The 141,908-nt window shown below is 48.5% G+C and overlaps 1 protein-coding gene across 1 annotated transcript; it reads left to right on the forward strand.

Moving 5' to 3' along the window:
- The first annotated feature begins 34,659 nt into the window (after positions 1-34,659).
- FBLN2 (fibulin 2) lies at positions 34,660-97,568 on the forward strand. The gene is made up of 16 exons (XM_066326986.1): positions 34,660-35,945; positions 65,961-66,072; positions 67,453-67,582; positions 72,288-72,474; positions 73,796-74,002; positions 76,204-76,320; positions 77,183-77,284; positions 82,974-83,108; positions 84,175-84,312; positions 85,141-85,284; positions 88,762-88,890; positions 89,568-89,693; positions 90,311-90,427; positions 91,166-91,294; positions 93,485-93,608; positions 95,781-97,568. The coding sequence occupies exons 1-16, from the start codon at positions 34,679-34,681 to the stop codon at positions 96,136-96,138; spliced, it is 3,522 nt and encodes a 1,173-aa protein (XP_066183083.1). The 5' UTR covers positions 34,660-34,678; the 3' UTR covers positions 96,139-97,568.
- Positions 97,569-141,908: the final 44,340 nt, after the last annotated feature.

Genomic DNA, 141,908 nt, shown 5'->3' on the forward strand with positions numbered 1-141,908 from the left:
GGCAGAGCTTTAAAGCTATGAAAGGATGATCACTGAACCCAAAATGGAGAAACTGAGTGTAGAAAGAGCTGTGCTGGTTAGCACCAGCCAGGGACTTGGCTCCCAGCTCCTCTGAACGATCTGATTACACAAGTTGTTGTTGTGGTTTGTGTTTGTTTTGTTTCTATCTCTGCTGTTCTGGGATTTGACCACATTGCAACATCTCCAGCTTGGTGCCTGCTGCAGAGGGCCCCTTGTGCTCCTCTGATCACTGAACATGCCCCTGCCCCTGGGACTGGGGAAGGTGCTCCAAGTGTGACCTCAGTGCTGCTGATCAGAGCCTCCCACAGCCGAGTGTGGCACGGTGCCGTGCTGCCAGGAGATTACAACCCACTCATGACAATTGCCTTCCTTCGTGTCGTGTCCTGAATGCTCCCACAGGTCACAACATCGCTCCTGTCTCTCGGAGCAGGTGAAAGGAAATCCCTCTTCTGCAGATGAAGTGAGTTAAGATGGGAGTGTCGTTCCTGCTTCACGAGCACTGCAGCAAAGGCTTTTTTTGTGCTTTGGGATAGAGGAGAATTTCTATCTGTTTCTTCTCAAAAAGGTTCAGTTTGGGAGCTCCTATTACCCAGCCTCATGAAGTGCACCATATGTTTTAGTCTTTTTTAATTACTGTAGCCTTTACAGCCTCAGCTAAATGTCATATTTAGTGCTTTGTTTTACAATTAAATCTCTCCTTTGGGGAGATCCTAAAATCTTTTCTCTCATCGTCTGGGAAGAGTAAAGGAGAGCTGCAAATTTACATTACTCTAGGCAAACAACAGCTCTGTTTGGAAAATAAACTTTAAACTATTACTATATCAAGATGCTTTTTTATTAAATGCTGCGTTGATGCCACGTTACAAGAATGTAGGTGATAAAGGATATTTTCACTCTCTCTTCATTGCCTTGCATGAGGCAAAGTGTTGGTTTATTATTTGAAGATAAAGGTCTACACAGAATAAAAGAAAGCCAGTATCAACTCAGGTCTCAGCATGTCCTAAAGATCTCCCTAAAGTTAAAAGGATGAATTTCCATCTCAAGCAGACTGTTGGTTATTGCTGAAGGACTTGAATCTATTCACAGCTCTCTCCCACTCCTCAAACCCACACACTCTTTCTGCAAAGAGCTTTCTTGCCCACAGATAAGTCTCATTAAAATAACAATAATAATAAAAAAATAATTCTTAACTAACAGCAAGGTTAAATGTAGCCCTGAGCCTCATGTGGAGACTGGTGAAGGTCTCCTGGAACACTTTTTACAGCAAACCAGTTCCTGGGTGCAGGGTGGGAATGTGACTGTCCTTGGCTCCAGAGGATCCCCGAGCTGCTCTGGTTAAACTCTCCCCAAGCTCTGGTTCAACATCAGAGCTCCCCTGTAGGGTAGAGAAGGGATTTCCCCACACCTTGAGGGCATCCCCTGGGGTGGGATGGAGGGTGCTGGGATGGCTTTATCTGGGACTGTGAGGAGCTGTGGCCACTCTCATCATCAGTGTCACCAGGTTTTCTGCTGGTGGCAGGAATTCCTGACTGCATTTTGTGTTACTGTGTGTAGAGAACACTGAAGAGGGAAATATCCATGATCTTTTCCAGTTTCTCTGTGAGTGGTGCTGATTTGCCACAGAATCATTAGCATTGCAGTTTGGGGGAAAATCAGTTTAATTTATTGCTAGATATGGTCAGAAACAAAAGCACAGAACACCTTCCTCTCCCTCCTCTCTCCTGGGGGTCTCCTGGCTGTTTCTGACACTTCTTTCCTCACAGCCCTGTGGCATTTTAACCTTTCCCTGATCCCTCAGCCTCGGGGCCAGGGAAAAGGGCTCCTTTCTGTGTGTGGAAGCCACACGAAATGGAAACTGCCATGCTGCTCTGAAGGTGTTTCCAAAAAAGAAAACAAGAAAGCAGTGTGGCCAGAGGGCTCTGTCCTGGTGAGCAGCTTTGGCAATCCCAGTGTTCAGATCTCACCCTAAAGACAGCAATGAGCAAATACAGTTCCCTCCCTGGCCCTTTATTTCTCCCAGAGGTGTTCAGGGCTTACACTGGAGTGGGGCCTGGGATCTGCCCAGTTCTGCCTGAAAACCCCTCCAGAGCAGCAGTGCCCCAGAAACTGGAATGTGCTGGGGGAAAAGGCTGGGCTGTTACAGCTCAACCCTCACTGCAGGTTTTTTTTGTCCCTATTTATTTATTTTTTTCTCTCTGATGGTTATAGCACTAATGGGCCACATTTTTCATTCTCTCTGGCACTTTTAAGAAGAAACAGGGATATAGGAATATCCCTAAACAGTTTACATGTGTGTTCTGAATCTCAGGGTAAACACCCAGCCAAATTTCGGGAGGGAGAGTGGAGGCAGCTGTGAGAGGGGCGTTGCTGCTGTCTGATTTATGGGCCCAGCTATTCCCTTCAGTAGTAACAGGAGCCACGTCTAAGGCAATCCTGGGCTGGCCTTTGAGCATGAACTACCCAGGGCTGCACAGTTTTCCAGCCCTGTTGTATTCCTGCACAGCAGCCTCCACAAATTCAGCAAGGAAGTGTGTGCTGTACATGAATGCCTCTTGCACAGACCCAGCCCCAACGCTGCAGCTTCAGCTGTGGGGGAAAAACGGCAAATGAAACATCACAGTTGGGTTTTCCAGAGCAGGTAATGTTAGGAGTTGTTTTTAACTTTGAGCTGATGATGATTTTGTGTGAACTGGGTATATTTGTGCAGGATGAGATGTCCAAATAGTCCCTGTGGGGCTGGTTTTGTTCAGCACTTGGCTGTCTGTGTGTCAGTGCTGCCCAACAACAGGGATGTTTGCCTCATGAGATGATAACTTTCACATGTTGTTAGAGATCCATCACGGCACAAGTCAGAACTAACCAGCTCACATGGCTTTCAGCTTTCCAAGATTTAATCATCAGGTTTCCAGGCTGGTTCAAGTTTTTATTAGCTCCACACCTTCTCCAATTTGCAAAGCCTCTAATGGGAGGCCTTCCTTCTGGCTGGAGGAGGGAGCTTCTCTGCCAGCACTTTGGTGACTGTCCCCCCTCTTCCCACTGCAGTCAAAACTTTTTGTTTTGGATTGTTTGCGTTTTCAAACAAGTGAGGCAATAGCAATGACAATAACTGCATAATCAGTAACAGGACTCCAGCTTCTCTCCCAGCTGGTTTATTTGAACAGAGGACTGGTTTTCTGTGGTAGAGTGCTGTGAGCCTGAGGCTGGGGTAGCAGCAGCATCAAAGAGCAGCTTGTGCACGGGGTAACATCGTGACATCTGGGGAAATCAGCCATTCTGGTAGTTTATTTGTGTAGTAGGTATTTATTACCATTGCAGGATGTTGCTTGGCCTCAGACCCTGCATTCTTGGCCTCAGTGCAAACATTTTTATTTGAGCCATTCACCAGAGGAAAACGCTGATCTGTGACAAGTAATTTTCAGGGTTTCTGTGCTCCTTTGTCAGATGGGACCTCGCTGTACCTTGCAGCTTGCCAAAGACCCACACTCACTGGCAGCAGGTCCCTGCCTGTGTGGGCTGAGCTGGAAACCTTCCCTGGGCAGTGCCAGCCCCTCCTTTGTCCTGGCTGTCACCTGGCTGGGCTCACTGCAGGCTCCTCTCAACAATGCAGCTGCTGCTTGGGACAGACCCATGTGTGTGAGTCATTTGTGAGGACAGAACAGTGTCTGGGATTGGAGAGGATGAGACAAAGCCACAGCCTCATTAGAAGGTGGTGGGAAGTGGGATTTGAGGTCCTGCTGCAGAGCAAGGAGCTGTGGCAGGCTCAGGCAGCATTCCCCTCCATGTGTGTGAGCACTGGAGATGGGACAGAGGCAGTCCTGGTTATGATTTGGGTGGTTTTGAAGGGCTGATGTTTCTGGCAATTTTCTGGTGGCTCAGTGAGTGGGCAAAGGCAAGAGGGAACTCCAGACAGCAAAGCAGAGCTTGGGAGATGAGACCTCCCGTGCAGTGAGATGCAGATATGTAGGCGAATCCGCAGACGGCTGGGACAAGGAATTCTGCCAACCTGTATATTCTAGAACATGTGGGTTTATTGGAAGGGTCGTGGGTAAAAGGGCCTTGCCTTCAACCACCAGTCTCGGCTGAAGGGAAGTCCCAAAGAGAGAGAGAGAAAGAACAGGAGGGTGTGGGCTAAGTGAGAAGGGAGCGAGAGAGCAAAGTGGCAGGGGGAAGACAGCAGGAGAGAGCAAGAGTAGGGGGAAGAGGAAGGGTAAGAGCGAGCTAAGAGCAGCAGGAAGGAGAGGAGGAAGAGGTAAGAGAGCGAGGTCCTTGTTACAATCAGTTATATCTCTTTTTGTGATGAATATTCTAATTTTCAGTGACCAACCAACACAAGACACAAAATCCTATAGAATCTACATACAGCCTATAAGAACCACTATATTATCATACTGTGTTATATTTTAAACACTAAAAACTACTCTTTAAACTTCTGTTTTGCTACATTGACCTTTGGATCCCTTAGCCAGCAGAAAGGGTTCTGCTGAATCAGAAGGGATTCTCCTTCAGCTAGCTAGACCATTGTTTTCAGGTTATATAGTAACTAAGACTCAGTATCCTACAACTCAAAGTCAGCTTTCATTCCTATCCCGATTATAGGTTTCATATTTTCAGAATCTTTTGCTAAGCAATCATATTTATAAGGTTTCCCTGATTCATCTTCCCCAACACAGATGGAAATCACAGCTCACCTCAGGGATGAAAACACAATGCACTCATTTTGGGTGGGTAATGGAGTGTGTTACTGGGGAGGTGAAGTTGCAGCTGGGATCTAGGTGGGAATATCCAGGCTCAGAAGGATGCTTTTACAAATTTCTAACTTTCTCCTCCTTGCTGTCTCCTTTCTCTCTCTCTGTTTCCCTTCTGGCTTTCCCACTGGAGTCTCTGCTGTGTCCTACCCCTGATAAATCTGGGTGCAATGCTGCCAGATCCCTGCACCCACAGAGCATCCTGCTGATGGAGCAGAGCTGGGCGTGGGGCAAAAAGCCCACATTAAACAGCCCACACAGAGAGAGCCCGTGGGCTCAGGGTCCTGCTTGGCAGGACCTTAAACATTTGTAAAGTTCTGCTGAAATGTGTTGTCAATACTTTATCCTTTCTAAATTAGGAGCCTGTTTCAGAGTCACAGTGGCAGTCATGACTCTGAGGGTGGCTCCATGGGATGCAGCCTGCTGGTGGCCACTCTTATCTTGGATATTTGGTTTGTTTACAACCTGCATGTGATGTGCTGCAGCAAATCTAAAGTGGATTTTGACAGCCTGCATTAGTCAGCTCATCCACCACGGAAAGAACCAGAGCTTCTCCTGTTCTTTGAAAACTTTCAAGGTCAACACTGAACAGTTTCAAAAGAGACAACAATAAGAAAAAATATGTTGTTTCAGTTACATCTTCAGCTTCCTCACTCTCAGAATGTTCAGGTGCAGAGCATCCAGTGAGAGGAACTGGGATGGGCAGGAGGAAATGAGAGATCCCAGCAGGGGTGACTGGGGACAAACACCACTCACGGCCTGGATGTCAGATTTGAGCCTCTATTTGGAAACCAGTCCAAGCTGAAGTGTGTCTGACAGGCTTGGTTTGGGTTTTTGGGAGCTTTATGAGTGACACAAGTGCAGGTGAGCAGCCTGTGGGACAGCAAGAGGGCTCACCTTGGCTGTCCTTGCAGCCTTTGCCATCTGAAGGCTCCTCACTGAGGTGACATTTGCTGGCTGATCACAGTGCTGATCTCCATCAATTACTAGTGGTGGAAAAGTTTGAGAACCAGGAGCAGTTTTCAATCAGGTTCCAAGATAAAGATAATTTCCCTGTTATTTCCCTTGAAGAGCCTTTTGATGTTAGATTTGGGTACATTTCTCAGGCACTGGCAGTAAAATATCAGAATCTGAACGAATACTTTATCAAATGCTGCTTGTAAGGGCCCTTGCCTTGCCAGTCCATTAAATTAATGGTGAGTCACTGTCAGGAACACTTGCTCCTGGCATGAAGGATTAGGCTTTACTCTGTTCCCCAGGGCACTGAATGGGTGTAGCAGAGAGTGGATGTGACCACACACCTGCAGAAAAACTGGCTGATGATAAGGAAAGGCAGGTGCTGTTTCCCCCTAGACTGCTGGAGTGGGTGATTTTCACACTGCAGGAATCTTCTCCTGTAAGCTGCCTCTTTACCTTTTCCCTGTCACAAGTTCAGCTCTGCAGGTCTCAGCAAACCTTTACAAGTCCTAGTGAGAGCCCCAGAATGGGATGAGCTCTTCTGCATGGGCTCAGAGTATGCAGAGACTGTAACTGCTTGGTTGGACTGAGCTGGTCGACTTCTCTGGTATGAAATGTGCTAGAACAGTGACTCTGAAACCTTCTGAAAGCTTTTCCTGTGTGAGCTGTGCATTTCTTGTGTTTCTCAACCATCCACTGCAATGCAAGGCACGCTGTGGAGTGGTCTGACTTTGGCCAAGGGGACATTGTTTTCTCTTGCTTTGTGACATCTTCCCAAAATCTGAAGAACTGTGGTTGGGTGAGGACACGCAAACAAATATTTCAGTCTGAGGCTGCTCTGCTCCATAGCCGTTCTAGCACAGTGGCACCACTTTAAAGTGGGAAAGCCAGAGCCATGTGGAAGGGAGGGCCATGGAAGAGATGTGGCAGAACAGTTCCTACAATTTCCAGGGGCAGAGGACACTGGTGGTGGTGTTATTCCACTGGTCTGCAATTAGGAAATTGTTGCTTAGGCGTCCCTAGAGACTTTTTGGGTTTTGTTTTTCTTTTTTAATCTTAGCTCTGGAATTTTAAAATGGCACATCTTCTCTCTTCTGGTTTGCTTCCTCTTCTGTGGCTTTTCTTTGGAAAATAAGTTGTTTCTAGGTGGGCCAAGGATTACCCACCCCATGCGCAGAGGTTTCTCTGTGCTCTGGTTCCCTGCCTGTCCCCTTTGGTGCACAGTGCAGGGCTCAGGGTTCAGAGGAGTGGGAGATGCAAAGAAAAGGGGCCTGGATTCAAGTCCAAACTTTTGTCCTGAAATTAGACTTGCAAAGAGTCGGTTTTGCTTTCCAAAGCTGGTCCCTGAATGGGTGGGTTCTTATCCCACCCATGAGGATGCTGCTGTGTCTGTGTGTGGATTCACACAACCTGCCTCATCCTCTCAGTCCCCAGACAATGCTGTCGGGTTTTCTTTCATTCAGAAATGATGGATATTTCCATTTAGCCTCACTTCATTAAATCCTGGATGGATTAGTTCTTCAGTGTCACTTGAAGTCAAAGCAAAATATTTTAAGTGATCTTATGTTGTTAAAAATACGGCTCAGAAACAGAATAACTTTTTAACTTGGATAAACTGAGTGAGAGCCCTGCCTGAGGACAGACCACCAGCACAGGGCTCCAGTTTTTGGGTTAGGTTTAGGACTTCCTGAGTTTATCCAGGTGTGAGGTGCAGCTTGCACCCCCTTTTCGATCTCAAGAAGGATTTGGGTGCCTGAAAGCTGCTGAAGTATCTCCCATTTGCATCAATTGGTCTGGTGAGAGAATTTAAACCTACCTACAGACCTTACCTTGCTTGGGGCACCATGGCTTTAACAGGAAAAGCTGCTGGAATGATTTTGGGAGTCTTCTGTAATTCCTGGTTTAGTTTTATCACAGTCTTGACTGCTCTGGTCTCTCCTGGTCCTCCTCAAGCGCAGCTCAGGGTGTTGAGCAGGGTGATGTGGGCTCGCTCTGAGCTCAGTCCCAGTGCAGAGCCCAGATAAAGCATTTCTCAGCTCTGCTGCTGCCCTCTGCTCCTGCTGCAGGGGGCCAGCAAGGGGCACTCAGGGGCTGTCATCACACCATTCCCAGGGACTGTAACCCTGCCCTCAGAGCAGCACTGCTCACGCTGCATCTCCACAGAGGGACAGCAAAATCAGAGTTTTTCTCTGGGCTTCCTTTTTTCCTCCAGATGAAATTCAAGACTGTGCAGGAACATTTTGGGGGGGCTGATTGTTTGCTTACGAAGTAAATGCCATTTTTCTCTCTGGCTGAAGTTACACAATGATTTTGTGAAGTTGGTCCATCCCTCAGGGTGTCCAGCAGCAAAGGACCCTTCCCACACAGACTGCAGCCTCCCACAGCAGCACAACCCCACTTTCCCAAGATCTGCCTGTGCTGGAGACAGGATTCCACATTTCAGAAATGGAAACTCTTACCCTGCTCCTTTTCCCTAATCGTATGCACATTTTGTCTGTGCAGACCTCAGCCTTGCCTGGGAATGGGAGCTGAGAGCCAGGCCCAGCTCCAATGTTTCCTCAAAATGTTGCATTTTTAGTGTCACAGATTGGGCCAGGCTGGCTGTGCCATGAGGAAGAGGAGGAAGGTGACCAAGCACTGTAGGGAGCTCCCACCTCTGATTGCAGCAGTGGATCCTGCTGCATCCCTTGGCTGCTGGGAGGTGCAAAGCTGGCAGGCAGCCGTGGATGCTCTGGTGCCTCCAGCAGCTGTTTGCAGCTGTGCACAGGGCCCAGGCTGGTGCTGCAGAGCTGCAGGGTGGCCTTGGGGAGACACTGCCTGTTCTTCCCTGCAGCCTTGGGCAGAGCTGTCCTGCCAGCAGCTCTGTTGGACACCAAAGAGGGTCTCTCCTTCCAACAACCGAATCCCTGAGGAGGCAGAGGAGCCCTGCAGTGTAAAACCATGCCAGCCGCGTGCGAGTGCTGCCTGCCCCGGGGACAGGGCTCAGGGCTGGTCCTGAAGGGACAGAAATGCCGGGGGGAGCCGAGCAGGGTGCCCAGCGAGAGGGGCCGGAGCTCTCGGTGCAGGACGAGCCGCTCCCTGAGCGCAGAGCGGAGCCCCAGCGGCTGGCAGGAGCAGCCCGGCGTTATTCCCGGGACCCTCGGAGGAGGGATGCTTTCCCGATGACATAGTGTGTGCCGCAGGGACTCTCTCCTTTAGCCCGGGATGGGTTGCCATAAACAGTCGCTGTTGTCCCACGACGAGGGGACGCTGTCCATGAGCAGATCGGGCTCCGAGCACCAAACGCCTCCCTGAGGGCTCTCGGCCAGGTGAGTTTGGGGCTATTTACATCTCAGTGAGCACCGGTGGGACAGGAGCAAATTGAAAAGCCCTTCTCCGAGTACAAGCGCTTTGGTCGGCAGAGCGGGGTTAACCTGTGCAGAGCCAGGTGAGGCCCCTGGGCAGGCGCGGCGTTCACCTCTCACCCCCGCCTTTCTCTTTGTCCTTTGTAGCCGCGCTCCCCAGGAGCCCGTCAGGGGGTTGCTCCCAATCCAATCCATCCATCCCATCGGCCCGGGTGTTCCCGTCCCTGCGGGCCGGTGTGAACCCGGACAATCCCCGGCGCCGCTCGCTCGGCCCCGCCACAGCTTTCCGGCTCCTCCCTCCGGCCCGGGGTCCCGGGCCCCTTCCCCGCCAAGCCGAGCCCGGCCGAGCCGGGCCGAACCCCGCCGAGCCGGGCCGAACCCCGCCGAGCCAAGCCGAGCCCGGCCGAGCCCAGCCGAACCCCGCCGAGCCGGGCCGAACCCCGCCGAGCCGGGCCGAGCGGAGCGCACGGAGCGCGGTAAGTGCGGGGCAGCCCCGGAGCCCTCAGCCCGCAGCCCTTCCCGGGACAGATACGCGGAGATTTCCTTGCACCGTTCCTCTTTTTTTTTTTTTTTTTTTTCCCTCTCTGCTAGTTCGAAAGTGGCAAATTGTCATAGGGAAAAAAAAAAAAAAAAAAGTTGCAGTGGATGTTTTCGGAGCTGTTTGCTTCATTGAAGACGACTCGCAGGGTGGAGGCGAGAGCGGCCCGCGGGGCGGGAGGAGTGTTGGCAAAGCAAAATGTCATTTTGGCGCTGAGGGGAGAGCGGGCGAGATCCCTGCTGAAACGCCGAGTCGTGCGGGCTCGTGAGCGACAGAAAACCAATGGGCAGCTCGGAAGGAAGAGGAGAAAGTCCATGGCAGAGCTGAGAAAGGCGCTCTGTGCCCGCGTGTGCTGGTATGCTGGGATTGCCGGAGCCAGCGGCGTTTCAATGGCTGTGGCGGGAGGGCCGGGGCCCAGGGGAGGGATGTGCCGGCGGCATTCGGGGACCACCTCGGAGCAGCAGCGCAGAAATCGCGCTGCCGAGCGCAGGATCACCGAGGGCCGAGCCCAAGGCAGCCTGTGCCCCTGTGCCTGTCCCCTCAGCTTGGCTCCTGCCCGAGCCGGGCTGAGGTCAGAGCAGCGCAGGGCTTCTGGGCACAGGTCTGGGACACCTGCGGGAAGGGCCTTGGAGCTGCACCCACCGGTATCCAATTTTCTCCCCTTTGGTTTTCTTTGGAAAGGAACGCTGCCGCGATCGCCAAGTTCTATCAGCGTCCGCTTTGGTTTCTCTGCAGCCACAGGCGATGAGTAGGGGGCAGGTTTGGGGTTTGTGCCTCGGGTTTTCTCAGAGCCCCTCGGCACCTGCGGGCTCTCCTTGCCTGCTCCTGCTCGTCTTGGCATCCCGCTCCTTTCCGATGCCAACGGAAGCTTTGGGCACATCCCATAAATGTGGCTTTACTCCCAGCTTACGTCATTTCACAACAAAAACTGCAGCTCGTGGTGTACAGTTAATGGGTGTGAAATCGTCTGAGGAGATTTTGGACACAAGTCGTCCCCGTCCCCCCCCTTATTAATGGAATGGATGAAATTAGTTTTATTATGGAAGATTTTCCCCTAATGACAGAATGGAGCCTACAGAGGCCAAACCCCAGTCTTTTAACTGGTTCTTCTCCCAAGTGGTGTTGGCTGGACCTTCAAAATCACTTTGAAGACATTTATACCACCATTAATAGGGCTGATGTTGGCCTAAAAATATCATCCAAAAATCACACTCTTAATTGGCATTGCTTTGTTGGCAGAGCTTTCCCAGAGCTGCCTTACTCCTCAAGAGCCATGTTATTTTAATTGCATCAGTGTATTCTGTCACGAAGGCAACGCTCCCAGCAGGGTTTATTGAGTTTGGTGTGGAGTTTGGAGCTTTAACTTGTGCACTAAAGACAAGAAACCGATGGCAAAGGCATGGAGCTGCTCAGCCCTGGGAGCTCCTCAGGGAGCCCACCTCTGTCTGAGCACACTGCATCAGGCTGCTCTGCAAGTGAGGCTGCAATAAGTCATAAGGAAACAGCAGTGTCTGTAAATACCAGGGAAAATGGTTTTCTTTTAGTTTAAATCAGTCTTTGTGACTGAAGAGATCTCTCTCTTCTTTCCATCCATCCAGTTTGATCCCCTTCCAGCTGCAGTAGATGATCATGTGATATTACACACTTGTAAATGTCTCTGATATGCTGGGAGCTGGAAGAAATGGTGTTCTGCAGTTCTGTGCACTGAGTGTAGGTGGCCTTTGGGAGGTGATGGGCAGGCAGTCTCCCACAGTGCTTGGTGGCATTAAAGATGACATTCCAAACAAAGCTCAGGCATGAGCTCCAGGATGGGCAGCGACAACCCCCATCTCTGGGGGCTGAGTATCAGCTGGGAGGGTCTTGTGAGCTCACAGGGGCCTCACCAGAGTGCTCCTGGGTGTATCTTCACTGGGGTGAGCACCACCAGAGTGCTCCTGGGTGTACCTTCACCGGGGTGAGCACCACCAGAGTGCTCCTGGGTGTACCTTCACCGGGGTGAGCACCACCAGAGTGCTCCTGGGTGTACCTTCACCGGGGTGAACACCACCAGAGTGCTCCTGGGTGTATCTTCACCAGGGTGAGCACCACCAGAGTGCTCCTGGGTGTAGCTTCCCTCCTGCACGTGTGAGATGCAGCCCACCAGGCACTCCAGGCAGGGTTTTGGGGCTCAGGTGGTGGGTGACAACAGGGCAGTGAGGAATTGGCATCTCCTGCAGCTGATCCTCTGTCTCTGGCTGGGATGGAGCCCTGGGTGTTGCTCTACCTGGGGAATGTTCTGCTGGACAGTTCCTCAGTTCCAGGAGGGGACACTGCTGGGACATCCCTGCTGCCAGGACCCCTCCAGTCCTGCTGGAGGACATCCCTTCCTCTGGGTGTGCAGGAGTAGAGTGGTCACAGCCCTGCTCCAGGCTGCTTTCATTCCGTGGTTTTGTGCCTCTTTTGTGTGCCCTGGAAGCCCTGAGGGCTCCTGTTGCTCTCCCTGCTGTCATGTCTGGTGGCTCAGGTCTCACAGGCTGCATGGGGACTGCTGGGGATGGAAGGGACCTTGGCTGTCCCTCCCCACCATCCCTGTGCCCCCAGGTTCTGCATCCCATGTGAACCAAACCAAGCCTCCTGCCAACCACTTCTCTCTGCTGCCTTCTTTCCCTCATCCAGGGAGATGAGAAATCTTCACAGGGCTGGTCTTCTCTTTCAAACTGTTCTTTGGGAACGTTTCCATGCTTGGGGGTTTCTGCCCATCGTTTGTGGCTGCAGGGTGGGATTCAGCTGCTCCTGCCAGAACCAGAAGTGTCTCTTACATTCTGGTGCTTGCTGACAGGCTTGCAGTGGGCAGTGCTTTCCCCCAGCTGCCTCCTGGCTGTTCAGCAGAAGAAACCAGAGTGCTGCTGCCTGGGGGCTGCCTGCCTCTTCCCCGAGCCTGTGACCTTGGGGCCACTGTGCTCTCGGGTGCCCTGGGAGCTCCCCTTCCGCCCCTGCCCCGGGCTCAGTGTGCTGGGCTGTTTTTCTCAGCTGCATGCAGATCCCTCGTGAGAGAAAGAACCGTGACTCTTAATTCCTGTGCCTCTTACCTCCTCCTGGATGTGCCACCAGCCCAGATGTTTAGAATGAGGCTCTGATCTCCTGATATGGGCTCATGCATTCACTTTTGTTTAGCTTTTCCCCCCATTCTCTGGCATTAGAGATTTGGATTTCCTTCCAGCTCGCTGGCATACCATTAACCTTTCTTTCTGCTGGAAGTGACATGTTGCCTTTAATAACAGGGGCCTGTATTTAATATCCCAAGAAACCACTTCCAATGCCACGTTCATCCAGATCAGGAGTTAAACAGAAGATACTTGGAAGGGCGCTTTCCCAAAATTGGATTGTTTTCTCCTGCTTATGTTACTGTGGTCTTTCTGTTGGGAATCAGAGTGGAAACAAACATAGGTACCAAGAAATGCAGCTCACATGTGCTCACTGAACGTGACCAGAGCAAGCCCAGACCCTTTGAGCTACGTTTTCATTCTTATGTGTTACAAACCTAACTCGTGAACACTGATGAACACTGAGGTGTGTTGATTCCATCCCTCGGTTTGCATTCAGGTCGACCCCTGGGTGTCCTGTTTGCTGATGAGCTCTGGGGGCTGGCTCCAGGGGCAGCCTGAGCCCTGTCCCCGGTCACTGAGTGCAGGTGCAGATGTGGCCCCGGGGGCAGAGGTGGCACTGCCATCCCCTGCTGGGTGTGCTGCGGCCTTTGTGGCTCTGCTCAGACTGTCTTTGGGAATGAAGGCAGGCCGGGAGTGCCCAGCCCATGGCAGCTGTCTGTCTGTCTGTCTGTCTGTCTGTCTGTCTGTCTGTGCCACGCCAGGGACACCGAGCTGGGCAGGGCCACCCCCACAGGGACTGCCACCAAAGAGTACCTCAGCCCTCCTTTCTGTGACACCGAGGCTGAGGAAGTGCCCCTCCACACCTTGATGACTTTCTGTTTTGGTATTTCTATTTATTCTATTTTGATAGGATTAATATTACTTTTATTCTATTCTAATTATTTTATTCTATTATTCTATTCTATACATGCTATTCTATATATACAATTCTAATTATTTTATTCTATTATTCTGTTCTATTTATACTATTCTAATTATTCTATTTTGGTAGGGATTTTTTTTTTTGTGATCCTTGGCAGGAACTTCTTTTTAGTTCAGCTCTAGTTTTTGCTCCTGACTATTCACTGAGAATACCTTGGAGACAAGGAGCTCATTTTTTCCTGTATCCAGAAAACCTTTTAGTGCCTGCTAACCCCTCACACCTGTACACATAAGTCAAGAAAGGATCTTAATGCAGTTTTGTCTAGACTGGTGATGGAAAGAGAGAGAAAAAGCAGTTCCTGGGGCAGGCACGCATGACATTTTGGAAATAGAAAATACAACCAGCAAAGATTATATCCCCACCAGAGCTGGCTGAAGGGGTCTTATGGGTGTTCTTAATCCACCTCAGTGCAAATCCAGCCAGGTTAGCTCAAACCACCTTTGTTTTTGACTCGAATTAGCTGAGTCTGCACTAGCACAGTGAATGTTCCCTCTGTCCCTCCTGCCAGACATGTGGTGGGGGACTCCCAGCCAGCTGCTGGTGCTCAGCCAGCTCCTGCTCCAGCCTGGGCCAGGAGACACTGTCTGTGTGTCCCCAGGCTTCCCCCAGTGACAGCTGGGCCCTTGGGCCAGCAGCAGCCTGAGATGTGCCCCTTACACTCTGTTTGTGCTGCCCTAAATCAGCTCAGGCTGGTTCCTGTCCCCCACCCAGCTTGCAGCTGGGAAATCCCACAGGTCCCTGCTGGGGCTCAGGGTGGGGCAGCTGAAATCCTCCTGAGCATCCCTGTGGTTCCCACTGAGCAGCTGTTTTACCCACGGAATGACAGACCTGTTCTTCTACCTGAGCACCTGGGAACCTTCTGGGGGACACTGGAGGTGACACATGGACAGAGGTTTAGGGGATGCATGTGGGATCTGAATTCTCATTGAAGTTACAAGGCAGTTTGTTGTCTGAGTTTCTGTGGCAATCACATTTGAAGTGTTTTATAGAAAAAGACTTCTAGGACTGCTGCTTTTCTGTGCTATGCTCTGGACTTTGGAGGTGAGGTTACTTGTAAAAAATTAAGGTGAAAATCAGGAAAACTCTTTTGCCGGTGTCATGAATCAGATCAGAACGAGAGAACGCATTTAAAACTCTGAAGTGAAACCTTTTCACAGGAGAGCATTACTTTAAATATGTGTCTGGAATGGGGAAAAACCCCCACTTCTGCAAATGATTTTTTAAAAAATAATTAAGCTGCACTGTTGAGAAATGATTAATTATTGTAACATGTGAGCGCTGCAGAGTTTCATCTATTCACAGTAGTATTTCAAATGATTTAAAGTTGTTTGTTCAAGGTTTGCTTTTAGTGTGTCATTAAATGTCATGGATTTATTCCAGCTGTCCTCCACAAATGTATCACTTGTGAAGGGTTTTGTATGGGAACAGGCTGCCAGATTTTAGTTTTGATAGCAATGCCCAATTTTGTTTTGTTTTTAATCTAGTTTTGCTGTGCTAAGTGCGTTACTGGCTCTAAGTGGAGTTGGCAGAGGAGATGGTAGCAGCTCTGCTGGGCAGAGTTATTGGGCTGGTGTGCACCCCCTGAAAGCCCCTGAGCCTGGAGTCAAGGGTGGGCAGCCTGTGTGGGTCCTTGAGCCCACTGACCACTGCCAGCCCTCCCCTGCTCAGTCCCCACCAGCACTTCCTAATTTGCTTTAGACAAAACCAACTGGATTATCTGGAGCCACTAATTAGACTGGTGAAGATGATGCTGCTTGCTTTGGGGTTTGTCTCTTTCTTTGCTGCCATGAATGAGCGAGGACTGAGAGGCTGCTCCTGCATCCCTCTGGAGGAGCTGAGCCTGCCCAGTGTGAGCTCTGCCAGCTCTCTGTAGCTTTTCATTGATTGAGTTTGCATTAGCAGGACGCTCAGATCTGGCAGCAGGCCACGTCCCGTTCTCATCTCACCTGCCTGTGCACGGAGCTGTGCCACACAATCAGTGCAGCGCCCAGCAGACACCGTTCTGATGGTCCTGAAGGTGGGATCTTGGCTGTGGTTAATGTGTCCAGCTGGGGTGGCCACTTGGAGAGGATCTAATGGGACAGAGAGCAGATTGGTGTGGGGATTTACCCCTCAGTCCCGAGCTGGTTAAAGGGGAGTGAATGGCTCTGCTCAGGGGAGCTGCAGAAAACCCTGAAACATTCATATGCCTTCAGAGCAAAACCAAAAATGCAGTCTGCTCTCTGACACGCTGTTTGGTTCCTGGCATGGCTGCCTGCATATCCAGGAGGATATGTCCTGTGGAAAGTGTGTGTAATAATTCCTGAGCTTTTGTAAAATGCAGATGTTAACAGCAAGAGTGCACGATAAGCAATCTCTCCCCGCTTTTATTGAGATGTTTGCATTCTTCTCAAGGTGTTGACATAGCACACTATGCCCCGGGGTGCTGCAAGTGTCTGAATATTTAGGATGTGTAAAAGAACAAGAACATTTAATAATGTCTCTCCAGTCTGGGCAAACAGGTTAACTTGAGTGCATCACTTCTATCTCTGCCTTAAAATAGACTGGAGCAGGGAAAGTCACTGGGGTTTACTTAAATTTGCTAAAACCTCTCTTTCTGTAACGATGTAAAAAATAAATCAGCACGTTCTGGTGTTTGCCATGAAGATGAAGTGTAAGCGTAGAGCAGGCAGATCATGTATTTAGTTCTTGGTTCTGTTTCTGTGGTGTGGGCTTGTCTCTGAGGTGAGAACAGCAGTGGCTGTGTGTCTGGGCAGTGCTGGGCACTCCAGCATGCAGCTCCATGGAGTTCCATGTTGTCCCACAGCTGGGGGATGTCTCTGCACTGGGAAAAACCCCATTAACTGGGAACTGGAGCTGGGTAATTGTGTTGGATCTGGATGATCTTTAGGTCCCTTCCAACCCAAACCATTCTGTGCGAACAGGCAGTGAAGTGTGTCAGGCAAGCATGTGTGTGCTTCAAATAAACTCTGCTGGGTTCAAAATGAAATGTTTCCATTTGGGTTTGAGCCTGCTTTTCTCAAACTCGTTTAAAGAGCCTAAATAACATCTGCCATCAGTAATGTTTGGGCCTTAACAAAGGGCAGGACTCGTGTTGGTGACTGAGGTGGCTGCAGAGCTGGGTGTTCCCAGGAGCAGAGCCCAGGACTTCTCCAATAACACCAGGAACAAATTCCAGTTTTCCCTCAATGCTGTGTTTTTTCCTGATGGGTGAATCGAGCAGGTCTTGTTTCCTCATTAAAAAGAAAAGCTAAGTTAAAGGAGAAAAGTGCTTTCTGCAAAACATCTTGTTTTCATCTTTATGTAATTAACAGGTTTTGAGTTGCAGAGTGACTGTCATCCATCTGACCTGCCTCCCGTCCCCTCCCCTCCTATTGACACTGATATTAGAAGTATGGGAAAACTTAGACTGTTGGCAAAATGGGTGGAAAATCAAATGTTTAATGTTTTGCTTGAACATTTTGTGGTTTCTCCTGAAATTCTTCGTCTGAAACAAAGGATGTTCTTTGTTCTTTATTGGGAGGCTTGCTTTTTGCTTGGAAAAAAAAAATGCAATGTCATTGTGGATTGCAGAATTTTCTACAGAAATGGCATAAGTTCTCTACAAAAACATTTTTTAGGACCTGGGGAAAAAAAAAAGGAGACAGTTACAAACTGCAAAAAAAAAAAATTGACTTGTTTGATGTTTTTCTGGCAGATTCTTACAAATACATTCAGAGTCAAAATGTTAGTGATTTGGAAAAATCTTGAAACAGAGTAATTTCACATGACCCCCTCTTGGAAGCTTCTAGGTTTTGCATTCTTTGCTCCAACACAGTTCCCACTGAAGAAATGCTTCAAAAAACAAAGATTATGGATTCTTTTAAAAATGTCACTCCTTGCTTTTCGGGTGACTGCGCCGAGTCGTGTTTATGTATCTTAATCTCACCCTGATTTACATGATCAAAACAAAGCGTTCATGGATTTGTTTGGAGTCTGGAAAGGTTATGAACTCAACCATGAGACAGGAGGAACTGGCAGGCCCTGTGTGCCCAGCTCCTTCAGCTGGATGTGGGGGTGCTGTGGGGATCCCTGGGCACCCCAAGCCCCTGTCCACCCCAGTCCCCTGGGCACCTCATCCCCTGGGTCACCCCAGTCCCCTGGGCACCTCATCCCCAATCCCCTGTCCACCCCAGTCCCCTGGGTCACCTCAATCCCCTGGGCACCCCAATCCCCTGGTCACCCCATCTACAATCCCCTGGGCACCCCAGTCCCCTGGGCACCTCATCCCCAGTCCCCTGGGCACCCCATCCCCTGTCCACCCTAGTCCTCTGGGGGCACCCAGTCCCCAGTCCCCTGGACACCCCAATCCCCTGGGCACCCTGTCCCCTGGCTCTGTGGCACCCCGGGGGCCCCTGTCCCTCCACACCAGTGGCGGTGAGCAGTGAGGGTGGGGTGGTGCTGGGGGTCTGAAGTGGGGTAAGAAGGTGGCTTTGTGCTGATGGCACACACCTCCCACCCTTGCAGCCAGGCTGCCTTTCCCTGCCGTGCCTGTGCTGTTAAAGAGCTGCTAGTCGTCACTCCGTGAGTATTCCTTTGTTATCTGCGAATTACTGAGACACTTAATTGACTGTTCATTAGCTGCCTTAGAGAAAAATAAGTTTTGATTAATCATCATTTCAGCGAATTCTAGCCCGTTTGTGCAGGCTGATGGAATCAGGCAGTGAAGGGCTGTGCCCTGCCCTGCCTGTGCAGCCCTGCCTGCCCTCACCTGGGGGTTTGGGGGGCACCAGCGCCACTCAGGGCTGGGGCTCCTGCACTGCCAGGGTGGTGAGGTGGGGGCCATGCAGTGCTGCTGGGGGCAGAGGGGCAGCCTGTGCATTCCCTGCCCTGGCACAGGGTGCCCAGAGCAGCTGTGGATCCCTGGCAGTGTCCCAGGCTGGACAGGGCTTGGAGCAGCCTGGGACAGTGGGAGGTGTCCCTGCTATGGCAGGGGTGGAATGAGATGAGCTTTAAGGTCTCTTCCGACTCAAACCAGCCCATGATTGTGTGGTGTAAACACAACCAGCAGCACAGACAACTGTTGGCCTCCAATCCTCACCTTTGAGGTCACTTCACTTCCTTTCTGTTGCCTTTTTTTTTTTTTTTTTTTTTAGCAGTTGTCATTATAACCGACTGAGATCAAATTTCTGAGCTGAGATGTTGAGCTCATCCTTGAAGAATATATCTTCTCTGAAATAGTCCATTATATGATTCCAAGTTTTACCTTACCGACATCTTAATTTCAAACTTAACTGGGTTTAGTAAATTATGCAGCAGGGAAGATAGAGCTCTCACCTTTGCTTTAGAATCAAGGCCAAGAGTTTGAAGACAGGAAAGCTCAAAGATGCAGAATGCAGTTGTTAGAAATCCCCCACAAGGTATTTGTAGTTGTTAAATAGCAGGGCCAGGATTTAAAGAGCAGGTTCCTCACATGAAATTGCTTTGCTGCCTCCTGGCCAAGAGTTAAAGTTCCCCCCAAAGTTTTCTGTTTTCTGCCGTCCTTTTGTCTTACATCAGCTCTACCTGCTCTCCCATCTGCCCAGGGCTGGCCCAGGGAGTAGCAGGGACCTCCGTGCCCCTGGCCAAGTGAGGCTCCCTCAGCCTCCCCAGGCTGGGTTAGCAGTGCTGGGCTCACTGGCACTGTGGATGCTGGCATTACACGGGATTTGCTTGCACAAAAGCTGGGCAATGGCACAATCTGTCTGCACCTCACCCTTTCCAAGAGCAAAGGCTCAGCAGATGCCTGTGCCAGGCTGGTGTTGGTTGGCACCACTGGGGTTGACCTGAGTGTGGGGCTGAGGCTGGAGCAACAGGAGTGACAGGATTTGAGGATTGTTCTCCCTCTCCTCTGCACCTTCTCTGGTGCATTCACGCTTGGCAGCTTCACAGTGGGTGTAACTCTGCCCTGTGCACAATTTGGGAGGAAGAGGCATTTCCTCCTCTCAGGGTAGTGTTCTGGTCAAGCACGATGATAACTGGAAATTCTAACCAGAAGCAGATCAGAAACCACAGAAGAATATTAACAGAAGGGTTAATTGGCAAAATTTAGAGACTTGGTGTTTGGGCACTGGTAATGACTTAGCTGATGGCAGCACTGGAGACGAGCAGATGGGATTCTCCCAGCCCAGCTTGTGTGGCATCTTCATTGCCAGAGATCCCAGAGCAGATGCCCAGGGCTCTGCTGGGTCTCCAGGGACCTCACCAGAGCTGCCTCAGTGGTGAACCCTGGCTTTGGCCATGGGGATGGTGGTGGCCCTCAGCAAGGAGGGCTGGCCCCTCTGAGCACCAGGCACCCAGGGGGAGGCAGACAGGGGCCTCAGCAGCCCCTGAACCCCCCAGGGGTCTGGGAGAGGGAAATGGGCCATGTCAGGGCCCCATCGGGGTGCAGGGGGCAGCCCCAGCCCTGCCCTGCCTGTACCTGGCTCAGGCAGCCCTAGGCTCAGCTTTGAAATGTGAAGCAGCTTCCTTAAGCATTGCAGGGGGTAAAAAGTGAATTAACCATATCATAGGCACATGGTACTTCCCTGCTCAGATTACACTACAAAATCTGGGCAGTTCCTAAGATAGAGCTGGAAAAGGGGATTTGGGAGTGTGAGCAGCACTTGGAGCAGAGCACAGCTGACATGGCTGGGAACAAAAGGTGACAGGAGAACTCGCCACATCTGCATTGCTGCTCATCCACAGGTCAGCAGAACCCTTTCCTAACTGGGCATTTCTTGCAGTTTCGCTGGGAGAAGTGTAAAATAACTTTGTTTGAGTGCTGGCTTTGCTTTGTGCCTTGTGTTCTGCTCCTTGCAGAGCTTGTATCTGGCTGGGTTTCACTTCGATTTTTGTACTTTGTTTTCCGGATTTACTGTTTAAACTGTTCCTTAGGCTCTAAAGCTGTTGTTAAATATCTCCAGTTTGATGTAGTTTAAGGACTTAAGTGGAGAGGGACGGGTTTGCTTTGTTAGTTAAGGCTGCTAAAGCTGGGTCTTTGCTGCTCGTGGACAAAGCTTTTTGCTTTTTTTGCAAAATGCTCCATAAGCAACACATGTGTTCGTGCTATTAGTCAGATCTTCACAGGCTTTTTTTTGCTTGTTTGTTTGTCTTCTCCTCAAAGTGAGCTCCTTACAAAAACAATCACTTTTAATGCCACTTCTGGCCTTTTGACTGAGAATTCAAAGTTTTACCTCACAGGCTGGAGCGAAAAGTTGGGTTTGTTTTTGTTAATGGAAGTCAAGGAGTAGCAATGATTCACTGTGACAGGCTGAATGTGAGCCATATGAACCGAGCTGCGCGGGCATAAAGGAGGATTGTGCTGCGAAATATTTCCAAGTAATTTAGATTTTGACACACTTACCACTTCTCGAGTTGCGGTTCCCCCTCTCCCCGCACTCCTGCCCTTCCCCCAGCACGCAGGGTCTGGTGTGATGGAAAAATATCGGCATTGTCTCTGGGATTAGGAATGGCTGGGCTAGAAGTGCTTTGCTTCTGAGGATTTTATTATAGCCGAGTGAGAGCTGCCCAGAGAGATGGCTGTGATTATAAACACTTACAGGGTCCTCAGCGAGGACTCTCTGGGCTGAAGTGACTGAGTTTGGGGATGGTCACCGCTGTCCCCGAGGTGTCCTGTGCTGGTTTGTGTCACTGGGACGCTCTGGGCTGGGCTCCTTCTCCAAGGAGTGGGACCTGCCTGGATTTGCTGGAGCCCAGCTCCCACAGCTGTGGGGGACAGGGGACACGGGGACACGGGCTGCCTGGCCCCAAAATCCCCAGGGAATGATCATTGTGTCCCACTCCGGGGTCAGCATTCTAAAGAGCCATTTTTTTTTTCTCCAGTTCAACACTATTGAGTTCTTTTGTGTGTGTTTTGGGGTTTTTTTTGGCTGCAATTCTCTTTTTCCCCCTCTCTGTTCTGTGGTTTTCTTGTATGAATGGCAGATGAAGGCTGTTTTAGTGTTGACTCAGATGATACACACTCACAGAAGGACTTTATGTCCCGCCCTTTTATTGGTTAAATGTCTTGGCATTGGGGTGTAGGAAGGAAAGGCAAATGGCAGCTCATTTCTGGCTGGGATTTCTTACCAGAAAGTGAAAGGGAGAGTGTGGAGCTGTGTGTGAGTGCAGGAAGTGTAATATCTATAAAATAAGTCATATTTTAATGGCTCTTAAACTTGAAGACTGGATTCTGTTCTCTTAGAGAATGTATCCTGCACATACAACAGACACACACCAGGGGAGAGGAGAACAGAATTTGGTGTTGCAGTGAATTTGTTACAACCCAGTGGCCCACTCTGGGTGTCTCTGAAGTTACTGCACAGGATCCTGCTGGAAGTGGGGATTAAGCCAGACATTAAAGTCCCATCGTGACCCATCTTTGCTGCTTAATGTCCAATGTAAAGTTTTAAAAGCAGACAGAAAATAATACATTGGATATCTATTTTTAAGGCAACCCCCCCAGCAAAATATCTGTCCTGGGGTTCCAAACGATGCTTTGCTTCACTTTAACAGTGAGCTATCCATTATATGGTCTTAATTTATGGAATGTTAAACAGTCTCTGGCATTACTGTGCCCCTGCAGGAAGAACAGATGGTACTTTTGAATGAGTTCTACTATGGGATAAAATGTTCCAGGTCTTCAACAGATCATATCCATCTGTAAGAAAGGAATAGCAATTGTGTAAAGTAAACAAGATAAAGTCAAATAACCCCAAATGTCCTACTGAAGGAAAAACAGTGCCTGTGGGCTGAGGTGGTAGTATAGATTGGAAGGCAATTCCAATTCCATAGATTGGAAGGTAATGTGGAAAGGGGCTGCTTAATACTATTTTAAAGGTGAGCACTGGTGTTGGTGAAACATCCCAAAAGGGAAATGTCATTTATCAGGCCTGGGAGGCAGTGGTCAGGGTGTGACATGGTCAGTGTGTACTGACAGGAGTCTGTGTGTAACAAGAGCACATTATTTTTATATCTGGTTTGATTTATGGAGCTCTGGCTCTCTGAGGAGAGTGTGGAAACCATGAAAATCCAGCTCCTGCAGTCCTTTCTGTGTACAGTGTGGCCACCTCAACATTACTGAACATCTCCATCGGGGTGCACACCCTGAACCCCTCACAGATGTTTGTCTCATAGGTGGAATAGAGGATTGGCAGAACTGTGAGATGTTGCTCCACTTCCCTTCTCCATTGCTCTGGATGAACTGCTGAAATGGTGGAATCCATCATTTTTTTCAGGGCTCTGCTGGGATTCTCCCAGCTGACCTCCAAGGGAGCGATTGCTTCCTCCTCCCTGGCCTCTGCACTGTTGGGTTCCACATTTGGTGAAGGAATATCCCCTTCAGTTCGTTTGTTTTCCTCAAAATTCTGTAAATTTTGTTCATGTTGCCCATAGAGTTCTCCTTCGCAAAGTAAAAAAAAATCACAGGCTCTGCAGCTTTATCTACGCAAAATTAAGGTAATTAATCACGTAAAGTCTCTCTGTGGTGCACAGTTGTGGACTTCCCATCCCTGGAAGTGTCCAAGGCCAGGCTGGACAGGGCTTGGAGCAACCTGGGGTGGTGGAAGGTGGAACTGGATTATCTTGAGGTCCTTTCCGGCCCAAACCAGCCTCGAATTCTATGGTAAATCTCACAGCAGAGGGACAATCCATCCATCCCAAGCAGTTTATCAGGGGTATCCCCCTCTGAAGTCGTACCCACCCCTCCACGGATTGCAGAGAACCTCATCAGCGAGGTGACTCCCAGAAAACGGATGCACCAGTGACCTTCTGCGGATTTAAAACCCGTGGACCTCTCGCTCTGTCCTTGTCCTTTATCCTTTGGATCTCCAGGATCGTGATGGGGCTTCCAGCAGGAGAATCCCTGAAATCCAGGGAAAAGCTGTCCCGTGGAGCCTCCAGCACGGGCAGGGGGCTGTGCACATGTGGCTGGGCTCCATCAGGCAGGGTGAGGCAGGGTCGTGCCTCAGGAAGGCTCCCTGCAGGTGCCCCTCAGCCCAGCCTCCAGAGCACTGACAGCCCGTCTGGAGAGCTGGAACACCTCCCACTGCACCTCCCCTGCTGCCCCTGGCGGGGCTTTTAGCCTTCTTCGACTGTTCTAAATACCGAATATTCCGTGCTCTTGGGAGACTTTATTTCATCTCTCACATTAGTAACTTTTCCATCTTCATTTTCCTTCTCAGTCATATGCTGGACTGTGCATAAACTAATGTGGAAAGAGGGACTACAGCCTCATTATCTTCTATCGTACTAATTATTCATTTCCCCTTGTACTAATTATTTACTTCCCCTTCTATTAATTATCTTTATGGTGATAGGACTTCCTCAGCTGGAAAATAAAATAGTTTCCTTCCCTTCCAGAAGATTCTTGACCAAAACATAAATATGTATTTTAATGTGCCAAGACCAAACAAACTTGTTAATACTACTAGTATTAACTAGTCAATACCACTTTAGGTGGAGCGTTGTTTTAGAATACTCCACTTTAGGTGGAATATTCTATTTTAAATCAGCTTGAATTTACTGTTTGGTCAGTGTGTTCAACAGAACCAAGATGATGTAAAAGGAAAAAAAGTTTTCTTGTTTAAATTATGTGCATGTCTATAAGGCAACATATACAATTATTCAGTCAGCATTTTTTGTTAATGCAGTATCATCTGGTTTGCTGGGATTTCTGTTTTGAGTGTTCCACCTGCAGTTGCAAGTGATCATGGGTTTACTTGTATTGTGTGATGATCAGTAACTGAAAATATTCCAGGGTCCGGGTTGCACACAGCAGATCATGCTAACTTCCTGTGGTATTAGGAAATGTAATGTGTAATTTACAAAATAAGCGAGAGTTGCTTTTCTAATCTTGTTCTGGTTTGTAGATTGAATATGGTACAGAACCACAGATTGTTCTGAGGCCAAGGAGCGCACTGGTGCATCTGAGGGCAGAAGCTGTCCCAGTGCATTGGGACACTGAGCAGCTGAGTGTGCCAGCCTGGGGCTGTGTGCACAAACAGGACAAACCCGTGCCCCTGCCTCCAGGAAACTGTTCTGCAAATTCAGGTCACCCCTGGACAACTGGGATCTGTTCCCTGTCAAAGGAAGGGAGTCAAGACAGGATTCCACCTCTGCTGCAGGCAGAGGTGAAGGAGAAACCCGAGCTGGGAGATGGAGGCAGTGCACGTGTGACTTCTGTTCTCTCCACCTGCAGTTCTTGTTGTCTCTGAAATGGCAGAGCAGGCTTCTTTCCTTTTCACTTTGGTACCCACCAAACCAAATTAATTCCATTATCTTTTATGGAAGGTTCGTGCAGGAACACTTTGGGTTGGATTACATCTGTGGCTGCTGACTGATTAGCAGTATGATAAATGCAGCTTCATTTTACAGGGATTTACTTTCATTCATGAGGAAAAAAATGAAAGTTTCTTTCCAGCACTTTTTTTTTTTTTGCATTAAAACTTTTCGAAGTGCTCAACAAATGGTAGGCTTTGATTTCCATTTGTTTAATGCCTGTGGTAATTAACATTTCTATAAGAATATTTTAACCAAGTGTTCTAGTTTTTCCTCCATTAAAATAATAATTTTTTTGCTTTAGCCAGAGGATTTAATTGCTACGTATAATTACCCTGATATGGGCTTTCTTTTGTCACTATATGAGAGGAAACTGTTCCCAGGGAATGATCACTGCTGCTTTTTCTGGATTTTATTAATTTATAATTGGCAATATGCCTCGGGGTACGTCCAGTCCATACTCCAGATATGCTCCTGCCTGCAGTCCATGGGAAGGCATGTGCACGAATGCTGAAACAAGGCTGAGTCCCTTTTCTTCACACCAAAGAATCCGTGGTTGATCCAACAATTTTGGGCATTTTTCCACGTGCCCAACAGCTAGACTTTCACCATTAATCAAGACAGCGACAAAGTCAGGACGCAATGACGGAAAAAGCGATTTGCTCCGAACTTGCTCTATTGACATTTTGTTTGGATACTGATTGGGAATGAATTGGCAGACTGGAGCCAGCCCCTCTGAGCTCCTCTGGAGAGTCTCCAATCTGATGGCTCCGTTCTGAGGCTGAGGTTGGGCTGGTGGAGGCAGCCCTGCTCTGGCTGTGCCCTCACTCCCCTCAGCCTTCCCTGGATGAAAACCTCTGGTAATTATTTCCAAATTGCCTCATGGCAGCGCACGGGGCAGGAAAGGCCACTTGCTAACCTGTCAGTTAAATAGCAGGCTTCCTTTGGCCTAATTTGGGTCTTAGATGGGGGTGGGGGAATTTTCAGTTTGAACTGTTTGGAAGGAGCTGCCTGCCGTAGGTAGGGAGCGCCCAGATGTTCCAGCCAACACATTTCCCCAACAAAAGGTCTGTGTTCCTGTCACTGCTTAGGGCAGTGGGGTTCAAAGGGTGTAACAAAAGACTGGAATATGAAAAAGAATCAAACCCAAAACTTAAATCTGCTGCTTACAGAGAGGTCTAAGTAGTTCTTTTGTGGAGGAACGGGGAGAGGAGATCACAGAGGGACGGGGAATGACATCTCAGGTTTTGATGCCACTGTCCCTGAGGCTGCAGCAGGCTCTTCCCTTGGTGAGAGGCACTGCAGCCCTGCAAATGGCAGCTCTCTAGAACTGTGGGAAGGGGCAAGGGGCTGGAGCATCCTGGAGGGAGATTAGAGAAAGGAAGTAGAGAGAGAGAACTCTAGTCCTGAATCTTGGAAGGATGTATTTGAGGGGCACGGTTATGACATTGTGCAGGGGCTGCCCTTGAGTTGTTTTTTGGTGGAAAATGGTAAATATCTAAATAATGGGGAACATCTTGGAAACTAGGCATTTGTTCCTTCCTGAGAGGGGAGAGAGGAGTGCAGCTCTTTAAATAAATGAGAATAAATTTTTTCTTTCACTCTACCAGAGCAGCCTCGAGTATTGACAGTGCTCACTGGAGCCCAGAGCTGGTGCTGGCTCCTGGGAGCTGTGCTGCCCCATCTCCAGGCTGTCTCCACATGTGTGAGGCTGCTCGAGGTGCTGTGGAGCTCAGGGACCTGCCTGCTGCCAAAAGAGCTCTCCCTGTGCAAATTAGTTCATAACTTATGAGCTTTGACAAGTTTTTGTTGGCTGTGCCTTGGGAAACATTTTTGAGTGGCTGTTGCTGAGTTTGCTTTAATCTTTTCCCAGATTTCTTTGGCTGGTGTGGAAATAGCTGGATTATTTAATTGTGTTTTTGAGGAGTATATATAGTCACCTGAAACTTGGTGATGTAAAAAGAAGAGAAAAAACGTGTATCAATAGCAAACACGCTTATTTTCACTCCAGTGTAAGAGTTTGGCTCCTTCTGCAGCAGAGCTGTGACCCTGGCCCAGCTGCCAGGATCTGCTGAGCCCCCTGGGCATTATCCAGAGAGGAACCTGATGGTCAGTTTGTCAGGGATGGATCCCGTGGTCGGTTTGTTGGGGATCCATCCCGTGGTCGGTTTGTTGGGGATCCATCCTGTGGTCAGTTTGTCAGGGATGGATCCTGTGGTTGGTTTGTTTAGGATCCATCCTGTGGTTGGTTTGTTTAGGATCCATCCTGTGGTTGGTTTGTCAGGGATGGATCCTGTGGTTGGTTTGTTTGGGATCCATTCCCTGGTCGGTTTGTCAGGGATGGATCCTGTGGTCAGTTTGTTGGGGATCCCTCCCATGGTCGGTTTGTCGGGGACGTTGTGGTTGGTTTTTCAGGGTCTCCGTGGCAGAGCCCTGAGCCTGTCCCCGTTGCTCTGGTCCCTGCACAGCCCTGCTGAGCTCCCTGTGTCCCATGCCAGCCCTCCCTCTCTGGTTTCTCAGCAGCTGCCGTGCTCCCACTGAGTCACTTTGGATCTGCTGCCCCGGCGACTCCCAATAACACAGAATTTCACTCCTCTGGAATCCAAGCACCTGCCCCGTTGTTTTGGGCTGGGCTGGGCTGAGCTGAAGGGGAGCACTGACAAATAGCCCCAGGACATGATTTTCCCCTTCCTGGCTCTGTCATTCCCTTGGAATAATTTGGCTGCCTTCACTCTCTAGGACTTCAAAAAGCTTTAAATGCTGCACATTCTGGAAGAATTAGCCCCAGAGCTGCCTGGTCACTTCTGTTAATGCTTGGCTACTCCAGCTGCAATACCTCTGGTGAGGCTTTTCCACTGCTGCAGTGTCAGGTTCCTGTTTGGGCCTGAGTGTGGGGAATGGCCTGGGAAGCTTCTGGAGCATCTATGCCCAAAGGAGCATCTTCCCTCCTGCTAAGAAGGGAGTTCTTATCAGGGTTCTTCTGAGAGGCTCTGTGACTTTTGATCCCATCCTGCTTTCTTCTTGTTTGCCTCCTCTTGAGTTCGCTGTTAAATTAAGTAAAAATCCTCCAGACTCCCAAATGTCCATTTTTAAAAGCTTTTCCATGAAAAGAGGGTTAATGATAACTGATTCCTTATTGAAAACAAAGCTGAGGAAAACTGCCTGCAAAAGCTGTGGCTCCTGAACACAGGCTCCTTTAGCCAAGAACCAGAGCGTTGACAACTCCAGAGTGCTTCACTTTCAGTAACAAAAAACAGCTCGTTGGTTTGGGATTTGCCCTGAGGTTTATCCTCTGCTCCTTCTGCCCAGCACAGGGGTTCAGCTCAGCTCAGATTCCTTTAATTTGCCGACAGAGACGATGGGCCCTGGGCCTGAGTGTTGCATAAGAGCTCTGATGGAAACACTCCTACCTTTTCATTCATCCTCCCGGTGAATAGCCCTGCAGTTGCCTCTGCGAGGAGAGCAGCAATCCCTTCCCTTCCCTTCAATCCCTTCCCTACCATCCCTTCAGTTCAATCCCTTCCCTTCAATCCCTTCCAGCAGCAATCCCTTCCCTTCCAGCAGCAATCCCTTCCCTTCCAGCAGCAATCCCTTCCCTTCCAGCAGCAATCCCTTCCCTTCCAGCAACAATCCCTTCCCTTCCAGCAGCAATCCCTTCCCTTCAATCCCTTCCCTTCAATCCCTTCCCTTCAATCCCTTCCCTTCAATCCCTTCCCTTCAATCCCTTCCAGCAGCAATCCCTTCCCTTCAGTCCTTTCCCTTCAGTCCCTTCCCTTCAATCCGTTCCCTTCCATCCCTTCCCTTCCAGCAGCAATCCCTTCCAGCGCCTGGTGAGATCACAAGTTTCCGGATGGAGAGGATGTGAAAGGAAGATCTAATCCGTGGGTTGGCACAGCCCAGTCAGGAGTTACTGGGTTTAGGGTTTTTCCTGCTTTTCATACAAGATTCAAATGCTCTCACCAGTTTCTATTTTCTCTTGCGTTTTAAAGGGATTGTTTTTAAATTGTTATTTCCTTCCGTCCCCTCCCTCCTTCCTCCCTCAGTGTGAGCCATGACCACAGGCGCTGAGGAGCTGCTGGCAGCTGCACCTCTGGCTGGGGAGAGGTGTGAAAATGCTCAGGCTGGGGAAATGCATTCCCCTTGCTCCTCGGGATGGGTGTGCACATGTGCTCTGCCTGCTGCCCTGCTTTCTGCACAGCTCTCACCGCCGAGAGAAGGGATTCAGCATCAGCAGAAGGTTCACCAGCACAGAGCAGGGCTATGTTTGGTCTCTGCTCATGTCCAGCTCGAGCCTGCAGAGGCAATTTCAGCTGGCTGGCCCTGAGAAAGGGGAGAATTGTTCATGGCAGCTCTGTGGGCTGATGGACTTGCTTTGTGCACAGGTGGTGAGTGCCAGCCCTGCAGTGGCTCTCCCAGAGGGTTTCTCTTGGTGTGTCTGAGCCTTAGGTGTGGGCTCATGGGCAGGCTCAGGGGCTTGTGCTCCAGTACCCAGCACAGGAGGGATTGCCTCCTTCTGCTCCTCCATCAGCCTGGCATCTGGCCCTGCTCACTTCCAGGAGCAGAAGATACAGATCAAACCAGCATTTCTGTTACTGTCATCCTTGACTGCCAATTCAGTGAGAGACTGAGAGGTGTGACAGAAAGAATTGTTGTGTCTGAACCTCTTCACAGGGAGCTGCAACTGATGATATCACAGGTACATGTGATGGAAGTCAGTGCGTTCTCCTACAATGCACTGGATTTATTCTCTTTACTGCTCTTTGTTAATGAATGGCTGCGTCCTTTTGTTCAGTGAGCATTGGGCAGAATCCTGTTGCTCCTGTGGTCTCTGTCCCACACGTGCCCACCTCCTGCCTGTCTCTGGGGCACCCTTCACACAGAGGGGTTGTCTTTGTGTGAAATCTTTGAAGGAGAGTGCCTCTTGTCACCCCTGCTTACCTAGAATAGGCCTTCTGGTTCAGCACTGAAATAGAACCATCTGGAAAAGGAATCTCCCAATAAAACGCTCCTCTTAATTTAAAGAAGTTGCACATTTAAAATGTCTAGGTCTTCTGTGGGAACACACTGGTTTCATCTACATTTTCGAGTAATAAGACTGAACAATTTTAATCAAGTCAACATTCTTCCTTTTGGTTTTATGTTATGGCTTTGATTGAAGTAAATCACTTGGAGTACATTGTTTTGCAGAAATGTCAAAATTTATAACTTTTTGGCCCCAAACTGAATTGAAATAAGCGTCTTGAAATCTTGTTTTATTCCCTTGCCAGGAGACAGGAATATGATGGTTTTCAGCCAGGGCTAGTTATAATTTTGATGGCTGCTGCTGTTAGTCTTGGATGTCCCGTCACAAAGATACTGGGTGCATCTGCTTTCCTTTTGCAGGAGAATGTGTGCCTGCAGTTCATGCTCATTTGGACTCTTTTTAAAAGCTGGTTTTCCATGAGGTGTCTTTGCTCTGCCTTTCCTTGGAATACTTTTGAAAGAAGGAATGGAGGCATAAGGAACTGCAGCAGCGTGCCCGTGCCTTGTTTCCTGCTGGTTTACCTCATGTGTTTGCCTGGGTAGAATTTGAGGGACCCACTCTCACTGCAGAGCATTGCCTCTCCCTGCATGGGCACTCCTGCTTGCTCAGGAGGTGTTAGCAGCACAGGAAGGGCAACAATTTCCTTAATAATGGCCCAGTAAAACCCAGTAAAGCCAGCAGGGCCAGCCCTTGAACCAAGGCAGAGCAGGATATGCAGGTTAGGAAGTTCCACCGTGGGCATGAATGGAATTCTCCTGGGACATGAAGCAGTGCATGAGGGCTGGCACAGCTGGCACATGGTTTCCTTGCTGTAGAGTTCTGTAAAGCTTTCAACAGAGCCTTTGAAAGACTTTTATTTTAGGTGTGCAGGGCTTAATTTGTCACTCAGTGGAACAAGAGAAGTCAGTGACGTTGGTAGGAGTGAGTGAAGGACATTGGTGAGAGTACAAAGAACCAATTGTCATTTTAGTGAAGCCCTTGCGTGGTGCCCCAGCTGTGTAAAAGGACATTAAGGAAAGCATTAAAATAGTTAATGGAAACAAATTATTGCAATAACATCTGCTGGCATTAAACTCCCCTTTCCTACAGAGATAACTTAGCTTGGGATTTTTTTTTTACCCTCTTGGTTCAGACACCTTTATTTACAGCTCCAGCTTTTGATGCTGTTCCCCAGTAATGAGCTGCAGTCTCCAGGGCATTGTGGCAGTGCTGGGGAAGGGCAGGGATCCAGAGTGGAGCACATCATCTGCAGGGCTGGCAGCAGCACAGCTCTGTGTGCAGGGATGGGGCTCAGTGGGGCTCAGCAGCTGTGCTTCCCTCAAAGAGGGTTTTCTCTGTGCCCAGAGTAGGGGCTGCTGCTTTGATTTGTCAGTTTATGGGCTGGGGGAGTGATGGGTGTGGGAAACAGATGGAGAAAGCACAGGGAAACACAGAGGTTTAAAGGAATAAAAGATACTTTTTGTTGGAGTCATTGCACAAGAAACAAGGAGCCTCTGAGGAAGGGAAGGGAGCCCGAGGGAAGGCTGTGGTGTTATTCATGGAGGAAGGGTTTATAAGGATTTCAGCCTTACCAGTTAAGCTTGAAACCCCAAGTGCTGAGGGATGTGGGAAGAGAAAGGCACAGGGAGACTGAAGAGGGCAGGGACAGGGCTTGCCAGGAGCTCTCTGGGCTCTCCCTGGGCGAGAGGCAGCAAGGATGGGAACAGAGGAGGGACTGGTGGTGACCCAGACAAGCAAACCAACCCTGGGACAGAACCTGGTGTGGGTGAGGGGGGCAGGAGGTGACAACACAGGACAGCAGCTCCTGTCACCAAAGGATGTCCTGGGATAAACCCTCAGCTGTCCTTGGGCAGTCTCCTGTGAGTGATGACTGCTTTCTGCCTCTTGGCCCAGCACAGGGATCCCTGGGGTTTCACTGGGGAGTTTGAGTGTGTGCCTGAGGAGTTTTGGGGAGCCCTTTCCCTGAGCTGTGCCCCAGCCCAGGCTGGCTGGTCTCAGGGCAGTTCAGCTCATCCCTTACCTGTCCCACAGGTGATGCCTGGCCCTGCTGGTGCTGGGGCTCTCTGGGAATCCTGGTGTGGAGAAGGGAATGTGGCCAGGGCAGAGCTGAGCTCAGCTGCCTCCCCATGGGGTTTGCCCAGGAGACCCACAGGCATCAAAGCCAGGAGGTTCTGTGGGAGGGGATGTGACAAAACCTGCAGTGAGCGCCTTTCACAGGGGTTATCTGTAGTTGTCCTCCCATTCATTATTTCCCAGCTAAAGCAATGTAACAATAACAAATATGGATTACCTGGAAAAGCTGCTGAAAGCAGGGTAAGTTATTTATTCCCAGGCTGCTTTCTGAAGAATTAATTTCAGCACCACATATTGAAAATTCTCCTTCGTGAGAAATAGCCTGGTTTTGAGTGCAGTGGGAGTCTGAAAAAGTGAGATTCTCCCAAGCCATTATTGTATATTCTGACAATTTTATTTTTCCTTCAATCACTCTGCTTTAGCACACTCAGCTAATCTCCTCAAATTAGTAGTAGGAAAGCTACATTTGTGAGAATTCTGTCTCTGTATCAGGTACTGAAGTAATTGGGATTCCAGGGCAGAACTGTGGAAATTCTTAGCACAGCTTGTCCGTATCTTATCAGAACAGGCACGCTTTTCCCACAGCCTGGCCTCCTGCCAGAGGGGCCGAGCAGACGTGTTGGAAGCCCCCTTTGAATGGGAGAAGCAATCTTTCTCAATGGATTTTCTGGCACAGCTCCTGTTGCGTGTGTGGTTCATTGTTCTGGGTGATGTGGCTGTGTTTTACCCCCTAGATAAATGTTTCAGGATTGTTGTTCTTTTCGATGATGGGAGGGGTCCCAGGAAAATAATCAGATTGCTGGTTCTGTAAAATTCTATAGGCAAACTGTTTTCCTGTTGTAAGCGGTTTTCCATGTTAATCGTGCAGCTTTGTGAGACTGATTTTAATATGAAGGACAACAGCTGATTAACCCTTGAAATTTTTGATGCTCCAAGGGCTTAGTAAAAACGCAAACCATTTTCTCTTCTTCAAGGCATTTTAACAAAATGTTATTATGCCAGTTCATGTATGTATAGATGTACATTGTGTGTTCACAGTATAATAATTCACAAAAACCACATTACTGCTGGTGTTGTCAGAACTAAGAGAAGTGGTTGTCGGTGGTGGCACACCCTCAGTTGTTGTAAATGTCCTCCAGTGAGGTTGTTGTGGATCCCTATGTGCACCAGAGTCCTGCAGTGGAGCTGTGCCAAGCCCTGTGAGCAGAGGATCCGGCCCTTAATATGTATTACAGGATAGTTAATGCGATGTGTAACCGCAGAGTAACCGCAACACACAAAGAAGTTCTATTTTAGCCCTGCTGGAGCAAAGAAATAACTGTTATTGCTGAAGGCTGAAGTGCAAGAGATTGCTCAGTGGGGGGAAGGAGGCAGGAAAAAATCCAGATTTTGTGTGTACAGACAAATTCTCACGTCCCAGGGCTAAGTTTTGTCTGTAAAAATTCCTTAAGATTTGAGTCTTTGTAATTAAAACATAAAGAATAATTATCTTAAGCTCATATCTGCAGAGGAAGAACTGTGTATTTACTTACTCTCTGCCAAAAAATCTCTTTAGCTGGAAAGATTAACAAAAAGGCATTGAAGTATAGAGAGGGGCCTTCTTTTTATTGAAATATGTATGTTTTGTCAACAGATTCAAAACAGAACAGCCACAACCATTTTTTTTCCTTCCTTCCTTTCTTTTTCAAAATAGGGGTGAGGGAAGCATCCAGCTCCAAACTTAGTGCCTCTCACTCTTGGAAGGCATTATGATTAATTTTTGTCCTTAGGTTTCCAGATGTTGGATTCAGTCCTGACTCTTAAAGACCTCTGACGTTTAACAGGGTATGTGCCGAGTGTAGCCTTTTAACAGAGTTTTCTTTCATAACTCCAGGATCGATGAGAAAAGGTAACTCAGGAAACTTCTGCGGATCAGGAGAGGAGCCCCCGGCCTTCCAGGAGAGCTGCCAGGGCTGACCGTGCGGGGCTGGAGCGGAGTCGAGTTCCTTGGGAGTGTCCCAGGAGAGGCAGCAGGGCTGACGGTGCGGGGCCGGAGCGGAGCCGCCTTCCTCGGGTGTGTCAGCCGGGCAGGAACGGGACAGGGCTGCCGGGGTAACTCTTCTCCATCTCTAGCAGAGCATCACTCTCATGACAGCATTTTTGCATAGCTAAAGGATGGCAGCAGGGAACGGGCTGCCCCCGCAGCAGCCACAAATTTCTTTGTTACAGAGCATCTTAAAAAAGTTTTTCAACCAATAACAAAACTTTCTCAGCCAATAACATGTTGTTAAAGCTTACAGACAATTGTTCTAACCAATCAATTATAGCACACATGCACCTGCTTTCAACAGTGTTCGTTTGTACGTTTTTCCATTAACCATATACAATGCCCTTATTAAACTTAAGACCCTCTGCTATCTTGTCAGGCATATATTACTTGTGGTGTTAAGGCTTATTCAAGCCAAACCTATAAACTCAGCCTTTGTTTCCCATGTCCTTGTTTGCTATACTACTGTATCTTTTCTTGTTTCAATCTTTTTCAGCTACAGCAGATTCTGAGTTCTCAGCTTTTCCTGTTTGAGGCCTGCTTTTTCAGCTCCTAAAAATCTTTTTTTTTTTTCACTTTCAGTGTTTCCCACGCTTGGGGAAGACGATGGCCAGGGCGTGGAGCTGGCGGCACGGCCCCTGGCACTCCCTGCTGCTGCTGCTGCTGTGCATGGGCAGCTGCCAGGCTCAGAGGGACTGCACGGGTGCCGAGTGCCAGCCCCTGGAGAACTGCATCGAGGACGTGCTGGAGGCGGGCGAGTGCTGCGCCACGTGCCTGCAGCACGGCTGCACCTGCGAGGGCTACCAGTACTACGACTGCGTCAACGTGGGCTTCGTCAACGGCAAGGTGCCCGAGGGCCAGTCCTACTTCGTGGACTTCGGCAGCACCGAGTGCTCGTGCCCCAAGGGAGGGGGCAAGATCAGCTGCCAGTTCATGCTGTGCCCGGAGCTGCCCCCCAACTGCATCGACGCCGTGGTGCCGGCCGACGGGTGTCCGCAGTGCGGCCGCATCGGCTGCCTGCACGACGGGCAGAAATACGTGGCCGGGCACACCTTCCACATGCCCCCCTGCAAGGTGTGCCACTGCCCCAACGCTGGAGGGGAGCTGATGTGCTACCAGCTGCCCGACTGCGACTCCTTCCCCCTGAACACGGCCAGCCCGGGGGACGCCGAGGACGGCGAGCCCGAGCGGCACTACGACGATCCCTACAGCTACGACCAGGAGGCCTCCGAGGGGGACAACACCCAGGTGGAGTCCCCAAAGAAGTACAGCAGTTACTCGGCCCAGCTGGAGCATGAGAGCCTGAGCCAGGAGCAGGGTGAGGACTATGATTACCTGGCGGCCAGCGTGGCTCCCTCGGCCCAGCCCCACAGCCAGGGCACTGCCCCGGGGGCCACGGAGCGCCGCAGGCTGCCCCGCACCACCGCGCCCTCCCTGCGGCAGGGGACACGCCAGCAGCCAGCAGCCACCACCGGGGCTCCTCCACAGCACACCACGGCCACCACAGAGACACCACAGCAGCCAGAGGAGACGGAGAGGAGACCGAGAGGGAACAAGGAGAGGCACGAGCAGGAAAGAGCCCCCCACTCTAAAATGAAGAAGCATGCCAGGAAGGAAGAGCCAGAGGACAGCGTGTACCAGGGCTCCAAAGAGGTGAACTTCACAGAGCCGAGCTCAGCGAGGTCATCCCAGGAAGGGCTGGAGGGGAATGAGTTCCCCAAGGTGAAGTTCAGTGCCACAACCTCTCCTCCCGTGGCTCTGGAGGAGGAGCGCAGCCAGTCCTCCCCGAAGCAGTCGCAGACGCTGTACCGCTACCACCCCGAGGAGGACGGGGACCCCAACTCCATCCACGCCAACCCCAGGCCGCCAGAAGGTAAGAACTGCTCCAGTGTGGGAGTCTGGAGAACCCTTACTCATGGTACCATTGGTGCTCTGCTGTGTTGTTCTTGCTGCTGCATGTGGCCTTGAAATCAATCAAACCGCCAGCAGCCCTCTCCCATCCCTGCAGGAGGTGGCTTGTGTTTGGCTTCACAGGACAGGTACCATCTCACTGCTGCCTCTTGCTGTAGGACATGAAAGAAAACTCCAAGTATTTCAGAAGGCAAAGAGCATAGAAAAAAGGCTTTATTGTGTAATTCTTACTACCTTTTATAAGGTGTTCTGGTACAGACTTAACATGGTTGGTGAATAGGAACGACACCTCTCTAATCCCATTGACTGGAGAAATATCAAAACACCACCTGGAGAAAGATTGTTTTGAGAAAGAAGAGTTGTTTGCCAAGATTGCTTTTAGAGGAAACTTTCTTGAAAAAATTTTTCCTTTGGAGAAAGTTAGCAGCTGCTAGCAGGTTTAAAATCTTTCAAACTCAGAAATATCCAGCCCAGAGTTGCCCACCTTGCTTTGATCTTCCCCATCTACTGATGGGGTTTTCTGGTATTTTAACTTTATTTCAGATGAGGATTTATTAAGCTCTGGAATTTTCCTTCAATCACTTGCTTTTAACTTCTGTTGTGATGTTAAAGAAACATCTTCCTGTACACAGAAGGGTTTAATTAGTTTTCTCCAGTTACCAACTCAGTGTAATCACACTTGTAGCTTTTGTCTTCTTCTGGGAAGGAAGTGAAACAGTTGTGCTTTTGCTTTCTAAATAAAAATATTTAGAGCACTTGTAATATTTATCTCATGGCTGAAAGCCTGTCTCAGCTCATTAGTTCAAGAACCTTGAGAGATATACTCAAATACCCCTGGGCACCAGCAGGGAGAGAAAGGGCTCTCTCTTGCTTTATGGGTTTTTTTGGAGCTGGAAATTTATGATGTTTATGATCAGCTATGGCAAGTATACATATTTCCTCCCTGCCTCTGGATTCCTCTTGACATCTGCAGGGAATGTTGATTATACTCTTTATGCAGTGCTCATTACTGTAATGAATGCAAACTTCATCGCTGGAAATTAGCACATACACAGCTCATATTTCCAATTCATTTTCCATCAAATCAAGAGCAGTACCTCCTCTTTCAAGATGTGGCACAAAATGTTCTCATGAGACTCAGCTGGAAGCTGGATCCTGATGAGTCCCTAGGCACTGGTATTTCTCCTGGGCTGTGCAGGGAGCCCTTAAATCCTGAGCTGTCCAGTCCATCTCCTGGAGAAGTTTCAGGCAGATGGGAGGAGGAGAGCAGATCTGGAGCTCAGAGTCCCAGCACAAGCAGGACCTGGTGGCTGTTCAGACAGAAAGTGTGCGAGGCCCATGGATGGAGGTAGCAGCTTTTTCCTTTTCCTTTTACTTCCCTTTTATTTGCTCCAGCCTACCTCAAAATCTGAGCTGTGCACCATAGCTGTGTATGATCCATGGGCCTGAGTTAGGACTGACACACAATAACCTGTTTCCTGGGGTAACTTCAGAGAAGATTTTTTTTTTTTATTAAATTGCCTTTTCTTTTGCTTTCAAAAAAAGAGAAATGGGTGGAGGACCCTGAAATGTTCCATGAGAGGGTTTAAGAAAGCCTGTTGGGGTGAAAGCGTTCAACAGCAGAGCTAAGTACTGGATTTTGGAGTGTGCTTGGCTGATTTGCAGTCTGTGATCACCAGGAACTGCTTGGCTGAGACAGGTCTGGCTGGGGGCTGGCTGAGGTTGAGGTGCCTGGAGCAAGAAGTGATGGATGGCATGTCAGGCACCAATTGTTCAGCTGACAGCAGCAGCCTTGGGCATCACTGGGTGCCACTTTCCCCTTAGCTGAGATACCTCTGATTTCCTTTAAATATTGCAGAGGTGGGAATGAAAAACAAACGTCCTGTGGGAGCACAGAACTCCCTGGCTGGCTGTAGGTGCTGCAGCAGCTCTGGGGCTGCTTCAGCTCTGAGGCTGCTGCTCCCCTGCCCCACGGAGATGCTGCACGTTTTTGGGAGCCAGCTCTGGTGCCACCACACCGTGCCCATCACCCACAGCCGCTGCCAGGTGGGACCTGGCCTGATCTGCCCCACCATTCCCAGCAGGAATAGTGGTGGAAGATCTCTCCAAGAATGAGGGAGGGGTCCCTCTTGCCATGGCCAGTGCCTGGGGACAGCAGTGATTCCACTCCTTCTGCTGTTTTAATTGATGTGCTTGTGATTCATGGGAGTAGCTCCATATGCTTCCAGTAATAAACCCCATACATCTTGTGTCTTCAGCGACTCCTCAGCCACTGGTGGAGGGGGAGGGAAGATATCAGTTAGACTCGAAAGAAAAATTAATCTCTCCTGCAGATACAGAATGAAAACATAAGTTCCGTGCGTGTATTTTCAACTATAACATGACAAAATCTACCAGAATTGCCAAATAACTTCGTTTCTCCCTTCAGGAATTGTCAGCATGATGTAGATAAACTACATCAATCCTGATTTTCAGAGCCTGTGGGGCAGTTGTGCTGTTCCCTAATGAGGCTGCAGCCACTCTGGCAGTGTGCAGGGTTTTGCTCACCCAGCTCTCAGCGGAGAGCTCTGGGGTACATTTCTGTGACTCCATGGCCATTCTAGATTTATTTTTATGTTTCATTTAGTGTTTCTTTTCCCCCAGAGTTTAGGAAGGTTTAGAGAACTACGGGAGCTTCCAGAGAGGTTTTTAGCCCAAGTTGGCTGTAGCATTTCTTCCTCCTCTTAGCAGTATGCTGGCTCCAGAACTCTGCTGTGGTTGGATCCTTGCTTAAAAAGTTGGCTTTAATACTTGTATTTTACATATGTCACTTTGGTTTTATATGTAGCTGAGTTTCCATCTCCCAAATCTTTGCTGGTTCATGCATTCAATCTAATGGTGGAAACAAGGTGGGACACTTTGGTGCTCAGGAAAGTTAATTTCGTGGCTTGTTTTTCTTTCTTCTTTCTTGCATTGTTGTTCATCTGTAGTGTGGCCCCATGTTCACATCAGGCAGCTGAGGTGATCCCTGGAGCATCATCTCCTCTCACAGACTCTGCTCATGGCCATTTGTGGGGGATTTTCCCCCCTCTGCTCTGTGAGCTGCCCTGAGCTTTGCTGGAGCAGCCCTTTGCAGGTTTTGGGGAGCTGTGTGTGTCTCCTTGGGGCAGCAGCAGCGCTCCCAGCCCCGGGGAGGTTCTCCCATGCCAGGAGGGCAGCCAGGCTCAGCTCTGTGGGAGCCCAGGGATGTTGTCCTGCTTCCCCCGGGGCTGCTGCCTCCTGCCCAGAGTGTCCAGCAGCCCGTGCCAGCCCCAGCATCCCTGCAGGGATCTGCTCCAGGCACTGCTGTGGCCAGAGGGGTGGGATGGGGACAGAGGAGAGCTCCCTGCAGCAGCACACAGACCACCACAGGCCCTGTGCAAATGCTGCTGACTCCCTTCCTGAAGAAGATGGGAGTGTGCAGCAGAGGTAATTACTCAGCTGAGAAAGTGTAAATTAAGTGCTTCCACCACGGGAAGGGATGAGATTAATGGAGACTGTTCTCTTTATACAGTCTCTCTCCAAACATTGATCTTACCCTGTCACTTACTGCAAGAGCAGCAAACAAGGGCATTCTAATTTCTGTATTGCCTATTTCCTCCTCCTAAAAATGCCCTGATCAGGGCAGGGCGGACTAAAACTTATTTCAAGAACTTAGTGTCAAATTCTGTTACGATTTCCCCACTTTCTTCCATTTCCCCAAGCTCTAGCAGTGGAGTGCTGCTCCTTGGAGAAGTGTAACTCAGGTAGCAAGCGGCCTCTCTGGGGATGTTTTATGATTTGCATTCTGGTTTTGGCAGGCTCAGCAGCAGTTTGGGTCTAGCTGGACCTGTCATGTTTCAGAGTGGAGGTGTTTTTTCCACTTAAACTCCTCCACAGCTGGTGATTTTTTTTTAATTGTGGTGGCTTGTAGAGATAAAGAGAATTGTTCTCGAGCTGAAGTGAATTGCACCAATTTGTGAGCTGAGATCAGTGGATGTGAGAGTGGCATTTATTGCCAGTGAGTCCTGACCAGGCAGGAGCTACTGGGAGGTTCCTGTGAAACTTCTGAGGGTGTAGCTGAGATTTCCACCAACCCATCAGCTGCATGTTTGCTGATTCTGAAGCTCCTGGAGAAACACGACCTTGGATTTCCAAAACGAGGACAGACAGATCCATGTGCAGATCCAGGAGTTGGACTTGATGATCCTTTTGGTCTCTTCCAACCTGGATACTGTAGGACTCAGGTCCTACAGTAAAAGCAGACCTGCAGTGAGAGTTTGGAGCACACATTCCCTTTGTCCCTCTTACTGCCACCATAAAAAGCACTGGAGGTGGGAGAGTGCTTGCATGGTCCTTCAGAAACAAACTCTGTTTGCAATTACTTTGTGTTTTTTGCTATCAGGCGAAGCATTCTCTCATTTTTACTTGAATTACCTCAGGCTTAATCCTGTGTTCTCCACTTTATCCCAGTCCTTTCTGTAACAGGAAGGAATCAGCTTTGAGCCCTCAAAATAGGATATCTGAGGAATAAAAAGAAACCTCGGGAGACTGGTGTGCAAGGAGAAAATGCCTCTGGGCCAGCAAGTGTGAATCAGCACGAATTACAGCCCCAGGTGACAGTGTTCAGTGCTTGCTTTGGTAGTTGGAGTTTGGAGCTAGCACGAATGGGAACAAGGCAGTCAGAAAGAGGAAGACTAAAACACTATAAAATTAAATAGTGTCTCTCTGTTCTGCCAAAAATGGCCTTTGTACTTTATTAGGCAGCCAGATGCTAGTTTAGGAAGAAAAAATGAAATAATTCAACCATTTCTATTAATGAAGACATCCCATGTATGATATGTGAGGGGCTGATTCCCTCATGGCTGCTAGTGCACAGCCTCCTCTTGCCCCTCAGGCATGGATTTGGGAGCAGGGGGTGCAAGGAAAAGCCAAACTTGCCCAAATGACACAGAAGAGTGCACTCAGAGTGACTGCTGACAGGCTCTGCCATGAACAGTAGCCAGAGGATCCAATCTGCAAGCACAGATGTGACCTGGCTCTCTGCATCCCCAGCTCCTGCTTCCAGTGGCTGCAGCATCAGGGATAGATCCAGTGCTTGGAGCAGTCCCCGTGAGGATTGGGAGCAGGGGTGGGGGCTGCTGGAGCCCCCCAGGCCAGGCAGGCAGGATTCCCAGTGTGCAGACCTGTCCTAGCCGTGCTTTTGGGGTCAGTGCTGCTGCTCTGGGGTTTGTGGCTGGGCTTTGTCTCTGGACGTGTTGCTGCAGGGCTGCAGCTTGCCTGGCTGTGTTTTGGGAGCTGCCCCGGGTCAGGTCCTGCTGTAGCTTTTCCAGCTGGCTGGGCTTCAGGGCGCCTCTCAGAGCTGCATGCTCTGCACTGGGAATGTTGTTCTCTGCAGGAATTCCCCCTAGAGCCCAAACCCTCCTCACCACCGTCCTTCTCCCATTCCTCATGTGCATCTTCCTTCTGAAACTGAGCTGTGCACCACAGGTCATGAGCTCCTGGCTACCAATGCTGTTGTGTCAGGCTTTTGTGGGGCTGTTTGGCTCCTTCTCTTAAAGGGTATTTCAAGCTGTATATTGAACTAGTGGTCTTCAGTTAGAGAATACAGTTTAGGTGATCCTTTTAAAGCTGCACAGATCTGTCAGTGGCACAGGCACAAGGCTGATGTGCCCAATGCCAGGACTGGGTGCCATGCTCTGCTGAAAGCTGTGCAGCCTGGCACACTCAGGTGTCTGCTGACTTCCAAGACCCTAAATAATTTATGGAATGCTCAGATCTTGAGTTCTGCTCTTTTCAAACCCCAGTACCTGGCAATCTGTTAAACAGAGATGTGTGAGAAGGTGGCTCTCCATCTTCCTGTGTCACTCATAAATTCCAGGTGACAGCTGCTGCCCTCAGTGGGAATCACTGGGGACCACGACAGGCAGGTGCCATCAGCCAGGTGGGACAGATGTGTGTATCCTACAGCTCCTGCCAGTCTTGCCTCCATGAAATACCCTCTGAAGAGCACAATTCTTCAAACTGTTGCCACAATACAGCTGGAGTTGGGCACCCAGCTTAGGATGGTGTTAAAATCCCTTGAAAACCCATCTCACGTACCTGTTCTGTAGAGGTAAAAATCATTATTTGTGCAAAGGCAGTTCCACCCATGGTTTGCAAGGAGAACACTGAATCTCAGTTCTGGAGTTCAAACATGCTGCTGACAAGTAGCAAAGTATGAAAATAAGATGGGAGTTTTCCTGTACAAATTAATTACCCACTTGAACAGCTGAGGCTGTTGGACTCACCAGGTTTCTCCAGGGAACTCTATTTGCTGCTTATTTATAGTAAGTATCCCAGAGTATATTTTCTTGCTCTGCATCACTGATACTCCTTCAGAAAACAGAATTTAAATGAGCCTTCTTTGCAGTAATGTGTCTGTTATTCTAATCGATCACCAAGGAATTAAAACCAACTCCGAATATAGCTCCTTGTTAGAGAAAGGAAAGTCTAAGTAGTAATTCCTGATCCAGATTTTGGGAGACAATAACCTTTTGAACAGTTTCAAATATGTAGGCCAAATAAACGTAGCTTTCTAGCACGTGCTTACTCATGAAAGGATTTGTAATTTCATTACCCCGGGCCTCACAGCGAGCAATTTCTCTTACCTCTCAGGGATTCTTAGGTAACACGCCAGCAAGTAATTGGAATTTTATAAAGATCCCCTTATGTGTGAGCAGGTTTTATGTTTTCTTGACTCTTCCCAATCTGTCTGTGCTGTGCCTGACATGACCAATTCCCTTCCAAAGCCACCAGAAAGTCCTAATTCACCACCCCAAAGCGCCGGGGGTGTTTGCACTCAGCCAAAGGCTGGGAGGGGGGTAGGAGAAAGAAGTATTTGTGCTGTATTTAGGGCCAGCAAGCCTCCTCTGCACATTGTCCCCTTCCCTGCCTTTCCCAGGGAGCTGCAGAGCCCCCCAGGAGCTTCCAGGCACACACACCTTGCCCTGGTGGGGAGGAGGATTCCCTGGAAAGCAAACACAGAGCAGCAGAGCTCACCCTGTGCCCCGGCTGGCTGAGCCTTGTCTGGAGGGGCCTCGTGCCCAAACTTGTCTGGTCTGTCATTCCAAAAGTGAACTTCATGAGTATGAAATGAAACTACGTGAAAATGTCTCTTTGTAATGAAAACAGGGCTGTTACGATGGAGCTGTATTAAAGCACCATTATATTCACGGTGGTTTCTCACGGCTCTTTCCCTGAGGTTAAAAGAGTTCTTCTGCAGAACAAGAAGCTCTCAGCGAGTTTAATGGTGTTTGAGGAGACTTTTTTCCCTTTCTTTTAATTTTCATAATGACTGTGAGAAGTGACTAGGAGGAGGAGTTTTGGCTAGGAGTGTGAAGCAGAGCAGCACTGTGTGCCTGGTGCACCCATCCCACAGCCCTGCCAAGAGCTCCCAGGGGTGGGCTCCCAGGCTCCCAGCTGATGGCTTTAAAGCTTCCTTACACCCCACTGTCATTCTGCAGCTATGTCTATAAAACTCCTTGTTTATGGCCTATGAGCAGCTGAAGATTAATACAGTTCTCCCTCTTATCCAAGAATCCTTCCTCTGCAATGTTCATTAATTTTCCTGGTGTTGGAATTGCCTTGCATGGAATTACTGGTAGTTTTCATTTCCAGATTCAAACCTACAGTGTTCTGGCCAAGTGATTGTGTAAGAGATTCACTCTAAGGAACTGTTTTCGTTGAAGATAGCATACCCTTAACTAATGTCTCATGTAATAATGATAAAATTTGTACTTTTCCTGGTTCTGGATCAAAGTTGATAAGTGTTGTCTGAACTCATGGGATTAAAATCAAAAGAAAAGCCTAATGAGCATCAGTGATGGCTGGCTTTACATTAGAAAGTTTCATAAATGCTGAATTTCACTCAGTTTGGATTGTCTATGGTGGTTTTGCTGGTGGAAAATAAATAGGGAGACTTTCCAGAATCTTGTGCTGCGATGTCAGAAGTTTTGGATGATGCTTTCAAGTGATGAATGTCCTTTGCATGCGTTCTTGAAGCGCAGGCTTTTGCCTTGCTCAGCCTGTGGCCCTGGGAAAGTTTTCCTGGTGGTGTCTGTGCTCTGTCTCCTTCATCCCTGGCCCCCAGGGACAAGAGGAGCAGTTTGTGCTGTGGCATGGCAAAGTCGTGGGACAGGCAGGGACTCTGGTACCGTGTGAAGGGAACCAAATGAGATGGAAAAAGAATCGTCCTGCTGGTTTTCTTATCCTCGAGGAATGCAGCCAGCCAGCTGGGATGGGCAGCAGCTCTAGGAGTCGGCCAGTTGCATTTGCTGTTCAGTGTGAATCATTTGGTGTGTGGAGAAATGATGGCATGTGGCCGAGGGGCAGCTCGGGCTGAGCCCTGGCACACTGCTGTGGGCACAGGAAGGAGTTTCACCCTGCAGGGGCTGAGCCTCCTGCAGCCCCCGAGTCCCCGGCATCGCTCGGGGCGTGCGGACAGCCCGAGCATCACTGCGCCGCTGTGCGCCTGACCTTCCTCGGGAGCGCCGGACTCTCCTCTGGCTGCGGGGAACAGCTTCACTCGCCTTTGAAATCGGAGCCTGCTATTCCAGAGAGACTGCCGGCTTGTTACTCAGCTCTTAAACAGAGTCAATAATGTTCCTTGAAAAAAGACTTTGAAGGTCAGACCCTCTCTTGTCAATGCCATGTTAACCCCATTATAGCTTCGATGAGGTATACACTCATTTTAGCTCTATTGCTCCTCTGATATTACTTTTAAATGGTGAAGGGCAATCGTTAAGCATTAGAAATTTTGAAAATGAAATGGTGTCTTTAAGAAAGAGCTCCTTACATCTCACACGGGCATACAGCAGTGGCTCTGCTCCACAAGGCTTCCTTTGCAGTAACAAAGCACTTACTTGTTTGTTAACATTTTTTGGTCAGATTGAAATTCCTCTCCCAGAATTTACAGTTAATCTATAGTAAACGAATACCTCATAAACCACAGATTGCTGTATAAATACATTATTACGGCCATTTGTCTCTTTTGTTTGTGAGTTCCCCAAACTGAATGTCTGTGTGATGGACGTTTATGGTCATGCTGCTGATAGCACAGAGCCCCTGGCACCACACGGAGCTGAGGGTCACAAATGAGCTCCTCTTCCCATGGCAGGCAGGAGAGGGCTCGATGCCTGCTCATGCAGCATCACCAAACACATTCCTTTGGGAAGGAAGAGCTGGTGTTGATTGATTGATGTGCCACTGCTCTGTTTCAAATGTGCCACAGACAGCTTCAGACTCCCACAGAAAGTTAATCCTGCACTCGAACACAAATATCTGGGCTCTGGTCAGTTCTGTGCCATGTGGTCAGCTTTAAATCCAGAGGAATTTCAGTTTCATGAGTATTTAGCATGAGAGTTGTCCTTGTATGTTGGATCCATAGCGGGTCAGGGTACTGCTCGTCTTGGAGCAAGTCTTGGCTTAGTTTGGTGTAGTCCTGGTGATAGTGAAGAAATCTTCACAGCAGTTTCCTATTTGCTATTTTAATGCCAAGAAACATGTGTCTATATAGTAGAATCAATAAGGTTGGGAAAGACCTCAGAGATCATCAAGTCCAAGCTTTTTCTCTCTCTCCCACTCCTGCCAGGCTGAGGAGGAGTCTGTGTCCTGGGGGACCAGGGCACCAGGCTGCTGACGTGGTCATCCATCCTGGTCCCCAGGATGAGCCAGGGAGCTTTCCCAAGCCCTCTCCTTTGTTTTGACTGGCTGTTTGCTGCCACCTTGCTGAGATTTTCCTTCTGCTGCTTGAATCTGCTCCAGATTCAGAACCTGAAAGCTGCCAAGGCTCGTGGCAAGTGAGAGGGAACAAGTGTTGGTGCAGTGCAAGGGGAAGGCAGCTGGCAGTGGGTTAAAGATGTTTTTGGTGTAGTAGCCCACGGCACTCTCAGTGTGGGGCGTGTGTTGCCTTATCCGTGCATTCTCCCGAGGATGAAAAGCAAATTATCTGTTCTCAAAACCTGTCCCCTCTCTGCTGTTCCATCAGTTGTAGTGCACAGTGCAGGTTGGCTTGGCCCTGCCCCTCGTGGGGCAGAGATGGTGAAGTTTAACCTTTATGAAGTCTTTATTAATAAGTTATTTAGAAGTATCTTGGTCTAATTAAGAGCAGGCGGCTCCATGTGGCTCCTTTAGCCCAGGCTGTGTGTGCAGCTGGGGACAGTCAGGAGAGAGCTGTGCCCTCCTGTAGGGATGTGCAGACTCTAGAACAGGAGTTGGTGTCCAGTGCAGACATCACCCACAGCTGCAGGATGGATGGGGAAATAGAGCCAGCACTGCTGGGCACGTGTGTGTGACTCTGTCGGGTATCAAATGCCTCAAAAAAGGTGCAAAGGAGCTTCCAGCCGTGTGCTGAGGCTGGAAAATGCCTTTATCTTGTTCACCCTCTTTTCTTATTCCTTGGCAGTAAGACTTGGTTGTTCACTTTCAAACTGCTGAGCAACTTTTAACTACTTGTGTGGACTAAAAATCCACCTTTGTCAGATGCTGAAATAGCTCCTAACATGTTCCCTGAATCAGTCTGTCAGGCAGGGGAGAGTTCAGTTCTGCAGTAGTGATGGCTGTTGTCACCACAACTGCTGTAAGTGACAATAAAACCTTTATCAGCAGGGATTTAGAAGTGCAGAACTGCTGCACAGGTGCTGTGGGAATGCTGGCTGCCTCAATGCAAACACCGGGCACAGGATGGGAATTCCTGGTGCTGCACAGTCCCAGGGGTTTGGTCACTGGAGGGCACCTGGGGAGGTGTCCCCAGTGAGACACGGAGCCTTTGCTTGGGGACAAAGCTGAGCTGAGCCCCAGGGCTCAGAAAATCCTCAAAGTGATGCAAAGTAGGGCCTGGTTTGCAAAGCAAACAGAGCACAGCAAATGCAATTGTGAGTGTAGCCCGATAACAGGGATGTGTAAACAGAGTGCACCTGGCTGCCTGTGTAGCTGCAACACTCCCTGCATTCTCCTTCCATAACTGCCAGTTATGCAGATGGATTGATTTGACAGATTTCTGCCTTTTGTAGCAAGTTGTGTTCAGAACAAGGAAGAGAGTTAATCTGCTGTGAGGATAAAGTTGCTTGTGAGGTGTTGTGCTTGTGAGGAAGGTGAATAAACTCTTCCCAGCAAGGAAATGTGTGCCTTGGACATCACCTACAAAATTAAAGGAGTGCCAAATTCTACAACATGTTTCAAATAATCCAATATTTGAGGTCATTTGTAAGGTTCCTTTCCCTGGAGTCCTGTGGCTGCCCAAAGCCATCACCTTCCATTTAAAACATGTTTTTTAGAAAAATAACTTACAGTTAGGTAGACTCACAGTTTTCCTCAGGGAGAAAAACTAAATCTCAGATGTTTGAAACCAAACAAAACCCACCCACTCTGTAAGGAGAGAGCAAATTAAAAGCTATTTATTAGACTTTCCCAGCAGGGACTTGGGTGGGCTGGATTGGGATTCTCTTGCTGTTATTTTGGGTTTTGGGGTGAGGTTTTTTTTTTTGTCTATTTAACATTCAACCTGGAGGTGGCTAAATAGGAATGGTTTAAAATAGCCCCCCAGTTGCCACAGATACTTGTCTAAATGGAAAAGAGAGGTCTGGCCCAAGCTTGGAGCTGTCCTTCACAGCCAGCCTTGGAGGGGGCTGCAGGAGCCCTGCTGGAGTCCTAAAAACTTAAAATTTGTGATTTTAGTGTATAGTAATACAGATAAATAAAGGTGGAGGATTTTAGGTGTTGTCTTTGTCATTCTTCACGTTCTTCTTCCTTTTCCTTCATGAGCTTAGGTGGCTTTCTGCAATGAGGTGCAAGAAGTCCACATTGCAGGCCTTGGGTGGTCATTATTGGGTCAAAACCGTAAATAATACAGGTGTCATCTTGTTATTGGGTACTCATCACTTAAATAACCTTGGAAAGGGTTAGAAGCTCTCCATTTTTCTTTCGTTTTCCTCACTTGCTGGTTCAGCTCACGGCTCGTGAGCCTGTAAATACCGTAAATAGATAAGGGATAAGGAACATCCCAAGTCCAAACTCAACATCTTCATTTCCCGTGTGATCCATCCGGACCTCAGCAAGGGAAAAAAGAAGCTTCAACAGCCACAGAGTCCCCCAGAAGTGCGGGGCTGCAGGGGTTCAGCCCAGGGTGGGGATATCTGGATGTGTTTGATGTCACCAGGCAGCTCCAGCAGGGCTTTGCTTGGCCCTGGAGACTGGCAGAGGGAAAAATCCTTCATGCTTAAAAGGCTTTTTGCCTCTTTTTGCCCCGGGAGGTCTGCAGAACTGGAAAAACCACCATGGAATGCTGCTTTGCTGGCACTGGGCTTGGTTTTTATTTGTGAAATGTTACTGTGCAACAAAGCAGCAGCAAATTTAAAGTAGTTCAGCTGGATGAAAGCATCCTATTAAGGTAAATTTGGTTTATTTGTCCCAGGAATGTGTAACAAATGCGTGTCTAATTACAGATAAGGCAACTAAGCCTTTCATCTCCTTTCAGTGAAAAAAACCTCTGGAATTAATGTGGAAAATGTTTTGGTGAAATGAATGAAGGTCTTTTCAAGGATTTGGTTAGCACAGGTGCGAGCCCCACTTGAGGGAATTGGGGATGTTTCTCCCTGTCCTCCCCTTGGATGGACGTTTTGGGACTATGGCAGCTGACTCTGGGAATGCCTCACTTTGAGATAATAGTCTGTCCCTCTGCCTTTGGGGTCATCTCTGGGTTTGGGATGGAGAGGGCAGCTCTGTGCCTCACCTTTGGGGTCATCTCTGGGTTTGGGGGGGAGGGCAGCTCTGCAGTGCTCAGTGAGGATGATGGAGATGCAGGAATCTGACTGAAAAGTGCACACTCAGCAATGTGCCATGTTTCCCCTCCCATTTCTCGCTCTGTAGGTGGTAGAGAATTAGTGCTTAATTACTTGCAGCCTGTGGACAACAACCAGTCCCTTAAGCTGTTTACAGTTCTGGGTAAGGCTGGAGCTGGATATTCTTTGAGGGTCGCTCCTTCTCAAAATCTGTGGGAGATTTGATAGTGCTTGTTTATCTTTCACACCGTGTACTGGGATAAATGTTTGTTCCCAAAGAGCTTTTGTCTTTTAAAACCCCCAAACGCTGTTCATCCTCGTCTATATGTTCAATCCCATTCATGCCATTCAGCTTCCCAGCCTGTGAAAAGGCTCAATCAAGAGGCTTGTGCGACTGGCGGAGTTCAGAACTGGGCAGAAAATCAGACCCAAGCTGGAGCTGGAGTTCTAGACTCGCTTGGATACAAGGAATTCTATCCAGCAAATATCGCTTGAATAAAACATTAATTTCCCATTATAAAACATAATGCTTCTCTGATAATGGTTCCTGTTTTGAGTAATCCTCATTTCCTGCGTCTCTCTGGTGACTCATCCCAGCAGAGCTCCCATCCCTCCTGCTCTGCAGATGCTCCCAAGCTGTGAATTCCCCATCTGACTCAGCTCCTGTGTACCAGCATCTCCTCCCTTTGCTCTGGAGCTGAAGGAATGTTTGCCTGCTGCAAACTCCAGCCTCCCTCCAGCCTAAAAATGACTGCTGCTCCCGGCTGAGGTTTTAAATTTATCTCCAGTTTTTAACAAGTTTTTTGGTCAAAAATTCAAATTTCAAATTTTCACGTTGTCTCAAGTCTTGAATGTGGAGCTGAGGAGCCCAGATTGCAGAAATTTCTGTGTCTGTCTTTGTGTGGATGTGTGAGAGGAACCAATCTTTCTTCCTTGCAGCTTTTCAGTGAGGGGTTGCCTGTGTGAGACATTCCCAGTGCCGTGTGTGCCTCCTACGGCTTTAATTAAACTTAATTAAACGGGTTAAAATGATGAAGTGCAAGGGTCTCAGTGGAGGCTGTGCTTCAGCTGTCACCTCTGTAACAAGGGCTGAGCTGCTGCTGCTGAGGTTTAGAGGTACATACAAAGTTCTAAGAAGTTTTAAGAAGTCTGATGAGGGGGTTGGTGGGCTGAGCATCACAACCACAGGATTCAGAGGAATGGTGGTTGGAGCTCGGGGGGCTGCAGTGCTCTGAGGTGCCAGAAGGTCCATGCAGAACGTTCCCCCTGGGAGTTCAGAGCCCCCAGAGCTGGGGCAGAGCTGTGGGCAGGGCTGGTGGGACACCTCTGGTGCCAGGGGAGATGTTTGTCACCTCTGGGGTACAACAGAGCCTCTCCTGACTCTCTTTGCCATTGGCCTAAAGGAGGGGAGGCTGCAGGTGTTGCCAGGTGTAACTCCCACCACAATTATCTGATAAATTGATCCTAAATTGATTTTTAAGACTTCCCTCTGCTTCTTGTCTTGCTGCTCTGGGAGAGGTTTGGGCTGGAGGTTCATTCTCCAGCTCCTGGGTGGGGTCCAGCCATCCAGGGGAGTTTTCTTTTCCTTTCTGAAGTCAACCTCACCCTCCTGTGAGCAAAACGGACCCTGGTGTTCAACAAAGGGAGCCCTGCAGTGAACATGGAATTGGTTGTGCCTGTCTGGGGCTAAGCCCATGGAATTGGCACTGCCATGGAGCTGCCCTGCTGTCACCTGTACAGGTTGTACCTGGGACTCATTGCAGCACAGCCTCTTCACTTTCCATTGACTTCTCCCCTGACTTCTGGCAGTTCTTTGAGCTTCTTAGCTCATGTTTGGGTAAAGTTTTCCTTTCCATACTGAAAGCAGTTCCTAGCATTAAAAGTTGCACAGGGATGAGAGTTTTCACTGAATGAATGATGACAGAGAGGGGAGTTTTGGGACAGTGCCACGCTTCATGCAGATCTTTAGATAGATTGTCATGAGGTGGTTACCTCAGCTGTCAGTCTGTTAGGATTACATAACATTTTTAAATTATCTCCTTTCCTATAGCCAAAAAATGATTCAGTCCTCTTGCATATTGTATTACCTCGAGCTCTTGGTATTTATTACATATGCAATCAAGAAAATAAGAGTCTGAGGCTCGCGGAGATTTATTTAGTAGCATTTAACAGCTCTCTGTTTGCTGGTAATTTGGTTCATCAGAATGAGGAATTTATTCCTGAATTGTCTTTTAATGAGCAGATAAGCAGGTTTCTCTATCACTCTAAAACTGTGGGTTGTCACTTCAGGGCTTTGTTTTTTCAAATGGAAGTTGTTATCTCTTGGGTAGGTATCAGCCTGCTGTGGTAGTTTCTGCTGGTTTTAATGGTGCTTGAGTTTAAATACCCCAGAAAAAAAGAAGGATAAGAACCTTTCTCTTTAGAGATATTTCTTTTACTGTGGATTTGGTGCTTGATGGAATTTATGCAGCCAGAATGAGGCCCTAAATGATTTTCAGCTCTAGGAATAGTGACTTTTTACTTGGGTAGATGGTGATAGGACAAAGGGAAATGGTTTTAAACTAACAGCAGGTTTAGATTAGATATGAGGAGGAAATTGTTCCCTGTCAGAAGATGCCTTATGACACTGTGATTTTGGGAGGGCCAAGGCAAACAGAGGATGAGCAACGTGGTGTTTCTGTGTGTGGGAAAGGAAAGTGGTTTATCAGCTGATGAACAAGCTGGGGTTTGACTCAGTGCTGCTGAAACACTGCCTGTGTACAGCTGAAGTGGTCTGAAAAGAGGGAAGGGAAGTGAGCAGAACTCCCTTTAGGGTTTTTTGAATGGGAGTTTTCCTTTTGTGTGGTTTAGTTTTTAATTTTTTTATTGTTTTATTTATTTGTTATTTATATAAAAATATTTTTATATTTAACTTAGTTATTATTTTATTTGAATTTTATTTATTTATATAGTTTTATTTATGTATTTTTATTTTATTTCTTTATTTTGTTTTTTTTTTAATTTTGTTATTTTTTTTAATTTTATTACTTGTTTGTGGGGTTTATTTTCTTATTTTTATTTTATTTTAGATTTCTTTATTGGTTTGTATTTTTAATTTTTAAAAATATGATTTCTATTTTTTATTTTATTGTTTTATTTTTGGTGGGTGTTTTTTGGGTTTGTTTGTTTTACTTTGTGGGGTTTTTCTGTTTGGTTCTTTTGCGGGGGAGAAGAGGGTTGGGGGTTTTTTTTTGCTTTTTCTAATTAAAAATTTAAAATTAAAAGTCCCTGCTGCAAAGCCTGTAGATGACACGTGGGCTGAGGGAGCAGGGAGGCCTGCACAGGGCTGTGTGAATTGCTTGCACTTTAGCATACTCAAATGAAAGGTCATTCAGCTAGGCTCTACAGCCAGGAAGGAAAAGGAAAAGTTAATTCTCTCTTCTTCCAGTCTGGGAAAGGCACCAGGATTTCATCACACGGGGCTGGAAGCTGCCATGAGGTGTCTGGAACAGAAATGGGGTGATGGGAGTGTACTCAGCACCCCTGGGTCACCCCTCACTCAGCTTTCAGACTGCTCTTCCTACAAACAATTAATGTAACAAAATGATTTCCCTCTGGGTTGTGATGAGCAGCATCAATCCCTACAGGTAAAAAACCCACTCCTGTCATTGACAGCTTGTGAGATCCTATGGGAAATAGGAAAAGAAAATGAGTATTGCCTTAAGGAGATAGAAATGGAATTTCTAGTAATTGCAGCTTCCTCTCTGTTTTACAAACACAGGCCTATTTGGCTGTGCAAATCCTCAGGTATTTTTAAAGAAACACAGAATAGTATGTAAAGTGTGGGGGATTTTTGGTCAATATCCATTTTTTAAGGAAGTCAGAAAGAAATGTAGCAGTACCTGTCATTCTTACTTTTTGTTTGCTTCTTGCCAGGGCATTGCTCTTTTTTTAAACCTTTTTTGTCCTTCAGTTATAATTGATTTACTAATGGATTCTTCAGGAATGCCATTCAAAAACCATGTGCTGTGACACAAGGCAGATTTTCATTGTTCACACCGTCAGGTTAGGCTGTAGAAAGTGGATCAAACAGGACACAGGGCTGGCCTCTTTCTTGGGTTTTATCCTCCTCTGCTGAAATAAACCCCTAGGTGTGTGCAGGTAAATCCTTACCAAAGAGTGCTCATACCTGTGTGCAGGTAAATCCACTCCAGGAGTGCTCATGGCTGTGTGCAGGTAAATCCTAAATAAGAGTGCTCATACCTGTGTGCAGGTAAATCCTCCCCAGGAGTGCTCATACCTGTGTGCAGGTAAATCCTCCCCAGGAGTGCTCATACCTGTGTGGGGGTAAATCCTAAATAAGAGTGCTCATACCTGTGTGCAGGTAAATCCTCCCCAGGAGTGCTCATACCTGTGTGCAGGTAAATCCTCCCCGGGAGTGCTCATGGCTGTGTGGGGGTAAATCCTAAATAAGAGTGCTCATACCTGTGTGCAGGTAAATCCTCCCCGGGAGTGCTCATGGCTGTGTGGGGGTAAATCCTAAATAAGAGTGCTCATGGCTGTGTGCAGGTAAATCCTCCCCAGGAGTGCTCATGGCTGTGGCAGGTAAATGCTCAGAGTGCTCGTAGCTGTGAGCTGGAGCTGGCTGAGGCAGGTCGGGGGCAGGTGAGGATGCTGATGGACTGGGATAAATCAGGCAGACGATGCACACAGCCTGCAGCAGCTGCTCCTCAGCAGGGATTGCTGGAGAGGGGCAGCTCCAGCGTGGTCGGGCTGAGCTGCAGGAGGAGTTTGGGCTGTCTGGAGGCCTGCGGTGTTCCCTGCCCTGGGAGCAGCCCTGGGGAACCAGTCCAGGCTGGAGGGTCATCCCAGGACCTGGGCGTGGCCATCCACAGAGCTCCAGGGAATCCTGGCACTGCTGTGCAGGGCCTGGGCTGCAGCCTCTCCTCCTTGTGGCTTGGCACGGGGCAGCCCTTTGGCACGGGGCAGCCCTTTGGCACGGGACAGCCCTTTGGCACGGGGCAGCCTTTGGCACAGGGCAGCCCTTTGGCATGGGTCAGGCTTTAGGCATGGGACAGCCCTTTGGCACAGCCCTTTGGCACGGGGCAGCCCTTTGGCACAGCCCTTTGGCACAGCCCTTTGGCACGGGGCAGCCCTTTGGGCAGCCCTTTGGCACGGGAGTGGCAGGCATCACTCCAGGAGTGCCGTGCAGCAGGAGCTCCCCTGGGAGGTTTGGCTGCAGAGCCTGCCCATCCCTCCTTGCTGCTGTCAGAGCCCAGGGGACACCAGCTCTGCTGCATTTTTGTCCTTTGCCATCATCCCTGCGCCCTGCATTCCTCAAATCCTGCCAGCTGCAAAGGGAAAATGAATGTGGTATTTGGGGTGCTGGTTGGACTTGAAGGTCTCTCTCAACCAAAGTGATTCTGTGATTTGATAAAATGTGAAAAATCACCTTTTTCTTACATGGAGGAAGAAGGATTGGAGGGGGGAATTTGTATTGCACCAGCTGTGGTAAGTGAAGATTACCACTACTAAGAGATAAACCAGTTAAAAATATATCAAAACTGCTTGTTGGCTTGGGTCTTACTTTGAAAAAGAAAACAGTATTCTGCAAAGGTGATGTGTGATAGACTCATTTGTTTATCTGAGGTGTAAAAGGAAGGAAAAAGTCCTCTGAGATCTGTCTGATGTGAAAATGACGTGAGCTGTGCTATACATATCTTTGGAGATGTGAGTGATACCTCTTGCTAGCAGCCAAAACACTTCTTAAGGCATTGAGGAGATTTTCAAGATACGCATAAAGAGAAATTATTGTGAGTTAGACTGCTGGGATTTCGATTATGGCCACGTTGAGGGGAAAGCATCCTCGGCTTGAAGCCATTCTAATTGGTGGCAGGTCAGTCTGTCCTCAGAATTTAAAGTCATGACATTATTAAAAAAGTGGATGCATTGCAGTGTGGAAGAATGGGGACAGGCATTTGTGGAGGTGTGACTGAAGGACCTGCAATCAGCAATTAAAACAATTGTCATTGATTACAGCTCAGTTGGGTGGTGCTGGGTGCACAGTTCCTCAATTCACTTTGGAACTTGTTTGTGGACACCAAACAGGATTGGGAAAATACTACATCAAGGGTTTAAAAGGTTGAGTCTTTCCTTTTAGCAAATATCACTGCAGGTCAAGCAAACGTATCAAATTTAATTGACTTTTTAAACATCTGGAGTGTTTTGGAGCTGTTCCGTGGAAATAGCATTTAGAAAGTTTTACCTGTCCATAGTGTTTGTGTTTGGGCTGGATCTACACGGTGCTGGCAGAGAAGTGGGACGTTTGGGCTTTTGGGGTGATTTTGTTTGAAGGCAGTTCTGACTTGGGAACTAACGTAACCTCCTGTGTTTGAATGCTAGTGTATTTTCCTCATTTGCAGTTGGTTTTTACGTACCAAGTGTATTGTACAGAGGTTTGCAAAAAAAAAAACCACAAAAAAAACCCCACCCTTTTTTATTACTAATTCTCAGTGACAGCTGATGTCATTAAACCTGTTTGTGTCATTGTAAATTGACATAAAGCCTTGGATGGCTGGAAGTGGCTGAGCAGTTTTCCCACTCACAGGTAATTAGGCAACTGTAACATGGGAACATTCCTAGAGATAAGGGGACGTGGAAAGCAGAATTGTATTTAGGAGGCTTCTTTTCATTCTATTCACTATTGAATATTACTTCCTAAGGAAATGACTTTCCTCCACGAATCAAGTGCATGGAGTTGAGCTAATCACGACTTTACAGATGATGGTGAGGAAGAGTAATTAGCCTTCAGTCAGAAATGGTTACACTGTGCTTTACCCTGCCTGCGCTGGACGTGTAAGTCATCCTGACACTGCTGGGAGCTCGTGAAGCTCCGAGCTCAGGTTCCCAGGTCCTCTCTGGTCCCTGACATGGTGTTCAGGGGGTTGTAGTGGCAGTCAGTGCTGCCGACAGGAATCAGAGGTCGTTGAGCAGCCACTGAGGCGCTGCACAGGGCTGAGCTCTGTTCCAGTGGCTCAGTGCCAGTGTCATGTCACTGATTCCATCCCCTGCCTGGGGAGCTGTGCCCTGGGCTGGGGCAGCACACACAGCACGGCTGGTGCTGCCAGGGGGACGGGGATCTGCTTCAGACAGGGTCATGGACCTGTATTCCAGCAGGGCGAGGGATCTGCTCTCAGCAGGGTGAGGGATCTGCTCTCCAGCAGGGCGAGGGATCTGCTCTCAGCAGGGTGAGGGATCTGCTCTCAGCAGGGTGAGGGATCTGCTCTCCAGCAGGGTGAGGGATCTGCCCTCCCCAGTACCTGTGGAACATGAGCTCAGGGTTCATGGCACGTGGGGGAGCACACTGAGCACTGACTGAAAGCAGAACCTCTGCTGAGATGATGTGCACAGATGTCTGGGGCTGAAGAAGGCAGGCTGGGTGAGAAATGTGGCATCAGGAGTGGTGGCTTTGCTGGATGGTTGTTCTGTGTCCTGACTTGGAGGGAAATGGATTGGTTTGAGGGTTTTGTGGGGTTTTTGTTGTTTTTCTGGAGAGATGCAGGAAAAGAGAGAGCATTTGAGGGGGAGATAAGGAGAAAGGGTCAAGAAAAATAGGGGTGATGTGTGCAGGTAGGAAAGGGAGAAGACTCAGGGGCTCTAGAGAGGAAAAGCAGCAGTGAAACTGGGAAACCCTGAAGGGTGAGAGCTGCAGGACTCCAGCTGGACACAGATGACACTGTTAGTGCTGCAGGGCTGCTGTGGTTACTCCTCTCAGTCCCAGCAGTTGTGTCACTGCTGCTTTTGGCACTGTGGGGCCACCCCTGTGTGACAGCTCTGCCTCACACAAGAAGATTAAAGAGAGGGCTCCTAACCTGGAACATGTGGATGGCACTTTCCTGTTAGTGAAAAGGGAATATTCGTATTTTTCATCAGAGCTTTTGTAACAAATTGCCTAGAAAGCTCGTGATCCCAGGAGGGTTTGTGCTGGCTTTTGCCAGATAGCCAATCTTTCATTAAAATGTGGTTGAGGCGCATTTTACTTGAATTTATAAACAAACAACTCCTCCCTAAGAGCAGCCCTGCCAATACACTCTGTTGGTGGCCCTGACCCTTGCTGAAGGGAGCACAGCTCGGAGCTCTTGTCCCACAGCTTTGGAGCTGCCCCTGGCCTGGCAGCTTCTACCTTCAGCTGTGCTGCTGCTGCTACAGAAAAACCTTCTCCCATGACCCTGTGCTGAGCACCAGAGCTGTGGGGACACTCAGAGCTCAGAGAGCTTCATCTTGTCCGTGGGAAGGAGTGGGAAATCCTTCAAATCAAAACGCATCTTAGATACCTGCAGCTTGTGCTGGTTGGGTCAGTGGCCTTCCAGAACATGAATGTGTTGAAAATGCTGAGGTTTTACTTCCCATTTTTATAAGGGCTCACGTGTCTGATGTGAGAAGAGTTTTGGTTGGCAGACACTGCAGGGCTGTGTGTCAATACGTTGGTATCACCACATTTACCTCCCCTCCCCTCCATCCCTCTCCCTTCCCACTGCAGATGTACAGGGAGGGGCACAGCAGTCAGACTGTGATCAGATTTGCAGCCCTGCAGTGGAGAGGAGCAGTCCCTCCCCTGTCCCCACCGTGTGGCCCCTGTTCCCTGTGCCAGCTGATGTCCTGCACTGACTGGGGACAGCTGACAGCTCCCCAGGAGCGTTTGTTGGCTGCAGCAGCAGCGAGCTCAAGGCTGACCCTCTCCCCTGAGGGGGAAAGATGCATTCCCGACAGGGAGGGCTCAGGCTGTGCCCAAAACCTGCTGTCCCATTCCATGGCACCCCACACCTGTCTCCCAGTCCTTCCTCAAATGACAGCTAAATTATTTTTACTTTTAGCCCAATAACCAACCACCCGTGGCCCACAGGGCGGATTTTTCCATCCAATTGCAAAATACCACCCAGACCCAGGAAGAAGAAGGTGAAAAAGAAGGACTCTGCCCTAAATCCTCCATCTTGCTGTATATATATTCTATATTCTAAACCCTTAAACTCTGAGTTTTGCACCCTGTGATATCACACACTTCTGTTGAAACTGGACACCCCCAATCCCAGGGGTTGGATACTGAGGTGAGGGTTTGTGGCTTTAGATGTGAGCTGGAGCCTGGCTGAGGCAAGGAGGGAGCTTCCCACAGGAGCTGGCTGCCTTTCCTGCCTCCAGGGTCCTGTTTGGGGTGTGCAGGATGTGCTGCTGGCACTGTCAGAGCCCCTTCTCAGGACAAGAGGACTTCTGGGAGCTCAGTAGGAAGGAATTGCCTCTGGTGTGGAAGGTGAGGGGATGCCACTGGCACTTTACTGGGACCAATGGGTTTGTTTGTCCGTGCTCCCTAGTGTTGTATCTTGCTTCTAAAGATCCATTTCACATCCATTTGTGGTTGCAGGCGCAGCAGAGAAAGGTGTAACTGCTGAACCCAAATAAAAACAAAATAGATCTCGGCAGCAAGAAGCCAAAATTGTAAAATTGCTGGAGAGAGCAAATAGTATTCAGGGTCCTGCTCCTATGGAGTAGTTTATCAAAGACCTGTTTCTATGGAGTAGTTTATGAAAGACCTATTTTGTGTTATTGCATTAAATCCTGGGAAAAATATGAAGCATTGTGGCCTCTCAAAGTGCTGTGCTTGTGTGTGTGGGTGTGCACAGCCTGGTGATGCTCCAAACCTTCTGAGGCACCCTGAGCCCAGTGTTCCACTTCTGTCCCTCCTCCTGCCTGATGGCTCAGCAAGTTATTGTCTTTTCCCAGCAATGTCCAGACTTGTCTGCCCGTAAGTGTCCAGACACTTCGTTCCTTTCTGGTTGCTGCATCACCACAAAGGGCCTCATATGGATCTGATTTTCAACAGCACCAAACCCCAGCTCTAGGTGAAAACAGCCACTTGTGCCATAGTTTACAGTTATTTTCCTTTGTTGCCTTGTTTGAAGGTGACCTCAGCAGCAGTGCAGGTATTACAGTGTCATTTGTCCTGATGAGCACAGGTGAGTAAGGGACTTTTTGCCACTTGTAATTAGGAGCACGGAATTGAAACAGATGGTAGGAATTGTGTGTGTGATCTGGGCGGTGCCGATTTTTGTCAGGAAGGGCTTAGGGAATGAAGCAGTTCCTGTGAATGTGTTTCCCTTGGTGTGATGTTGGGTTACCCCGAGCTGCGCCCTGGACAGCCAAACTCTGAAATAGGAATGGGCAAAATGAGTCACCCAGTCCCTGCTGTGTGCGACCACAACAGTGTTATAAATGACTATTATAAAATTGGCTTTTCTCAAGATGTGTACTATATGATCAATAACTTTGTGGTAAGGTTATAAGTTTTTTATTTCTATTGTTACTAAAGAAAATTAGGCATAGTGGTAGTAGTTGATATAGTACCTATTTAAACTGTCTGTTTGGCTGGGATAACATCCAGTGAACATGTAAAGAAGACTCTGCTATTGATACACCAGCTATCAGCATCTCCCATCTGAAGAAAGCACGGACCAAGGCCGAAGCTGGAGGTGATAATGGAGATACAGCCCAGAAACACGCAGCTCTAAAAAGGCAGACCCAAGGAGGGGCCATGCAAAACAGTCCCTGGAATATGGAAACTAGTTTATGGAAAAATATGAATATTCAACAGCCTGATACAACAGAAAGGGTATTTAAAGAAAGTCTGTGAAATAGCAATTTGTGGACTTGGCTAAATGCCAAGTCACCTGACCGACCGTACTTTGCTTTTTTTCCTTATCTCCTAATTGTCTTATCTTTTATTAAAACCTATTTCTTAAAATCTACCAAAAAAGTAAATCTCGTTTTTCACAACAGCATCGAACACTTTCTTTAGGAGTTAGAAACTCCGTTTTCCTCATTTCTACCCCAAACCATTCCTGTCTTAGGGAACTAGCCCCCCTTATTTCCAAACATCTGTGGTTCCAGATGCATGGCAAAGGAGAGATTTCCTGCTGGGCTTCCTGCTAGGGCTGCTAAATTCCCCTGGAACAATCTAAACATCATTATCAGCCCATTCAAATTAGTATTTCCTCCCACTTTTGTAAGGGATAAAAGGAGGGTTGTTTCGTTGCTGTTGGCTTAAGTGTCCCGCAGAAATTCCTTCCCAGTAAGTGCTCTGGCACTGGGTGCAGCCCCCAGAGTTTAAAGCCCCTTGGGGTTACAGCAGCCAGGCAGAACCGGGGGCCATCAGCTCCTCCAGCCTGTCATTAGTCCAGGAACTGCCCTGGGCCACCAGCAGCACTGCTGAAATTCTTGCCCAAGACCCTGATTACAAAACTTCATAAAGGAAAGCCTGAGGAAATGAGGGATCGCTTCAGAACATCATCATAAAACGAAGGAACAATGTAATTTATGATTATAAACCTGACAAAGACTAGCAAGGAGTCCTGCAGGGCTCCCAAATAAGGAGATGGAGCTCTACAACAGCTCCTCTGTTCAGTTTAAGCATCCCTAATTGCTAATTAGACACTCAATGAAACTGGGAGGTTTCCTTCCTCTGCTGTTCAGAATCTTTTTGTCAACAGTCCTCGGCCAAACAGAGCTGGAGGGCACAGTCTTGGGCAGGAGCACTCTTGGGGCTGTTCAGGCCACTGGCTGCTGCTGTCATGGCATTATCTCTCTGTCCTCACCTTCTCCAGGTGTGCCTGGCTCCTGTTTTATCGTTTTCTGTCTGTTCTTACCTTCTCCAGGTGTGCGTGGCTCCTATTGTATCATTTTCTCTGTCACCTTCTCCAAGTGTGCCTGGCTCCTGTTTTATCATTTTCTGTCTGTTCTTACCTTCTCCAGGTGTGCATGGTGCTATTGTGTCATTTTCTCTGTTCCTACCATCTCCAGAAGTTTGTCATTTAGTTACCATTACAACCTAGGCTCAGTAGTTGTAGTTGTAGTTTTTAGGAACAACAGCTTTTGTAGTTATTAAGAACATCCTGGAGGTGCTTGGCAGATTCAGTGATCCTGCCTAATTTTCCCAAGTGCTCTGAGGGGCAGTCCCTGACTGCATTCCCTGATAAACACTGTTCCTCTGAATTTGAACTTTGAAATTAGGCAGGGCTGGTGGAAATGCTTTGAAGAAAGGAGCCTACCTAGCCACAAAACAGATCATGCAAAGAGCTTGCTCTCCCAGAGATAAAATTCTTCAGACAGGAATTACAGGGATAATCGGAACCAGGCTTTGCAAAGCCTCAGCTCTTTTGAAAGTTAATAGCCAGCATAAATACGCTCTGTGCAATATCTGGGGAAGGAGGGTTGAGGGGGAAAACACAGCCCAGACTGTGCTGAAGGGCAAGAAACATTCTGCCTGCTCTGAGTTATTATTGGAACTGATAGAAGGATGGTTGTGCATGGACTGTTCTGCCTCAAACTCCCTGGCAGAGGGATACAGCAAAATGAGACACATTTTGAAAGGACAGGAAGAGGAATTGCTGGGGTTTGGAGCTGGTGAAAAGGGTTAAAGAATTTATTTAGTTGTTCTCCCCCCCGCCCTCCCCCCCCCTTTCAAGCTGGATCCAATAAAAGATGCTGTCATGGAAACATTAAAGACCAAACAGCGTCTAAATTATCTGGCCTCTGCCACAGGTAATACAAGTTTTGACTCACAAGGATTATCCAGGGCTAAAGCCAGAGGGAGTATAAGGTTGCTATTCATTCACACTTTGAAAGAAATGTGCCAAACAAGCCTGGCTGAGGCTGTGCTGATCTGTGTCTCCATTGTGTGGGGCACAGTAAAACCGACGTTTAGCCTGGGTTATCCTGGTTTTCGCTGTGCCTCGGGGCAGACACGGCTCTCTCTGTGTTTTGCCAAGCGAGCCAGCAGCAGGAATTCAGGAAAAAAAGAATAGTGTAGGAAACGGAATGTTTTCAGGTTGAAATAGAAAGCAGATGCTTCCCAAGGAGTGAAGGCAGTGTAACAGGAGCTTGTCCTGGCTGAGCGGTGGGATGGATACCCAAAGGATGCCTTCAGAGGATGGAGGGGAGCACAGGGAAACAATCTGCTGTCTGAGGGTTAACATGACGGCTCCAGGTGGAGCTCCCTTACACTGCTGTGGCAGGCAGGAGTTGAAGAGGGTGGTGGAAAAGGATCTAGGCACCGAACTGAATCCATGAGGCGTGTGCTGGATGCTCAGCCCAGCCCCTGTTCATCCTGCAGTCTGCTTTTTCCTCCTTTCCAAGGAGAGAAGGCTCAGAGGCTGAGCACGTGGGTTAAAGCAGTGAGCTAATGTGGTTTGGTCATGGAAACACCCAGCACTGCCCTCCTTCCAGGGAGATTTAGAGTCAGTGCTGAGCAGAGAGGCTTGGAGGAGCCTGCAGGAACCTGCACGGGGTCAAACCCTCTGCTCATTTGTCTGCGAGCAGCTCCTGGGGAGAGCTTAAGCAGCCCCGATGAGCTAAGTGACAGCTCAGTCTGGAGTGAGAGCAGCCGGCTCTGGGGCTGTGTTGTCATTCTCCCCTCCCCTGCCTTTGCCAAGATAAATGTTCTTCTCCTCTTTACCTTCCTCATTAAAGCATCTGCCCAGCCATCCTGGATGAATCAAGTTGAGAACATGTTCCAGTGCACACCTAAATGGTGAGATTCAATGAGGCGATTTAATAAAGCCTCTCAGGTTGTTGATAAGAGAGGAAATGACAACCTGTTAAGGGGTAAAGCCACAGTACTTTGTTATTTATTTATTAGAGCTTTAAATGGTGAAGAGATTTGAGCAGAAAAAAAAAACCCACTGGAAAAAGTTATTTTTTGGTGTTTTAAGAACTCCACCAAGTTGTTCTGTGAGGTTTTTGTCATTATTTTTCATAATATATGCCTTTATGTTGTCAGGCAGGTATTTGATAAAGAAATACAACTAATTTTTCTCCAGTGTGAGCAAACAGTTCTTGTTAGATGTATGTGCTGGGTGCAAGTGTAAATACTACAGGTTTGGGGACTTTTTTGGACTTTGCTCAGGTGTGGGAATGGAGTAGGAAGTTCCATCATAACAGCAAGAGCTCAGCTCAGTTTTGGGAGGATGACCTTTGCCTGTCTGACATGTGAGTGCTGATGCAGCAGTTGACAGCTGGAATGAAAGGCAGCAGGGAAGAGATGTGGGTGCCCGGGGCTGGCAGTGCCCTGCCCTTGACACCTTGATCCTCCTGGTGATTCGTGCAGGGCTCTGCCTTTCCCTGCCTTCTAGAGAATTGTTTTTGGGGTTAATGCCAAGTTTGAGCTTCACCTCTGCCTGAAGTCAAGTGAGTCCATCCAGCCCCCTGCACTGTGTCTGCCTTGCTTGGGTCTCGCTGTGATTGAAGTTACTGTTTGGGACTCCTGGAGTAATTTTAGTAGAAAGGGAAATAATTGTCCTCTCTTGGGTGGGTTGGGTGGTGCGATGGCTTAGTCCTCGCTGCTCCCATCGTGTGAGGAGCTGTAGACTCACAGAAGAGTTTGTGTGCAAAGGGATTTAAAGTCCACCCACTGTCCCAGGCTGCTCCAAACCCTGTCCAGCCTGGCCTTGGGCACTGCCAGGGATCCAGGGGCAGCCCCAGTGCTCTGGGCACCTGTGCCAGGGCTTTGCCAGGCTCAGTGAGGAAGTGCTGACGGCTTAAGGTTTGTCTGTCTTTCTGCTTAGACAAAAGAAGGGCTTGGAGCGGGATGATGGATAAAGCTGCTGACAGCTCAGCCAGGAGCTGGCTCCAGGAACGGGTATTTGCATAATGGGAGTTGTTCAATCGATGCAAATGCTCTGTAGAGCTGCAGACCCGAAGTCAGAACAGGAGGAAGAAATTGGAAGTGTTAAAGGTGTGAAGTGGTCTGAGCGGAAATTCAGGTGAAGCGGAAATTCAGGTGAAGCCGAAATCAGGGAAACTTCAGTGTCAAAAAGCTCTGGCAAGAAAGTGAGATATTCTATCCCTTCTTGACCTGCTAGGGCTGGCTGATGATTTATCACTCTGGAAATACAATTTGTCAACACTGGGAGGGAAAAAGGGGAGGAAAGTTTATGAAAATCCACTTTGTCTCCTTCGCTGCTCCAACAAACTTATGGTTCACTGTGACAGTGGGAAGAAATAACTGAGAAATAACTTGAACTGTGTTTTTCTCAATTTAACTGGCAAATTGAGGAAATTGACCCCCAAAATACACCCACCCACAGCAGATTTTTGTAGCTGAAGGCTGAGATTCTCAGCGTGTAAAAGCTGTGTGGGTATCCTGTGAGCATGGAGAGCCTGGATGTGTCCCTGGGTCAGACCACTGCTGCTCAGGGCTGGCTCAGGCACTGAGACAACTGTAAAGCACAGGCAGGGAAGAGTTAAAATTCTCTGAGGGAAAAATGTGGGGTTTTTTTTTGTTTCAAAATATTTGAATTAACGTTAAAGTGTTTTTAAAAGACAGTGCCCAAATTTCTGAGATTAGGCCAAAATGTTCTGTGGTTCCTATCTTCAGACCTTAATTGCAGGAGGTGAGTTTCTGAATTGCAAACAAGTGAGGAAGCTGCTGCTGTTTTGTAGTGCAGCCTGATGTAAATTTATTTAAAAAACCCTATAAATAGCAAATTCTCTATTAGCAGGTGGGTTGTGAAATTACTTCAGGAAGTATCAAAGATTCACACAGTATATAAAAAAACCTCAGGATTACAGAGTTCTCAAACAAAATTACTTTGTTTTCCATGAGCAGATGCAAATCTGCTTCTAAATCTGCTAATATCATGGAAGCCCCAAATAAACAAAGCTCTGTTTGAACGTTTTAGTGTTTCAAAGTCTGTTCCACACAGAGCTGAAAATCTCTGTGCAGCATAGAAGCTCTGTGATCCTCAGTCCTGTGCATGTATTTAGCTGTGTATATTTGTTCTTCCTAATGGGGAATTAAAATATCATAAATCCATGCTAATGTCCATGAGTCCCATTATGAGTTATTCCAGGTTTTTTAAAATTCCTGATGAAGATAAAATGCAGTAGTTTGTTTATTTTATGATAACTTCATTCCGGGTTTAATTATTCATAAGATCACAACAAAAGGCAATATATTTTGCAAATATGACTGTTTAATAGTGTGGCACTTCAGTAGAGCAATCTGATATTGAATCTTCAGTGGGGAATGAGTAACTCGCTTTTATTTGAATTATAAATCATGTAGATTACTGCAATGTAGATAGTTAAATTCTGCTCTGTTCTCCTGTTCCAGCAAGAGCAACCAAAGGTATTTCAGCACTTGGAAAAATGAATGGAGTCTCTCCACCGAGGGAGTGAATTAAAACTGTGTTAAAATTTCACTGTTTTATAGTGATCTGTTGTAATTATCTGCTACTGGATGTATTTCCTGCCAGTTTAACTGCACAGATCAACCCTCCAATGTCACAGAGCAACTCTTACACCTGACACAGCTCCCAGGGCTCGAGGATATTTGAAGATGGTGAATGTGCTGTATGAAATGAAAGCATTGCATAGCCTGAGGGCCGTGGTGTGTGAGCAGGGCTGGGGGACACAAATGGCTTTGCTCATTAACCCCCTGCACCTGCCCTGGCCCCAGCTCTGGTTTGGGCTGTTTGAAGACAACAAAGTGCCCTAAGTCTGTGCAGTAGGAATAAAGGATCCAGCAAAATCCCATTTCATTGCAACCTGCAAATTCCCATCTTCGGTGGAAATCACAGGGGACAATGTGGGAACTAGAGCAGCGTTCTCCATGTCCATCTCTCTGTCTACATCTTAGTGCCAGTGTACCACAGTCAGAGTGAAACAGTCTCCCAAACCCTTTTCATTGTGTTTTAAGGGCAGCTGAACCCTCTGAGGCTGGGGCACTCTGTGCTAACCCAGCCTGTGTAGTGAGGGCACTGTTGCAGCAGCATAATGACTGAATCAACTTTTATCAAGGGGCCAAGCAGGATTTTTCAAGGATTTTGTTCAGAGTTGTCAAATACGAAGTTTTCTTCTAACCATTTATGTCATTTATAGCATTTAAAACTTTTAATTTCCTCCTGGTGTTCTCCCCTGAAAGACATCACTAGATCTATTGTGCCAACATGTTTCAGGTAGCACTTGTGTCCTCTTTTTTTCCCCTTATAACCAAACAAAATGTGGAAGGAAAGGGAAAACCCTCACCCTGAACTATCGTTATTTTAAAGATCTTCTCAACTGAGAGGCAGAGTTAAACCAATTCCATCCCATACCAGATAATCTAATAACCCTGTGTGTGTGTGTGTTTGGTCCAGGTTCCACGAAGGAGCTGATGGAGAGCTGCTGTGGAGCTGGCCAGCAGTGGGCTATAGACAACGGGGAGTGCACAGAAATCCCTGTAAGTGGAATGGATGGTGATATTTGCAGGTACGTAAGGTGAAACTGAACCTTTTCGGTTGGCATAACGAGTAGCCCTTGAGAAGAAATCAAATGTACTTCGTGGGATGTCCTGGAGACTGGGAACTGAGTCATTCCTGAGTCTGAATTAATTATAGACTGGCAATACTCACGGCTAATTAGAAGCCAGGATTTCCCCCTCCGTGTGCCCAAAATCGGATCTAACCCAAAGCTTTTTAAGGTTTCTTTTTGTCTCTCCAGTGAGCAGGGCACAGGTTGGTGTTTCCCTGAGCTGCAGTTAAATGGGAAGGCAGAGCTTGGCTGCCCCTGGGCAGGCTAAAGGCAGGGACGATCCTTGTCATTAAGGGATGTGTTCATTGCCCCATGAGTAACCCTGCTTCTGCTGGGGCCAGGTTCCCTGTGCACAGCAGCAGGACAGGGATGGCTGCAGGGAACCTGCACCACACTCACCTTCTCACAGACTGATTCTGTCATTCGGAGCACTGAAAAGCTTTGGCATGATCCCTTTTATCAGATCGAGTGTCACTGCACCTTGCTGAAGGTCCTGGGACACTGGGATCCTCCCCACTGGGGTCTGGCACAGACCAACTGTGAAGTAAAGGCAGATTAAAAATTCCAGCCCCGGCCTAAGTAGGTTCATTAATGAGTTGCACCTGCACATCTGAGGCTGGTTTTAGATGAAAAAAGCCCAATCCTAAATGTTTCAGTCCCTGTGAACCTGCTGGGATTTAAAGGAGTAGGAGATTGGGGGTTCAGTTGTCTTACTTGAAAAATTTCAGTTGTGTCCTTGTTTTAAAGATTTGGGCCTGCTTATAAATGTAATGCCTAAAGAAAACATTTTATGTAAAAAAGTATTCGAGTCTGTGGCCTCAGAGCCTGGCAAGCAAGGACAAAACCTTGCTGCTGGCACTGGGAGCTGTGCCAGTGAGCAGAGCTGGGGACCCTGTCCCTCTCCAGCCCCAGGGCACTGCCTGTGCTGGGGCCCTGCAATTCCTGCAGCTCCCAAGACTCTGCTCCAGCTAAACTCACTGCCTGAGGAGTGTGAGAAGCACAAACTCCCACTGTGGTTTGGGCTGGAAGGACCTTAAAGTTCATCCCATTCCACCCCCTGCCTGGGCAGGGACACCTTCCACCATCCCAAGCTGCTCCAGCCTGCCCTGGGACACTGCCAGGGATACAGGGGATAAATACAAAGTAGATACTAATTTAAAAAATTAATTCCTGCTCCACCAGGAGAGTTTTCTGTACATGTTTAGGTGTTAGAAACAGGATGGTTGAGGAGGCACTGGGGTGTTTCCAGAGCGTGTCAGAGGGCTGTGCCCAGGGGTGTGTGACAGTGTGGTGGCCCTGGCAGGACTGTGACAGTGTGACAGTGTGGTGGCCTTGCAGGATTGCCCAGAAGCAGTGCTGTGTGTCTGCAGTGAGGGAGAACAGCTGCCTGGCCGGGATGGTGGCTGCCAAGGAGGGGGACACATGTGGCCCTGAGGACAGCGACCCCTGCACCGGCTCGTCCTACAAGGTGAGCTGTCCCACAAGGTGAGCTGTCCTACAAGGTGAGCAGCCCCACACGGTGAGCTGCTCTGTGCAGGTGTGCAAGGTGTCCTCCCTGCCTGCCCCAGCAGGGTTTGTTCCTGCATTTCCCTGGGGCAAGGAAAAGGTGAAGCTGCAGAAATGTGGCAATGAAACGGTGCTGTTGGCATTCAGTTTGCAGCCCCTTTTAAATCTTGTTTTGAATTCAGTTCCCATCTCCATTTCATGACCTAACTGGCTGCATTGCTTTTGCTTCCTCACTTTGGAAGTAGCCAAAAAGTCCATTTTAGTTTTGTATATAGCGTAGAAGAATTTAGAAAATGATGGGGCAAAACTTAATTGAAGATGTAATGTGAAACCCATTACTGGGCAGTTTGCTTGGCTGCAGTGTTGAATTGTGGCCCCCTTTCCAGTCCCAGACAATGCTGGACTAGAGGAACAAGCATTTGGATGATGATGATGGAAGCTTTTGTTCATAAATATAGGCAAACCATTAATGGACAGCACAAATCACAAATCCTGAGCCACAGCCTCCACTTAGATAAATGAGATTTGCTTTACGAGAACCAGTGGAGCCAAACCAATTTAAACCAGTTTGAAGAATCAGCAGCTTCTGTTTTCAGCAGAACACTGCCTTTCAGAATTCATTTCCCTCCGATCAGAATTTACATAGCTATAGCTCAGCTTAAGTGCAGCTTCCGTCGGCTCAGCAGGAACCTGATTAGTTCTATCTGCTCTTGTACATGGCAGATTCTCGCGGATAATTGTTCACGGGAAAGGCAGGGAAGTGGCCATCCACTGCAGGGTTTGAGGTTTAATTAGCTGTGCTGCTCTGTCCTCTTCAGAACCACTGTTAATTCGGGTCTGAAGTCTATCGTTAAAGGAGAATTGGTGCATTGGGGGAAGACATTAATATGTCTGCAATGTGACAGAGTTGTTATTCTGAGGTTTTCAGCAGGGCTGGTTTGCATGCCAGGCAGAGGAAGGCTGTGGATCAGCCTGATGACACACACCATTCCTCGGGCACAGGTGGGGAGGGAGAGCTCCATCCGTCCTGCCCGAGCTGAAACCATGACACAACACTACCGTGGAATGCTTCCTCATTCATGTCAGCTCCAATGGGATCTTCGCCTTAAGATAAACCATCTGGGACAGTAAAATTACTGAACAGCATCGCTCACCTATTGAGCTTGTTTAGCTCGAGTCATTGCAGCTACTGCTTGGAAAAGATCAATAAATATTGAGACTGTTGAGACTTCACATTACTTCAGCATTACAGCATGTACTGCTGTAATACAAAAATAATCCAACTTTGTGCTGCTTTCTAATGCTTTGTATTACAAGAAAGGTTTTCTAATTTTATTACAGTTAAACATTGTTTCAGAGGGGATCTGGCAGAAGATGCTGACAGTCCATAGTGGTGCTTCCCCTGACCCGTCTGCTCTTAGCAAATGCTGTGGCATAAATCAAAAAAAGTTTGTCTGGAATGTGGAGATTCTTTAACTGCTCCCAAACCCAGCAAGACATTTACACTGTCCTGACAAAAGTTGGGGTTTTACCTCCAGGTAACAAACATTTGTAGGTCTTCAGGCATTTCAGATGTTTTCCCCTCTTGCTTCAAGGTGAATGGGGCACTGCTGAATTTTCAGATCCAGGAGTTCAGCCTGTGCTAAATCAGCCTAATCTCAGGGTGCTTTGATTGTTATTTACTCCAACACAAAAAAGCACAGGCTTAGGGATTTTTCCTGGTGGATGGAGACTCCACCATGGTAAATCCAATTACGCAGGATTCCAGCAAATCTGGCTTTGAGGGGAATGCAGAAAGCTGTGAACCAAAGAATGTTTCTCAAGGTGGGTTTCTCAACTGCAAGGTAAAAATCATCATATTGGCTCTTAAATCAGTTGTAGAATTCCTGGGAAGTTCAAAAAGCAGGTAACAGGAGGTTGAGGCATTCTAATTTTTCCATTTTAGAACAAAATTCTCAGCAAACAAGTTTTTCCACTGGAAAATGAGAGAGTTTTGTTCACGTGGAAAATATGTGAGCCCAAAGATATATGACTGATTTAATACCCTCTGTCATGCCTGCACACGGGATAAATTGTGAATCAAACCATGGCTGAAAGAAGCCAGGGTCTTCAAGGCAAATACTGCATATTTTACAGCACTTCAGTAAAAGCATGTATTACCTTGAACTTCTTCTATTTTGCACATTAAAGGTGACAAAACTGAGCTAAAACAAGAAACAATGTGCAGAAAACAGAATTTTTTCTGTTAAATTTTGAATTTGAGGGTTCTGGATTTTGGGAGGACAGCAGGAGGAATTTTCCCTTTTCCAGCATGGCCACAATTCATTATTGCTAGGGGTTTTGGGTTTTTTTTTTAATATTCCTTTGAAAAGATAATTTAGTCTACTTAGCGTGCAAAATAATTCACCCTCTTCTGGCCTGTGCTGTAAGTTTTTCAGAAATATATTTGGGCACGTGAAGGGAGCTCCTTATGGCTGTGCATATTTGCAGATGTGAGTAATGTCTGCTGTTTATGATGTTTTGGGATTGCTCAGATTAGGAAGCAGGGCTGTAAAACATGAGCTGCAGCCATCAATGCTGGCTGAACGTGCCAGGCTGTGCACTGAGTGTGAAATGTTCACAAAACCCCAAAAAGTCCTGAAAAAAGGGACCCAGCAGAAGAATTCTGAGCGTTGAGCTGGCAGTGGATGCCTTTCCCTGCTGGAGACAGGCTCTGGATTAACAGGAATGCCCAGCTTGGGTTTCTAATGATGAAAAGTGATCCCATTTCCATCCTCCTTACACCACTACCTCTCTTACCTCCCCTGCCCAGGGAACTGCTCTGTCCTTGGACAGGGCTCCTGCTGCCAGCTTGAACGCTGCCCTTCATTCCCTGTGTCTGACCCCTTTCCACTGGGGGAATGTTTGACCAGGCTGGGTCTCCCCTCCGGGTTCACAGGGGCTCTTCCAGTGGAACTGCAAACTCTCACTGAGCAGATGACTGTCAAAGGGGAAAGAGACTCTGGGCTTTTCTGCCAGTGCAACAGATTTTTTTTTATAGCTAAAATACATAAATAAATACATTAGAGGTGAGAGGACACTTAAACTCAAATCCACAAAGGCTCCTCCAGCTCAGGTGTGAGCCCTGCTGTCTCTGCTGCAGAGACTCACAGCTCCTCAGCTCCCCTGCTTGGTTAGGGACTCACTGTGCATCCACAGAATGGGCTTTCTGAGTTTGGTGTCATTTATCTGAGGTGCTTCTTGTGCCCTGACTGTGCAGTGGATTTGTCTGGGGCTGATCAAGCAGCACACAGTTTTTGTGTTGCCACCTGCAGCAGAGCAAACTGCGAGGGGGTAGTGGCTTGAAAGCAAAACAAGTGAGAGGCTCCAAGTCAAAAATACAATTTAATGAGAAGAAAAGGGAAAAAAGGTTAAAAAAAATAAATGCAATAATACAAAAAGACCACTGACAGAGTCAGAATACAACCTGATCAGGGTGATGGAAGCAGCCCAGACGAGGTGGTTTTCTGAAGCAGTGATCTCGTAGAAAGGTCTAGCTCTGGTCCTCTGGGAATCCAGTGAGTGAGGGCTGCTTCTACTGTCCCAAATCCCAGTTTATATCCTGGTGAGAATGCTTGGCTCCTCCCTGTGAGTGGAGCATCTCACAATGGGATTATGAGTCATCCAGGAGGTCCTTGATGGCCCATTAAAGAGAGATAACACCCGGAGGGAGTTATCTGTGAGTCCTGCACAAGGCACTGATGGGCCATTAACAGAAGGCACCCAGAGGGAGGGGCCTGGGAAGAGCACTGCTCCAACAATTGGATTCAGCAGTTCATGAAGATGGTGATAGAATACGTCCTATACTACAGCCCAGGACAGAGGGCTTGGAGAGGAACGTGGCAGTGAAGGTGCTGCTCAGGTACTCTGAGGAAGGAGAAAAGAGGGAAATAACTCAGCAAATACAGCCTGGCTCCCCCCCAGCCAGTCTCAGCAGGGTGCTGAGAGCACAGCCAGGTAATTAAAGGTCAGAACAGGTTTGCAGGAGAGCAGTGCAGAGAGGAGAGTTTTTACTGACGCCTGATAGGGCTGGGATGCTGCTGACCCTCGTGTCTGTGCTGTTCTCAGTTCCTGTCACCTTGCCTCAAACTGGCCACGTTTGGAGCTCTAATGGAAGGAGATGCAGATCTATGTTATTTTGTTGATAATTTTTGTTCATACCACACACAACAAGGCCTGTGAGCAGGAGCTGGGAGGAGCTGACCTGCAGTCCCACTCCTTCCCTTAGGGGAGCTGCTGGAACCACTGGCACAGCCAGACTCTGTGTTTGCTGTGGCTGCACAATGGCAACAACAAGCACAAGTAGAGCTTTGGTATTTACAGCTATCCACACTCCAAATGTTTTCCCAGATGCTCCACTGCTTAGGGAAGTGCAGATCAGTTCCAGGTGTGTGTGGGCTCATCCGCGAGGCTGTATTAAAGCACGGAGTTGAACTGTTAAGGTGGGAAAAGACCCCTGAGATCATCAAGTGCAAGTGTAAACCCAGCCCCATCGCCCTGCTCACCACTAAACCACGGCCTCAAGTGTCCCATCCACACATTTTTTGACCACTTCCAGGTCTGGGGACTCCACCCCTGCCCTGGCAGTCTGTTCAGTGCTGGCTGCTGACGTTTCCCTTGTCTTGCAGCAATGCTGTGACTGCTGCAGCCTGGGCCTGCGCCTGAGGAGCGAGGGGAAGAGCTGCGAGTCCAACATCAACCTGGGCTACCCCTGCAGCCACGTGATGCTGTCCTGCTGTGAAGGGGGGGACCCTCTGGCCCAGCCCGAGATCAGGAGACACCCCCAGCCCCTGCCCACAGCGACCCCCGAGAAGGGTGAGTGGCCTTGGGGACTGGGACCCTGCAGACAGGGGCTCTGCCCCACACACCTTCAGCAGGGAGCAGGGACCCCATACACACCTTCAGGGGGGAGCAGGGACACCACACACACCTTCAGGAGGGAGCAGGGACACCGTACACAGCTTCAGGGGGGAGCAGGGACCCCACACACACCTTCAGGAGGGAGCAGGGACACCACACACACCTTCAGGGGGGAGCAGGGACACCACACACACCTTCAGGAGGGAGCAGGGACACCACACACACCTTCAGGAGGGAGCAGGGACCCCACACACACCTTCAGGAAGGAGCAGGGATACCACACACACCTTCAGCAGGGAGCAGGGACACCACACACACCTTCAGGCAGCTGCTGAAGGGAGCAGGGACACCACACACACCTTCAGGGGGGAGCAGGGACACCACACACACCTTCAGGAAGGAGCAGGGATACCACACACACCTTCAGCAGGGAGCAGGGACACCACACACACCTTCAGGCAGCTGCTGAAGGGAGCAGGGCATCAGGAGCACAGGTTCCCACTCATATCAAGCACATGTTTCCTTGTTCCTAAAGCAGGCTGGAAGAAGCAAGGAAGCCATTTAAGGATGGATATTTCGCATCCTTAAATATCCCTGAGGCCTCACTGAGCAAGGCTCAGTATGCTCAAGAAAAGCTGACTGAGAAACTCACTTAGGGGTTGGTTTGAATGTCCCAGAAAGCCTTGTCAGGCTGGCTCAGGAAGGGGAGCAGGTTGTGTTCCAGCTGTGGCTGGTGTTTAAAGACACTAGAAAGGACAGTGCCTGACAGTGACAATGCCACTGCTCAGTGGCTAATGCCAGTACAGGAGCCACCAACAAACTGTGGTGTTGGAAAGTCTCCAAACCAACTGGATAACTTCTCCTGCAATATGAAATTGAGTGTGGGGCCAGTTTCAGGTGGGGCTCAGCACCTGAATTCAGATGTCAATGGGAGTGGGGCATGTGAAAGGTGAACTTGTCACCTCCCCTGTGATAGTTTCTCAGTGCCTCTGTGAAATCTCTGTCCCTGCAGCCCCAGGAGGAGCTGATCCTCCAGCACAACCTGTTATCTCCAGGGTGGGTTCCTTCGTTCTCACCCTTGCAGTAACTGATTTTGCTGGATCTGGCTGTTGTTGGCATGGTGTGCCCACACCCCTCGTTGTGTCCGGTCCCAGCCCGAACAGCTCTGTCAGAGAAGTTCCGCTGCAGTTTCAGAGACTTTATGCCGCAATTTCAGAGAAGTTCTGCTGCGGTTTCAGAGGTGTTCTGCTGCGGTTTCAGAGGTGTTCTGCTGCAGTTTCAGAGAGGGAGGATCACCACGAGGCGCTGTCCATCAGCAGTGAGGCCGAGCTGTCCAACAGCCTGCCTGGGGATGACCTGGATGAGTGTCTGCTCTACGGCGGGGAGCTCTGCCAGCACCTCTGCATCAACACCGTGGGCTCCTACAAGTGCTCCTGTTTCCCCGAGTTCACCCTGCAGGAGGATGGCACCAGCTGCTCTCCAGGTCAGGAATGGGATGTCTAGGACAGGGTCTTCATACCTGCACTCAAACCAAGCTTCTCTTTACTTTCTCTGCAGTTCCCCTGAGGTTTTTAATGGGTGTTGACACATGTTTCTGTGTCATGCTTACTTCAGTTTCAGGACTCAAAGCAGAGATTTCCTGATGTTTTGTTATGGACAGCTGCTCTGTAAATGGCAAAGGATTTTATGGATTATAAGAAGTGATTCACAGGGCAGTCTGCTTTCTTAAGATTCTACGTGTTCTGCGGAAACTGTACAATGTAAAGGAAAATGATAATTTAGCAAACTCAGTTAATGCCTTTTTTTGGTGTTTGGTGGTGTGGGATAAGGGTGGTGTTTCATATGTTCAAATCAAGAGTGTTTCCACTTTTCAGGAGAGGATTTGTAAAGGTTTTTAAAGAAATACCTGTTCTTCTCAGAGTAATTTTGTATTTCAGTTAGGTTTTCTTTAGATAAGTTTAGATACACTCAACTCAATTCAGACAGACAGCATTGCTTCCTGAGCTCTGATTTTTATCTAAAATCACTAACATCCCCAGTGATAACAAACTCTACATTTATCTAGTGTGGTGGAAGTCTGGGAAAGAAAGTCTATTGTGTTGTAATTGTTTTGCTGTGTGGAGTTCTCCAATGGCACAATTTCAAGTCAGATAACCCAGAACTCTGAAACCTCATATTAGTTACAAGTCCTTTGTGTTATTTAACAAGCAAAAGCAGTGTTGCCATCCAATGACAGAACTCCTTAGGCTTCTAATCCTCTGCCCAAGCCAAGCAATGAGCACTGTGTCTGTCATCCTTCTCAACGTGGTGTTAAGGCATTTACCTCAATAATGCATTTGACTGTTCCTGTGGCAGCTGTCTGCTCTGCTGATACTGAAATTCTGGGAAAGGAACCTCATCCAAAAGAGGCAAAGAAAAGTTCTTATTTTAGCCCTGCCAAGTGTGGTGTGATTGCTCACCTGGAGAGTATTTGTGGTTTTGCTTTGCTGCTCCTCTCGTAGCACTGCCTCTGCTGGAGTTCTGGGTGAAACATCTGGGAGGTGATGTTCTGCAGGTCTGCAGCACTGTGGGCTGTTCCCAGGGCTGCAGAAGGGTCTGCAGAGCTCACCTGGGGAATGGCACTGTGACAGGGAACACTGAGGTACCCCAGATGTGTGTGGCAGGGCCAGGGCAGGGCAGGCTGGTGCTGCCACTGCTGAGGGAGGCTCAGGGAGGTGGTGAGGAGCCTCAGTGGCTTTGCTGGGCTCAACCACACGTGGCACAGTGACCTTTCAGTTCTCCTTGTCCCTCTGTGTGTGTGCACATCCGTGCTTTCCTGGGGAGGCCACTCAGGCTGTGCCCCAAGCAGGTGAATTTTTGTTTGAATGTTGGTTTGTCTCTGTTCCACAGCCTGTTATTTGTCTGTGCTGGCTCCATTTGTTTAGGGGAATCACTCTTCCCATCCCCCAAACCTGCACTGCAGCCACCCTTAGTCATTTAAGGCTGTCACTGCTCTGGGGCTCACACTTTGCTGCAGGTGACACTTGAACTCAGTAGGGACAGGACACGTCCCTCTACAGGGAGAATTTAGCCCTATGGATTTAGGCTTCTGTTTTGATGATGCTGATAAACTGGGTTACTCTTACTACTGTAACAGAGCTCTTTCTTTCCTGATACCTTTAACATTACTGCCTGTTAAAAGTGTTAGTGGCAAACTAACACTTAGTTAGTGGCAGCTGTCATGTTTTCCACTTGGCTCTACAAAAGTCATCCAAAAGTACCCTGTGCATGTAAAGGTGTTTGTTGTTTGTCTGTGTTGAAACAGGATGGACAGGATAAGGTCAAAGGCTTCTTTTGGGTTTGGGGATTGGTTTTTTCCATCAAATACCGAATGAAAGCCACTGTATTTGAAATACAGCAAATGTTTTAAAAATTAAATCTGCACTTTCTAGCTTATTCAGATATTGCAGATAGCTTAATAAGCTTTTATAGCTTATTCAGATATTCCTTTACAGAAATTATTGTCAGCCAGGCTGATCTGTATCCATGATGACCTCTGACCTGTATCCATGATAATCTCTGATCTGTCTCCGTGATGTTTGTTTCCTCCTCCAAACCACCATGGAGAGGGATGGATGGGATCACTCCTTGCCCTGGGGTGTCTGGAGGGGATGCTGCTGTCCCTGACCCTCCCTTGCCTTGCAGATCCTGACAGGGGCCAGGTGACCAGGCTGGAAGCTGAAGCCACCGTCCGTCCAGTGGCTTTTCCCTCCCAGCCCATCCTCGTGGTGTCCCTGCAAGAAGAGCAGGACAAGTGCAAAGGTAAGCTGGAGGTGTCAGCTGCAGAGGGGTGTTAGAATAAAACTCCAACCATCCCTTCTCCAGTCTGGTTTCAGCACACAGCTTTAGTCTCAAGCATGAGGCTGAGGAATTGTCTGGGGAAAACCAAGGGAGAAGTCTGAGGCTGCTCCCTGCTTTCAGGGTTATTCCCCAGCTGCTGCTCTGGCTGGGGTCGGCAGTGCAGCAGTGCAGGGTGCTGGGGGCAGTGCAGGGTGATGGGGGCAGTGCAGGGTGATGGGGGCAGTGCAGGGAGCTGTGGGCAGTGCAGGGTGATGGGGGCAGTGCAGGGTGATGGAGGCAGTGCAGGGTGATGGGGGCAGTGCAGGGTGCTGGGGGCAGTGCAGGGTGATGGGGGCAGTGCAGGGTGATGGGAGCAGTGCAGAGTGATGGGGGCAGTGCAGGGTGATGGGGGCAGTGCAGGGTGATGGGGGCAGTGCAGGGTGATGGGAGCAATGCAGGGTGATGGGGGCAGTGCAGGGTGATGGGGGCAGTGCAGGGTGATGGGGGCAGTGCAGGGTGATGGGAGCAGTGCAGAGTGATGGGGGCAGTGCAGGGTGATGGGAGCAGTGCAGAGTGATGGGGGCAGTGCAGGGTGATGGGGGCAGTGCAGGGTGATGGGAGCAGTGCAGAGTGATGGGAGCAGTGCAGGGTGCTGGGGGCAGTGCAGACAGGAGTGCCCAGGTGTGTCAGTGCACAGCAGCAGGGTTGGAAGCAGCTGCACAGGTTGCTCACACTCTGACTGCCCCTACCTGGGCTGGGTCCTGTCTGGCTGTCTTGGCAGTGTAGAGCTGCAGCTGATCTCTGCTGCAGGTCCTGATGGGTTTTGGAATTCTGTGTCGTGCAGATAACGGCCCCTGCAAGCACCTGTGCAACATCGTGGAGGGAGATGCAGTGTGCTCCTGCATGGCTGGGTACACACTCATGGCTGACGGGGTTTCCTGTGAAGGTGAGTGCTCTGGGCTCCCCACAGAGCCATGCCTAAATGTCAGTGTGCTCCTCATTTTCAGAAGTGGGAATCGCAGTGCCATCAGAGGGGGCTTGCTTTGGCAGGAGGAAGCTCAGCTCATGGATACTCCTGAAGCACACTGTGGTGTTACCTGCCGAGGTGGCGGCCTTTTCTCCTCTGACATTGCAGGGGTTTTTTCAGCTCTCCTGGTTTCTCTTCCCCCTCAGGCTCCTGCCCAGGCTCCGTGTCACAGCTGTGGCCTCACAGCACTCTGGCTGGGAGCAGGAGCAGTGAGCAGGACACCTCTGCTGTGCTGGGACACCCTCAGAGCACAGCTCTGCCCTGGCATCAGCTCTGCTGGCTTCCAGCTCCTCCTGCCTTGGAAGCCTGAACTCAGGGAGGCTTCCCAGCTGAGGCAGGACGTGCCATGGGGTGTGCTGGGCCAGCTCCAGGTGCTGCTGGAGCTCTGGCCTGCCCAGTGAGGAGCAGTGAATTCCAAAGCTGCACCATCACCATTCCCATTACAGAAATGTTCAATGGACCTTCGTGAGGAGTGACAAGGGATGTGTTTGCCCAGGGAGGGTTTGGGGGTCAGAAGCAATGCCCTGTGACATACCTTAATCATAAATCTCTAAGTAAGGGAGCAATAACAGTGAAATGTAAGCAGGAGCTCACAATGCTCAGAATTGCTCACAAATGATCCACATCGCTCTTAATCTTAGATCTTATTGAATAACAAATCATTTTCATGAAATTCCAGACAGTCTGTGAAGAAAATGGGATTTTAATATCACCAGATGAAATATTCACAGTGCACTGCTTACTCAAGTGTGGTGGAAGCTAATTTGATTAATTAATGTCAGAAGCAAAAGGGGCATTTCAAGGCAATCGTTTTCCTACAGGAAATGAAAAGATTTGTATTTGTCAGTGGAAGCAGTGAGTTTAAATGTTGGCAAGGGACATTTATAATCTTCTGTTGAAGTCAGCAGCTGATGGTGAGGGTGGTGGTGCACTGGAGCAGGTTTCTTTCAGGGAATGTGCACTGTCTCTGTGTGAATGCCTGCCTGGTTTTTAGAGATGTTTCTTTCTGGAATTGCAGAAGTACAGGAGAGTGAACAAGGACTGAATAATCTCCAGGGGTTTCTTGCAGGACTGTTTTCAGTGTAACTGCTTGTGTTGCAGCCTGGTGCAGATGTGGGAGCCCCAGCACACTCCATCCTGGCATCCTGGGCGCGGGAGAAACGTTCTTTCATTTCAGGAGCTGTTCTAACAGAGTTCTGTTTTTCCCTTTTGCCTGCCCCGTGCTGCTGTAGATTTGGATGAGTGCCTCACAGGTGCTCAGGCTTGTTCCAGCGGACAGTTTTGTGAGAATACACTGGGATCTTTCTCCTGTGTCAGCCCCAGTGGGATGTGTGCAGAGGGCTTTATTCTCAACAGGCATAGGAAATGTGTTGGTAAGACGAGGGGCACACGTTCCCATCCCATCCCAGCTCTCCATGCTCTGAAACCACACCATCCGTGCTCCAGGCCCCCTGGCCATCCCTCCCCTGCCCCTCAGGGCCAGGCAGCACCAACACGTGTGCACCATCTGCTCAGCCCTTCACCCCCGAGCCGTGTGCTGTCTGCCTTTTTCCCCACATTCTGTTCTGGGCCTGCAGGTGTAGCCTTGTGCAGCAGCCCCCAGCTGCCAGCAGTGGTGACCACAGCAGCTCAGGATGTAGAGTGCCTTGTGCAGCAGCTCTGCTCCTCATCTTGCCCCTGATGTTCCCCTGGACTGTGCAGGAGGGGTGGATCTGTCCTTTCTCATTCTCACCTCTCCCAGGAGCGCTCTGCACCAGCCCAGTGCCCGTGTGTCTGCAGCTCTGGCAGGAGCCAAGTGCTCCCTTTGGCTCACCTTCTCCCTCTGCCCCACGACATCAGAACAGTTCTGTTATGACTGCACCAGATGAACCTCAGGGACTACTCATGAAAGCAAAGACACAATTCCCATTTGTGAAGCCTTTCTCTCTCACTAAACACCAAACCTCTGTGTTCCTCTAATGCAGGGCAGTTTTTACAGGTATCCTTTGAAATAACCTAAAAACCTTGGGAAATCCTCTTCCCCTTTTGTGTGTGTGTGTGCTCTCCACTCCCATCCAGCTCTGCTCCGTGTGTGGTGCCAGCAGAACATTTGCCATGTTTAACATTTTTTCCTACTTTTGTAGTCCAAGGGGAAAGCCACAGGCACACTGTGGTTTGTGTTTTGCTCGCTGCCTCGTTCTCCTGGGGTACCTTTTCCCAGCCTAACAGCTTTTGTTCTCCACCTTGAGCTGCCCCAAACACCGGGAGAAAACCTGCGGTAATTAGTTTGCAAATTCTTGTTGGTTTAACGACGTCACTCTTTGCATATTTTACAACCTTTGCACAGGCACAAAGCAGCTGATAATCTTTGATCCATGGGATTTCCTTTAGTCAGAGGTGGAGGATTATAACTCCAGGTGCATTCAGGAGCAGACTCCCAGTATTCCCAAAAGGCAGCCGTGCACAGAGAAGAGTCAGCAGCTGTTCAAACAGCTCTCACACAGCACCTCTGGGAGTTTTTGGGAGCAGGTTCTGAAATTCTTTTGGCTGGAAGCTCCAGGGATAAGAGGCAGGCTGGGTGCTGCTCTTCTGGTGACTTCCAGGCAAAGTCATTCCCACCCACCAACACTGACAGCTCTGCTCCTGTCCTTGCTGCTCCCACCCTAGTTTCCCTCCTGACAGGGAGCAGGACGTGGTCAGTTTATTCCTGGACCCACAGGGTGGGTGGCTGCAAAATAACAAAGTGCCTGCATTGCACAGATGTGTCCCATAAAACAAACGGAGCTGAGGAGACTGGAAGAGAAAAAAACTAATGAGAAACTGCAGATGCAGCACAAGAAAAGTCTACATTTCACTTTTTTCATAGGAGGTGCACCAAAATGAGTTTCTGATGTCAAAGTGTGTATTGAAATAAATAGCACTAGGTAAAGGTTGATATTCCTCTGCAAAAGGAATATCATCCAGCTCTTGGATGTAAAAATGTGCTCAGGGATGGGGTATGTGCTGCTGTTTGCAGCAACAGATCTGGGGAAAAAAGAGTTATTACATGATTGCATTTCATTCTGGGTTTTGCTGACATAAAGTGAGGAATGTTGCTGCCACACACACTGAGCAGATTCCTCCAAAATTAACTGTGTGACTTGTTTTCGGTATAGTACTGAGTTATTTTTCTTCTTTTTCCTGCTTTTTAAATTAAATATCATCTTACCCTCCCTCACAGCCTTAATTGGGTTGGATGAATACCACAGGTGGTCCAGTGTTGGAATTAACTGTGTTTGAGACTGAAAACATAACTCTGTTATTCCTAGTGCTCTGTCAAGCATCTCACTGGCTCCTGGAGTTGGCTCCCAGGATCAGGGGAACTCTGGAGTCTACGGCAAATTTAGGGATTTGTTTAGACAGATGAACAAAACCAGGGATGTTTGCATGATAAACTGGCCAGGGGACTGTGCTGGGCTGGCAGCTGGCACAGCCAGAGGTTCCTGCCCTGGCTCAGGGATGAGCCTTGCAGCTCAGCCCAGCCCACAGTCAGGCTTTAGAGCTTCTCAGTGTCTCACGTGCACAGGACTCCCATTGAAAGCAAGAATTCTGCATTGTAATCTGCCACTTTCCAGCATTTTAATTTCCTCAAATGTGTTCCAGCCAGTTCTCCATATTTTTTCAAGTACTCAGAGTTTTGCAAATTGAATCAAAGATATAGACAAAACATGAAATCATATTTGATTTTTTTCCTCTGTGAGATCACAACCTTTTTTTATGGCTGTTATTTAATATTCCACCTGCTGATCACATGGAATGCCTCCTACCCTCTTTGGTTCATATTGCAGACAAACACGCTTTTCTCTTTTGACGTGGTGCTGGACTGACTCAACCTCATGAGCTGCAGTGTGGTGCTGTCAGTTTGTTTGTGTGAGGGGCCTTTTTGTGCTTTGCAAGGACAGATAATCTCAGACCTGTGGTACAGCCAGCAGAAAGTCTTGCAGTGCTTTGGGTGCTGTTAAGTGGCCCTCCATTGCTGGCTTTCTCTGCAATATTTTTTTTTTTTTTTAAATCAAAATGATTAAAGAACTAAGTCTAAGTGGGTGAGAGGGATCTACCACACCACCTTGTATTCATCTCCCAGCATCTGAGGGGGTTTTGTTTACCTCCATAGGATCACGTGGGAAAATACTCCTCACTCTAATGAACAGAACCTGGGCAGGTGCACAGGCATCAGGGGGATAGAACCCTGCAGGAACTTTGGGGTAGGCAGGGACCTCCATGGAGGAGCTCCAACCTCGTGTGGGACAGGCAGAAAGGGATCCAGGTGATGGCCAGGACCTTGCTATGGATCAACCAACTGCTTTGGAAAGGAACTCCACAGCATGTGGAGGGTAACAATGGCAAACAGAGCAAAAAAAGAAAAGGGAAATAGGACTAAGTGAGAAGTGAAATGTAACTAAGCTAATGCAGGTCTTGCAAAACTCAGTGCACACCACCAGTTATCCTAGCCCACCAGGAACTGAAATTTTTTAATGCTCCTCCTCATTTCTTTGCTAGAAAACCAGCTGACACATTTTTAAAGACAAAAATCTTTTCAAATGGCTTTTCCTGTTTTTGTGCTCCACAGGGGAAGTCATATATCTGATGTATTTATCTGAGAATGAGGTTCTACAGCCAAAATAAAAATCTGATTTAAACAATACTTGCTTTATTGTGTAGTATGAGAACAGCTTGATGCACAGAGCAGCCAGAGGACTGGTAATGGTTCTGGTCACATTTGGCTTTTGTTAGCGCTAGCAGTTCTTAGCTTTATATAGAAATGGGAACGTGTGAGGCTTTGTGGAGGTTGGCAAGAAAATTTCCCAGTCTCTGCCCCTTTTTGTTGCTTCTAAGTATTTGCTCATCATGCCGTTCTAGCTTTCATTATTAACATAAGCAAGACCTGAATTTGAGATGATTTCATCCACGCCCATCACAACGTATCATTTTAAAGGTGTTTCATATTCCTTCCCTAATTGTCTCATGCTCTGCAATCTTGTGTTCAAGTGGGTTTTTTAAAAAAGAACTTTTCCACTACTCCACCTGCTGAAATCAGGTCTCTTTAAAGCTCCACATACAGATTTACAAACTTGATTGAGCCGTCAGGGTTGCTCTCCATGAGTTGCTGCACGTGCAGCATTCCTTAGGGAGGTGTGACACCAGCTGATCCAGCCGAGGAGCAGGGTGACCCTGGAGCAGTGCCAGCCTGGCCTGAGGCAGCAGCACTGCTCCCTGGCTGGGCTGGGAGCTCTGGTGAGGAGCAGTGGGCGTTAATCCCTTTCTCATTCACATGTCCAGGAGTTCCCATCCTGTCCCCACCGGCTGCTCATCAGTCCTCTGCCTTTCCTCAGTCATGTCCATCCCTGTCCCCAGTGCCTGCACCACCCCACGGCCTCTGGGGAGAGGGGAGGAGGAGGAAATCCCCTTGTGATTCGTGTCTCCTCAGTCACTCTGCTAACTCAAGACCCTGGACTAAAAACATCTCCCATCAGAGCACCGTAACTGCATTGACTGTCTTTCATCTGGGCTTTCTGCTCCTTCCACGAGAGCAGGAAGAGGGAGCTGCCTTGGCAGCCTGTGGCACTGATCTGTTCCCTCTCTCTGACAGACATCAACGAGTGTGTGACAGAGAGACACACCTGCCAGAGGAGAGAGCACTGTGTCAACACCATGGGCTCCTTCCGCTGCCTGCAGGAGCTCAGCTGCCAGCCCGGCCACGAGCTGAAGGATGGCGAGTGTGTGGGTAAGGAAAGGGCTCCTCAGGCCCTGCACAGAGGGAGGGGAAGGGATTGCAAAGTCTTTCGGTGTTGCTGCTCTCTGGTACCAGTGCTGCAGCGGAAAGAGGCTGCTCAGCATGGAAGTGCTGGGCTTTGCAGGCTCCTCCTGCGCATTCACTCGTTTGAAATGGTTCTCAGGGATAACTGCAAATTACTTAGAACATGGATGAATTAGGATTTGCCATCTCTCTGATGGAGGAATCCCCCTCAGCTCCTCTGCCTGGCTCAGCTGATGCTGTTTGCTGGTGATTTCAGTGGAAATTCCCAGCCTGTATGGATCACAGGGCTGACAGCCCCATCCTCCCCGTGTTCAGGGTCTCTGTCAGCATTAATTTACATTTTACATTTGCATTCAACCATTTGGGATGGTCACAGGGTTAAGAAGTTATTCTTCATCCTGCTGTCCTGGTCTCTGTAGGTGTCTAACAGAGAAGGGAACATCACTGCTCAGAGCAGCACGGGAGTGTGCAGAGGACACACGAGCCCTGCCCTCAGGGCAAAACCCACTGTTATTTACACCTACGAGTTTTACAGATCCCTGACAGCTGGAGTAAGGGATGCCTAAGGAAAGAGCCTAGCTTTTGACACAGAACATAAAGTTATAAAATAGAAATTATCAGAAATCTCCCTTTATAAACAGCTGTCATAAATAAAGCTTGGTTTACTGGAAGAGGCTGTTTTGTGAATGTCTTGTTCTGTTGTCTGATTCCAGAGCATTTCTAATATTTATAACAAATCTAATTTACTTTCTAGTCTTGATATTAGATTCTAGAGGACTATAATACTTACAAATTGTTTTACAGCAGCCTGTAAAAAACTACAAGTATTTTGGTATTTGTGTGCTGCAAGAGGCAGTAGGGACCTGAATCAAACTTGCTGCAGGACCTGACAAATCCTGAAGCGATGCCCCAGAGCACACACACTTCACCCTCAGATTTCCCCTTAGTACCAGGTGTCTGTTGAAATAATGCCTCCTAATTCCCTCTGTGGAGCTGAGCTGAGCCCCGTGTGGTGTTTTGGTGTGATGGACAGATATCGACGAGTGCGAGAGAGGAACCCACAGCTGCAAGGTGAACTTTGTCTGTCAGAACACCCAGGGCTCCTTCTACTGCGAGTCCAGGCAGCGCTGCATGGACGGCTTCCTGCAGGACCCCGAGGGCAACTGTGTGGGTGAGTGTGAGCAGCAGGGCTCTGAGCCCTGGGCTGCAGCTCCTGGGGCTCCCAGGAGGGAGCACTGAGCCCTTGGATGGGGAGCTGTCCTCAAACCCTGCCCTGAGCTTAATGTCAACGCTGCTGTCCGTTTAAAGATGTGAATACTTGAATTTGGAACTATCCCCACTTGAATTTGGAGCTACCCCCACTGCAGACCTTCAGCAGCCTTATCTTTGTAGCACAAGAAGTTGAAGTGAAGGAAAAGGAGGACAGTTGGAAAAAAGCATGTTGCAGTGTAGCCTCACACCCAAGCAGGTGTTCCCATATTAAGAAAAGAATTTAAGCCTCACCCCATAACTTCTAAGGAAGAAGAACCAGAAACTTCTGTGCTTTTCTCACCATAACTGGTCCAGAGGCAGGACTAAAGCACCTGTTGGTCCCTTGAGCTGTTCCTCAAGGAATGTGGCTATTTTATCTTGGGTAGCTTGCCAACAACCCCTCTTAGATCACTGATTACTCAAGAGAGAGCACCATTTCTTGAGGTATTTTTGGGGTGTCTTAGCAGGTGCAAGGGACCTCCCTGCACTGTGCACAGCTTTTACTCTTTTGTTTTGTAAAGTTTGTTATTTTCTCTTTAATTAAAACCTTTTTGCTTTTTCAAAATACCTCTGATTATCTGTCTGGCTAATTATTCTTAAGCCATTTCTAAGAGGCTGCTGGCAACCCTCAGAGTGTGCTGTACCTTCATGGGGCTAAAAACACTCCGGACTCAAGCAGCCACATACCGAAAACAGACCAGAAGGGTTAAACAGCATCTCTCCCTGCTCTGTTCGTTTTCTTCACCAGATATCAATGAGTGCACCTCTCTCCCTGAGCCCTGCAAGCCAGGATTCAACTGCATCAACACGGTGGGGTCCTACACGTGCCAGAGGAACACGCTGAGCTGCAGCAGAGGGTACCACGCCAACGAGGACGGCACGCGCTGCGTCGGTGAGGGCAGACCGGGGATGGCCGGGGGAAAAGTCTGTGTCACTGCCAAAGACAGGTCTGGAGTCACCTCCAGACTCCTACATGTCTTTGAGGAATGGGAATTTGCTGTCCCTGCAGCTCTGGGGTTGGTTTGTGTTGCGGGATCCTGTCATTGCTCCGTGGAGTTTCTCTTGGTGCGCTCAGCAGATGGTTTTGGCTGCAGATGGGATTCACTGGCTTCCACTCTGGGGAGAATGTGTTTTAGTTACTTTTTTAACTCATCCTGTCAGGCAAGAGCACAAGGCCTTGGTGGTTTTTGTAGTGCCTCCCTGGAAGTGGAGTGATCTGCAGCAAATAAGAAATGCTGGTTTTGGGGGCTCACAGCACCAGGTGGATGTTCTTTGTGGGGATGTTCTGTGCATGGTGTTCCCATTGCATCCACCTGGGAGGGTGTTTAGGATAAATTCTCCCTGTGTGAAAAGAATTCTCAGGAGAATGAGTCTGAGAAATATTCATATAGGCAGGCATGCAGCTTGATCCTGATCTGTGTTTGTTCCAGGGTATTTGAGCACATGAGGCCCCTAGGGCAGGGAAGCTCAGAACCTGGTGCCCAAAGCAAGGCTGGCTGGGTGTTCTCCAGCTCCCTGTATTCCAGGCTACATGAGATAGGAAATCTCAAAATAACAGCAGGGGAAACAAAAACAGAAATGTCAAAGCAGCAGTTTGCTCAGTGCTGAGACCCCAGTGATCTTTACCTGCCTTCCCCTGGAATAAAGGAAGGATGACAGATTAACAAAATGTGCTTTGTTGGGCTGCAGGTGGCTGGGAGCCGTGTTAAAAACCATTAATTTGGTCGTGGTTAGCAACCTGTAGTGCACACCAGTGGTGCGGCTGCACCCCATTTCCACAGATCTTTCTCAATTCACCTTTTTGCTCTTCATTGCCCTCTATGTCCCCTCATGGTTTTAGCCCCAGGACTATCCACACCATGGGTGGCAGTGGAAAGGTGGATTTGGAAGTAGCAGATTTGGAAGGAACAGTTCATGTGTGCAACTGAGGAAACTGAGAAAGCTTCCAAATACTGTGGTCTGTAAGTTCAGGGCAAAGCAGTGCTGTGTTCTTGGCTGTCCCGTTACAGCCTGGGATATTTGAGTGCTTCCAAAAAGAAGCTCCAAAAGTCCTGCCTCCCTCAGTTCTGTGCAATCACAGTTCTGCAGCTGCTTCTGATCAGTCCTGTGTCAGCTAGGTCACCTGGGCTGGGTATGATTGCACCAGTTGGGGTTGTTTTTAGGGTGAGCACCATGCCAGAGTGCCCCTGAATGCCATTTTCCCCACAAGCAGCAGTCAGCCCTGAGCAGCACAGCCATCCTGGCCAGCAGCCTTTGCTCTGCATGCCCTGCAAACCAGGGCAAGGGGGCACTCCCCACCCCTGGATGTGGTCAGAAAATGTGTGGATGTGGCACCTGGGGACATGTCGTGGTGCTGGATCAACAGCTGGACTTGGTGATCTTGGAGGCCTTAATGATTCCGTGATTCTGTAATGGCTGGGGCGAGTTATGTTCCTAAATTTCAAACCTATGGTACAGAAAGAGTCCAGCTTTTCTCCCCAGTTGTTCCTAAAACAAAAGGGACTGTGTGTAAATCCATGGGAAAGAGGAGGAACTTGCCATTAATCCTCCAGCCTCTCTCCTCTAGAGAACAGAGAGATAAGACAATGATTTCTGGTGGCCCTGCTTCACACCACTGACAAGGCTGCTCAGGAACAGGCATAAGGAGACTTCTCTAGCTTGATTTTGGGAGTAATTTATGTTAATTGGTGATTTCTCTGTCTTTGCTGTGTGCACTCTGTCGCTGATGCTGGTCTGTGTTGTTTGAGGTTATTTTTTTGTTTTGTTTTGTGGGTTTTTTTAATGGCTTTTTTTAAGTAGGCAGAGAGCATAGAGAAGAAAGAAGAAAAGCATATGGTCCTAATTTCCTCTCTCTGTGATAAAGACTAGTGTCTTTGAGGCATTACAATAGCTAATTAGATGCCTGAATCAGATTTATTCACAGCAGTAAAAACATCGTCTACACGTGTTTCTTCAGCAGAATGCCACTTGTAGGGTCATCTCCTCTGCTTAGAGAATTCATCTGTCTTTAAAATGTTCAGATATTCTGATTGAGCAAATGAGTTATTAAAAAGCGCCTCTTAGATTTAGCTGAAAACTGCTGTAAGTGGGAAATATGACACAGCTCTGATGGTGTAATGCCCTAGAAGCAATTAAAGTCTGAATGCAATGGAATACCGAGCTTTGGATAAACTAACAAAATGGTTGCACACACGATATCATTACAAATAAAGCTGCTGCTTTACAAATTGTTATCTGCATTAGAGAGTTCTTGGTTTTGGTGCTACCTCTGATTCAAAGAAAATGAGGACTCGTTGTTCCAGCAGAAATCTCAGTTCCTGTCAGGAATTCCTGTGTGGTGAGGGGCATTCCCTCACTCCCTGGCATCCCTGACCCAGTGCCAGCAGGGACTGTGTGGGTGCAGCCTCTCCAAGGCTGTTGTTGGATGGGGAACTGCCCAGGAACCCTGTGACATGATTTAATGCTCAAATTTATGTCTTCAAATAAGGCAGCATGGCGAATTTCCAGCCTTAGAGATCCATCCTAATGATTGTTACATGAACAGGGATTTGGGTTGTAAAAGTAGTTGAAGATGTGAACAATAGGAAAAAGGCAGGATTTGTTGGCTTAGGAAGTGGCAGAGCTTGGAATATTTGAAGAAATATGCAATTGTAAGGGTTAATGAGACTTTCTGATGCTTCTTGTCCCAGATGGTGAGAGGGATTTGTTAGATGCTGATGAGCTATTTAGTCATGTTGCAAGTCTTGTAAATCAGCCTGTATTGAAAACTCTCATCTTCCTCCGAGGATGTTTTAATGAGATTGGAAATGATGTGTGTGAGTGGAGAAGCAACTAATTTGTTGGTATTGGATTTTGGATGAGAGGCCGTGGGGAATATCAAAATGGGAGCTGATAGAGAAAAGAAAAAAGATCAACATTGGGAAAGAGCAAAAGACAGACAGCAGGAGCAGACTGAGAGGGCAAGTGGAGATGAAAATAGCAGTTGCTTTAATTGAAGAGATGAGCAGAATTTCTGGCTGATTCTTGTTTTGCTTTAAATGGCTTGGTGTGACTCATAGAATGGCAGAACATCAGAATGGGGGCTTAAAATGTCATGGTTTGATCAGAATCAAAGTGTGCTTACACTGAAATTCAGAATATGCTGGGAGAGCCCCATTGCAGGTCCAGTTACCATTTTCACTGTGAAGGTAATGCTCTGCCTTCCCCAAGTTTGGCTCAGTTGCCTCTGTGACGAGCACAAAGGGAGAAGCTGTGACATTTCTTCTGTCCAGTTTCCAATCCTGCTGTCCCATGGACCTTTAATGTCTCGTTACAAACACTGGTTTTAATCAAACTCTGCTGAAGCAGCTTTCCCTGTCTGGCCCTGCAGATGTGGACGAGTGCCAGGCTGGGGTGCACCGGTGTGGAGAGGGACAGCTGTGCCACAACCTGCCCGGGGGCTACCGCTGTGACTGCAAGATGGGCTATCAGTACGACGCCTTCAGCCGCAGCTGCATCGGTACGTGGGGCACGGCAGGGGCTGGGGCTGGCCCTGGAGGAGCCCTGTGCCCGGGGCAGTGCTCAGCACCACTGCAGCGGGAGCTGTGCAGGACAGTGTTCAGCACCACTGCTGCAGGAGCTGTGCAGCGCTCAGCACCACTGCAGCGGGAGCTGTGCAGCGCTCAGCACCACTGCAGCGGGAGCTGTGCAGTGCTCAGCACCACTGCAGCAGTAGCTGTGCAGCACAGTGTTCAGCACCACTGCAGCGGGACCTGTGCAGTGCTCAGCACCACTGCAGCGGGAGCTGTGCAGCGCAGTGTTCATCACCACCTCCGGAGCTGTGCAGCGCTCCTGCCAGGGATTTGGGAGCCTTGGCTTGGTTTGCCTGCAGATTGTCACTTAAAGCCACCTGCAGGGTAACTTCCCTGTGGGTTGTGCTTCTGCTGCTGTGCGGATTGGGGATTTGGGATTTGTCTGTCTGGAGGTTTCAGCACCTTCCTCCACAGAGCCATGACCCACCCCTCTGTCCCCTGCCCCTCCAGAGCAGTGGGCAGAGCTGGGAGTCCCCCAGCCTCAGACCCTGGCCCAGCACTTCACGGCCTGCAAACCAATCCCTGCCACTTTCCAAACCACCCTCGTGGCCCTGCTCTGCTCGTGCCCCTGGGTTGACTGTGTGTTTGCTTGTGGTGCTGGCAGACATCAACGAGTGCTGGAATTACCCGGGGCGGCTGTGCCAGCACACGTGCGAGAACACGCCCGGCTCCTACCACTGCTCCTGCTCCTCGGGATTCCGCCTCTCCTATGACGGCAAGCACTGCGAAGGTACCAGCCCTCCTCTGCACGGGGAACAAACTGCTGCGAGAGTTCGGGGATGGTAGAGAAGGCAATGATACAAACACAGGAAACTTTGTGTGCTCTAATTTGCACTCAAACACTGGGATTGTCAGATGAGTGTCAACAAGTCTCTCCTCTTTCTTCCTTTCCCCATGTACTTTTTTTGTTTTCCTTCCACGTGACGGAAAAGGAGAACAAAGTTAAAACAGGAAACCATTCAAATTTGGATAAAGAAGAAACTCGATAGTGACAAAACTTAAAAAAAAAAAAAATTTAATTTAATGGAAATTTTTTGAGTTCTCCGTGATTTTTTTAGGGCAATTGCATATTTTAGTGAACTGAAGGCCATAAAGTCTGAAACAAATGTCTGCATGTGTGTGTTTCCATTAAAGAAAGGAAATTTTCATATGGAGAAAGGAAATTCAGGTGCGGGAGACATGTTCAGGCTTCTTGGCATTCTGCCTAGGGAGCAGAAGAAATAGGGACAAATGAGTCCTTCATTAGTCACTCTGCCTGGAAGATAAAGGTTTTCAGGGGTAGGAAAAGGTAGAAGACACTGTTGTGAAGCACTGTGGCCATCTCTGTGCGTTTGTTTTTGGATGCAGATGTGAATGAATGTGAGAACAGCCCCTGCAGCCAGGAGTGTGCCAACGTCTATGGTTCCTACCAGTGCTACTGCAGGCAAGGCTTCCAGCTGGCAGAAGATGGGCATTCCTGCAAAGGTAAGGTGCTGCCTCTCCAGGTCAGGGGGTGTGCGTTAATTCTATGTAGCAGCAAGAGCTCTCTGGCCCTCAGCAGCCTCTGATGCTGCAGGTGATGCCTGGAGGTGGTTTTGAGTCTTTTTCTCTCTCTCTCTCTCTCTCTCTCTCTCTCTCTCTTTCTCTCTGTCTTTCTCTCTCTCTTTCTCTCTCTCTTTCTCTCTCTCTTTCTCTCTCTCTTTCTCTCTCTCTCTCTTTCTCTCTCTGTTTTTCTCTCTCTTTCTCTCTCGCTCTCTCTCTCTTTCTTTCCCTCTCTCTCTCTCTCTCTCTCTCTCTCTCTTTCTCTCTCTTTCTTTCTCTCTCTTTCTCTCTCTCTCTCTTTCTCTCTCTCTCTCTTTCTCTCTCTCTTTCTCTCTCTCTTTCTCTCTCTCTTTCTCTCTCTCTTTCTCTCTCTCTTTCTCTCTCTCTTTCTCTCTCTTTCTCTCTCTTTCTCTCTCTCTTTCTCTCTCTCTTTCTCTCTCTCTCTTTTTCTCCTTCTCCTTCTCCTTCTCCTTCTCCTTCTCCTTCTCCTTCTCCTTCTCCTTCTCCTTCTCCTTCTCCTTCTCCTTTCCTTCTCATAATTTTCCTTTCCCTTTCCCCCCTTTTCCCCTTTTCTCCTTTTCCTCTTTTCCCCTTTCCTCTTTTCCCCTTTTCCACTTTTCCCCTTTCCCCTTCCCCTTTCCCCCTATTTCCCTTTCCCCGTGTGACCGTGCTCTCCCGCAGACATTGATGAGTGCACGCAGAGCGCCGGCATCCTCTGCACCTTCCGCTGCGTCAACGTCCCCGGCAGCTACCAGTGTGCCTGTCCCGAGCAGGGCTACACCATGGCAGCCAACGGCAGGACCTGCAGAGGTAACAGCACCCCATGGTCTGGCTTTGACACCCTCACAATCAGCTCAGCCATTACAGTTGCTCTGTCAAGCTCCGTGTTTTTTAGCAGTCGCTGTTCCAAAGTCAGTTTTGGGCAGAGTCGTCAGATATCGGTGTTTGCAAAGTCTGTTTTCCTGTGCTGGAAGAAAGCGCTGTGGCAGCTCAGCTGTCAGCGTGAGCTAATTGCTGAAATGAATTCCCAAGGAGCCCCCTTCATCCTTCCAGCTAGGGCACTTGGTTGCTCATGTGAGCTGTGTGTGCACCTTGGCACAGCATGCGATCACAGGGGTTTGAGAGGTGCAGATGTAGAAATCTGTGGCTTCTTTATGAGTTACAGCTTCCTCCTCCAGAAAACTGGGAGATGAAATGTTGGAGCTGTAATTGGATCTTGGCCATGCAGCAGTGTCACCTAAGCCTAGTCCTGCTGGCATTAGTAGATGTTAGTGAAATGACAAGTGCCCTCCCCTCACACACCCCTTCTCTTCAGCACGGTGGAGATGTCTCCCGGGAGCCTGGTGGTTCCCATCTGGTGTGCAGCTGTGTGGTGCTGAGCTGAGCCCCCCTTTCCAAAGGATGCACTGCCTGTGTAACCTGGTGGAGGATCTGATTACCTTTACATTCCTGAAGTCCTTACAGCAGCTGCCAGGCATTTCCTGCCCTGGCTCTTTCAGGAGCCCTCCACGTAACTTTGGTTATGTATCTCCTGCACTTGAATGGCAGTGAATTTGCACTGTGTAAATCATGAGCAGCATGAGCGTACTTAATCCTGACTGTGGAGCAGTGAGCCAGATTGAATGACAATTAAAATCCTTTTTAAAAATTCTAAAATATTTTTAAATGTGTTAGTTTTAAATGTGTTTTAAAGTATGAGTGCAGTGATATCCACATGCACTTAGATTCTTACGTAAAATTCACCTTTAGAAAATGGCAGCTGTAACTCTCCAGGATCCATCCCCTTGTTTGGAGCTCTGCAGGCCTGTAGTTACAAGGCTGGGCAGATACTGAGGTGCGTCTAAATACGTGCTCAGAGGAAGGCTGGGTTGGTGTTGGCCCTGTTGAGTGCAGGGAGATGATCTGGGTTTCCCCCAGCTGAAGATCTGGCTCCAGTCGCCTATCATCTGGCCAGTTCTGAAGAGTTACTGGTGCAATGTTCCTCATTCCCTTTTTTCCAAAGATGAGTTGTATCTCATGGAGTAGTGTCTCGACATATGGATCTTTTTTGCAGAAACTGCCTGTGGTATTTTGCAGCGCAGCCAAAGTGGTGCAGGGAGTGCTTTCATGACAATGATTGCAATATGGAAGAAATTTTCTTTTCACCTACGGGCACTGCTGAGAACCAGCAAGGGATTTACTTGACTTTGATTCTCTCCTATTTCCTATTGTATACTTTTCTTTGCAAGCCTCTTAAACCAGCCGGTTCAGCGTGTGAGATCAGTTCCCATCCCAGGGGAAGGGAGGGAGTGGAAGGTTACAGTTTCCCTCGAAGAGTCTCTCTGCTCTGTGACAACTGGCAGAGCTGCAGGGCCCTACACAGTCCACATGCCTTGTCTGTTAGGATTTATTTCATTTTAAAGCCTCTGTGCATTGTCTAGACATTTGGGAGAACACTATGTGACTGTGAGGGCTCTGCCAGTGCTTTCTGCACAGGCTGGATCCTTGTCACTGCATCTGGTTTTCAGCATTGTCATGGCTTGGGCTTGTGGGGATGTGTTGTTTAGGTAACCATGTTTATGCTCTGGGCCATGAAGTATCTTTGAGATTTAAGTGCTTTTACTGTATCTTCTGTAAATACATCTTCTTATGGGGACGTATTTGTGTTTAGGTTTTCAAAACTGTGTGCCTTGTTCTGAAGTGTTGTTCTGAGTTCCCATGTCTCACATCTCCTGCATCCTGTACGACAGGAGTGACCACTTTGCACTTGCTTGCTTTAACTCCAGATTTATTTTAGCTGCTCTGCTTTAGTCCAGAGCTACCTTGGTGCACAGATGCATTCTTCTGGCACAGCCCAGATTTCTCCACTCTCAAAAGGTCAGTGTGGGGGGGGAGGGGGTCCTGTTTGCCTTTAGCTTGGGTTTATTATATCCTGATGTGGTTTGGTTATTCCTGAAAAACACTAGGAGTTAATTCTTACTTTTGAACTTAGAACATCTTTTTTCTTGTGCTTCTTCTCAGATATTGACGAGTGTGCAATAGGAAGCCACAACTGTTCATCTGCAGAGACTTGCTACAACATCCAGGGCAGCTTCCGCTGCCTGTCCTTCGAGTGCCCTTCCAACTACAGGAAGGTGTCTGACATGTGAGTATGGCCCTGGGGCAGCACCAGCCAGTGCCTCTGCTCTCCTGTGGTGTTTGCTTTGTGGGTGGCTGTGGGTGCTCAGAGCTCTGAGAAGCTGCTTTGGCACCTGGAGCTCAGGGACCTTCCCTGTGGAGAGTTTGTGTCTGGTTATCCTTCCTTCTCCCAAACCCCAGAGCCCCTGTTTGCCCTCCAGCTGCTGCTGGAACAGCAGAGATCAGAGCCTGCAGCTCTTCTTGCAACTCTGAAATGGCTCTGTTTATAATTAAGTTTTAAAGTAAGATTTTCTGTGCTGTTTGCATCAGAGCAGGAGCAGCCAGGCTGCTCAGTGCTCCACTTTTACAGTGGGTTTGGGGCTCCCTGTTTAATATTCAGATTGCAGTTCCTCGGGGAATGTTGGAGGGGAGCAGGATGCTGAGCTTGCCAGTCCACAGGATTCTGGGAATGGCACATCCCCAGCTCCTCAGCAGCTGGAGCTCAGGATCCCCAAAATCTCCCTACCCATTTCCCACCTCAGTGGCTGCCAGTGCTTTGGGAACCTATATTTAGTTGCCTGTGGCTTAAAACATACTTTTCCTCCTTACAGAACTGAGCAGCTTTGCCAGCTGAGGAGTTTGTTTCCCACTCCTGTGTTTTGGGGGCCTTTTAGGGTCTCATTTCCTTGGGGCAGTGCCCCAGCCCTTTGAGAGATAAACCCCTGGCTCCCATTCCTGACTCTGGCTGGTCCTGGTGCAGCTCCCCATGTCTGAGATCCCTGCCTTGGGCTGCACTGCTCCATAACTGCACACTCAGAAATGTTCATGGGCACTGGGAGGGCAGAGCAAGCAGCCCCTGATCACACACTGAGGTTCAGGACTGCACTTTGTCCTGGTGCCTTTTAGGGCTACCTAAAAACAGAGGCCAGACAGAATTAAGGGAATAAAAAGTTGTTCTATTTGTTGAAGGCCCTTCAGGTACGTTTAAGGCAGATGAACCCCCCAGGGGCTACACTCAAAATGGATGGCCAGTCATGGGTTTTCATACTTTCATCAGTATGTTGAGGGTTAATCCTCCAATTACAGGTTCAGGCAATGAAGTCATTTACCCCAAGTTTGCTCCCCTCAACTACAGTTTCCATCTCTGGGGCCTGAGGCAGTGAGGTGTCCTTGATTGCCAGGCCTGGAGAGGAATTGTTGTGTTTGTCCAAAATGGGAAAGCAGCAGCTCACACTGTGTGTGAGGTTTAGAGTTCTACACTAAAGAACTGCAGGGTTACAAATAGATGAAAATTATAAAAGCCAAAATCCTGAGGTGTCAGTCAGATCCTTTGCGCTGCCCTGAGGGTTTGGTGTTTCTCCCAGCTGTCCCCTTGCCACTGAAGGTGCCTGATACAGGTCAGCACGTGGTCAGAGTGTAATGAACCATGTGTAAATGCATCAATCTCTGAGGGTCCAGCCTTTGCAGGGAAGTGGCTGAAATCAATTTCAGCGAGACTGCTCTTCAGAGGTGTTTTATAAAGCAGAAGGTTTAATAAGGAAAAATATCAGTATAACAAAGGTTACAGAAACCAGAAGAAAAGCCGTGCACAGGTGTCTGAGAAAACCTCTGACACCCTGCTAGAAACACTCCAAAAAACCTTTTACTTCCTTCGTGCTCCTTCCTAAATACTGAATGTTTTAGGAGGGACAATTTGTTCTGCTGCCAATAAGATCACCAAGAGCCTTTGAGTTAGACTCTCAGAGCCCAATCCATGTTCTTGTGCTGGTGCTGAGCCAATCACTGTTAGGAGGGTTGTTGCAGTAGGACACGAAATAAAGATGCCTGACTCCAGTCAGGAGGCAGTAGAAATCAGGAGGTTTATTTACAATTCATTCAGCCCTTTTATAACCTGCTGTGCTAAAAGGCACGTTATTGGTCCATAGGGCTGACACCTCTCCCGTTGGCTCAGTGACAGAAATAGCAAACAACTCCTGTTGTTATGGGAAAGGAATATTGTTTGCACAGGGTTGTTTTGGGGAAAGAAAACTGTTGAAAAGTTTCCCTTGGGAAGAGCTAGCTCAGAAAATATTGGGTCCACAGAGGGTATGGAAGTTTCTGGGTTCTTCACCTTGAGTCTTAAACTTTTCCCTACATGGAAAAACCCTTGCTGGGTGTGAGAAATGCATCCCTATAGGTGCCTCCCTCCCCTTTTCCCCAGGCGGTGCGAGCGCATCGGCTGCTTCAACTTCCTGGAGTGCCAGAGCACGCCGGTGCGCATCACCTACTACCAGCTCAACTTCCAGACCAACATCGTGGTGCCGGCGCACATCTTCCGCATCGGGCCCTCGCCCGCCTACGCCGGGGACAGCATCGTGCTCACCATCACCAGGGGCAACGAGGAGGGTTTCTTCAGCACCCGCAGGCTCAACGCCTACACCGGCGTCGTCTTCCTGCAGCGCCAGGTCAAGGAGCCCAAAGACTTCCTGCTGGACGTGGAAATGAAACTCTGGCGGCAGGGAACCTACACGACTTTCCTTGCCAAGATCTACATTTTCATCACAGCTCACGCCTACTGATGCTGCTGGCGTTGGATTTTCGTTTGGTGCTATGCTCTTTAACTGGTCTTACCAAAGCTTAATACCGTTGAACTGGCAATTCCATGTATCTAGCCTTGATATTATTTTTCTATCGTTGCTTTAAACTTTCTTATTGGTTGTGTAAATTAAGTTAATTTTTATCTTTTTACGTTCTGTTTCCCTATGCAATTCTGTACACCGTCATCATCTGCCAACGAATGAAGGAAGGCTTAGAAAAGGCAGTAGAGACCTTGTGATAAATATTAGGCAAAAGGTTTTTACAGAAAAGGTAATGAAGTATTGGAATGGTCTACCTGGGGAGGTGGATTCACCGTCTCTGCATGTGTTTAAGACAAGACTGCGTGTGGCACTCGGTGCCATGGTTTAGTTGAGGTTGGGGTTGGGTTGGACTTGATGATCTTGGAGGTCTCTTCCAGCCCAGTGATTCTGTGATTCTGTGACATGCAGGGACCTTTTCTTAGCAGTTATTTTTAGGTGTAGTCACCTCTGCAGGGTATTGCACTAGAGAGGGAAGGTGTTCACGTGGGAGTACTGGGAAGAAAAAACCACGGAATGATTTCTCTTTCTGACACAGAGTCCTGGTTTGGCTGGCCCAGTGCCTCACTGGGGTGTCTGTGCTGAGCCCAGTCCCATCCCTGGACACTGATGGTGACCTCACTTCCTGCTCCCGGGTAATTGCCCTCCTTCCAACTTTCATAATATGTTGCCTTAAAATATATATAAATAAAAGGAAACTCCACCAGTGAAAAAGCCTATGGGTGAGTGTTGCTTTAGTAGGAGTGCTCATGTGCTGAATGTTTGCAAGACCGAGGCCTCACCAGAATGCTACACTTTAAGATGAAAGCTCACATTGCCATTTTTAGTAGTTCTCTTCAAAGGTGCTGGTGTTCCTCTGCTCCTCACTCTATAATGTGTAAGAGCAGATTTGAAGCTTTGTAATTCTTAAAGGAATGTCCAAATGGAAATAATAATTACTGCTCCTTATTTTAAAGCTTGGGTGTGTCCCTGAGCAATAGCTTGCAATTTTAAACAGACAAAGAGGGGGTTTGCTTCTCTGCTTCAGGAAAATGCCTCCAGTGGTGTTGCCAAATGATGCAGAGAAAAATGCCAGTGAAATTGGTGGGTTCTATTTTGCCATTTAGAAAAGAGCACAATCAAAGTTTTGAGCTCAATTTCCTCTGGTTCTTCAGGGAACTGGATGAAGTCCAAAGTTGGAGGCCAGATTTGGCAAAGCATGATATAATCAAAGTATTTATTAGAATTTAGAAATGAATATCAGAACTTCTTTGTGGCTGTTTTCTTTTTTTTTCTTTTCTCCTTTCCCTAAAAAGCTCCAGTGTTGCAATTTTCTGAGCTTCCTTTGTTCCAGCTGTAAGTATTCTGCAAAATGTTTTAAAGGAAAAAAAAAAACAAAAAAAGCATAGCTACAAGCTATGGATGTTTATTTCTCTGCAGTTTAATAATCCTAGAATCCCAGGTTGGATGAGGCCTCAAGGATCATCTCATCCAAACCTTTCCTGGCAAAACAATAACCTGTTCTTTCCTACAGTCAATCTTATTTTGATCAATGTGTACACAAAGAGAAATGGAGAAATGAAATCTAACACGTTTTTATGCCATATTCAGCAGCTTTATTATGTTGTAAAAATTGCATTTAAAAATCTTGTAAACATCACCTATATGGTGAGAGTTAATGTTCTGTATTCACTATGTCCCCAGGCCAGTCTCTACCACTTCAAGTCTCTCCTTTAATTTGGACATCCTTAAAATAAAGGGCAAATCTTTCTGTATCTGAGATCATAAAATCCCATTAGCAGGGAAAAGTTATGTTCCCCAGCTGTAAAACAAGGACTATCAGTGAGCTTGCATACATCAAATTTCTCTTTGTTGTTGTTGGGGTTTTTTTCTATAAAAAACCATTTAGCAAAAGATCTTCTTCCATCCATCTTTTGTTTTCCATAGTTAACAGTTCTGTAAGCATGCAGCAGGGAAGTGCCAATGGAGAAAGGCGTGTTTGTGCTATTTGTCATCCCAGTTAATTCCTGTCTGACAGCTCCAGGCCTTCCAGCCCCATCCTGCACACGTTCAGGGGTGACACATTTCTCCAAGCCCCACTGGGGCACGGCAGGAGCCACCAAAACCCCGAGTTTTCCATCAGCATTAGGATTTGATTGAGCACAAATGACACCCAGGCCTCGACTGTGCTTCTTGTCAGAGAACAAATGGACAAGTCATTTGTTACTGGGAGACCTTTTGCTGACTGAAACCAGCCACAGTCAATCATATTAAGGATCTGGCAGGTTTTAGCACCAACTCTTCATTTTCTTAGACAGGTAATTGATGAAGAAAGTTTTAAGAAAGGCTTTGCATACTATTAGAAGGGAAATGCTCTGCTGGGAAGAAAGGTGTCTTCATCTGTAGTTGGGAAAGGTTGGAAAGAGTTGCTTGGTGCAACTGGCCAGAGCCAGGGGAAGGATTTCAGGACATTCTTCTGCTTCTGGATTAACCAGAGGAGGGTTGTAGCTTTTCCCAGCCCAAAGAGTTGTCCCTGTCAGTTCAAGGGGAGCAGGAGCAGTCGGTACTGCACCCTTTGCTCTGTCCTGGGGTAGTGCCCCTGGCTGAGCTTGAGCAGCCTCACCCCACCCACAGGGGGATGTGCTTTCACATGGTGTCAGTGCCCTTGAACTGGAATTTTGGTCTCCTTCAAGTGCTCCAGCGCCCAGAGGCGCAGTCCCCATCTCCAGGAATGCTCCTTGCCCTTTATTTGGCTAGGAGCCCTGTGTGTGTGTGTCCATGTGCGCAGGAGGGCTCAGTGGAAGGAGTTCAGGCTGCAGTGCTTTTTCTTTCCTTTTGAGTAGGTTTCCTTTATTCCCTTTGCTCCTCTGTGGCCACCCCACCCCTTGCCTGGCTGAGGTGAGTTAAGAGCAGCTACACGAGAGCTGTGCAAGCTGATAAACTCAGGAGGAAGACAACAGCTGCAAGCCTCATAAAGAATTATAACTGACCTGGGGCATCTGTTCTAGATGTGTAAAAACTCATATTGTTGGTGGGCTCCCCAGGATGGAAATGGCCTTGCTGTGACCTGCCTGAGCAAGGCTTGCTCTGCTCAGCTTTGCTTGCTCCTGCCTCCATAAAACCTGACCTCTCTGCACTCTGCTGTTGCATTCCTTGGGACATCCCCGAGACTGAGCAAGACCAAATGAGCCACTGGAAAGAACAAGAAATGTCCCTCTGTGTGTGGGTCTACTCCAGAAAGAAGCATCAGGGTTTGTTTGGACTGGAATACATAACAGAGTTGAAGTAGCAGGACACGGGTGAGAGGGATGTTTTTACCTCCTGTTTTAAATTGTTCCCTTTCTGGAGCAGGGAGGAAGTGGTTTACAATCTCTGGCTGTGTAAATACGTGTCTGTGGGTCACTGCAGGTGCTGGCCAGCTCTGCCAGCATTCTTGGTGTAGGGAAAGGCACTGGATGGCTCAACCTGAGCCTCGCTCCTTCCCTCCCACTGGAGGACCAGAGCAGGGCAGGGAGCTGGCAGTGGGTGAGGGAAATGGATTTGTTGTGAATTTTCCAAGTCTGCATACAAATACACAGTATATAAACCTTTTATCAAATTCTGAAGACTCTCTACAAATCTGTTTCCCACACATGGGCCCAAATTTTTTACATTTCTTCCTGGATGTCCCAAGCAGACTTTCATTCTCTGTTATTTCTCGGTACCAGTTACATCAGCTCTATCAGATTCAGGACAGAAATAAATCTCAGACAGGTTTTATGGTAAAAAGCTGTAATCAGGGCCATTCTGCAGTGTCTCCTCAGCCTCAGAGCACAGGAGCCTCTTGTGCCAGGGTCCCAGTGCCTCTGCCAGCGGAGGGCTCCTTGGAGAGGGAGGGAAGGGCTGAGTCCCCTCCTGCCCTGTCCTGGCAGCTCCTGGCACAGACACTTTGGCAGACCCTGCCCACGGGGGGCACACACTCATTGTCCCTCTGTGTCCCTCCGTGTCCTCCTGCAGACCTGCCTCACACCTGGGGAGATGGTTTTTCCCGTTCATTTGCCTGGTTTTGTCTTTGTCTTTCCATTGCTCCCACCCATGCCAGGGGGAAGAGAAAGTTCCAGCCATGGAGAATTAGGATTCTGGAGTAAAAATAGATTTTGGGGTCAATCAAAAAGCATCTTCACACGTCCAGTGTTCTCTGCACCACAGAGAGGCTCATTTGAAGTGGCTACTGAAGAGCAGGATTTAATTAAATCTGGTCTCAGTGATGTGAAGCTGAAGCACAAACTCGAGCCTTGTGTCTCCTAAAGCACAGTTCTTTCTCGTGCACGTTCTCTCCCCATAAGCTGGGACTCCTGTTGGTTTGGGGTTAAAAACGACAGCATCTGCAGTGAATTTTCCCTTTTTAGCCGGGGTTGGATAGGAGGAGGATGCCTGGTGGTGCCTGCAGGCTGTAACGGGAGGGACCAGAGCCTTTGTACATCCCGGGTTCCTGTGTGGCAGCCAAGGGCTGTGTGCAGGGCAGGAATGCACAGCAGGGTGCTGGAGCTGCTTGGCACCAGGGATGGGATGGAGGGGCTGAGCTGGTGATGCTGGGGCTGCAGCAGGAGGGTCTCTGCTCTCACAGACTGAGGACATAAACCCGGCTCACTCTGGGTGCAGAACTGGCTCAGGGGAGATGCCTTGTGCTCACAGGTGACCCTGGGTCAGGTCAGTGAGCCCAGAACGTGTGGGAAGGGAAATGAAATCAGTTCTGTGCAGTGTGCATGAGATTTGGTTCATTGCTCATAGTCTGTACTCCAGAGGAAATTCCGAGTTTCTGGAGAGAAACACTGATTGTGGACAGGGCCATCTGAAGGAGTCAGAGCTCTTCCCAACAGAACATGTGTGGAATGCTGTCCTTTCTGGGGAAGGGTGGAGGGGGCAGATGAGAAATCTAATTTTATTCAGGAATAATAGTCCGGTGTGCAGAGCTCTAAACTCTTCTCTGATCTTCTCAGGCCTCTGAAAGCTCTCACCAGCCTCACTTCAGCCTTCCCATCCTTGGCAATCCAGGAGTTCACAGTTGGTTTGGTAACTTGGGTACCTTTCACCCCCACCAATCTCCATCTCTTTCAGGAGCTCCATCTGCAGCCTGTCCTTCCTGCAGCTGCCTCCTGTGGGTTCTCTTGCATTTACCCCACTGCCAGGAGATCTTTGTTTCATCACTTCTCTCCCTTTTCAAGGAGCACAGGTCAGAAGGAAAAATATCCACCCTTTTTTCTTGATGCCTGAGAGCCTCTACCAGCACGAGGAGCTCACTGCCCTGCTGAGCCTCTGAGCTGCCAGGCCAGATCCTGAGCAATAATATTATTCCAACTCCACCATGGCTTTAAACTGCAGCGTTGCAGGTTTGGAAGGCAGCTGCTCTGCTCCTTGGGGACTTCAAAGTGTGTTGCTGAATGAGTGCCCTGGGAAATCACTGATAAAGCATGATTTATATTTCCCCAAATTCCGCTTCGGTTATTATTTTCTTAAGGCATTATGTTTTGTTCTTTCTTGGAGTGTTTTTGTAGAGTTGAATGTGAAATATTTGCTCCCACAGGTTGGTTTTTGAGAGGGCATTGGGCTTTTCAGTTGACGTCCTTCAGCATCATCTCCACCCCAGGGGACAGTGTGGGGCAGGGTGGGGGCACTGCTCTGGTGCTGTCTGGCCAGTTTGGGGCCTCTGTTATTGCAGAGGTGTTTGGGTTTGTTCTGCTGCTTGGTGGTGCCAGAGCTGCCTGGGACAGTGGAGATGTTCATAGAAATACACAAACACCAGAGAAATGGCAGAGGGATTTCTTCTTCTCTCTCATGTGCTTTGAAGAGCAGAGTACAGGAGCAGCTGTCACCTGCACACCCCATTTTCCCAAACCTGTCAGTGATGTATTTATCCCCCCTCCCGTGACAATAACTCAGTTTTCTTGTGGGTTATTGCACTCCCCTGTCCAGGCAGGACAAGCCATTTCCAAAGGCACATCCCATGATGTGTTTCACCATCTCTGTTGTACATTGCAGCCGTCTCCTCACAATCAATAATGCAGGGATTTGCAGGCTCCTTTTCTTTCAAGGCTGATCTAATTAGTTAATAAAATAATGGTCTCCCCCCTACCTCCTCCTGCTTGTTTCCCCCTCATTTCTCATCTTGGCCACTGAAGAAATATTTCCTCTGTTCTCACGAAAGGAATGCATTTGCACTTGCCACAGCAGTTCAAAGATACCAAGAATATATTTTCCTTGTGCTGGTAATTGCTTTTCTTGGTCATTAGTTGATCAAAGTGGAGGAAATAGAGCGGGGGCAGTCAGACTAAATAATAGATCTGGAGTAGAACCGGGACTGGAGCTTTCTGGGGGTTTTCTTTTGTTTTCAAAGCGCTGAGTTATTCAGGCTCTGCACAGAGGTGCCTCCCTGGAAGGTGTGGAGTAACTGTAAAGTTACTGGGGTGGTTCCTCCCTGGTGTAAATCAGGCACCAGCTGCTCCACCATTGTTCCTCATAGCTCCAATTCAGGTTTGTCTCACAAGCAAACTAAAGAAATCCTTTTTTTTTTTTTTTTTTTTTTTTTTTTTAACCTGTCCAGCAAAATATGCAGATGCTGAAGAAAAAAAAAAAAAAAAAAAAGGAAACCTGGGGGTTTGGTGCTTGGGCTTTTTGGGTGATATTTTGTTTAGGGTGTTTTTTTAGTAAGGTAAAAGTTAAGATCATTCTTGCATGCTTTCTGGCACAGTTTTTCTTTGGAAAGCTTGTATGGGACGTGACACTGAAACTTTGGATTAGCATAAACGTTTTAAGGTCTTTCATCAAGTCTGTTGCACTTACTGTCAGTGTGTGTCATCATCATGGCTCTTTAATGACATTTGGCTGGTTCTGGCGAGGCAGACAGTCAGAAGTTCACTTTTGCTTCATTTGGATTTTTTGTGGGTGTTTTTTCCCCCCCCCCGTCTGTGTCCAGCCCTGAGAGCTTTGGCAGATTTGCCTGGCTCCCAGAGGGCCGAGACAAACCAGTTTCCTGATTTCTCCTTCTCTGGAACAAGTGTCCTTAGCACTGCTGCCAGAAATACCCTGGGCTGAATGGCAAAGGGCCAGCAGCTCTGAGGGCTGGAATTCCCAGGGAAAACTGGCGCTGGCCCCATCAGTGCCATGGGGGGAAGGTGTTGGATAGGCTGTGTGTCACCTCCTGACCACCATCCTCGCAGAAATACTGGGGTCTTTGCTAATCCTGCCTTTGGAACTGCCTGCTGAGCCCAAACATAACTTAGTATTTAAACAAAGCTTGGGCTTTTCCTCTGCAAAAGTCTCCTTGCTTACTCAGTGGCATTTAATCATCTCAGGATCCATAATACGTGTCAATACTCTGAGGAATATGGGAGGTGGCTGCTCTAATTTGCTTTTTATTCCTTGGGATGATTTTCTGGAATATACGGACTAAGGATATTTATGAGCTTCCTGAGGAAATTATTACTTCCCTGCATTCTTGTACTGAGGGACGATCTTAGGAGCAACAAACAACTCCATGACCTGGAACAAAAGGGGAAAATGTCTGAAATTGTGGACATGGGTTTATTGGAGAAGAAGGTGGCATTAAATAGTCTTAAGGATTGAAGATAACTCAGTGTTTTACTTTGAGTATGGAGGAAGTTTGTTTTGAAGACCTGACTCAATTTCAGTTTGGTTTAGTTCGTCTGTGACCTGCTTCTGCATGTATGAACAATATTCCCTGTGGATATCATGGGAAAGCACAGGGCAAAATCACATCTGATGTCACCTCTGACATCAACAAACTCAGAACAGGGATGGAAGTAATGCAGTATTTCTGCTTCAAAAAGGGGAAAGGCAAAACACCTGGGAACAGGTCAGATGGTCCTGGCTTTCCTTGGCGTGTGGAAGGATGGCAGAGGAAGAGAAATTGCTCCCTGGGATTCTTCACCTGATCATTATTGCTTTGCCAGGGAGGACCACCATAAATACAGGAACCACATAAAAAGGGAAACCAAGTGGGAGGAAGGGGAAAATGGAGGGGAGGGTCACAGATGGGAAAAATTAAAAAAATTTCCTTTAAATGCAGTTGGTCAACTGAAAAAAAGCAACAACTGAATGATCTGCAGTGATCCCAGCCCTGCTGTCAGCTAATGCTGGCAGGCACAATAAATGTTTAAAACCAGCCTTAACAGTGCAAAATTTTAAGGACTCTATGCCAGTAAATGAACAGTTCATAATGTACTTTTAATTAGTGCCTGTCAGGGAAGTAGCACACCTCCAGGCATTCCCAGTCCTCCTGTGCCCAGGTTTCCCAGGCTCAGCAGGGCACACCCCACAGCAGGGCTGAGCTGTCCCCACACACAGAGCCCAGCGAGGGACACCAGCACACAGGGGGCTTTGGAAGGGTAAAAAAGCACCATTGGAGTGATGACTTGGGAAGGCTGAGCTGGAACAGAGACTGCACAGAGCTGGAGAATAAAGCAGGGATTTATTGAAAGGCCTCCAGGATCCACCTTGGGCAGGACAAGAGCCTGGCCAGGGCTACAGCCAAGGTGGACCCAAAATGGTCACAAAATGGTCACAAAATGGCCACAAAATAGACCCAAAATGGACAGCTGGTCAAAAGTCTTATATTTTTATAAGTTTTGGTCCATTTGCATCTTGGGGTCGAATTGTCCCATTCCAGCTCCAGGCTGTGAGGTCCCATCCTTCTTGTTCCTCCCTCCAGCCCACCCTTGTTTGTGCTTTTGGGCTGAAAGTTGTCCTTGGTGTGCAGCAGTGAAAGGATTTGTTTTGTGTCCCTGCTGTGTGCAGAGCTGAGTGACACTGACTGTGAGCTCAGAGCTGCCCCTGGGCACCACAGAACCTGGGATACAGGAAAGCCCAAACTGAAGGCATCGAGAGGAGCTCCCTGCCAGGAATCACATCCAGCTGTGGACCAGGGGATGCAGCTCAGCTCTGGGCTCTGGGTCAGATGAATCTGAACTCACATGAAGTCCTGGCAGTGCGGCGTGAGAACGGCCTGAAAACAGAAGCCAAGCTGTACTCCCCTGGCAGGAGGCTGGCAGGAACAGAAGGGAGGGATATTTTTGAGTCTGTGAGTGCAGGGGGAGCAGGCTGGCTCTGGTGGTGTAGCACAGGCTGACACGATGCTGAGGAAGGAGGCAGCAGAGTGGGTGGACAGTGCTGGCGCCACGTGCGCCGTGGGCTCATGGGGACAGGGGGACAAAGGCTGGGCTGCCCAGGCAGCAGCTCCTGCCCATCTGTGCCTGCCAGGAGCCTTGGGGGTCTCTCCTGGCAGTGCAGGTGTCCTGTGCTTGTCTGGAACCTGTCCCCTGTGGTTGGGTGGTGGCACATCATCATTACAATTCAGGACGGCTCATGTAATGACACACAGAACTCTGATTCCTTCAGAGGGCTCAGAGTAAAGTTTATTGAGAGACAGAGTCTTTTATACAGTGTTTGGGTACAATGAATAGGGTTGCTCCTTTAGGGCACCACCTTCTCGCAAACATCTGTACCAGTGAACAAGTTGGAAGTCAGGAGGATGGTATCTACAAGATGGTTTTGGGTTCTTCCTTGTGATTTCCCAGGCCAGACTGAGAGAGTTCTGTCCCTGGCTTCCCCACAGGCTTCACGCTTCTGCTTGGAGCCTGAGAATCCATCTTCTGACCACTGTCAGTTCCCACAGCACAGAGGCCAGCCCACAAGGGGAATCTGATCTCTGTTCCTCCTTTCCATGGGTGTGAGGCTTCCAGGCACCACCTGAGCAGGATTTCTGGGGATGGAAACTGTGCCTGTGCTCACTGGAAGGCCACCTCAGCCTGGCAGAAAGCTGCAGAATGCTCTGGGTATAAAAGGTGCCTCGCTGGCCGAAAGGCCTCCCAGTGGTCCCTCTTACCCTTTTAGTGGGTTTTGCCCAGTAAAACCATGGTGGGACCTCCCTGGGAGGGCTCCTCTGGCTTTGGCCTTTCCTGGGGCTGCTCTGTCCAAAGGACACTGGGCTGGCCACCTCCCTGGGAGAGGAGCAAAGTTTCATTCCCTCTGCTGGTAGGGATGTGGTGTCACTGGGCAAATCAGCTCCACTCGACCTTTGTTTCCTCTCAGAAGTGGGGAATATGCCATCCCTTAGCCACACTGCACGAACACAAGAGCCTGCTTGGGTTTTTTGTACAGTCCTAATAAAAATAAATGCTACCTAAGCATCTGCAATATGAGTTTAGGGTATTTCCTATGTGCTTTAGTTTTTCTTATTTCTTTTTAGAAAGAACTCAAACTAATTTTGCTACAGCCACCAACTCTTTTTTCCCTAACTCTTTTTGCTTCCCAGTAAAAGATTTTTCTTAAGGATTAGAGACTAATTTTACTGTACATATATTGCACTAAAACAACTGGTAACTTTTCCTTGTGCCTACTCAGAGAGCTGGCTCCCATAAATAGTATTTCACATGGCAGGCACATAATGCCCATGCTCCGTGGTCTCTGCCAACAGTTTTAGGTATGGAAATGAGGTTAATATTCATCTAAAAGACATCTTTTATTTGGAAACCCTTCTCTACCTTTCCCCACGTGGCTGTGGGAGGGGTAGGAGGCAGAGATGGACAGCAGCTCCATCCCTGGGAACAGATGGAGGGTGCAAAGCACACATCTTCAAGAGGAGCTGACATTTTAAGCACTATCGAGTCTGCAGGGAGAGATAATATCGTTCCTGAGACATAATGATATACTTGGAAGTGCAGACAAGCTTTACAGCATACAAGCTGAAAAAGCAGTTTGAGCCTGAATGCTTATTTCTTTTCCTCATTCTATCTCTATGTGCAATAAAGATGTTATCTCGTCCCTCGAATCTTGTCTTGCTTGTATCCCAAGACCTTCACGTCCAAAACTGTGCCAGATTTGAGTTTCCAACTCGCTTTCCCATCCTTGATGTTGATGTCTGCATCTTCCCACCTTTAGGGCAATGCTGCGTGTCCTGGCCATGTGACACAGGATAAAGAGAGCAAGGGTTTGTTTTTTATTTGCTGTCCTCATTGCTTTTACTGAGGAGTGTTTATTTATGCATCAAGTCAGAATAAGCAGTCATTTGCACTGGATCCTAATTTCAATTATGGATAGCCTCAGTATTTGAGCAGTAATGTCATTGTTTGTTATTAGGTTTTAAGTAACAGACATGAGTAAATAATGAGACAATATAAATATAAATCTACTTAATTATCCGAGCCTTAAATGCCAGGCAATAATACCTAACCTAAAAAAAGAAACCCATGTGAATTACTAACATCAGAGAGACTTCAGAAAGAATCTGTCTCTTATTAAATTTAAGTGGGTCAAATCCTGCAGCTCCTCAGTGCAGGGGAGAGGTTTGTTCAAGGATTTTAATGGACTACACCATGATAAATGATGACAGAGGGGGTGATAAATGCAATGTGTTGCTCATTAGGACAGGCAGAGATGGGCTGCTAAATGATGGGTGCAGATCTAATGATTTATTTGCAGAAGTACTGAGAAATATTCGAGCCCTAACTTAAGCTGTACATCGGGATGATACCAAGTGAGTTTGTGCAAAACTTGAGTCTCAGAGAGTTGAATCTTACATTATTTGTCCTCTGTATAAGCAGAAGTAATAGTTACAAGGAATAAAAATGTATATCCAATCAGATTGCTTGAAATGACAGCCTTGGGGATTTTCTTCATCCAAACCTGGCAGGAAGAATTTGGTGCTGGCTGGATGTTTTCCACCAGCCTCTGAAGAGCTCGTCTTTGGGTGAAGCATGAATAGGGAGTAAGGTGGAAGGCTGACAAAAGCCTCCTGTGTTTCCTGGGTTCCTGCACTCTGAGTGGATCCTGTGGCACCCCTGGGCCCAGCCCCTTGTTCTGTGCAGCTCAGATGAGCTGCCCTGGACCACCAGGACCCCAAGGCACCATCACTGCTCCTCCCTCCCTGTTTGAGATGGGAGCAATAACAGCCCATTAAAGCATTGCCTGTGCTTCTGTAGCAGCACAGGGAAAGAGTGAGCTTGGGAGGCAACTGCTTTTCTTGCTTTGTGTGAGCTTGATGCCTTAAGTTTGACCTTTGATGTATTTCAGGTTCTGTGCTGCCCAGGGGTGCAGTTCTGAGCTCTGTGTCACTCAGCTCTGCACAGAGCAGGGACACAAAACAAAGCCTTTTCCTGATGGAGACCAAGGACAGTGGTTACAAGTTCCAGGCCCAACAGCAGAAAAAAGGGTGGGCTGGAGGGAGGAACAAGAAGGATGGGACTTCATAACCTGAAGCTGTAATTGGACAATTAAACCTCAATATGCAAATGGACCAAAACTTACAAAAGTGTGAGACCTCGTGACTGTCCATTTTGTGTCCATTTTGTGACCATTTTGGGTCCACCTTGGGTGTAGCCCTGGCCAGGCTCTTGTCCTGCCCAAGGTGGATCCTTAAAGGCCTTTTAATAAATATCTACTTTATTCCTTTATCTCTGCATATTCACTGTTCCAGGTGAGCCTTCCCAAGGCATCCAGCTCTTGGAGGGGTGATGGTGCAGCAGTGTATTCCCAGTGTTTTCCAGGACAAAACTGGATTTGGTAACTGGGAAGAAACAAACAGCTGGGAGGGAGATGGGGCAGGATGAGTGGAAAGAGGGAGCAGGGAAGGGATCAATGTGCCCAAGGGAAGGAGCCTTCAGGGAAAAGATGACTTTGCCTTGATAGCCAAGGTCAGGCTGTCAGAGACAACCACAACCTGTTCTATAAAACTGATGCAGTTCTTCCAAGGCTTTGAGCACGCCAGTGCTCCTGAATTTGTTTTCCATTCCCCGGGGGCAGTGATATGTGTGCTCTCTACCCCTCAGCTGTGGGAAGGGAAATGAGTTTCTGCTCCTTCCCTGCAGGGGGAATCTGCAGGGCTCTGACTGAGGCAGAGGAGGGGAATGGCTTTCAGGACAATTCCAGAGAGAAGTTTGCTGTGAGGACAGGAGTGGGAGCTCTGCTGCGTGGGCTGCATGGGGGTCCCACCACATATGGCTGAGAGGGAAGGGCTTTGCAGTTCTCTCACTCCCTTGCTAACATTCACATCTTTGGAGTCTCCCAGGAGAGGGCTGCAAACCTCAGAGCTTTGTGTTGGAGCTGCAGTTGTGCTCTTTCAATCTGCACGAGTTTCAGAAGCAGCCTTCTACCTAAGCAAGTATTTTGGTATTGAATTAATTAGCAGTTCTCTTACCACAGCACTTTCACAGGAGCTTCATCCCACACCTGCACCCCTTCCCCTCTCCTGGCTGCAGCCCCAGGCAGTTTCTCAGCCAGGCTCAGAGGTGCCAGCACCCTGAGGCCAAGCCCTGCCTGCTGCAATCCAGTGCCTTTGCAGAGTTATCCCCAAAAGGACCTTCCTTTGTGACCTCCCTGCAGAACCCGGTGCTCCATCAGCCTCTGCAGAGCTGCTGGGGACAGAGCTCTGGCCCTGGGGACAGCCTGGGACTGCTGGGGGGGCTCTGTGCTGTGCTGGGACAAGGAGGACACCACAGCCTCCATTCCCTGCCTGGTTTTAGTGTTTTAGTGGTTTAGTGTTTCAGTGTTCCCTCGGGCTGTGCAAATGCTTTGGGTTTCACAAGTCAAAACAGAAGAGGGACTGATGGCCAGTGCCTTCAGTTATGGATTAATGGAACTGGTGATGCAGCCTGGCGGCAGGGAAGGTGTGAGGGCTGCTGAGGGGAGCATCCTGCTGCCAGGGCTTTGGGAAGCAGCAGGCAAAACCTGCAGGGTGCACAGAGGGGATCCTTTCGCACACATGGGGCAGTGCAGGTCACCAGCTTTCCCTGAAGCCACCAGGCTGAGCCCCTCTGGAGCCAGGCTGGGAGAGCTGGAGGTGCTCACCTGGAGAGGAGAAGCTCCAGAGAGAGCTCCGAGCCCCTGGCAGGGCCTGAAGGGGCTCCAGGAGAGCTGGAGAGGGACTGGAGACAAGGGCTGGAGAGACAGGACACAGGGAATGGCTCAACCTGAAGGAGCGTAGATTTAGATTAGATTTTAGGAGGGTATTCTTCCCTGTAAATAGAACTTCACTGAGGATGGGGAGGGTGCCCAGAGAAGCTGTGGCTGCCTTGTCCTTGTAAGTGTCCAAGGCCAAGCTGGACACTGGGGCTTGGAGCAGTCTGGAACAGTGGGAGGTGTCCTAAATTTGCCATGGCGAAGATGCCATAGCAGGGGTGGCACTGGGATGTAAAGTTCTGCCAGGGAAAAAATTGGATGGGCTTTAAGGTGCTTCCAAGTAAACCGTTCTGGAATTCTGGGGTTTATTTAACGCTAGAGTAGCCTCATTTCCATCAGTTCCCTTCATTCCTACAGCCCTGCCCTGTGGCCTTTTGTCCCTTCCCTGTGCCTGTGTCAGGGCTGAGGCGGGAGCAGGCAGGGGAGAGGGGCTCAGCCTGCAGCCAAACAAATCCCAGAAAACACTGTGCCCAGGGGAAACAACAGCGAGGAGTTATGGACAGCCCAGAATGACAGCAGCATCTTACAGCCCTTGGCATTCGGGATGAATCCTTGCAAAAAGTGCCAGAGGATAAAATTTCCTTTTCTCAGCCTCAGAGCATAAAGGTTCCTTTTTAAAGAGCAGCATCAGCTGATGCAAAGCCAGATAAAATTCACAGTGCTCCACTGCATTGCCCAGCACCAAGAGTCACAGGGGCACTGGTACCACTGTGTCACACAGGGGAAAAGTACAGGGACTCCAGACCTCCCTTTGCAGCTGAACAAACTCCCAGCGCTTTCCCAGCCCAGGATTCACTCCTGTTGAGCTCTTGCTCTGCAGACACAACACGGGGCTGTCACAGCCCTGCACCCCTCTGGCAGCAGCAGCTTACAGGGGCTCTCTCCTCTGTAAGGCTCGGCACCCCTTGAGAAGTGTGATCCAAACAAAAAACCACTTTACTGGAAGTCTTCCCTCCAAACTGCTGTTCTAGAACTCATTGATTTGTGATCCAATGAAAGGCAAACAAAATTCAGAATAAGATTCCTTCCACCAGAGGTTTTTTTTTTTTTAGCATCTTTGAGAACCGTGCAGTGTGACAAGAGGTAGGAGAGAAAAGAAACACGCTGGACTGAGTAATGGCAATGGTGATGGACGTATTTCAGCTGCTATAAATACACACCTTACTGTAAAAGGAATAAGCAGCCAATCTGAGGAATTATTACTCTTTTTTAACATCCCCCAGAGTGGTTATTTGTGAAGGATGTGCTTGTTGTGTTCCACTTCCATAAAAAATGTGTGTAGGCAGGTTTCTGAGCATCACATCCTTCTCAGGAGTTTGTGCTGAGGGAGTGTTTTTGGGAAGAGAGGAGCAAGGTTTGGGTTACTTTTAGGGGTTTTGTTCATTTTTTCTGAATAGGGAAATGAAATGGTATTGAAGAAAATGGAATTTAAGAAAAGGAAAGTGGAATGGCACTGAAGGCAGGAGCACACCCTTTCCCTCCCACAGCAGCAGGGAAGCCAGCAGACCCCCTGCCACCTCAGAGCACCCAGAGTTGTGGAAACTCTTTCCGTGGATGTGCTTATCAAAGCTTCTGCATGGAGAACATGGTCAGGCCTGGGAACAGGCTGCCAGGACAGGGGGGGATCCCCACCCCTGGAATGTCCCCAAACACCTGTGGATGTGGCACTGGGGACAGGTCAAGGGTCAGTGGTGAACGGGTGCTGGAGCTGGGCTGACAGGTGGATTTAATGATCTGAAAAGTCCTGTCTGACCTTGAGGATTCTGTGTTTGGCTGGGGGATCACACAGACAGGCTGGCCTAGAGAATGATCAGCCACAAGTAGAAAGAGACTTTTACTCCTCTGTCTCTATTAATTTGAACAGCCACCTTGAATCCCTTTCTCTCTCCAATATTTTCCTCTGATGGCCTTCATATTCAAATTTAAATTAAAGCCAAAGATAACTGGCCAGAAGTTGTCACCTTTAGCCTGCAGAAGCTTTTGCTCTCAGCTCTGGTGTGTCATGCAGTGCTGCTGCCAGGGAGGAGCTGCTGCTGCTGGAAAGGTTGGATGGAGCTGTGATGATACATGGCTCATAAATCTGAGCAAGCCAGAGTTCTGATTTACACTTTAATTAAAGTATGTATCATACATATATTAAAATTCAAATGCTTAACTAATATAAAGGTCAATGGAATGCAGAAGCTGCTCCCTTCCTGCATTTTTAATTTCCACATTTTGGTTCACTCAGTCAAACAGAGTGATCAGGAAACTTAAGTCTACAGTTTATAAGGGAAGATACAGTGACGTGTCTTAATCTAAATTCAAATTACTTTCTTCTGGGGAAAAAGTCTTAGCTGTCAAAACCATTGCTGTACTAACTGTAAGTTTATCACTTTTGTTACATAATCTCTGGGGAAATGAAATTATAAAACCTGTTTCTGATTCTTAAGGCTTACACACCAAACAATAAAAATTTGCCTTGATTCATAACCTGTTAGACTTCATTAAAAAAATATGAAGCCTAAAGATTTATGAATAGCAGTGACATTGACAGAGCTTCATTTGCAAAGAAATTACATCCATAGCTCTGCATTAATCTGTAAATGCTTGTGAATGAGAACTTATTTATAATTGTTGGGAAAAAATATTTGTAGGATTTACAAGTGAGATATGATTTATCTTGGGGAATTTATCATTTCAATTATATACAATTAATAGCAGTCATAATTTAAGACTTGTGGTTGATGAAAGGCTGTGCATATTGACTAATTATCCTACTTTTCAGTTAGACATAAAGAATGTTGGGCTTTGAATAGTTTAAGGACTGCAGGTTTTCCTCATGTAATAGCAAGCAATGGCACAGATCTGTTTTATATGACAGTTAATTCTGTCCCCTAATTAGCTAAGCACAGAATTCAGAACTTGCAAGGGCATGATGTCAAATGTGACCACTAAAAACTTTAGTAGTGAGTGGGAAAACACGGTTTTAGTCTTTTAGGTGTTTATATCTACCTGGTCTCTCCTTCCTGGTCTGTAACATCATTTTGCAGCTTGGTCCTCTTCAGCTCAGCAGGGACAGTGCCACCACCCACCCACACCTCTCTGTGTCCACATCCCAGGCACTTTCTTGCCCAAACTCAATCAAGTTGGATGCCACGGCACTGAAGGTTTATTTCCTTCAACAGGAGTGACCAAAGGAGGGGTTTTTTATGAAAACCCCCTTGAATGATAGAATCTTTCATTTCTGATTCTGGGAGTGCCATAAGGATGCAGCTGCTGTCCTGGCTCTGCGTTCCCCGGGAAACTGGGTTTCATTTGCAAATAAATTTGCTTCTGTTTGTGTTTTATATCTACCAAAGCACCAGTCTCAGAGAAAACTCCTTAACAATGTCCTTGACCTTGTTTCTACCTAAATCCTGAGTCTGACACAGGAGGAGGGATGTCCTCACAGGAATGTTTCAGCAGTGGCTGGGAAGACTGGACAATGATTGAGATATGAGGAGTTTCTTTTGAATGCATGATGTGGAAATGGGAATAATTACAGTGGCCATGACTGCTTCCAGGCTGTTAGGCTGTTCTCTGGGCCCAGAAAGTCCTCAGGACAAGAATTACCAGTCCAAGTTTTCCCAGCACGACAATGTCCCTCAGTTCCCTCAATGTCAAACCATCCCGTGCAGTGCTAAAAATACTTTCCTTGTGCACAGAGCCAGCCTGCATGAAAGGCTGGCTGCTTTGAAGAGAAAAGCTTCAGAGCTGCCTGTGCTGATTGACTACTCCAAAAAAGCTTTCTGCAGAGAGCTGGGCAGCTTTCTGAATGGATTAGCTGTGGCTGGGCTCACACCCCTTTGTGTTCCCTCGTGTATGAACAGACAGGCACTGAGGGTTTATTACAGGCTCATTTTAACTTGGAAGTGTGCACACAGCAAATGGCAGCTTTTAATTTTGCTTTTGAGGTCTGTTTTGATCAAGAACATAAAGAAGTTGTGCTCAGCTCATCGGAGAACCAGAGGCAAGTGTGTGTCTGGGGAATAATCAAAGCTGCTGGCACCTGTCTGGGTGGGTCATGGGTACAAAAAAACCTGGCAAATAAATGAATGGTTCAAATGCTGCTAGTCAGTGTCTGCATTGGTACAGGGTTTGATCTGAGGCTAACCAAGGGCTGGAACAAAGGTCCTGTTTCCACTTGCAGAGAAGATCCTGTGCTCTCTGGTGCAGCCACAGCGTTCAGAGCCCCGAGAGCAGGGGCTGCTGTGCCGTGACAGTGTCACACTGATGTGACAGTGCCTCAACACCTGGGACAGAGCTGGAGCACACCTCAGGACAAGGGGCAGGGAGTGCAGGAGGCAGAGTGAGAGCAGAGCTGAGGGGGATGACGTGGGGTGGGGAGCCAAGCAAGTGACTTTGCATGTGATTGCAGCCTTAATTAGCTTTTTTTTCCATATAGCCATCATCCTACTGGGATGCTGTGGCAGCACTCTGAGGAGGCAGATTGAGTTTGGAAATACCCTGGATGGATGAGATCCTCCTGAAATTTATGTTGAAGATTTTGCTATTTCTGGAAAGGCAAATAAGCTTCTCAAAATGGCAAATGTTTGAATGGGCCTTAATTTGACCATAATGTAAATTCTTCTTCTTCTTCTTCTTCTTTTTTTTTTTTTTTTTTTTTTTTTTGAAGGTAGGCCAAAGTTGGGATTGAGGAAGAGAGATCAAAGTAAAACTGGAGCTAAATGTAGCTGAGGGAAATGTGAAACTAATTTACAAAACCCCAAGTTGCTTTATGATCTGAGCAAGAGGGATCAGTGCTGGAAACTGTAACGGGGCTCTTGCATGGCAAAGCCAAGAGCACCGAGGGAAATGGTTCAGCAAATCACTCACATATGAGCCAGTCCAGGCAGTAAATGGTTCATCTGATCATTTGCTGCTTTGAATGTGGAGCCGAGTTGGTCTTTGTGCTTTCACACTCACTGTCACTGTTTAGCGATTCTTTCAAATTGCCGTTTGAAATTACTTCGTAATATTGTCTTCCTGAAGGCAATTACCTCTTCAGAGCTTTGTGGCATTGTCATTATTCCTAAAAATAATCTTTATTTTCTAGCAGCCTGGATGGGCCTGTTCCCATTGATTCAGTGCTGTGACTTGATGAAGTTTTCAGGTGTCTTCCCACAGCAGCCCCTGGCCACAGGAGTGTCCCAGGAGGAGCTGCTGCCAGGAGGGTGCCCAAGGCTAAAGGCAGAAGACAGAAGCAGGGGGAGCCCATGTGTATCTTTTTAAAGATGCCCCTGGATCCCTAGAAATGTCCCAGGCCAGGCTGGACAGGGCTTGGAGCAGTCTGGGACAGTGGGAGGTGTCCCTGCCATGGCAGGGCTGGGACAGGGTGAGCTTTAAGGTCCCCTCCAGCCCAAACCAGTCTGGGATTCTGTGATCACAGGCCTTTCCCACTTGCATTAGCCATGCCCTGGATCACACAGCTACCATCAGGGTCAGTCCTGAAACCAAAACACTTGGAGCTGTACACACAGGACAGAACGTGAGGGCGCCCTGGAATGCAGGAGCTGATCCTGGAGAGATGCCCTTCAGGGCATCCATAGCTGTTCTCTGCTCATGGCAGGGTTTGGGATATTCTTAACTTGGCACACACCTTCCAGATGCTGCATTTTGGTGGGTCCTGCCCTGGCCACTGCTGCATCCTCACAGGAACAACACGTGGCCATTCTCTTCCAAGCCCCCAGCCAGGTTCTCATCTTTGGTAGCTGAGATGCTGAACATGCTGAAACCCAGCTGTGCTACCAGAGAGTGATATTTCTTCTCTGAAGATCCTTTCAGCAAAGCTGATGAATTAAAACGCTTTTCAGATCACAGAAGGAGCTGAATTTCCATCTCACAAAAGGAGCCGCAGCAGTGAGGGAGAAGCTGACGCCTGTCTGCTCCTGATGGATGTGCACAGGGGAGAAGTGAAAGTTCCTTTCATTCCCGACAGCCAAGTGCCACAGTCGGAGTTTCAGCCTCTTCATCAATCAGTGTCAGGCAGTGTCACAGTCCCTAAGCAGCACACTTAGCTCGGCACTACCCTGTCACTCCCATTCCTGCTCCTGCTGCACAATTCCCTCCCTGGGGAGAGGGGCTCGGGTGGGCTGGGGACAAACACTCTGTGGAAAGGTTTGTTTGGCCTGGGGACAGCCAGGTGTCTGCTCAGCTGCCTGGCAAGGGAAACCTCTGCCCAGGGGCCAAGGAGGCTGAGAGACAACCCATTAATGATGACACGAGGGGAAGGGAAGAAAAGGAAACAGCAGGCTGAGATGCAGCACTGTGGGTGGATGTCAGCCTGCTGCTGCTCCTGTGCTCTGGGATTCCCACGGGGGTACCACCAGGATGGGCTGGGTGGTCCCTGCAGCACCTCTGCTGCTGGAACCCTGCTGCAGTGTCAGGGCCAGGGCTCGCCTTGTCCTTCAGCAGGGCTGAGCAGCTCGTGGCCTTCAGGCTCTAATGAGAGCACTGAAGTCTAAATCAAGCCAAACAGATTGCTTTTGTCATTTAACTCCATGCTGCAGCCTCCCTGCATTGCTCCCAGCCCTACCCTCACCTTCCTCATCCTGGACTGATTGCCCAAAGGAGTTAGGGAGAAGCATTGTTTTAAAAACACACTGCTTCTAGGAACAGGAAAGCCACGCAGGGCTCTTTTAGGGCTTGCTCTTATGTGTGGTCTAGATTTTTTTTCTTTTGAAGAATGTAAGTCTTAGAAAACCCACAGCTGCAGTGAGAAAAAACTAATGGCAGAAAAATCATTTTCTACCTGACAAAGCAGCAGAGTTCTCTGCTCTGAACAAAACCCTGAGGGATTCTGTGAAAATCTGAGTCTGTTTCCTCCTGAAGCAGAGTCCCTGGGAAAAGGTTAACCTGCAGTTTGTGGAAGGTTGGCTGGGAGATGGAGAGTTTCCTCTCTCAATAACCCTGTCTGGGTGCCAGCACCTCTTGCAGCAGACACAGGCACACGAGGCAGTGGAGAGGCTCTGCTTTCCTCCCTTCAGCCCCCCCTGTGGGGATTTTATCTTCTTTCTTTCTCTTAGGGCCAGGATGAAGGCACAGGAGATGCAGTTTTCTTGTGTTCGGACTCAGTTGTTTATTAATGCTTGTCTGCAGCAGTCTCACAAGTTGTGAGTTCCAGCCAACAAGGCTGAAAACGGCTCTAACTCTTTCCGTGCTCTTTTAAGTGCTAATTACCCAATAACGAGGTGACACCTCTATCATCGACACTTTTAACCCAAGAACTGACCACCAAGGCCCACAACGTGGACCTCTGCACCCCATTAGAAAAAACCACCCAAACCCATGAAGAGGAAGGTGAAAGAAGACCTTAGTCAATGCCCCAAATCCTCCATATTGCTCCATATACATCACTACACACTAAAATCTTAACATCTAAGTTTCCAGGATTTCAACACCCACCCTCAGCGTTGCTGTGATGGTCAGAGAAGGGCTCAAAGATGCTCTGAGCAGGTCCCTGCCCTTCCTGGCTGGGCCCCTCCTGGGCACTCCCCTGGCTGAGCAGCCCCAGGGCTTCTCTGAGCCCCTCCTGCACAGATGTGAGTCCTGGGGAGGATGACCAGCCCAGTGTGCCCAGTGAAGCTGGAATTATACGTAATTAATGTCATGGAATTATATGTAACATCAGGACATTACATATAATTCCATGACATTAATTACGTATAATGACACCTTAATGTAACAGCTGTATTATATACCTAGATATCCCCAATATATAGGTATAATATACCTAATATATAGGTATAATATAGCTAACATAAAGGGTTTATTATATAATGTATATCTATTATAAAGGAAGGCTGCAATCCTGCTCTGCACAGCAGAGGTGAGTCCAGAGTTCTGGGGGATTGTGTCCCCTGCACACAGAGGTGATGCCCAGGGGATTGTGTCCCCCCTGCACACAGAGGTGATGCCCAGGGGATTGTGTCCCCCCTGCACACAGAGGTGATGCCCAGGAGATTGTGTCCCCCTGCACACAGAGGTGATTCCCAGGGGATTTTTTCCCCCCCTGCACACAGAGGTGATTCCCGGGGGATTGTGTCCCCTGCACACAGAGGTGATTCCCAGGGGATTGTGTCCCCCCTGCACACAGAGGTGATTCCCAGGGGATTGTGTCCCCCCTGCACACAGAGGTGATGCCCAGGGGATTGTGTCCCCCCTGCACACAGAGGTGATGCCCAGGGGATTGTGTCCCCCTGCACACAGAGGTGATTTCCAGGGGATTGTGTCCCCTGCACACAGAGGTGATGCCCAGGGGATTGTGTCCCCTGCACACAGAGGTGATTCCCAGGGGATTGTGTCCCCTGCACACAGAGGTGATGCCCAGGGGATTGTGTCCCCTGCACACAGAGGTGATGCCCAGGGGATTGTGTCCCCTGCACACAGAGGTGATGTCCAGGGGATTGTGTCCCCTGCACACAGAGGTGATGCCCAGGGGATGCTCTCCCCAGGGAAGGCTGCGGTGCAGCTCCGCCCGGGGCTGGAGGATGCTGCTGCTGCTCTAAAGGCTGTTTCGCTGCCGTTTCTCTCCTCTCCGGGGCTCAGGCTGCCCAGGCCGGTCCGTGGCCACCACCTAGTGCCCAGCTCTGCTGCAGGCACCGGGGCTGGGCTGTGCCCTGCCCGGCTCGGCTGGGCGGATTTTCCAGAGTCCCACCCTGAGAATTTCAGCCCAGCCCCTTCCCACCCTCCCAGGGAACAACTCCTTCCCCTTATGCCATCCATCCCTGCCTCTGGTGTAAGGTTTTCAGCTTCTTTTCTTCGTGTTACAGCCGGGATTCACACACAAGAGTCACAGTTTTGTGTTTGGACTCTATTTATTAATTCTTATCTCTAGCAGAGCCTCAGGAGTTGTGAGCTCTAACCAGAAGGTAGAAAATGAAGTGTTTCTAACTCTTCCCAAGGTTATTTAAGCATAAACTATCCAATAACAAGATGACACCTATATTATTTATACTTTTGACTCAATAATTGACCACACAAGACCTGCAATGTGGGTCTTTTTCACCCGATTAGAAAAAAACACTCAAAACCAAGAGGAAGAAGCTGAACAATAAGGACTTAGACAATGCCCTAAATCCTCCCCATTGCCCCATATATATTACTATATACTAGGACCTTAAATTCTAATTCTTCCACCCTGTGAGATCGCACAATTCTATTCAAACCACACACCCAAAACTCCAGTGCCATCACTCCATTTCAGAAGCCTCTTCCACAGCCTCAGGTCAAATGTGGTGCTGGCTTGAGGGTCAGTGACTGTCAGCACAGAAAGCCTGAAATTCTCAATGCCCAGAATTCCAACACTCTGCCAGTGGGAAGCCATTCCCTGTGTCGTGTCCCTCCATCCCTTGTCCCCAGTCCCTCTGCAGCTCTCCTGCCAGGGGCTCTGAGCTCTCCCTGGAGCCTTCTCCTCTCCAGGTGAGCACCCCCAACTCTCCCAGCCTGGCTCCAGAGGGGTCAGGTGCCCACAGAGCTCTGGGCAGGTCACCTGCCAACACCATCCCTAAGAAAAAGAAAAGCCAAACTGAACGTGTGTTGTAAAGAGCAAGGATGGGTTTAGATCCAGCTCCTCTGAGACAGGAGGCAAACTTGCTCTTCTGCATGGACCAGGAGGAAATTTTGTTCACCTGGAGCCACCTAAATAATCTCATTGCTGAAAGATGACAGGAGTTTGGTCTCCTCCATCCTGAGCAGTGCAGAGCCCAGCTCAGCACTCCCAGCCCTGCTTGAGGCAGGTTAATTGGGCCTTGGGATGTTGGCCAACCCATCTGATTAGTGAGTTACTTATTTATTCAACACTTCTTGCTAAAAATCCCAGGCAGATTAAAATTTGGCAAACGCTGGGCTGCTGGAGTGAGCGATGCGGAGAATCATAAATGCAGCAAAATTAATCCAACTTCCTCTTGGAAACTTTGCAAACATGCACATTAAATCGTGCTTGAATCACAATGAATATAAAAAGTAAATGTTCACCAAAACACAGTGCCCGTTTACAACCCGTGTTCCCTGTAAATCCAGAGTTTACAAGGCACATAAATCCCACACAGTCCCGCCTCCAGAGTAAATCAAAAGGAGGAGGATTTGTTGTGTGCCAGTAGCTACTTCACACTTCTCTGCAGGATGTTTTGCTAAGAGGAATCCTCCAGGAGAATCTGCACATGATGGAGACTCTGCCCAAGAGAGAAATATCAAGAAAAAATTCTGAAGAATGGTCTCTTGGATTTCCATTTTTGTGTGTAAAATTCTTATCTGTACATTCTTATAACCAACAGTCTCAAGGGGTTCTTGTTTTTAAACATTTTTAAGACCTCTGGGCTGCAAGCCAGGATGTCAAATTTCTACCTAATTATTTTTTTTAGTGTTAAAATAAATAAATACACCCGCATCAATGCTGAAAAAATCCAGAACATAAAGGCTGAGGTGGTTTGGTTTAGCCTGGGAAAATGTCCCCAGTTTCCTCAAAATATATTTTAGCCTGCAAAGAATGAAAATGTTACGTAAATAAAGGGCATCATGGTTTGTTCTACAGAGATTTGTGGGGGCACTGTACCCTTTAAAAATAACCAACACCCCCAAGCTGCTTCTGATTGGGTTTGTTATTTCTGCTCCCACTTGGTTTTACCCTCAGCCTCAAAGGGCTCATCTGTGCAATTAAATTAATCCCACTACCTGCTGGAAGAGTTGTTTGGCTTGGCTTTATTTTGGGGCTGCGTTTTGTTTTGGTGGTTTTTTTGGAGGCCAGGATGGGTTGGGGAGTTTTGGGGTGGGGTTTTTTGGTGGTTTTTTGTTAGTCTTGTTGGTTTTTTCCTTTTTTTTTTTAATTTGTTGGGGTTTTTTATTTGGTTTGTTTTGGGTTTTGCGTGTGTGTGTGTGTGTGATGTGTTTGGTTTTATGGGTTTGTTTTAGTTGTGTGTTTGTTTTGGGGTTTGTTGTTTTGGGGGTGGCTTTTATTTTCTATTTCTTTTGTTGTTTTTGTGGATGATTTTGTAGTTCATTATGTTTTGCTCCTATTTTTTTACTGAGAAAAAAAATAACCAGTTTAAATAATAAAAGAAGGAGGAAGGTAATGTAGAGTTGAGTAAGGGCCTGAAGGGAATTAAATACAGAAATAGAATTAAGGTAATCTCCCTCTCTCTAGGTGTTGCCTTTGTCTCTATTTCTTATGGATGAAGAGTAAAAGCAGGAGGGAAGTGGTGTGGCCCCATGTAAAAAGAATTAGGGTTTTTTTTCTTGCTAGAAATGCCTTTAGGTGCTCACCCTGGAGATGCAATGAATGTTCTGAAGGTTTCCAGCTCAGGTTAAATTGAAATCTCCACACCCAGGCAGGAATTCACAACCCAGCTCTGGTTTTGATGAAATTCTGAGGAATAGGGTGGGGGAAAGGTGCTGTGGCCTTTACAGCTGCAGACATTGGCTTTAGGGTTTGTTTTCCCCCTGCAGTGACACTGCTCACCTGTCTTGGTGAGCATGGAAAATCCCCCGGGTTTATTCCACCAGGGAACCCCTGCCAGCCGCAGATTGCAAAGCACCAGGATGGATTTGAGCAGTTCCATGCCCACATAAATCAGCTCTCTGGGAGCAGCACTGCTGCCTCCTCCCCTCAGGTCAGAGTTGATTCCAGCCCACAAATCTCCTCATCCTGCAAGGATCATTCCCTGGTGCACACTGATGGCTGATGTGACAGCAGCTTCCTCTGTGCTGGTGATAAATAGATCACCTGCCATATAAAATATTCGGCTGCAAACTCAGAACCTGCTGGCAAAAGAATAAATAAGTTCATCAGCCACTTTTCAAAATCAGGTTTTCTAATCCCTAAGCCAGTCCTTGAACCTTTCACTTGAATTGATTTTATTCTTCCTGTGGCTGCATAAAGTAATCTATCTTCCAGTCTTCCTTTCTGCCTTTAAATCACTTCATTTTAATTTTTTTTTTCAAAGCATCAGTTTCTTCCTCCTTATTTCTTAGGAGGTTACAGTCAGTTTTCATAAGTGCAAAATAAATCATCTGTGAAAACAGTACCACCAAGTTTGTGATAGGTCATGTTCAGGGGGAATAAAACCAAGCCAACCCCTGCAGTGGCAATGCTGATGGCAGAGTGATGTGTTTTGCCATCTGTGAGAGCTCTGGTGGTTGTGAAGGGAAATCTCAAAGTCCCAGAATTGTTTGGGTTGGAAGGACCTTAAATGCCACCCCTGCCATGGCAGGGACACCTCCCACTGTCCCAGGCTGCTCCAGCCCCAATGTCCAGCCTGGCCTGGGAAATTTCCAGGGATCCAGGGGCAGCCACAGCTGCTCTGGGCACCCTGTGCCAGGGCCTGCCCACCCTGCCAGGGAACAATTCCTTCCTAGTGTTTAATCTAAAGCTGTCATGTTTTATTTTAAAACCATCCCCCTTGTTCTGACACTGAAAACCTGAAAATCTGCCCTGAAAAACCCGAGTCCTGCAGCCCGTGCCAAGAGAGTAAGTGGGTTTTATTATGGGCACAATTTTCTGTATTCCCATGCCTTTCCCAGGGACCAGGAGCACCCAGCGAAGCAGCAGCAGTGGCTGAGCAGTTTCCCTGTGCCCTGAGGCATCAGTGCAGCCCTGCAGGTCTCCCCGGGTCTGTCACCCATCTGCCCACCACAAACTGCTGAGGGTTTGTTCAGCTCATCCTTCTGAGGGCTTTGGGATCCTCTGGATCAAGATGGGGATGCCAGAAAAGCAGCACAAGAGCAGCAATAACAGCCCAAGAGCATTTGTTAACTGTCCGGGCCCTTGGCTCAGCTCAGAGTTCTGCAAAATGGAGATTTCAGTTTTAAATACCCACCTTCCCCATTTTCAAAGGAGTCCTGTGTACGTGGTGGCAGGAAGCTCGGGAGCCTGGGTCTGTTTGAAGAGAAAGGCTCCCTCAGCAGGGATGGGGACAGCTCTGTCTGTGCTCAGTGTGGGTAATTCTCACCCTCTGTCTGTTTCAAACCTGTCTTTGCTGCAGACAAACTCAACCCTGCAGCCTGTGCTGGCTTGTCCTGGGTTGTAGTTTAGGATGTATTCTATCACCATCTTCAGTTCATGGCCCATCAATGCCTTGTGCAGGACTCAGAGATAACTCCCTCTGGAGTTATCTCCCTTTAATGGGCCATCAAGGACCTCCTGTGTGACTCATCATCCCATTGGGAGATGCTCCGCCCACGGGGAGGAGCCAAGCATTCTCACCTGGATATAAACTGGGATTTGAGACAGTAGAAGCAGCCCTCACTCACTGGATTCCCAGAGGATTGGAGCTATCAGACCTTTCTATGAGATCACTGCTTCCATCACCCAGATCAGGTTGTATTCTGACTCTGTCAGTGGTTTTTCTTTTCGTATTGTTGCTTTTATTTTATTTTATTTTATTTTATTTTATTTTATTTTATTTTATTTTATTTTATTTTATTTTATTTTATTTTATTTTATTTTATTTTTCCTTTTCTTCTCATTAAATTTTATTTCTGACTTAGAGCCTCTCACTTGGTTTGTTTTCAAACCACAACATGGCTGCTGAGACCGAGCCCAGCCCCTTGTCCCCATGGGATTTGTGCAGGGCCAGCAGCCTGGGGCAGCTCTGGAGCAGCTGGAAGGGGCTGGGAGGGCTCTTCCACTGGACTTCAGCTCCTTTGCAGCCTCCCTTGGCATCCTCTCCTCTGGGAAGAGCAGGACTGAGCCCAGAGTAACCACAGTGCTGCTTGGCCAACACCTTCTGCAGTCATTTGGGTGAAAATGAAGTGCAGAAATTACCTTTAAAGCAGCTCTGGCAGCTCCCAGGGGAGCACTGGTGGGCACCACAACCCCTCCCGTGGTCCTTTTCCCCTGCCAGCTGCTGTGTGCTGTGAGCTGTGCAAGGGGCTGAGGCACAGGGACATCCGAGCTCCTCCAGCACCTTCCCCTATGTGTCAGCTCAGAATCTGACCCAAACCAGGCTGTCTGTGACCTGCCAGGGCATCTCCTTCAGCAGGAGCATCCTGTGAGCTGAGGGGACCAGGCTGTGCTGCCTGCTGAGCGCGTCTGCAGCAGGGGTTAAACCTCAGTGATGGCACTGCCCTTCAACTCGCCTCCTGCCACTCCTGAGCCCTCTAATTCCATTACTCAGCAAGCTGCTGAAATTGATTTTGCTTCTCCAGCTGTTAGCAAGGGTAAAATTACATTTTTACTGGATTTCTGGCTTTCAGCAAATTAACTTGAAGCCAATCACGATTCTTCAGGGACTATAGGAAGGAGAACAATTAGCCAAGCCATAAAAATCTAACTTAAAAAAAAAAAGCTGCCAAATACAAGGCCAGTTCTCTCTTTAAAAGTTTTGTATCAGCACAGTTCTACTTACGTAAATCATCGGTGCAAACAAATACAGAAAAGGTCTTTGGTCCCTTTCTGCAGCAGGAATTTTAATATATTTTCTCTAGTTATTTGGAAGGTTTTGCTTTTAGTTCTTATTTGGTGAACATTGCTGTAACCACTCAGAGAATCTCTTCCAGATGATGCCTTTACGATTTGGGTCATTTTACTGTCATGAGGTACATCAGGTGCCACCTTGACCTTGTTGCCAACCTCAGAACATCCCAGGATTTGTCAGCATGTATTGCTTTGCTTTCACTCCTTCTCCTGCCTCCTCTGCTTGGCACCATCTATCTTTATTTTTGCCCTGAAACTCTTTTCCTCCTTCTTTTCCCTTTGATTCTCCTCTGCTCTTCAGGGCATAGATGTGCCATTTATTCCTGGCACCTTTTGGTGAGCCTGTTTCTGCACGTGTCCCTGCCTTAGCTCTACTCCAGGAAAGTGGAAATCAAAAGGAATTTCATCAGCGCGCCTGATGGAAAGTAGACCCTTGGGGAAAAACCTGCTTAACTCCATTTAAACAAATGGAATAAACAGGGTTTGTGTTTGGCAGGAGGGGGCACAGGACAGGGGAGGAAAGGTGAAATCAGACCTGTTTGGGGCAGGAAATTCCCGGGAACAGGAGAAACGGGACCCGTTTGGGGCAGGAAATTCCCGGGAACAGGAGAAACGGGACCCGTTTGGGGCAGGAAATTCCCGGGAACAGGAGAAACGGGACCCGTTTGGGGCAGGAAATTCCCGGGAAAAGGAGAAACGGGACCCGTTTGGGGCAGGAAATTCCCGGGAAAAGGAGAAACGGGACCCGTTTGGAGCAGGAAATTCCCGGGAACAGGAGATGTCGAACCCGGCGCGTGCGGCGTTTCCTGCTTCAACAGCGGCCCCCGGCGGCCGCTCGCGGTATTGCACACGGCGGGCTCGGCTGTCCCGCATCTCCCGATATTCCCTAATTCCTGCGAATTCCCGGGAATTCCCGCCGCGGGTGGGAGTGGGGCCCCCCTGCTGCTCCCAGCGCCGCCCTCTGCGGGTTTTTAAGGGGAAGGTGTCGGGAATATCGGGCGTTTTGCGGGAGTGGAGAGGGCGGTGCTGGGTGCCCTCCTCTGCCGGAGTGTCCCTGCAGTGCAGAGCCCTGTGTCCCCAGGATGGCATCAGGAGTGTCCCCTGCTCAGCCTGGATTGTCCCCTGCAGTGCAGAGCCCTGTGTCCCCAGGATGGCACCAGGAGTGTCCCCTGTGTGGCATCAGGAGGCTCCTCTCTGTACCATGGGGTGTCCCCTGCAGTGTGTCCCCTCGGTGCGGTGTGTTGTGTCCCCTCAGTGCAGGGCAGTGTTCCCCCTCCTCAGCATGGTCTGCAGGGTCCCCTCAGTGGAAGGGACAGTCCCCCCCAGTGTGGGGTGTCCCCAGGGCTGTCCCTGCCCGAGGCTGAGGTGTTTGGTGGCCCTGGAGTGCAGCTCAGCCTCAGACACGCTTCTTCCTCTGGGCAGTGTGAATTTAGGCTGAAGGACTGTGGGCTGGGAGGTGGAACACTCAGAGGAGCACGGCCACCCAGGGCCTGTCAGAGCTGGGCTGTGCTCTGCTGTTTTCCGTGCTGAGAAAATGTGTCATTGCTCCCCCCTTTTCCTCGGGACAGACACGTGCCAAGTACACTGCTGACCCCAGCACGTAATTATTTCTCCCTGCCAAACGCAAACGGTGAGGGGGAAAAGGAGATATTTCTAAAGGAAACTTTCACTATAAACTTTCAGAGCACAGTGTGCCGACTGGGGATAACTGATAGGTGCTGCTTCCCTGGACCTGTCACCCCGTGTTACGCACAAGATGTGACCTGTGGGCAGCACCTCCAGGATGACATCTGGGCACGTCAGAGGCCTCGGGAGTCACCCAGGGCCAGGCTGACCCCGACAGCCCTTCAGCACTGTGCAACAGCTCTTGGCCCAGCTCCATGCCCAGTGAAAAAACCTCTGTGTTCACAGTGATACCAGTTCAAAGCAATTCCAGTGCAGAGTGTCTGCCTGGCAAAACCAACACTGTTTGATTTGAGGTGACTTTTTAATGCTTGTATCCTTAATTGTTTGTTTTGTTGAGGCTGTAGGTTAAGTTCTGTACTTTTAAAAAAAACCCAGTTCTGAAAGTAGAGAAAAGAACAAACACAGACAGACTCTTGCTGGTCCTTAGTGCTGGGTGGTTAATGCTGTCCCAGGCTTGGGAGCAGCAAATTGACCCAGGAGCTCTGTTCTGGCTGCCTCCTGCACAGACCTGGCCCTGGCCTCTCTCCCCTCCCAGCCCTTATCTCCCAGCCTGGGCTGGAGCGGGGAAAGGATGGCAGCTCCAAGGCTCTTCAGGCCTCTTTGCTCTGGGTCTCTGTGGGGAGCAGAGCTGGACCTGCTTCAAACTTTCTTATTCCCATTATGCCCAGCAGGGCAGCAATTTCAGTCGTGTGGGCCAAGATAAAGAACCACTTCCAGCACCGTGGGGTCCACCCAAAGAACACCCATTTCTTGCCCTTTATGTAATCAGAGGGTTCAGCAGCTCGGGCAAGAAAAGCAATAACTCAGGTGGGTCTGGTTCAGGTTGGGCTGCTCACAGGGGCTTTGCAAGGTGGGTGAAAATCCAGGGGGAAGCTCTGGCTCTCCTGTTCCCAGCAGCTCACTCTCACAGTTGGAAAAATCTCACTTTTTGAAAATATTATGGTCTTCTTGCCTTCCACCACAGTGAGAGTTCCAGGACCTCTTACATAAGGGAAATGGTTATCTCAGTGGATAAATGCAAGCTGAGTACACAAGGAATGAAATTCTAGAGAAATATGGAATAAATATATATATATCCTATGTAGAAACCATAGATACCCTATCACACAGACACCATCCACATCCTGTGCTGTACAGGACCATGGTTTAACTGCTGTGTGCAGGAGCTTGGAGCCTGGAGAACAAAGGGAGTGGGTCTTTGCAGCTGTCTGTGAAAAAGGGAAGGTGAGGAGTGGACATCATCCAGGTCAGTTTGCTTTGGTCATGTTTCCCATGGTGATGCTCAGTTAGAGAATTAAACCCACTAATTTTGGAGGGAAATCAGCCTTTCCCCTGTGCCTGTGCTCTCTTCCAGAAAAGCTCAAGAAGGCTTTAGGTAGCTGACAAAATCCATCATGCATTAGGAGCAGCAAACACAACTCTTGATGCAGGTAAAAGATTCAGTATCCAAGAAGTAAAATGAAAACACTGCCAGGGTTTCCAAAGCCTTTGGGTGAGGCTGAGGGATGAAAACAGAATGGTCACTTCTGTAGCTTAAAATGGCTCTGAGGAACCCAGAGCAGCAATGACAGTGGGGTTTGGGCTCCTGTGGCAACATTAAACTGCTCGATTTATTACAGTTTAATGACAATTAATTCAGTAAATGACCATTTAGCTCCACCTCCACAAACCGTGCACCCAGCTGGGATAGTTGTGTGTGTACTCAACATTCTGAGTGCTGAATGAGCAGCCAGGAGCTCCTGGAGGATGCCTTGGGGTGAGTGGGTGGGTACCTGGAGCGGAGAAGGCTTTGGGGTGACCTCATTGAGTGCCTGCAGGGAGCCTACAAGACAGAGGGACAGAAAAATTTTCCAGGGGCTTGGAGTGACAGGATGAGGTGGAGCAGCTTCAAATTGACAGAAGGTGGGTTTAGGTTGGATATTAGGAAGGAATTCCTCCCTGAGATGGGGACAGGCTCTGGCACATGTGCCCAGAGCAGCTGTGGCTGCCCCTGGATCCCTGGCAGTTCCCAAGGCCAGGATGGACATTGGGGCTGGGAGCAGCCTGGGACAATGGGAGGTGTCCCTGCCATGGATGGGATGTAAATTTGTGCCAGGGAAAAAAGTGTTGATGAATGCAGGGAAAAAAGTGTTGATGAATGCAGGGAGCCAAAGGAGCCCCTGCCATCTGTCCATCTGCGCCAGCTGCACCCCAAGTCTTTCTCTGAGGTTCCCCAAATCTTTCTTTCAAGTTCTCTGCCTCGACAGCTCCTCTCCGGCAGGCAGTGCCCAAGCCTTCCAGAGTGGATGTGTTTATTTGCTTAGGGATTATCCTAATTGCAGGCAGACGGTGAGCTCTGTTGGCTCCAGAGCCGCTGTCCCTGTCACCCTGCAGGCTCGGGGGCTTCCTGGGGAGGGTCTCCATGGCCGAGCCATCCTGAGAGCCCCAGGGCACAGGACGTGTAAACACTTGGGCACAAGTGGGAAATGCCACTGGGGAACAATGGGAGCTCCTGGGGAAGCTGCCTGTTGTTACTGGGATCCTGCCCGAGCCTCCCCTTGACCCTGAGCCCTGCACAGGCTGCAGGGACCTGCTGGGGACACCGAGGGCTGGTCCTCAGAGGGCTCTGCAGGGCAGCAGGGCAGGGTCTGAGCTGGGAGCAGTTTCTCCCTTTGCTGCAGACCAAGGCTCACATCTCCTGTAGCTGGGCGAACTTTCCTTCAAGAAGGACCCAGGCTGCTCCTGCCACGAGCTGGAGCGGCAGCACCAAGCCTCTCAAATGATTACAGAGGACAGGAAGGGAGTTTTCTTGAAGATGTGGGACTCTGACACAGGCTGCTTTCCTTTATTGGAGCAGCAGGCGAGCTGCTCTCAGCCTGTGTGTGTGTCTGTGTGCACAGTGTATATGTGTGCATGCACAGTGTGTGTGTGTGCGTGCACAGTGTGTGTCTGTGTGCATGCACAGTGTGTGTGCACAGTGTGTCTGTGTGTGTGTGTGTGCACAGTGTATATGTGTGTGTGCACAATGTGTGTGTGAGTGTGCACAGTGTGTGTGTGTGTGTGCACAATGTGTCTGTGTGCACAGTGTGTCAGTGCAGTCCCACAGGGCTGGGAACACTGCTCCAGGTGGAATCCTGTCCCTCTCAGTGCGTGCTGCTGCCTGTGGCACAGCCGGGCAGGGCTGTGCTGCACAGCCCCACAGCCAGCCTGGCACAGCCCTGACTCCCTCTGCCCTCCCCTGTGTCACAGGTGGGTCACTGCTGTCCCCCCGGAGCTCTGCTGTGTCCCTGGTGCACACCAAGGCTCCAGAAAGAGATGTAGATCCATCACCTCACTCTGGGAGACAAAAATGCAGTTATTGGGGTGATGCTCAGCCAGAAATAACCAACTATTTTAAAGCATGATGAACACCCTTAATTTCCTTATTTAATAAATAAAAGGAAGAAGGAGAAGCCCAGAACTGGTTCCCTCCCACCCCCAAGAACAGCTTCTCTCTGATTCTATCTGAACAGGGCAGTGTTACACCTTTCAGTGGTGGCATTAGGGCTGCTGAACCCGCAGACATTGGTTCCTGTGCCCCCCATCAGCTCTGCTGTGCTGCATGTGAGCCCGGCTGTGCAGGGCACACAGGTGATGGTGACAGTCCCTCTGAGGGACTGAGCCACTGCTCAGGGGCAGGAGCACTTTCTGTGTGAGCTCAGGAGGGCAGGACAGAGGAGACTGTGGTTCTGAGGGGACACATGAGCCATGCATGGCTCTGACCCAGTCCTCATCTGCTGAGTGGGAGTGGGAGTGTGAGTGGCTCCTCTGGCATTCATTCTTACCCCAGCCTCGGGAAATGTCCCTGTAGCCACCAGACAGGCCCTGGGCTGCCTCCCACCCACAGGAAAAGGCTCATCTCCCCTCAGCCCCCTCCTCCCAGTCAATGTCTCTCCCCGGTTCAGCTGCCAAGGGATGTTCCTGCAGAAGTCTGCTCACACCCTGTGATGGTTTTGTCTATTAGCTAAATAAAACTTGGGCAATAATTCTCCTGACACGAGGTAAATGGCTGCATTTTTACTTTGGAGTCCCTGCTTGGGATGTCTCTTAAAAAGAGACATTTTTTCAGGTCTGTGTCTTGATGCCATATTGTACTTTGCAGTTTCATGTTGTCTAAATCAGCTGCTGGCCGAGTTTGGACAGGGAGTTTTTCAGCTCCTGTTCTGGACAGGGAATTTTTAAGCTCCTGTTCCACACAGGGAATCTGTGAGCCCAGCTCAGGGTTTTAGGGTTTTAGGATCCAGCTTTCTGCCCTTCAGCATCCTTTTGGGATCTCACATCCCTGGTGGTGCTGTGTGTCAGCTCTGAGGTAAAGCACAGGTGCTGCTCTACACCCAGCTGAGTTATTCCTCAGAGACACTCCTCAGCAGTCGCCTGGTCTCACAGGGGATACTGAAAAACAATTTCACACCTGATCAGGCATCTAATCTTCACAATATGTCTAGGAAAATCTGAGAGCTCTTTGTCTGCTCTCCAAATGCTCTGAAGATCAGCTGTCTGGGGTGTACTCATCATCATGCCACACTGCCACACTCAAACACCTTCCAGACAGAAGCTCATGTCCAGCCAGCTCCAAAGAAGCAAGTAATTCTCTGAGAATTACTGTAATTCACATCCCCAGTGTTCACTTTAAAAGAACAAACCCTGTGATTCTTCTGATTATTTCATGTGCTTTCTTCTCGAGAAAAACGGGCTCAGGTTTTCTCCCCTCTCAGAACACCTGATGAAACATCCCGGAAAGGAGGAATTTCCCTGAGAAGGTTCCTTAGGGCCTTGTTAACTCGGGGGTACTTGCCCTGATGGAGGAATGGGAATTAATTGGCTGGTTGTGAGCTGACAATGCTGGCAGAGGAGATCCTCTGTCGTGTGCTAGGTGATCAGTTCTGATGTATTGCACTGCTGCAACAAAGGGGTTGGGGCACAGGAGCTGTGCCCTGTGCAGGAATTGTACCATCTGAGGCACTGGAATGGCTCTGCACGCTGCTCCCCTGGCTCCTGGGAATGTTTTCCATGTGCACTGACCAGGATGGGGGAACGCTGACCTTGCTGAGGCTGGAGGGTCCAGGAGGGTCCAAGGACTCCCAGGGGAAAGGGCTGAAGTGGATTTGGGTGACTGGGCTGAGAGGCTGAGTGGGTGCTGCTGTGGGGGGAGCAGTGCCTGCTTTGGGCAGGGTACACAGCTCTGGTTCTCCCAGAGCCAGAGGAGCGCGCCTGGTTTGGGGTTTGGAGCCCTGTGCTCTGCTGGGAGCAGTGCCTGGTGCCCTCTGCCAGCCCAGGGCCACCTCAGGGGCTGCCTGCTCCTTCCTGCAGCCCAGGAGCCAGCCCCAGATGGAGAGAAACAGGAGGGACTGAGCTGAGTGGCCCCAGGGCAGGGAGATGAAGTATCCCGAGCAGCTGAGAAATGAGCCCGTGGGCTAAAGGTGAACGGGTCACAGAGAGGAGACAGGAGAATCTTAAATCTTCAGCCAGACAGAGCCCCTGCCCTGAGCACAGGGTCTGCCCTGGCCTGGGCAGCACCAAATCCATGGCAGAGATGCCAAGGGCTGGAGCAAAACAGAGGCTGTTTTCTCCATCATCACCCTGAGAAATTCACCTTCCCTTCTGATAGTGTCAGCCCTGAGACACTGAGGGGAAGCAAAAGCACACGAAATTCTTGTTCACCTTTCTTCCCCGCGTTGTTTAAGATGGAAAGAAACGCAGCTACAAAGATCATAACGCTGCAATGAGTGTTCTGGGGAAAGATACAACTGAGCTCTGGGGATAACTCCTGCCTGGCCAATGCAGTGACAACACTGTGCTGCAAACAGCTCAGCTCAGTGTCCCTGCAGGGAGATGAGGGCTCAAGCACAGCCTGGGGCGTGTTTGAACTCACCACCTCAGAGGGCAGCACTGTTAGCTGGTACCCTGCTACCCAACTACTGTAAAAGGTGCTGTAAAAACAATATTCACTAGTGCTTGGCAGAGCTTGGTAGAGCTTGGTGCTTATTTGGTGAGGAGCATAGTCCTGTCTGTGTCTTAAGCATTCTGTATTAACACCTGGGTGTGAACTCTTCTCATGGGTCAGTCTGGTTTGGGCACTGAACTGGTTTTGTTTGGGCACTGGATCAGTTTGGTTTGGGCACTGAATGGATTTGGCTTGGTTGAGCAAGTTCAGGCGGGTCTGACATTTTACTAACAGGTACAAATGTTTTTCCACAGAAATGAAATGAACTTTTTGATGAGTGCCACCAGCAAAAACCATGGAGTTTTGAACTCTGGTTTGGCCAATGGGTTGCATGCATGGCTGGAGCTTTCGTTTTCAAAGCTACAGATGGCACAAAACAACAATCACATCTAATGGTAACGTGGAACCAGATAAATGCAGCTGAAGGTGGCAGCCTGGCCACTTCCCAGGCTCTTCAGAAGTGCTTTCACAAGCAATTGAAGTTGACTGAGATTCCTTGATGAGAACCTGTGCAATTCTCCTCCAGCCTGTGATGCCAGGAGCGGCTCTGTGGGCACTGAAGGGATGGGGACATGATCTCATGGCTGAGCTCCGTGCTGTCCCTCCCGCTGTCCCCGCCGGGGCACCAGACCCGGAGCGCTCCCGGGACTCATTCCCAGGGCTCCTCGTGTTCAGCACTTGTGAGGTTTGACAGATTATTTGCTTCCCCCGCTGGCTTTATCAGCGAGGCTGCCCCAGCCTGACTGCGTGCCAAGCTGGTTTTCGTAATCCCAAGTGATGGGAAATGGAGCAGAGACATTCTGATTGAATGGGGGAGATTTGCTAATGAACTGGGAGACAATGACCAGCGCAAGGTCTGGCTCTTGCAGAATGATTTTGGTTTCTGAAAACGGCATATATTCTAGGTTTTTAACTTTATATTAAAAAAGTCAGTGTTGTTAATTGTCTGGAGGGACTAGTATTAAAGATCAGCTTTTTGGAAGTTTGCCATAATAAAAACAATAATGAAGATTATTGTTATAATTTATTAAAACTTATTCAAGATGCCTCCAACCTCCCTCTCCATTTATGGTAAATGAAGGGAATAATTTTACAGGTGGTTATAACTGATTTTAGTAATACAATCATTAATTCCCTTTTTTTCCTTCCCCTTCTCTGCATCCCTGCGATTAAACATTAAATAGAGAATGTTTAAACATTCCCTTTGGAAAAAACTGTGTCATGTGGTGGGACAGGAATGGGAAGCTCTCCATTTCTCATTGTACTTTGTATAATCCTGCTCCTGGGCACAACAGAAGTTTATCCAAACCCACAATTGTGTTGGTGTGCAGGTACTGGTGCCATTTCCTAATGGCTCACAAGGATCCATCAAAGGTTTTAATGTTCCCAGCCAGAGCCAAATGCTGCCCTTCCTTTGCAGGGAGCTGTGGGAGATCACAGAAACTCCCTTTACTGTTTCAGCCCTTCTGCTGACACCAGGAGGAAAGCTGAGCTCATGGATGAGTGTTTGTGCCCAACAGAGGCTTCACCGACACCAGTCCAGTGTGCCCTTGTGGGAAATACTGAACAATTCAGGTGGTCAAAGGGGAAATATTCAGAAATAGGAGGTGAAACAAGAGCAGATTTTGACCTGTTGTAATATTTTTTCATATTTTTTAACAGCGAATTGGTTTGGACACTGAATTGGTTTGGTTTGGCCACTGGATGGGTTTGGTTTGGGCACTAAATGGGTTTGGTTTGGGCGCTAAATGGGTTTGGTTTGGGCACTGAATGAGTTTGGTTTGGACACTGAATTGGTTTGGTTTGGGTACTGGTTTGGTTTGGGCACTGAATTGGTTTGGTTTGGGCACTGAATGGGTTTGGTTTGGGCACTGAATTGGGCACTAAATTGGTTTGGGCACTGAATGGGTTTGGTTTGGGCACTGAATCAATCAGTTTGGTTTGGGCACTGAATCAATCAGTTTGGTTTGGGCACTGAATCAATCAGTTTGGTTTGGGCACTAGGACAGAGCATTTGGAGGGTGTCAAACACCCCCTGGTCAGCAGAGGAGCAGGTCCCTCCACATCCTGAGGGTTGGCTCAATGCTGCTATGGCAGAGTTTTGTTCACATTATTGTCAGCAATGATCTCATGAGCTCCCTGTGAAAGAAGCTCCTTTCCACACCCATTATTCTGCAGAATGAAATCAGTATTCTCCTAGGCTTTGTCAGAGTGAAACAAAGGCCCTGTACAACTAGCAATAATAACCATTCAAGTATGTGCTGGAGATGAGGGAATTATGCAGGTTTTTTAACCCTCTTCTAGGCAGGTAAAATACTTCACCAGACCAAAAAAAAAAAAAAATCTTATTTTGTTTTATTTTTGCAAATAGAGTAATTTTGGCGTGTGACCTGTCTTGGTTTTGCAGCCAGTCAGAAAAATAGGCTAAAATGTTGTGGTTGGTACTTTTTATTAGCTCTGCCTTGACCTGTCTTCCAGTTAACCCCCAGTTAAACCACTGGAGGGCAGGATAGAAACAAAGCAAAACTCCAAAACGTGACTGCACCTGGTTCAAAGATTTGTGTGTGCAGGACATTTACCTTCAGTATTCTGCAGCCCCACTTCTACTCATTATTACAGTGAAACCTTGGCACAGATAATTAGAGGGAAGTCCGTTTGTAAATAAAACCAAAAGGTTTTATTTAGCAATTTTTTTTTTTTTGGAAGTCTGATGAATAATCCTCCTTGAGCACACAGGTGAGAGAATATCCCAGATGTCACAGAAATATCCCAGATATCACAGAAATATCCCAGATCTCACAGAATCCTGGAGCGTTTTGGGTTGGAAGGGACCTTGAGGATGATCCGGTTCTCAGCCTAGGCAGGGATGCCACACAGCAGCTCATGTACGTTGCAAACCATGCAACAGAGGAAACACCTCCCATTTAAACCCCTTGGACAGCAGTGTAAGCACAGCTGAGTGCTGGATCACACCTTTGGGATGCCTTTGGTAAATTCCCCCTTTGTTTCTGCAAACACATCAACTGCACAGATTAATAATTTCTCTAGTTGCACAAATAAATTGCATTTCTTGCCATAAATACCAGCCTTGGATGCAACCATTCCAGGACAGCTGTAGGAACTGCGGTCTCAGGGCAGTTGGTGTTTTCTCTCTTCTTGTTCCAGTTATTTGTTAAGAGATTAAGGTGCTGTATTGTCTGTGGGTTGTTGGGGGGCAGGTTTTTGGGGGGTTTGGTTGGTTTGCTGGTTTGGTTCTTGTTTGCTGGTGGTGATGAGGGGCTTGTTTTGAGTGAAGCAGGAAGGAGCTCAGGCTCAGCTGAGCAGTGCAGCTCTTGGGGTAACTATGAGCGCATCATCTTCCCCTATTAAATTTGAAACAAAGGGGAAGCAATGTCTAGCCTGGGAAAATAAGTGGGGTTAGAAGGTCCTCAGGTGCTGAGCTCCCCTCTGTTTAACCAGCCCTTGCTCCAGGGACCGAGCCCATTCCCTTTGCTGAGTGCTCCCCTTGGTCTCAGGGAGGGCAAGGCTCCTCTCTCTGCCTTCTGCCAGCTTTATAAAACCTTGCCTAATTTCTTTCTAGGCCATGTTTAAAGCACGCTGGTTAAGGTTTGTGAGCTGTTTGAAGGTCCCAGCTGCCTCCCTGCCAGGTCTCCCTGCAGCTCAGTGTCCCAGAGTCTCCCCTGAGGCTGCTCCACTGTTCAGGTCCTGCTTTGATCTGGGCTTGGTGCAGGTGAGGGGTCAAGTGGCTGGGAGAGGTCAGTGCCAGTGAGAATGGATCCCCCCTGTGCTCCTGCCTTGGTGTTTACCTGCAAACAGAGGCTGTCTGTGGCCAGGACAGCTCCTGGAGAGGGGCTGGGGCAGTCCCAGGGCAGGTGCCAGCCCAGGGAGAAGCTGATGAAATGTTTGAGGAGCACAGACAGCACCTGGCTCACCCCACCTGCCCCAGGTGAGGCCCTGGGAGCTGCACAGGGACCTGCAGGGATTTCTGCCTCCTTCTCCTGCTGCTCTCCCCTAACCCTGGGCTAGCAGTTTATGGGGTTTGTCTCTCATTTCACACACAATGAAAGTGTATTTTCCTTAGCCAGCTAATTCCGTGCTCCTGGAAATCCTGCCTCCATTCTTAGCAACCTGCCTGCTTTTGACAAATGAAGAATACCAAGGGAATATAACAATGTGTTTTCCTTGTGGTGAAGACAGCATTTAAAGTGCAGAACAGCTATTAAAGACAGCTAAAAAAAAAAGCAATTTTGATGTTTTCCAATTTTTATTATGGTAGACAGGTAGTTTCATGTTAGAGATAAGCCTATCTGTAAGTGCAATAATTACTCTTTAATTAAGATAATTATAAAAAACAGGAATGTAAATACTCAAGGTATAGTATGCCTCAACATTTTTGCCTTCACATTATCCACAAACTTATCTTGCATACCTAAACCCTGTTTTTACTTGATGGTTACAACAGCATATGCTCAAAACTGAAACAGAGTGAGCAATTAAACTGTATGTAGACTGTTAAGTTTAACAGCTGAGAAAGACTTTTTGTTGTCATTTTCCTAATTTCTTCAACCTTTATCTTTTTATCTTGTTTACTAAGGAACTGGTGGGAGAATCCCACTAGGAGAATCCCACCAGTCTCTGACACTGATTTTATTTCCAGAGCTGCTTTACTGATTTGATTTTGCATTGGGGCAAGGGGCAATGCTTTCTAAGTTCCATCAGAGTTCACAGAAGTCTCTTGTCCAAGGTAAGAGACCTCCCTAGTGCTGAAAAACGCAGTAGCAGAGGGTGAATTCTGATTAGAGACACGGGTGAGGAATGTTCTGCATGCCCCAGCTGCAGGAAAATTGTTTCTTTTGAGACCTCAGAGGTGCCAACAATGAACCAGCAACTGGGGCCAGTCCAGCTGCAACTAATCTGATGCATGATGCATGATGCAGTGCAGAATTATAACGTCTTTTCTTGGGGAAAAAACCCCAGTTTGAATGGAGTGCACCTGGGGACAGGAGTGTGTGCATTAGCAATTCAGAACCAGTGCATGGCCACTCTGAGTGCTCCAACAGCTCCTGGCATGGGACTGTGTCACTAAAGGCTTCCCTTGACTTCAGGCTATTTGGATTAAGATTTAGGATTGCATTAACTCTTTTGGTTATTGATATGTTTAATGGAAAATTAAAAAAAAAAAAAAAAAAAGGTTTCTCTAGGAAACCATTCCAATACTATACTTGGTTGTAGACAAAATGAGGAATTATTCCACATCTCCAGAGGGTTTCTGGCTCCAGGAAGTTCCCAGTCTGATCACTGCGTTGGTGAAGGTAGATTGCTCTTGAACAAGTTGTGATGATGAATCCCAAATCATTCTCTGAGGCTTGAGGAGGGTTTCTGACTTAATTTACTAATTCAGTAGGGAGGATGATCAGGTGCCCATTCATTAGAAGAGTCTCTGCACTCCACACTAAGCAAACTCTTCACTGGAGCAAGCTGCTCATCCTAACTCTGTAAAGAAAAGGACAGAAGTGGTGGAATGCCAGCTGAGCTGGAGCTGGAGCTGGCCCAGAGGAGCAGTCCCCACTGTCAGTGCCCTGCTCTCTGACATTCACTGAATGCCACAGCTTGTCAGGACCTGCCCCAGGCAGGAGCCAGGGAAGGGGGAATCTCCTCCAGATCAAGATAATCCTCACAAATTCCAGGGACAGAATTCTTGAAAACCGGGTGCTGGGGCAAAATGATAAGCTAATCATTTTCTGGAAGTTTAAATCAGAGGAGAGAATCTGCCTGCAAAGTACAACATGCAAAGTTTTGAAGAATGTCAGTTATGCAACCTCCTAACCTGTACATCCAGACAGACAAATGGGGCATCTGTAAAAGCAGACAGCAATCCCAAATGACTCCAGACTGGTAGTGACAACCCCTTTTTAAAGGCAGTTCAGTCAGTTCTGTGGGGCAGGTCATTCTGGATGCTGCTTGCAGAGCGCAGGAATCCAAATTTAACCATTCCTGTGTCACTAAATGTTGTTCCTGCTGATACTCTCAACAAAGCAGCCAACCAGAGAGTGGTGCCCAAGGAGTGTGGGCTGTGCAGGGTGGCCCTTACAGCTCAGTGTCTGCACAGACAGGACTGCTCCTGGTAAGCCTCATCTTTTCTGCTTTCCTCTGAGGGTGTAAACCAAAGAGCTTCACCTTAAGGCTCTTATTAAGCCAAAGAACGAGCATATTTTTTGTGAGGTCACATTGTTTTGCAGTAAATGATCTAAAAAAAATCAATGAGCTTGATGGCTCAGACAGGTATTGTGCCTGGGAATTCCTTCTCGATCGTTTTGGGCTTGTAAAAGGAGTAGTCTCTGAAAGTAACACCTTCTGTCCAGTGAAAGAACACAGAAGGTTCCCACCAGAGAGCTGCTGAGCTGGACATCAGTGCCATTGCTGCTCTTGTCTCCTCTGGGGAGACTTTTCTGTGTCCTGTGTGGCTCTGTGACAGTGCAGCCACCTCAGCCCTCTGCAGCAGCTTCACTCCCAGTGCAAGAGGACAACTGATCACCGGGGTACAGCAGGAAGGTGGGAATAATCTGGAATTTGCCTGAAAGAAAAAAGGATGAAAGAAACTTGGGTGGATGTGTTGGACTGCAGCTCCTTTCCTGTAAATTCTTTGTAATTTGTGGTGGGGATGGGATTGGCATCTGACTGCTGCAGGGTCACCTTGAAACAGCACCAGAATGGCCCAGGAACTCACTTTCTAACAGCCTGGTTGGCATCATTTATTTTCCTTCAATTGAGCATGTCTCGAGGTGTTGGTAAAAGGACAGAACATCCTGTTCCTTGACCAGTTTGTGCCTGTGTTTCTTCTTCCAGTTTTCATCTGGGATTAATTCTGCAATATGTGGCTCAGTTTTCTGGCCCTTCCACAGTAAAAAGGGAGAACTCCAGTCTGGATACACACCTGGCTGGACCTGACACCCAGAGCACCGCTGGAACAGGTTCTGGTAACCAACTGTTGCCATGATGTTACCAAATGAACGACCCCTAGCAGGGATTTGTGATGTCCCTTGGAGGAGTCCTGGCTCCCCTTGGGAAGACGTGTGAGCTGTTTTCCTCCCTGTGCCCTGATTTTCTTGTTTGTCAGCTGGGATTCCGTGTGAATCTCCTCCAGAAAGCTGTTGTCCCATTGTCCCACTGTCCTCAGGAACATCCAGGTCCAGCAGAACGAGATGCTGATTGCTGGTCCTGTCAAACCTCTCCACGGTGTGTTGGTGGGCTGACGCTTTGTCCTCTGCAGCAGCACAGGAGATGAGAGTCACACTGCGCCCTGCACGGGCAAAACCTCCTCGGGCCAGGAAACGCTGGGAGCTGATAAACCCAAGGAAATGCTTCGGATTTCCTTATCAGAGGAGTGGCATTGCCTTTGTCTGTGTGAGCAGGGTGGGGCCCTGCTGCGGAGTGTCCCCGCGCCGGACGGAGGGCACAGCGGTGCCAGCTACTGCCGAGGGCTGGCAGGGCTCGGGGACACCTCCTCGGGTTTGTCCCCTCCCGTGTGCCAGGGCTGAGTCCACTGGTGGGGTGGGAGCCTCATAACCCTGGCACAGCCCTGGCACAGCCCTGGCACAGCCCTGGCACAGCCCTGTCACCCTGGGACAGCCCTGTCACCCCAGCACAGCCCTGTCACCCTGGCACAGCCCTGTTACCCTGGGACAGCCCTGTCACCCAGCACAGCCCTGTCCCAGCCCTGTCACCCTGGCACAGCCCTGTCACCCAGCACAGCCCTGTCACCCAGCACAGCCCTGGCACAGCCCTGGCACAGCCCTGGCACAGCCCTGACACAGCCCTGTCACCCTGTCCCAGCCCTGTCACCCTGTCCCAGCCCTGTCAGCCCAGCACAGCCCTGTCCCAGCCCTGTCACCCAGCACAGCCCTGTCCCAGCTCCAGCAGCAGTGGCAGCAGCTCCAAGCCCCAGCACACCGTGGGGGGAATGGCGGATCCCTGCCAAGGGCCAAAGCTTTCCTTAATGGGCTTGAGAATTAGCCCATGACCTTTATTCCTGGTAAGGAAATTATTCAAATAGTACCCCTTGTAAATCGTGTGTTTAATAGGATGATGGAAAATATAAGCACTGTAAGACAAAATTTAGGGCTATAATAATAAATAAATCGATGTGTTCTGCAACTTTGATGTAATCCCCTAAATATCACCTGGATTTCCACTCCACAGTGCCCATGACTGCTCTGAACCCAGAGTTCTGTGCATCCTGGGGGATGAGGAAGGCTGTGGTTTGCTGCAAGGCAGACCTGGAAAATGACTGATGTCCCCAAACCCTTTCTGAACCCCAGATACTGCACAAGGGTGTGACCACAAAGGAAACCAGTATGAAGATCCCAGGGAGACAACAGTCATAAAATGGGTTTCACTACCCTCGGCTTTTGCGAAGGGCTTTGGCATCTTGAGGGGAGTTCAAGATCACTTTTATATCAGCACTGGCCAGTCAAGTCTTCACTAACCCTACAAAAGCAATGCAGGAGTAATTAAAAGTCTCTGTTGTTCATTTTTATGCCTCTCCCACCATGCTGCTGACATTTCCATTTCTCTTGGCTAATTAGTCTTGAATTTTGTTGTTTTAAAATACCCTTTTGTTAAGTTTTTATTTTGCAAAAATAATAATTATTGGGAATTCTTTTACTGTTTCTATATGTCTGTCATGTGTTACTCCAGTAAATAACTTTAAAAAAATCAAATATTGATTTATATGTTTGGCTTCCCTTTGTTCTATACAAGAGCAATGATTTCACTTAGCTATTATGATGGATAAAACTTCAGAGATAATTAAATACATTAAATCCCTAAGGGAAGACTTACTTCAGGTCTGAACTATTCAGACTTGAAAGCCTTTGGAGAGTGTTAAACCCACAATCATTTCAATATTGGGGCTTTAAAAGCCCAGCAGGCCCTCAGAGCAGATGCAGTGCAAGGAGCTGTTGTGTGTTAAAGGCATTCCCTGCACCCTGACAAAGCCAGCAGCAGAGCACCACTGGGGAGTGTTTGATGTGAAACTTTCAGATATCCCAGAAGCTGAAGAAGAACCTGCACTTTGGGCACCTTTTAAAGCGATGTGCAGCTGTGGCCAGGAGCTGGGAGCCTTGTTTGCCACGGCACTGGGGCTGCCACCTTTGGTGAAGCCTCTGCACGTGTCACTTTGTCCCTGCCTGGCTTTCCCCAGCCACTCCTTTTCCTGGGCAGGAAGAGGAGAAGTGTCCAGCTTTGCCATCCCTGGCAGTGTCCCAGGCCAGCTGGACAGGCTTGGGGCAGCCTGGGACAGTGGGAGGTGTCCCTCAGTTGAGCATTAATGACTTGAGCTTTAATGTTCCTCCCACCCCAAAACACCCCAGGGTTCTCAAGTAAATACTTCAAGCTGTGGATATTGAGGTTTACTATCAGTGTGTTTAGCACACAGCTGCAGAGAGCATCAGGGATCTCCTGCATCTTCCCCTTTTGTTCTGGGTTCATTTAGGACTTGTTGTTCCCGTTAATGCAATTGTCAGCTGTTGTCACCTGAGTCAGGGGACACTGAGCCAAGGAGCCCTAACTGGGGAGCTCCAGGAAATCATCAACTGTGCTGAACTGCATTGCGAGTCATGTTTAAGCCAAATATGATTTTTTTTTTCTTTATATGTAAAAATGTATTTTTCAACTCCAGCTGAAAATTTGGAATGAGAGGCAAAG

This window comes from Sylvia atricapilla, chromosome 11, assembly GCF_009819655.1.
Source record: "Sylvia atricapilla isolate bSylAtr1 chromosome 11, bSylAtr1.pri, whole genome shotgun sequence".
Taxonomy (NCBI): Eukaryota; Metazoa; Chordata; class Aves; order Passeriformes; family Sylviidae; genus Sylvia; species Sylvia atricapilla.

Bases quoted from the DNA above. Each gene is read 5' to 3' on its own strand.
- FBLN2 (XM_066326986.1), top strand. From the start codon at position 34,679: ATGGCCAGGGCGTGGAGCTGGCGGCACGGCCCCTGGCACTCCCTGCTG. The intron at 35,946-65,960 runs GTAAGAACTGCT...TGTTTGGTCCAG, and splicing joins CAACCCCAGGCCGCCAGAAG to GTTCCACGAAGGAGCTGATG. The intron at 91,295-93,484 runs GTAACAGCACCC...GCTTCTTCTCAG, and splicing joins CAACGGCAGGACCTGCAGAG to ATATTGACGAGTGTGCAATA.